Source organism: Gossypium arboreum, chromosome 3, assembly GCF_025698485.1.
Source record: "Gossypium arboreum isolate Shixiya-1 chromosome 3, ASM2569848v2, whole genome shotgun sequence".
NCBI lineage: Eukaryota > Viridiplantae > Streptophyta > Magnoliopsida > Malvales > Malvaceae > Gossypium > Gossypium arboreum.
The window spans coordinates 17,087,590-17,231,768 of record NC_069072.1 but is presented as its reverse complement, the minus strand read 5'-3'; the positions used below and the strand labels follow the sequence as shown (position 1 = coordinate 17,231,768).

General features: G+C 34.1%; 5 protein-coding genes, 1 long non-coding RNA gene, 2 other non-coding genes and 2 pseudogenes across 8 annotated transcripts; 5 read left to right on the top strand and 5 right to left on the bottom strand.

Annotated features, from left to right (window-relative positions):
* The first annotated feature begins 1,329 nt into the window (after nucleotides 1–1,329).
* Nucleotides 1,330–1,426, top strand: LOC128290864 (small nucleolar RNA R71; annotated as a pseudogene).
* Nucleotides 1,427–64,313: 62,887 nt separating this feature from the next.
* Nucleotides 64,314–67,368, top strand: LOC108467223 (inorganic phosphate transporter 2-1, chloroplastic). The gene is made up of 3 exons (XM_017767811.2): nucleotides 64,314–65,332; nucleotides 65,965–66,156; nucleotides 66,335–67,368. The coding sequence occupies exons 1-3, from the start codon at nucleotides 64,592–64,594 to the stop codon at nucleotides 67,157–67,159; spliced, it is 1,758 nt and encodes a 585-aa protein (XP_017623300.1). The 5' UTR covers nucleotides 64,314–64,591; the 3' UTR covers nucleotides 67,160–67,368.
* Nucleotides 67,369–68,111: 743 nt separating this feature from the next.
* Nucleotides 68,112–70,270, bottom strand: LOC108475890 (uncharacterized). The gene is made up of 5 exons (XM_017777866.1): nucleotides 70,148–70,270; nucleotides 69,357–69,485; nucleotides 69,112–69,305; nucleotides 68,859–68,996; nucleotides 68,112–68,769 (listed from the first exon to the last, which is right to left on the bottom strand). Exons 1-5 carry the CDS (start codon nucleotides 70,268–70,270, stop codon nucleotides 68,112–68,114), a joined length of 1,242 nt encoding a protein of 413 aa, XP_017633355.1.
* A 2,295-nt stretch (nucleotides 70,271–72,565) lies between these two features.
* On the bottom strand, nucleotides 72,566–73,486 carry LOC108469212 (uncharacterized). The gene is made up of 2 exons (XM_053025547.1): nucleotides 72,895–73,486; nucleotides 72,566–72,714 (listed from the first exon to the last, which is right to left on the bottom strand). The coding sequence occupies exons 1-2, from the start codon at nucleotides 73,484–73,486 to the stop codon at nucleotides 72,668–72,670; spliced, it is 639 nt and encodes a 212-aa protein (XP_052881507.1). The 3' UTR covers nucleotides 72,566–72,667.
* Nucleotides 72,566–76,975, bottom strand: LOC108469202 (beta-arabinofuranosyltransferase RAY1). Its single transcript, XM_017770101.2, has 6 exons — nucleotides 76,787–76,975; nucleotides 76,374–76,702; nucleotides 75,940–76,189; nucleotides 75,090–75,863; nucleotides 74,403–74,649; nucleotides 72,566–74,176 (listed from the first exon to the last, which is right to left on the bottom strand). Exons 1-6 carry the CDS (start codon nucleotides 76,790–76,792, stop codon nucleotides 73,764–73,766), a joined length of 2,019 nt encoding a protein of 672 aa, XP_017625590.1. The 5' UTR covers nucleotides 76,793–76,975; the 3' UTR covers nucleotides 72,566–73,763.
* A 9,091-nt stretch (nucleotides 76,976–86,066) lies between these two features.
* LOC108470938 (60S ribosomal protein L27a-3-like) lies at nucleotides 86,067–94,338 on the top strand (annotated as a pseudogene).
* Nucleotides 94,339–96,046: 1,708 nt separating this feature from the next.
* LOC108480959 (60S ribosomal protein L27a-3-like) lies at nucleotides 96,047–96,686 on the top strand. The gene has a single exon (XM_017784121.2). The coding sequence runs from the start codon at nucleotides 96,128–96,130 to the stop codon at nucleotides 96,566–96,568; it is 441 nt and encodes a 146-aa protein (XP_017639610.1). The 5' UTR covers nucleotides 96,047–96,127; the 3' UTR covers nucleotides 96,569–96,686.
* Nucleotides 96,687–96,995: 309 nt separating this feature from the next.
* LOC108488146 (uncharacterized) lies at nucleotides 96,996–98,047 on the top strand. Its single transcript, XR_001871724.2, has 2 exons — nucleotides 96,996–97,638; nucleotides 97,724–98,047. It is a non-coding gene; the product is annotated as an uncharacterized LOC108488146 (long non-coding RNA).
* A 13,883-nt stretch (nucleotides 98,048–111,930) lies between these two features.
* Nucleotides 111,931–112,037, bottom strand: LOC128291385 (small nucleolar RNA R71). Its single transcript, XR_008281159.1, has one exon. It is a non-coding gene; the product is annotated as a small nucleolar RNA R71 (small nucleolar RNA).
* Nucleotides 112,038–123,267: 11,230 nt separating this feature from the next.
* Nucleotides 123,268–123,374, bottom strand: LOC128290993 (small nucleolar RNA R71). Its single transcript, XR_008280771.1, has one exon. It is a non-coding gene; the product is annotated as a small nucleolar RNA R71 (small nucleolar RNA).
* Nucleotides 123,375–144,179: the final 20,805 nt, after the last annotated feature.

The following is a 144,179-nucleotide window of genomic DNA, read 5'->3' as shown; positions in this document are numbered from 1 at the left end:
GATCACTAAAGGTGGGTTGTCTATTGAATCTTTTTATCATGGTGAAAATGTTGGTTTTGGATGTTAGAGCTTCATTGTTGGTTAATGTTGAGTAGCAAGGGCAGAGAGAGTTTCGAAGCTTGGATGGTGATAAAGGAATGTACTAAGAAGCAAACTAGGAAAGTTGATAATAAGGGAGTCAAGAATCATGGAGTTAATATAGGAAATCAAGGTTTGATAAATAAAAAAATTTATAGGAATCTAAAATGGCTAAAGACATGAATCAAGATAATGAACTAATAGTTTGGTGCAGGAATGGAGTAAAGCATATTTCAATTCATGGTTGGTTGGGTTGATGAGAATGGCTTCTTAGAAACATAAAAGGAAAAAGTTAGCTGACTCAGCAAATTTTAAATATAGTGGGCTGAGTAAAGCTCTTGATTCTATGCTTTATGACTTTATAGGGAAGGGGCTTTGAACCTGTACTTCATGGCTTAACGAGTTCCATCAAAATTAAAAAATTCGCCTCATCCCTCTTTTACTTGTCTTCTAACCTCATCAGGAATTGTACATTTGTTGTGATTGGTTTTGAGATTATAGGATTAGGCATTGGTTCATTTACCTCCGCGATTGGCTCGTGGTGCTTGACTTCCTCCTATATGGGTTCGTTGACCTATTTGGGAATCTCCTCCTCCTCATGGCTTATTTGGTTGCAGAGACTATCCAATCGGGATTTAAGTTGTCCACATGTAGCTTGAACTTGTCGAATTTTTGTCCATAGTTTGCATCTCTTCCTCTAATCGGTCAAATCTTTGACCACATGCAGCATGGTCATTCTCCATGGTTCTTTGTTGTAATGGTGGAGGTTGATAAAGAGGGTTTGTTGGGTTTGTTCTTGATTTGCACCTCCTTGATTACCTCCCCATTTGAGGTTCAAATGATCCCTTCAACTAGGATTTTGGGTATTTGAATAGGGATTTCCACCCCTATTGCCTATGTAGCTCACCACTCCGTTTGGTTTTTAGAATATGGCTCTGCTTTCTTCGATTTAACTGACGTCTTCAAACAATTAAGCTTTTCAAAAATTCATTAATACCAGTCATCTTCATTTTTCTCGTTTATAGGTTTTTCCATTGGAGGATTTTTTATCTTTAAATGGTTAAGCATTTCTAAAATTCTTTAGAGGCTTCATTGGGCCATATATACGAAATCATAGCCATATCTTTTATAATTTTGTAGGCTCATTTGTATGTGTGAAACATGAGAGATCCTACGACTGCTCTATCTAGGCTAAATTTGATATAATTGTCAACACCATTATAGAAAATTTTAATTTGGAGTCACACTTGCGTTCCATGGTGTGGGCACTTCCTTTGAAGAGTTCCTATGCCTCATACAGAGACTCACCTTCGTATTGTTTGAAATTGACAATTTCTTGCCTGAGCTGAATGGTTCTACTTATTGGGAAAAAAATATAGAGAATTTTTTTTCTAAGTCGTTCCATGTTGTAATAGAACCCGATTCTAATGAGTCTAATCAATCAACTGCATTGTTGCACAAAGACAACGGGAATAACCAAAGACATACATCATCAACAGATATCTCGTTTTACTAGAAGGTGTCACATAATTGCAAGAAACACTTTAAGTGTTGGTTCGAGTCTTCCACCATATGCCACTTAAATTGTAGCGTGTTTTGGATCATCTAGATAGTGACCACTTTTATCTCAAAATTATTGGCATGTTTATGTTAGGAAATGTGTCCATATTGTGGTAAACATGTAATTATTTTCTATTTATTTGAACGATGAATAAATAAATAGAGTTAATTTCACATTTCACTATTATATCAATTGTATTTCTATCTTTTATATTTTGCATGTATAGCGAAATTGTGACAAGCAAATATTAATTCACTGATTGTCTAAATTCAAACTAAAGATAAGTGGCATTGTAAGAACGTTTACATTGCGAGAAAGACAACTTATTTTAGTAGATAATCTAAATAAGTCTGTAATCCCGTAAAAGAATCGAAGTGAGCATTTGATTCAAATACTGAGAAGGATTATTATGTCATCTACAATTTCAATTGGTGAGATTGGTAATCTTATCTATCAGAGCAATTGACTCCATGGGTAGAGACATAGATGTATTCATTGGTAAAATGATACATCAGACTGGACTCAAGATGAATTAATTCTGAATCTGTTTGTGAATTAATTCACTTGTGACGTTCATGGTGTGATTTACCTAAATCGTGAGTTAGTCACTGACCATGTGTATGCAACTCATGTGCTTTGATATAAGTGGAAGCTTATGCTCTAGAGATGATAGAGCCCATAGCCGGTATGTTGGGTACATGACTTGTGTATGACATGAATTTACTAGCAAGAGTGGAATTTATAGCTCAATTAAAGAGTTAGTAATATCCTCTAATTGGCATTATGTGGATTGATAAATATGGAACATGGCCACGAGTTCCTTGTTCTTGAACTAGCAATTTATCACAGTCATTTGTTGACAGTGATCATATTAATAATTAAGAAGACACAATGGTGACAATGAGATAAAATAGGATTGTATTGAGTGAACAAATTTAACTTAAAGGAATCAAGGATATCATATGAGGGTAACACACACATGATGAGGTTATTGGACAAAGCAGTTGGATGAATTGCTTTCGTAAAAAAATACAATAAGGAGTTTTCATTCATGGTAGTTCTTGTAGACTGACTCCATGATTAAGTAATTGCGAATTATTGGAACGATGTTTCTGGACTTAATTGCAATTACTATAGCCTAATTGTATATGTCAAATTGGTCCTTTTGCTAGCTCAACTAAAGCTTGATAGGACCGCATTTGTATTCGAAGAAAACTCTACGACTTTGGAAATAATTTAATTGAGTTGATTAATTTGATGTGAAATTAAATTAGGCTGTCATGATAATTATTCAATTAGAAAATTTGATTAAAGAATTTTCTTGAAAAATTAATTTGGAAAATCTAAATGATTTTTTGGAAAAAGTAATTTTGATAAAGTAAAATTAAATTAGTCAAATTAATTAAAATTAATATGATATTTTTGGAAATTAATTTTCAAGTTAGAAAGTTGACTCAATGGGTAATTGAACTTGAAAATTGTGCATTAAACCCCAAAATCGAGACCAAGACCCAAAAATTGGTTGAACCAGACCGGTATGTTAAATCAGGCTGATGGTATTACGCGGTTGGGCCATAATATGAAAAGATAACTTGTATAAGTCGATAAACTTAAAAATGTCCTCAGTCTAATTGGAAATAAGCAAATCGATAGAAAGACTAATATATCGTCTATCAAGTCCAATCAATGAGATATTTTGTCTTAAGAATCAAAGCAAATCAAATGGCTTCTAGAAGATAGAGACATAGATGAGAGTGACTCGACTAATAGTACATCAGACAAAACCCTAGTAGCATAGATCCTAGATACATTTATGGATCTATTCACTTGTGACATTCATAGTTTGGCATACCTTAATCCCAAGTGGATGATGAATTATATTTGTGTGACTCATATGCTTTGGTGTAAGTAAAATCTTGAGTTCGAATAGATAATAAATTGAAAGTTGGTGCTTTGGGTATATAACTTCTACGGTATGAAGAATTATTTACAATAGTGGAATTCATAGCCTAACTAATGGGTAAATGGTATCCTCTCATCAACATTACGTGATAGATGAAAAGTAAATGTCGTCACTAGTTGTTTGTCTTTATGATAAATGACTTTATTACTATTTGATAGTAATTAACTTTTCATGAATAAAGATGTAATGATTATCATAAGATAAAATAGGATTATATTGGAAGAACAAATTTATCCCAAAGAGATTAAGGATATCCTATGAGAGTAACACAGTTATGAAAAAGTCATCGAACGATCACTTATTAAGAAGCTCTGTAAAGATATATAATTAAGGAGAGCCTAGTCACGATACTATAGTGGACTGATTTCTTTACTAAATAAGTTTATGATTAATAGGCGAAAAGCTGGTACTTAATTAGATATTATTTAGCCCTAATTGTATATGTCCAATTGGTCAATTGAAACCATAAATTAATTACATATAGAACCAAATGAACAAAAATTAATGGAGATGATTAAGTTAGAGAAATGGGTCACATTCACAAATGAATGTGTTTTCTAACTAAAGGCTAGTTTAGCATTCCTTCTAAGGAGCACTTTTGGGACAAAAAGCACTTTTGGGATAAAAGTATTGTTAAATAAGGTGCTTTTTGAGAGAATTTGTGCTTTACAAAAACATTTTTTGGCCAAACACAAAAGCTAAAATTTTAGCTTTTCTGCAGCCAAAAGCACTTTTGAATATTGAATTACTTTTTCACCTTTAATTAACACGCAAATGGTAAAATATTATTACAACAGTTCTTAGTTTTTCTTCTTTCATTTTCTTTGAATAGAAGTCTAATACATCTTTTGGTCTTTGTTCCTTCAAGGTATACTTTTTTCTTTTTTTTTTTTGCAATCAATTTCTACTTTCTCCGTGATAATTAAATGGCTTTGGTCTCTATCTAAAAATCAATTTTGCAGTTACTATTTGTACTTGATTAAAAATCTTTTCTATCATTTCCTCTTATCAAAGTTGCTTATGGCACAATATAATGACCAATATCTTAGTCATGGTTAGCCTACCAACATGAAAAGTATTGAAGCATTTTATAAGTATTGAAACCATTTACTGGGTTCACAATTTTCACCTTAGATTAATTACTCTATATCCTTTCATAAAAGGGTCACTAAAAACCAACCAAAACCACTTTTTCTCTAGGTTTTCAACTTTTAAAGCAATTCTTACTTTCCTTTCTTTCATCTTCTTTGAATAGAAATCTGATATGTGAAATAGTAGTGGAAGAGGACTTGTTCTTTTTCTTCAAAGATACATATTTTGATTTTTGTTCCTTAAAGATTGACATAATAATTTCGTGATCTTTATATTAAAGAGATTTTGAAAGGAAATAGACTTGGTACTCATTTCACAAAATGGGGATGGTTGGAAATGATGGCCAACTTCAAGAAGAAATCAGGCAAGACTTATTCAAAAAGACAATTTAAAAATAGGTGGGATGCCTTGAAAAAAAGAATGGAACGCTAGGAAAAAGCTTGTAGGCGAAGATACTAGTCTAGGGTGGAATCCTATAAAAGGAATTATTGATGCATTGGATGATTGGTGGGAGAGTAAGCTAAAGCTACTTTGAGAATTCTTATCATTTTTTTTCTTTTTTATGAGTTTGTTAATAATTTCTTATTAAACTATCAATTTATATGTAGGTTATGTTGAAGCCTAAACTTTTAGAACTTCAAACATTGATCCTAAATTCAAAAGGAAGTTAGACTAGATATTCATGGGGATAGTTGCCACCATGATAAAGAATGGACACCTTCTTCGGGTACACTTCCTAGTGAATTTTTTGAGGATGTTGACAATAACATACTTGAAGAGAATAAGGAATAAAATGAAATAAATGATGTTCACATTAATAGAAACAATAAAAAAAGAAAACACATGAGGAAGGAACTTCACATTTTAAAACTCGAAGGAAGAAATACTCAAAGCAAATCGGAAGGGCTACAAGATTGTCCAATCAAATTGAAAAATTATGCAATGCAACTGACAATATGAGTTGAGCCACATATAGTTTGACTCCTGTTATGGATCCATATATTATTACACAAGAAATCAAAGTGTTTGATAGTTTGTCGAAGGAAGTTCCAGAAGATAGTTCGTTATACTTTTCTCACTAAAATTACTACTCAATAAGGATAAGTGAACTATGTTTTTATTAATTAATCCCAAGATTAGAGCTTGGTGTCTTAAAACAGAAATGAAGGAGAGTTCAAATTTTCTTGTCTTCTAGGGTATTGAAAGATCTATTATGTGATTAAACAACAATGCTAAACTAGCTCTTATAAATGTCATCCATGTGTAATATTTGTTTGACTATTTATTTATGTGCAATCTATTATTATCAATAGTTGTTTATGTTTAGTTTTTGGATATAGAATTTGTTCACATGTGATGAGTATGGTTGACAATTCTAGTGGTGATGAAAGTGATGATGAAAGAGAAAAGAAAGAGATTTTACAATGCATGAAAAGTTTTAACCGGTTATTTCATGTTACATCTTCTTCTATGCAATCATGTTAAGAGAAGTATATTGAAGCAACCATGCATGGATTAGAAAAGTTAGGTGAGGCATGGATTAAAAAAGTTAGGTGAGGCATGGATCTGAGAGATCTTTGACGGTCATAAATCACGTTACATGATTAATTTTAGGTTGTCAAAAATTCTATACACAAGTTTTTTGAGAGTTTTGGTGACAAGATACAATTTGCAAACTTCAAGACACAAATATTTCATGAAATTTTCGGATTTTTTTTGTACATCTTGGGCACCGGTGCAAAAGTTTCCCAATGTCGAGAAAGATTTCAAGGGTCTGGAGCAATAATAAGTCGATACGTTGTAATTGTGCTTGAGAAAGATTCAAGGATGACAATTGATATAATTGTACTCAATGATCATTCTTTAACCTCATTACCTGAACAAAAACGTAATGATTTTAGATATATGTCGCATTTTAAAATTAAAATTTAAAATTATATTTTAATATTTTAATATTTTTTAACTAAAAATATGCATGAGACTAATATGATAATTTGTTCAGGATTTCATAGGAGCAATTGATGGTACACATATTGTTGTTATTCTTCCACCAAATGAACAAATTCCCTATATTTGAAGAAAATATGTTTTGACTCAGTATGTTATTATAGTATGTGATTTTAATATGTGTTTTACCTTTGTTATGGATGGATGGGAAGGACCAGTGCATGACACTAGAATATTTCTTGATGCAATTCGAGATTCAAAATGTAACGACCCAAATTTTAAGGTCATCGAAAAGTGAATTTTCAGGTCTTCGATTCTGAAAATTAGATTCATCAATATTTATTAGAAATATTTACGAAGTTAAGTGAGAGGTTAATTAGATTTTAATTAAGTAAATTTAGCTTAATTAATGCTAATTTAGTGAAAGGACTAGATTGAATAAAGTGTAAAAGTTTAATTATAAACTATAGAAAAGTCAAGGGACTAAGTTAGTAATTAAACCATGAGTGCCAAATGTATGGTAATAGTGAAATACATGTGGAATATGTATAAGACATATTTTGATAATTATTAGTATTTACTTAAATAATAAGTAAATAATATTATATTATATTTATATTAATAATATAATATATTAAGTAAATAAAAGAATAAAGAAGCAAAATAGAAAAAGAAAGAATATAGGATGAAAAAGAAATAGAAAGGAAAGAAAAATGGAAAGAAAAAGAAAGGAAAAATAGGGTTTTGAGGTTTGAAGCTTAATTGGTAAGTCAATTTAGTCCATTTTCTTGTAATTTTGATATTTTTGGAATCTTGGAATAAAGCCCTACTTGAATTATGTTGAAATTTAGAAAGTTAATAAATTTTTAGATGTTGATTAAGTTGAATTATTGAGTAAATTATGAGATAAAATGATAGAAATTCAAGTTAGAAGTGGGAGAATGATTGAATTGTAAAGATAGATATAAGCTTTGTTATAGTAGGGACTAAATTGTTTAAATTGTAGAATTGATGTTTTATATTGAATACTAAGAGTTGAAACTTGTTTAAAATAGGTATTAAATGAAAATATGAGATTTATTTGAAGAGAAAGAATGGTTATGGTGGAAGGACTAAATTGGAATTTATGTAAAAGTTACATGGAAATAAAAGAGTATGTTATTAAATAACATACATTGATAATTTTAAATGTTAAATTTTATGTATCCAACGTAGCACCGGAAACGTCATCGAAAAAGGGGAAGGAGAAAGTGAACGAGGATATCGAGTAAACTCGAGAATTACAGTTTGTATTTCTATAAACTATACTTAATAATTTAATAAATGTAATTGTTATTTTTAATTGGTTGGTATGTATGATAAATGATGTGATGGAAATTGTTACTGTTTCTGTATCAAAATGAAATGATTTGAATACCCTATTAACAGTGTCGGGCTAGTCGGATATAGTTGGCATTCCATAGGATTGAAAGTGTTCAGGGATATTCCGATTGTGTGTCGATGAGACACTATATGTGTCGACTACTGTTACTATTCCAGATTCGTTCCGAAGAGGTACTCTATACCGATATTCTTTATCTTTATATCATTCGTTATTGTTACCCTTACGGTGTATACCGGCTTCAGCCGATGAAACACTGTATGATATCCCAGTGTGTGGGATGGATCCGTGTATCCGTCCAGGTCCGAGTTATGTTAATAGAGGTAAATGAAAGTACTGAAGACCGACTGCTAATGATTATGTGACTGTGACTGTTATACGATTTTTGAAAGGTATTGAATGATATGAAATATATATAAAGAATTGTTTAGTTACATTTAAGAGCTATAAGATAAAGGCAAGAGATTAAGCTATTAAGACTATGAAAGTAAAAGTTTTGAGTTACAATACATATATATGGCTTATTATTGTTCTAAGCATTAGTTTATAGAAATACCACTGAGTGTATACTCAGCATACGGTTTTTTTCCGTACACAGGTTAGGTACAAAGTAACTAACGTCTCAACATCCGAGCGAACTCCCGAACTCAAGTACTTGGTGAAGTTTCTTATCTTAAAGAATGGCATGTACCTAGGTTATTTTGATGTTAGTGAAGAATGTTAATAGATAGTTAATAAATGTAATGTGAGTGCTATAATATAGTCCACTATGAATTGCTTGAATGGTACTTAAGTGCAAATTTGAAGTAGTTTGTTTAAGGGTTATTGAATATAAGTGTTAGATTATGGTATGATGGTTTAATGAGTATTAAGTGTGTTTATCATATTTTGGATTGGCTGAAAGTTTGAATATTAAGTTGCTTGTTGTTTAAAGTTTGCAGGGTTGGCAATTTTGAATTATAAAGTTTATTTGGAGTCCACATAGTGTGTCACACGGGTGTGTGACTAGACCGTGTGAGACACACGACTTGCACACGAGCATGTTGTTAGGCTGTGTGTCCCTTGCACCTAAAATGCTACAAACTGGTTGTCACATGGGCTGAGCACACAGACGTGTGCCCTGGCCGTGTGAAATTAATTGATTTATAGGTATAAGTCAGAGAGCTCCACGGGTTGATGACACGGGCGTGTCACATCATCCACACGGGCGTGTTACACTAGCCACACGGACGTGTGGTACTATCCAAAGGCAGAAATTTTAAAAATTTTATGAAAAATTTTATAAGCTTCCGATTGAGTCCCGGTTTGGTTTTAACATACATTTTAAGCTTCAAGGGCCCATTAAAGGAACATTAAGATGTATTTTATGAACTGAATTGTATTTCTTTCTTTATTAATTGTAATCAAACTGTAGTGACCGGTAATACTCCGTAATCCTGTTTCGACTTCGAGATAGGGTTAAGGGGTGTTACACAAAATACAAATTTTTACACCTACCAAATGGTAAGATATTGCATTTATTTCTTCTATTAAATAATAAAGTATAAGTTCTTTATTTGACAATTTAAAAAAAAATAAATAACTTTTGAATTAATTTTTTATCATATTATGACATGTAGGGAAATATTATTATAACACCCCTAACCCGAATCTATGGCTAGAACAGGGTTATGGAGCATTATCGAATTTACAAATCAAACAAACAGAAATTTCAAACATTTCAAAACATATCAATATTCATATCCAAAACCAATCAAAATAATACATCTTATCCCTTATACGAGCCTTCGAGGCCCTAAATACGCTATAGAAACAAGTTAGGACTAAATAGGAAACTCGAAAAATTTTTAGAAAATAGCGAAAATTTTCATCATTTTAAAAATTTTTTATTTTTCAAACTTTTATAATTTTGATAACAAAATTTCCCCTTTTTTCAAAATTTTTAAAATAAAAAGTTTCCTTAAAAAAATCCCATTTTTTAAAATTTAAAATTTAAAAATTAAAAAATTTTAAAAAAATTTTTTTTATTAATAATAACAAAAAAAAAAAAAAATTTTTCCCCAAAAAAAATTTAAATTTAAAAAATTTTTTTTTTTTTTTTTTTAAATTTTTTTATTTTTAAAATTTTTAATTTCCTTTAAAAAATTTAAATTTAAAAAAAAATTTTTTAAAATTAAAAAATTTTTTATTTAAAAAAAAAACAAAATAAATTTATTCTTTTTTTTTTTTTTTTCCCCATTTTTTTCAAATTTTTGGAAATCCCTTTAAAAAATTTTATATTTTAAAAAAAAAAAATTTAAAAAGGTTTTTAAAAAAATTTTAAAAAAATTTTTTCAATTTAAAAAAACCAAATTTTTAATAAATAATTTTTAATCCATTTTTTTTTTTAAAAAATTTAAAATTTTTTTAAAAAATTTTAAAAAAAAATTTATTTTTAAAAAAAACAATAAATTAAAATAAAATTTAAAAAAAAAAAAATTTTTAAAAAATTTTTAAAAAAAAAATTTTTACCCAAAAAAAAAAAAAAAATTTAAAATAAATTTTAATTTAAAATTTTTAAATTTAATTTTTTAATTTTATACCTTTTAATTTTTTATTATTTTTTAAATTTAAAAAAAAAATTTATTTTTTTAAAAAATTTTTATTTTAAAAAAAAAAAATTTTTAATTAAACTTTTCTTTTAAATTTTAAATTTAGAAAAAAAATTAAAAAAATTTTTTAAAATTTTTGTTTTTTTAAATAATTTTTTATTTATTTTTTAAATTTTTATTTTAAATTTCCTTTAAAATTAAAAAAATTTAAAAAAAATGGAATTATTACAAAAAAAAAAAAAAAGAAAGAATAAATTTAAAAAAATTTTAAAAAAAATAATTAAAAAATTTTAATTTTAAAATGGGTTTTATTTTCCAAATTAAAATTTAAAAAAATTTTTAAATAAAAATTAAATTAAAATTTTAATTTTAATTAATTTTTTTTTTTTAAATGTTTTAAAAAATTTTTTTTAAATTTAAAAAATTTTATTTCAAAATAAAATTTTTTTAATTTAAAAATTTCAAAATTTAAATTTTAAATTTTAAACCTTTTGAAAAATTTAATTTTTAAAATTTTAAAAATTTAAAAAATTTTAAAATTATTTTAAAATAAATTTTCCTTTAAAATTTTAAAATTTTAAATTTAAAAAAAAAATTAAAATTTTAAAAATTTTAAAAATTTTAATGGGAAAGGGGAAGAAATTTTAAAAACTTTAAAAAAAAAACAAATTTTAAAAAAAATTTAAAAAAAAAAATTTAAATTAAATTTTATTTGTTATTTTTTAAAAAAATTTTTAAAATTTTTTATTTATTGGGAAACCAAAAATTTTTAAATTTTTAAGATAAATTTAAAAAAAAATTTAATTTAAAATTTTAATTTTAAATTTTAAAAAATAATTAATTTAAAAATTTTTAAATAAAAGAAAAAAATTTTTTTTAAAAATTATTTTTATTTTCAAAAAAATTTTTTTTGTTAAATTTACAAAAATTTAATTTTTTTAAAATTAAAAAAAATTTTTTAAAATTTATTAAAAATAAAATTTTTTAAAAATTCAATTAAACCCAATAAAAATTTTTAAATTTTTTAACCCTTTAAACAAGTTTTAAAAATTTAATAAAAAAAAAATAATAAAAAATTTATATTTTAAATTTGGAATAAAAAATTTTTGGGAAAAATCCAAAAATAAAATTTAAAATTTTAAAATTAAATTTTTAAATTTAAAATTTATTAAAAAGGAATTTTAAAAAATTTAACATTTTTTAAAACAAAAATTAAACCAAAACTCAAAATTTTTATTAACTAAAAAAATTTTAAAAAAAAATTTTTAAAAAAAAAAAATTTTTAAATTCAAAATAATAGTAAAAAAAAAAAAAAAAAATTTAAATAAAAAATTTATTTTTAATTAAATTTTTAAACCAAAAATTTTTTTTGAAATATTAAAAAATCAAAAATTTAAAAATTAAAAAAAAAACCCAACCAATCAAATTTTTAAAAGAAAATTTCTTTGGCTTAAAAAATTTAAATTAGCCCAAAATTTAAATTTTATTCTTTAAAAATTTAAAAAAACCCAAATTATTTCCCCCCTTTTGAAAGTTTTTTAAAAAATTAAGAATTTAAAATTTTTGGTTTTCAAAATTTTAAAAATTTTTGAAAAAAATTTTGAATTAAATTTTAATTTTAAAAAAAATTTTAAAAAAAAAAAAAATTAAAAAAAAAAATTTAAACCCAAATTTTAAAAAAATTTAAAATTTAGGGAAAATAAATATTGTTAAATAAAATTTATGTTTAAGGGTTTTTAAAAATCTTTGTTTTCTTTTGGGAAAATTTTTTTAAATTTTTTTTTAAAGGGTTTAAACCCTTGTTCCCAAAAATTGGGTCCCCAAATTTAAATTTTGGGTTGGGAAACCAAAGGTTTGGTTTTTAATTTTATCAGGGAAATTTACTCGGGAAAACAAGGGAGATAATTTATTGGTTTTAAATTAAAAATTAAATTAAATAAATTTTAAAAAAGGAAAATAAATTTAAATTTAAAAATTTAAAAAAAAGGTAATTAAAATAACTAATTTTTAAAAAAAAAAAAGTTTTTAAAAAGAAAATAAAAAAAAAAATTCTTTTTAAAATATGGTAATTTTTTTAGCTTTTTTTTGGGGGTTTACAACTTAGGGGAAACTTAAAATTTATTTTTTTAACTAAAATTTTTTTGGTAGGGAAAAAAAATTTTTCCCCCTTGCCTTGTTTCAAATTTTGGGTTAAATATTTAAATTTTTAGGTTATTTTCAATTTTTTTATTGGTTTTTCTTTCCCAAATTTTATGTTTTATTTTTAACCAAACCCAAAAATTTCAAACCCCTTTTTAATTATTTAAAGGGGTTTTTTCAAATAATTATTCCATATTAATATTTAAAAATTTTTTTGAAAATCTAAAAATTTTTTTTTAGAAAAGGGATTTTGGTTTTAAAATTAAGTTTAAACCCAATTTTTTTTATTTTTAAAAAATTTTTTTAAAAATAAAAACCCAAAATCAAATTTAAGAAAAATTTTAAAGCTTTTTAAAAAAATTTTTTATTTTGGGGAACAATTTAAAGAGTTTATTATAAATTTGAAAAAACCCCAATTTTTTAACCCTTTGGGGGGTTCCTTTAATTTGGGAAAAAAATTTGTTTTATTTTTTTGGGAAAGGAATTTCAAAAAATAAAATTTTTTCCAAATGGGAAAAAAAAATTTTTAAATTTTCCCTTTAAATATTTTAAAGAATCCGGGAAAAGGAAACTTTCTAAAACCCCAAAATTTGGTTTAACATTTAAACCAACCACTTAAAAAAAGGGTTATTAAATTTTTTTTTTCAAAAGGAAGTTTAAAAGGGTTTCCCTTTTAAAAATTTTTTTAAATTTAATTTGACTTTAAAAAATTAAACCCTTTAAATACAATTTAAAAAAATTTTTTAAAAATTTAAAAAATTTAAATTAAGCTAAATTCCCAAAATTTTTTTTTTAATAAAACAAATTTTTTAAAATTTAAATGTTTTTAAAGGTTCTTTTTTTAAATTTTGAAAATTTTTTTAAAATTTAAATTTAAAACAAAGGGGTTTAAAAAAAATTTTAGTAAAAGGGTAAAAAATTAAAATTTTGGAATTTTCCAAAGATGAATAAATTAAACAAGTTTGAAAGGCTTTTAATGGGGTTTTGGGGAAAAAAATTTTTGAAAATTTTAAAAAATTTAGTTTATTAAAATTTTTAAATAAAAGGGTTCCTTTTTTTTTATTAAACAAAAAATTTTTCCCAAAAACCCCATGGTTACATAAAAAAATTTTTTTTCAATAAAAAGTTTTTAAATTTTTAATTAAAGGATTTTTTATTTTATAAATGTGGGGATTTTAAAGGGTTTTGGGAAATTTTAAAATTTTTGGGTTTTTTTTTTTTCCATTTTAAATTTAATTAATTGGGAAAATTTTTTCCCTTAATTAAATTTAAATTGAATTAAATTTCTTTTTGGGTTTTTTTGGGTTTGGAAAAAAAATTTTTTAAAAGTTTTAAAGGATTTTTTTAATGGGCCCAAAATTTATTTTGGAAAATTTTTTTTTGAAATTTAATTTAAAAAAAAAAATTTTTTAAAAATATTTATGAAAAATTTTTTAAAAAATTATTAAATTTTAAATTTTTAAAAATTTGAAATTTTAAAGAAAATTCTTAAACCCAAAAAGGGCCAAATTTGGGGGTTTAGATTATTTTCTTGGGAAAATTTTTAATTAAAAATTTTATAAAAATTTTTTAAAATTTTAAAGGGTTTCTTTAAGATTTTTAAAATTGGAATTTTTGTAAAAAATTTCCCGGGGAAAGGTTTTTTTCCTTGTGCCCGGAAAGGAAACTATGGCCAAAATAATTCAAGTTTCAAACCAACAAATAAAAACTTTAAAAAATCCAAAAGGTTTGGGCTTTGGGAAAAATTTTTTGGGGTTTTTAAATTAATTAAAGAAAGGTTTTTATAAAGGAATTTTAAAAAATTTGGATGGTTTTTTTAAAATTTTTTATTTTAAAAAAATTTTTAAATTTTAAATGATTTAAAATAAAATAGGTTTTAAATTTAAAAAATTTATTTAAAATTTGAATTTAAAATTTAGGGTTTTTGATTTTAAAAAAGTTTTTAAGGGAAAAAATTTTGGTAAATTTGGTTTTGTTTAAAGAAAAGGGTTTATTTTTTGGGTTAATTTTAAATTTTTTGGGAAAATTTAATTATTGAAAAAGAAAATTAAAAAGAATTAGGAAAAGGGTTTAAAAAAAGTTTTAATAAATTAAAGGGTTTTTTAAAAAAATTTTAAAAACCTTTTTGGGTAAAGTTAAATAAGGGCTTTGGGTTTGGTAAATTTTTGGCAAAAAAAATTTTGTTTTTGGGATTTAAATTTTTTTTTAAAAAAAAAGGAAAAATTTTAAACCAAGCCTTTTTTAAATTTTTATAAATTTTTCTTTGTTATTAAATTTTGGCCTTTAAAATAATTTATTTAAGATTATAAAAATTTACTTTTTAAAACGGCCTAAATAAAATTTATGGGTTTTGGAAAATTTTGAGATTTTAAATTAAAGGATTTTTTATTTTTTCCCTTTTTTTCTTTTTAAAATTTTTTTTCCATTTTAAAAATTTTTTTTCTTTTCTTTTTTGTTTAGAATATAAAACGGAAAATTTTTTAAAGTTGAAAAATTTTATTAATTTAAAATTTTGGGAAAATAAATTTTCATTTTTTTTAAAATTTGGAAAAAATTTTTAAAAAAAAAAAAAGGGATTTAAAAAGGGTTTTTTGAAAAGTAAAATTTTTTAAATTAAAATTTTTTTTTTGGGGTTTTTAAATTTTTTGAAAATTTTATTCCCCAAAAAAGGAAAATTTGAACCCTTTTTAAAATTTAATTGGGTTTTAATTTGGGAAATTTACCCTAAAATGAACTTTAAACCCTTTTTTTTAGAAATTTGGGTTTTAAATTTAAAAAGGGTAAAAAATAAATTTTTTTAAAAAACAAAAAAAAAAAAAACCCATTTTCGAAAATATCAGAAAATTTTAAAAAAATTTTAACATTTTTAAAAAACCATTTTCCAATATATTTGAAATTTTTTGGGCCATTTTTTAAAAAATTTTTGTAGTTTAAAATTGAAAGTGTTTGGGATTCTCCTACCCAAAAAATTTAAAAAGAAAACCAATAAAAATTTTTGGGTTTTACCCTTTAGGGTAAATTTTTTTAATTTTTCTTTATTGAAAAACTTTTTTTTTTAAAAATTGAAATTTTTTTTTAAAGGAATTTTTTTTTTTATTTAAAAAAAAAAATTTAAGGTCTTTTGGTATAAAATTAAAAGAGAAAAAATTTTGGGAAATTTTACAAAAAAGAATCCCAAAGATTTAAAAATTAAAGTTGTTTTAAAAAGGGTTAAAAAATTAAAACATTTGGGTGAACCCAAAAAAATTAAATTTTAGGTTGGGAAAACATCAAAATGGGTTTTTACAAACTTTATTCCTTTTAGGGATTTTAAAAGAAATTTTTAAAATATTGTTTAAAAATTTTAAAATTTTTCTTTTAAAAACATTTTTAAAAAAAATTTAATTTTTTATTTTTAAAAACCCGAATTTTTTACTTTTTTTTTTTTTAAAATTTAAAAATTTAAACAAAAATTTAAATTTTTTCCATTTCTTTAAATTAAAATTTTTTTTTCCCTTTAAAAATTTTTTTTTTTTCCAATTTTTTTTATTTTTTTAAAAAGGGGCCAATCCCTAAAAGCAATTAATTTTTTAAAATTTTAAAATTTTATATTTTTTTCAATTTAAAAATTAATCAAATTTATAGTTTTAACCCAAATTTGGGAAAATAATTAAATTTTTAATAAAACTTTTTTCAAATTTATTAAAACTTTTTAATAAATTTTTTTTTTAAAATTTAAAAATTTTTTTTCCAAATTTTGAATGAAATCTGTTGTTTGAATATGGAAAATTTTTTTCCTTAAATAATAAAAATTTTTAAAAAATTTTTAAATTTTTAAAATGAATTTGAAAAGGGAAAAAGGGAATAATTAAAAAGAAAAAAGTAAAAAAAAAATGGAAGGGATTATTTAAAATTTAAAATTTTTTTTTAATGGAATTTAAAAAGCTTTTGGGAATGTTTTTAATTTAAAAAAGAAAAATTTTATTGATAAATTTGGGGAAAAGATAAAAATTTAATTAAAAAATAAATTTTTTTAAATTTAAAATTTTTAAAATTTAAAAAATTTAGGTTATTTTAAAAATTTAAAATTGTTTTAAAAAATTAAAAAAAGGGGTTTTTTAAGGAAAAAAGGGAACCCTTTTGGAATTTAGTTTTTAATTTTTAAAAGTATCTGGCTAACCAGTTGGTATTGAAATAACGACTATACACATTCCGTATAGACAATAGTGAGAACTTTTGAGGTCACATCAGTCAATTTATAACTCTTTTAAATTATTTGAAGAACGTTGAGGTTCATTTTGATGATGAAGATCAGGCTATGTTATTATTATACTCTTTACCCCCTTCATATAAGTCTTTCAGGGAGACCATGATTTATGACAAAGATAAACTCTCATTTGAGGATGATAAAGGTCACTTGTTGAGTAAAGACAAACTCAATAATAAGTTTGGTTCGAATAGCAAGTCAGATAGGCAAGCCTCGATTTTGTTAGCATCAAGTAATAGGGACAACAAATATCGCTACTGCAAGAAGTTACGTCACGTTAAGGCTTATTGTTACAAACTACGGAATAAGAGGGCTATTGAAAGCAACGAGGAAAAATTAGCTGATGTTAATTTGACCGATGATAAGGGTGATGATAGGTTTTTGATGTCTACGACCAAAAGGTCTAAGTTTACATGCAAATGGATCATGGATTCGGGGTGTTCTTTCCACATATGTCCCAAAAAGGACTGGTTCTCCACATACAATTAAGTTGAAGGTGAAGTTATGTGTATGGGTAACGGTTCATTTAGTGAGACAACCGGTGCAGGTACTATTTAGATCAGGATGTACGACAGGAAAATTAGGACACTGTCAGATATCAGGCATGTACTTGATTTAAGAAAGAATCTCATCTTCTTGATTATATTAGACTGGAAAGGTTGGAGAATTAACATCGAGTCAAGCGGCATTAAAGTGTCTCATGGGGCTCTCGGTCTAATGAAAGGTCGAAAGATTGATAGACTTCATGTTTTGCAAGGTTTAACGATGACAAGTAAAACAAGAAATCCCTCATCTATTAAGGAGCAAGAGTTGACTCATTTGAAGTAAAGCCAATTTAGTCATAGGAGGGAAAAAGGTATGACCGTTTTAAATAAGAGAAGTTTTCTTTTGGTGTAGATTTTGGAAAGATATAACACTGCGTTCGTGGAAAGTTGACCCAAGTAAATTTTGATTTGGCAGTGTACAAGTCGAATACTAGAAGTCTTCTCGTTTCAAAGATCAATGTAACACCCCGAATTTTATTAAATCATGTTTGTGGGATTTGACGAATGTGTATCTGCTTCAGTGGTTAAGTGTCTTAGGAGGTGATTGAGACGTCCCAAGTTCAAGCCCTAGCTTGGGGAAAATTTTGGTATTTTGATGAATAAAGCCTTACTCTTGTTCAAGGGCTTAAGTTTAAAAGGTGGTAAGATTATATCAGAATGGGCCTGCTGGTCTAGTGGTTAAGTGGCAATGGAGTATGCCTGAGAACCCAAGTTCGAGTCGTGGGTGTGGCACAAATTTTACTGTTAAGTCATGCGGACGTTTTAGTTAGACTAAAACACTCAAAGAGAAGTGTAGGGTTTATCAGATGTTTTCTTTTCTTTATTTTTCTTTTTGTTCACTATTGTTTCCTCCTTCTCCCTAAAACCTCCTTACTACCGAAATTCTTTTCTTTTTCCCCTTCCCTTTGTTTTCTTTTTTTTCGATAAGCTTGGGTGCATTGCTAGCGGTTCTGTCATTTCGGTAAATATCGTTTTAATTAAGTTTCGTGACTTCTTTTAGAGATTGTTTAAGAGGGATTTTGGTTGCTGTTTAAGGAATATCCAAGGCTGTGTAGATCAGTAATCGAGTTCTAAACAACAAGGAAACATCGTTCTTCATTGAAGGTAAGTAGATCTCTCTTTCGAGATTCGGCAGTTCTTAAGGATATCGATTTAAGTGATTGATTTTGGGCTCGGTTTTATAGATGTTAGGCTTTGGAGTGCTCGTGGTTAGATTAGCGGTGAAAATAAACCAGGTGTGTACTCCGATTAAGCAGAAAATAAGTTTTAACGAAAGTCAAAAAGTGGCCTGTTGATGCCACGCGGGCGTGTGGTCTGCCCATGTGGTAGCCTGCGTTATGAGACACGGGTGTGTCACTAACGAGCCAGGCCGTGTGCGCGCCACACAGACGCGACAGCCAGGGGTATGTGATGGCTTTTAGGACGTGTGCGAGGCAAGGGCTCAAGCACGGGTGAATCATACGGGCATGTGATGGCTTTTAGGACATGTGTGAGGCACGAGCTCAGGCACGAGTGAATCACACGGGCGTGTGAGAATCTAGGCTAGGCCGTGTGATCCACACGGGCAAGGTCAAGTTAGGCCGTGTGACCTACACGGGCGTGTGGGCCTACACGGGTAGGGCATATAGGCGTGTGAGCCCAATTTTGCTGATTTGTTCTGTAAGGTTGCATGGGTCGCCTAAGTCGACTGTGACCTGACTGTAAGGGCGGTAAGCATTACCTAGTCTCCATTATCTAATTGGTTACTGAAAAGTATGTTATTATAAACATGTGTATCTATCTGATTCTGTAAATCTGCTTTGACATGATGTTGATATGATTTATTATCTGCATAATAGCATGCCATGATATTTATGATGCATTGCATAGAGTTGAGATTGCTGTGAAGAGAAGGAAGTCTGAGAGGCGATTAGCCTGTTATCTTGCGGCTAAGCTGCATACTTATGATATGTACTGCGATGCGGTATTTTATGGTGTGTAGGGTTAAATGGGTCGATTATATCCCCATATATGGTGTACAGGGATAGGTGGGTCGATTTTATCCCCACATAGTGTGTTGGGTTGGACGGAGATGGTGTGCAGGGTTGGTGGGCATGTTTTATGATATCTAATCTGTTATGCATGTGATATCTGTATGGCTAAGGCCGAATAACTTTAATTTGTTATCTGTTTGTATGCATGTTGTTTGTGGAGATGTACACATTGAGTTTGTGAAAACTCACCCCTTTGTTTATTTTATGTGTCAGGTAATCCTCAGTAGTAGATAGATCGGTGCGACGGAGGGCTCGATGGTGACCACTGGTAGACATTTAATGATTTATTAGTAACCTTTATTTTTTTTCCTACCTTACCTTAAAAGTTGTTTTTGGGGTTGATTATGTATTCGGACTCGAACTATTTTTGGGATTATTTTGGGATTTTAAATTGATAAATATTTGATTTAAGAATTAATGACGTTTTAGCTTCCGCATTTATGAAATGTTTCCACTTGATATTTGGAATAGGGATTTCACGATTTAAGTTAAGATAACAAACTGGAAAAATTTTCAACTCACTAAGGTTTTTCTAAAAAGCACTCACATATGACGCCGTCAGATCCGGCAATAGCGTTTAGATCGATTTTGGAGATATTGTACTTAGTGGTATCAGAGTCAGGTTCAAAACTCGGTAGTAAATTTTAGGTTTCAAAATTGGGTTTAAAGAAAATAATTTGTGAAATGATTTGAAATATTTGATAATAAATATGTGATACACCGAGTCTCTAGTGCCAATCTTGTGAGTTCTTTTAAACTCTGATATATACTATCTGAAGCATGTTTAAAATGAAATATTGTCTGTATTTGTCTGAAACACTATGTATATATTGTGAGACTACTATAGGTAGTATTTTACTGAAACACTTAGTAGTGTAAATTGAAACTGTAGTGAGCTTATTACTCGCGATAACTGACTCTGAAACTCTGGTACTGTTTTGTATAAAATATCTACTAATAATTATCGAAACTGTATACTAATGTGCATAAAACTTCTAAATACAGATTAATTTGATAATTACGATGAGCATACGTGGTACTCATAGACGGGGTATTAGAGGCCAAGATAGAGGCTGTAGAGGGATTCAAGCTGAGTCCTTCGCATCTAATATGATCCATAATTTGGACACTAGCGAGATACCGATGTCACCTGTTACTGAGACTGGTGCTAAGTCTCAGGACCGTGCAGCTGGGGACGACGTATTGCCCTAGGCCATGCTGCGAATCCTAGAGAGGGTTGTTGCGGCTAATGTTGGATCTGGAGGCCATGCGTCGGTTACGGAATGACTCTGGTCCAATGGGGCTGAAGTATTTAGGGGTATCGCTGGAGTTGCTTCTAATGTGGCTGAGTACTGGATGGAGGCCACGGAGCGTATTACAGATGATCTGGATTTTACTGTTAAGCAGAAGCTCAAGAGGGCTGTTTCGTTGCTTCGCGATAAAGCATATCAGTGGTGGCTGACGGCTAGGGATGGCACTCAGCCTGACAGTCTATGTGGGATTTGTTTAAGACGGCCTTCTAGAGCAAGTATGTGAGGGCCAATTATATCGACGCTAGAAGGCGTGAGTTCCTGAATCTTACTCAGGGAGATCGTTCGGTGGCCAAGTATGAGACCGACTTTCTAAGGCTGAGTCGTTGTGCATGAAGCATGGTGGCGACTGAATATGAGCGCTGTGTTTATTTTGAGGATGGCCTTAGAGATAACTTGAGGGTCCTGATAGATCCACAGAGGGAGCGTGAATTTACTATCTTGGTCGAGAAGGCCAAGATTACGGAGGAGGTCGAGTGCACTGAACGTCAAAACTGTGAGAAAGGAAAGGTTAAGAGGGATTCTGAGTCTTCTGGTACTGGGATGAGGCTTAGGAAAAAGGCTAGATCTGATAGGCCCGTGAGAGTTGGGACTACTGTTGCACCTGCTGTGGTGGCGATTTGTCAGCTTTGCAACAGACGCCATCTGGCCGAGTGTCAGAGGTCTACTGGAGCTTGTTTGAGGTGTAGGTCGACTGACCATCGAGTTAAAGATTGCCCACTGAGAGGTAACCAGATGTAAGCTCTGACTACTGAGACTGCACAGCCGCCGAGGGTAGTTTAGCAGCCACCTAGGGGCCGAGGCTAGGCTAAGGGTGGTAACGGTATGAGCCGAGGACAGAGAGCATCGGGCTGAGGTGCTGGCCCAACTGAGGCGAGGCAGCCTATACTTGTCTATGCTGCACGTCATCGTGAGGATGGAGATGCTCCGGATGTCATCATGGGTACGTTCTTAATTCTTAACGTACCTTATGTTGCACTGATAGACATAGGCTCTACACATTCCTACGTTGCATGTTCGGTGTCTGAGATTTTGGGAATACGGTACAAAAGCACTTCTAGTAAGATTTCTATGGTGAGTCTGTTGGGGCAGCCCGTTAGGGTTAGTAAACTTTTCAGAGACGTTCTGTTGGAAGTCCAAGGAACGGTATTTTTGGCTAATCTGATAAAACTTCCGTTTGGGGAGTTCGATTTAATTCTGGGTATGGACTGGCTGGTGAAGCATCGTGTAAGTCTAGATTGTACTGAAAAGAGGGTGGTTCTAAGAACCGAGGAGGATAATAAGATAGTCATGATTGGAGAACAACAAAATTATCTAAGTAATGTGATATCTGCGATGGTAGTAGAGAAGCTGGTGAGGAAAGGATGTGAGGCATTTTTGGCCTACATCAGTGTCTCAGATTCTAAGGACTCTTCGGTTATGGACATTTGAACAGTGAGGGACTTTCCAGATATTTTTCCAGAGGAACTGCCAGGATTGCCTCCGAGCCGTAAGGTAGAATTTGGGATTGAGTTGATTCTTGGTACAGCTCTGGTGTCTATCGCCCCTTACTGAATGTCACCGGAGGAGCTAACTGAACTTAAGGCTCAAATTCAAGAGCTGTTGGATCGTGGGTTTATTCGTCCCAGTGTGTCTTCATGAGGAGCATCTATTCTGTTCGTAAATAAGAATGACGGTATCATGAGGATGTGTATCGACTACCGTCAATTGAACAAGTTGACGATTAAGAATAAGTACCAACTTCTTAAGATAGACGGCTTATTCGATCAGTTCAGAGGGGATTCAGTGTTTTTAAAATTGATCTGCGGTCAGATTATCATCAGTTGAGGGTAAAGGAAGCTGATTTGCATAAGACGACATTTAGGACTAGTTATGGGCATTTCGAGTTCCTAGTTATGCCCTTTGGGTTAACTAATGCACCAGTGGCATTTATGGACTTGATGAACCGTGTGTTTCAGCTCTGCTTGGATCAGTTTGTGGTGGTGTTCATCGATGACATTTTGGTGCATTCTAAGTCTGAGGACGAGCATGATGAACATTTAAGAGTGGTTCTGTAGATCCTTCGTGAGAAACAGTTGTATGCGAAGTTCACGAAGTGTGAGTGGTAACACTTTTAAGACATGTGGTTTCTGCTGAGGGGACTCGAGTAGATCCTCATAAGATTGAGGCTGTGATGGATTGGATGCAGCTGAAGAATGTGTCAGAGATCCGCAGTTTTTTGGGACTGGTTGGATATTACCTACGTTTCGTAGAAGGGTTCTCATTGATCGCAGCTCTGTTGACTAAGTTGTTGCGCAAAAGAGTTCCTTTTGTTTGGACTGACGCACAGCAGGAAAGCTTCGAGAAGCTCAAAATAGTTTTAACTCAGGCTCCAGTTCTGATACAGCCTAAGCCTGGTGAGGACTTCGTGGTTTACAGTGATGCGTCACATGTAGGTTTGGGTTACGTCTTGATGCAAGACGGTAAGGTAGTTGCATATGCATCATGACAGCTTAAGACTCACGAGGTTAATTATCCGATGCATGATTTGGAGTTGGCGGTAGTTGTCTTTGCATTGAAGATTCTGAGGCACTATCTGTACGATGAGAAGTGAACCATCTACACTGATCACAAGAGCCTCAAGTATTTCCTCACTCAAAAGGAGTTAAATCTTAGGCAGCATCGGTGGGTTGAGCTGCTCAATGGTAGACATTTAATGATTTTATGAGTAACCTTTATTTTTTTTTCCTGTCTTACCGTAAAAGTTGTTTTTGGGATTGATTATGTATTCGGACTCGAACTATTTTTGGGTTTATTTTGGGATTTTAAATTGATAAATTATTGATTTAAGAATTAATGACGCTTTAGCTTCTGCGTTTATGAAATGTTTCCACTTGATATTTGGAATAGGGATTTCACGATTGAAGTAAAGATAACAAACTGGACAAATTTTCAACTCGCTAAGGTTTTTCTAAAAAGCACTCACATGTGACGCTGCCATACTCGGCCATAGCGTCTAGGCCGGGTTTGGGGGTGTTACATTCAAGCACGACTTGGACATAGTTAATATCCTGCAAAGTTCAAGATAGGCCAGTGATGGGCTTGGCAAAGAAGGCATTGTGGAAATACAAGTTAAGATTTGTGGAGTATATCTAACATTTCGGTCAAATTAAGACAAAAACAAAGAATGACATCGGGACAAAGAGCCATGCGACGTTATGACAAAACAGGGGAGAAGCAGAAATGACGTCACGGCGACACGTAGGGGACGTGGCGATGTTGCGACATGTCATGAAATTTTCTCGATTTTTTTTTCCAATCAAATTTTGATTATTTGTCCTAATCGAACTCTAATTAGTGTAGGTTATTTTAAGATTATTTGAACTACGAATTTAGCCTATAAATATACCCTTTTCTACCTTAGAAAGATTAAAATATAACAACTTTAAGTATTAACTTTTACAAGCTTTCAGAGAATTTTGTGTTTAAGTTTTGAGAGTTCTTATTTTTGGGTTTCGGGAGTTAGTTTTTATCTCTATCTTTATACTCTTCGTTTTTACCAATTTAGTGAAATTATCTTCGCATGTGATTTTTTATCCTCATCGGAGGGGGTTTTTCACGTAAAATTTGTGTATTCGATCATTTCAATTGTTTCGTTATTTTTTTTATTCGTTGCTTACACGAGTTTATCCCTAACAAGGATAAATTCTACTTTTGGGGAATTATGATATTTGCTGATTCTATTGAGAGAATTATTTTCCTATTGAATATAATAATATTGTTTCTAGTTTAAAGTTTGGTTCGTGTTGCTCAAGCCTACAATCATACAATTTATGGTACGAGGATAGTGGAGAAATTGTTCGGTTGAAAATTAGGATCAACTTGAATCTGTCTCGCACAAAGCACAAATACTATAAATATCACAAACCGACTCAGTTTTGAATATTTTTAATATTTTGTTATAACTATAAAAACTGTTTTCTAAAACGAATTATTCCAATAAATCCATGATGAACCCCAAGACCGCACCTGGCGTTAAAATTTTCTATCATATTGAATCCTTCTTATTTCAAATTTCTGTTGTTTAACCTTTAGTTTTCTGTGGTTTACATTTATTTTATTATTCTCGAAATAATTAAAATTCTGGTTTAATATATATTCCTTGCAGATTATTTAGTTGTTAGTCGCAATAAATTTTAATTTTTCCTATCCATCTACCGTGGGATTGGACCATACTTCCTAATTTACAAGTTTAATCTGTTTTTGAACCTAAAATCTAAATTCGGTCAAGTTGACGGGAATAGATTGTATAACTTGTATTTTAGGACAAGATACTCAAATCTAAAAAAGTTGAAGCAATAGGTAACATACTAATTCAGTTACGAGTAACTATATCAAAATTTATATATTAAAAAAAATATCAAAATCCAAACAAAATTGAAAACAGAAGATGTGACAAATTGAGGGATAAACTTGTGGGCTAGATTTTAGATTTAAGATGAAAAAAAGGAATTGCTCTCTATTACGTGTCCTTTTCAATGGGCATTCATTCATATAAAGCCAGCATTTATCCAAAGACAGGTCCTTGGAAAGATCGATGTAGCCATGACAGATCCTACAATAATATAATATATACATATATATGTTATATGCCCCTATAGCTAAAGATAGAAGCTGCTGCATGTCTCGTCACTCGAACATACTACTTCCATCTTAGTACATATAGATTAGGTTTTTGCGTAATTTTAAAAAGATGGCGAAGCATATCTGCCTTTATCTCCTTATCCTTTTGATGAGAGAATCATGCATGCACTATCCCACATGCATTTGCTCCTTCAATATTGCAATTTGAGTCCTTTAGTATAATTAGTAGGTCCCCATTTTTCCTTTCTTTTTTTTAAAGCAATTCACATGTTCTATTCCCAAAAAATGGGGTTCCTCTTCGGACCTACATTCAGATCATTGCATGTAATATAGTATTTGGTAAATTCATGGTTGTTTCAAAATTTGAAATTAATACTGAGTTTGTGCTTGTAAAACATTCATAATTCAACAAAAGCAGACAAAATACTAAAATAAATTGTGACTGTATTTAGCATCATCTTGTTTCTCTTTCCTTGAAAGTAAACACGTTAATATTTTGGCTTCCCCTTTGCGTTTGGTAGCATATAGTTATTTGGGGATAGGATATGCTGTTCGAACCCAGACCTTACATTCTATATACACGTGGAATGGGTCCCTTTTGCTACTTGTAAATCACTAAATTGGGATGTCTGACTCAGAGACCCGAGCTTTTAACACGCAACCAGACCAAGTTGGCAATGGCATACACCAGTCCATTGTAGAATGTAGTGAGCCAAGAAAAGTCGGCTGTCTTTTTCTGGGTTTTTATTTTAATATTTTCCTTTTTCAAAACTGTGTTGACGTCACACGTGTCAATCAGAAGAAGGGCCCAATGTTAAATTTATCTTTAATCTTTCCAAAGTTTTCTTGACACATAATTTTGGAATCTGAGATACCTAATTGGAACCCAGGACGGTGACCTTATTACACAACATATCTTGTGGTTGTAAAAAAAAAGACCTGTTCGTCATAACTAATAATCATCTGGTGTGGCCAGGTTCGATGCGCGTCGATGTTTGCCGACATTCACCCACGCCACCACATGTTTCTTCAAAGTGTTGTCTGCCTTGTTCCGCAGCTGCCCTCCGATTACAAGTTTTTATTGTCTTTTGGTAACTTGTAACCGGTACAACATTTTTATGCATGTATATTTAGTTTGAAACTTGAAAATAACATTTCCTTATAATGATCCAAGGGGGAGTGAATCATTATGGTAACATTTCATGCTCTTCATCGATGTTTTGTTGCATATAACCGTTTCACAGTTGGTACAAAACATAGCAAATCCGAGGGTCTGGCGAATGGGATGAGGGGAAGGCGTGGGCATTGACTGGGGTGGTTGGGCAGTAGTGGTCCCATCAAACAGGACAACGTTTAGAGGATGGGCTCGATGGGGCAGTAGCAAATAGGTTTAAAAAAAGAAGTTAAAGTTCGGGGGCAAGTGGGCAACCTTCTTGACTTTTGAAAGCACGAACCAAAGAACATTCTCCTGTAGAATCTACATAACAAAAAAAAAAAAAAAACTTAAAAGACCAAAAAGGTTCCATGTTGCATTCAAATGGACTTTTTGGGGTTGAACGTTGAAAACGTAAACAATGACACGAACACTTGTTTTGCATACCCGAAATCTTCAAAGCCTTTACTTTTTTTCTTTTGGAATCATTTTTTGTGTTCCGACTTTCTTTTGAACAGTGTCGCCTTACTACAAATTAGAGGAATCGAGACAGGGCGCCATTTGTTCCTAGTTAATTGGGCACAAATTCGTATTTGAATCAAAACAGGTGTACCCAATCAAGGTAAGCAATGGCTGGCTGCCACTGCCACTTGGATCAACTCTAACATACTATTGCTGATTAATACAATGTATCGGGGACCTTATTCTAATTATAAGCCTACTCTAAATTCAACTGCTATGTCCAAACCTCATTTCTCCAATTCTTTTCATCCCATTTGAATAGATATTTTTATTTATTGAAAAGAAATAGATTTGTATGATTTGTATGATTTTGTATGATTTGTATGATATTGATTCGGTTGATTTTTTTAATCATCTATCATAATTTGATTTGGTTCTCGATTTTTCTTCTTCTTTTTTTGTGTTTTTTAGTCTTATTTTTTATAAAATGAGCTTTGTTTTATGACTTTTAAATCTTATTTGACAAAATTTCTAGGTCTTTTTATAAATATTTCTAAAAACAACAATGTTTCAAGAACTTTTAGATTATTTTCACCATCTTAAATATAAAACATTTATTTTTATATCATAAAATTTAAAATTAATTATATATTAAATAAAAATATAATTTAATTTGGTTTCGAATAACTACAATTTTCGAACTTACAACTTCCATTCCATAAACCGTCCAAACATCCTAGTTCGGGTTGGTTTTCGATTTTTCATGTGCCTTAACTTGAAGATTAAAAGGGCATAAAAATTCAATCACTTGAAACCCCGAAATTATTATTTTTTTTTCAAACTGAACGTGTATTAGTGAATCGCGTTGAATAAACTTTTGTAAAGTTTTGGAATGTTGACTTTTCATCTTTGAAACATTAAAGCTTGAATATAAAGAATAGGGAAACCAATAAACATCAGATTGAAGACTAGCATTATGAGGTCTCTAAAAGCTGGACTTAGGGTGATTTCCCACATTTGGGTTACTGCCTGGGCATGTATGATTTGGGTCATAACCCATAAAATATGGACTTGATGTTTGTTAATGTCTTTCTCAGAACAAAAGTTATGGGAAATGATTTTTTAAAAAGGAATAAGATACGAAATTAGATAAAAGGAGTAGACTTGAAATTTCTTCATAATATCAAAAGGATGATGAACCTGAGAGGTTTTTTTTTAACTATCCTAAAATGAATTTTTTTCTTTTAAATAGTAATACAACATGAAAATTTGTAGGGTAACACGTCTCACTAAACAACAATAATTTAATACGAAAATAATATCAGATTAAAGAAAATGAAAATAATAAAAATAATATTCAAAATCATTTATTTTAATTATTTTAATAATTGTATGCCATGATGAATACTATTGGGTATTTGTAAAAACTAATTAAAAGATTTCTAATTAAAATCATTTTAGGATAATATAATATTAATTGATATTGCGTTATGGACGTTATTGGGTGTTAATATCGTTACAGAGCTAAGAAAAAAGTACCTTTGTCCCTAATCGTAGGGCCTGACCATTCGAGGTTTTTCTTTTTTCAGTTGATTCAGATTTTTTTTAGATTCAACCGGCTGAATCCTAATTCAATGTTAAACGACTGATCAATTTAGGTTTGACCATCTCAATCAAGCTGATCAATTTAGGTTTGATTATCTCAATCAAGCTGACTTTATTTTTTATATATTTATTAGAGAAGGATTCAATTACATTCTTTCGTATATTTTATACAATTAATAATTTAATAATTCAATTGTTATATTTTATATTTTATTTATAATTCAATTATAAAATTTTTAAACATTTTTATGCAAAAACTTTTGAATTGATTTAAAAAATTATATGCATGACAAGTACAATCATTTCAATAAATTAACTGTTGATCGTTAAAATAGTTTTACATTAGTGTATGTGGACCCTTCTCTTGTTTCTAATATAAAATAAATAAAATAGTTAAATTAAGTTGATTAAGTTGTTTAGTTCGATTATGAAATTTACTAAACCGACAACTAATCGATTTAATTGAATCCATAAACTTGTAAAACTGTTACAGCCTAATTTCCAGTGGTGTCGGAACAGTGATTCGAGATCACTAAATCCGACAAATGAGTAGGAAATATTATTAATTTAGTGAGTATAAGTTAAATGTGAAGTTAGGAAAAATTTTGAAATAGTGAATAGTGTACTAAAAATAAATACTAAAATAATTAGAATAAAAAACGAGGTATCGAGACCTCGGGATTTTTAAATCGAGCCATAAATATTTTTATAAATATTTATGGAGTGTTAATAAGTTAGTATTAAAGTTTCTTCAAGAAATTTTAAAGTTCTGATAGTTAATTGAACAAAAAGGACTAAATTGTATCAAATGCAAAATTGTGGGAAATGATTAAATAGCTTAAATGATAAAAGAAAGAGGGTTTAAAAGGAAAATAGACCCATAAAGCTAGGACTAAAGTGGAATTATCTAGATTTCTCTTTATTTTTCTGCATTCTCATCAGCAAAAACGCCATGGAAGAGTTCCCTTAAGCTGGTTTTTCATATTTTTATTTCAATTAAGTTCAATTCTTGATTATTTCTTGAAATTTTTTTTATGACTTTTACAACTAGGTCCACTTGTTGAATTCATTAGTTTTTAATTCTATGAAAGAAATTGAAAGTTGCTATGAATATGTGCTGGAATTATATGATTATTTGGCATGGAATTAGAGCTTAAAATTGTTTATATGCTGATTTTTTTGAAAGAATTGAATAGAAAGTGAATGTTTGGGACCTAATTGTAAAAGAGTTTGAAGTTAGAGTTTTATGTGGAAATTATGAATTTCAATAGTTATGAAATAACTTATAATGTCTAGGAAAAGTATTAATTGAGAAAATTATCTTAATTGAGGGGTTAATTGAGTAAGGACTGAATTGTATGAATTGTGAAATTTGGGGCAAAATGGAAATCAACATTTTGCACTAAAACTGTTTTGGACAGCAGCAGTAGTCTAACTTTGAAAAATCACAAAAAAATTTAGAAATAGAATTAGAGGATGAATAAAATATGAAATTAAAACTTATTGAGTCTAGTTTCTTATAGAAGAAATTATGTAAGCAATAGAATTGTAAATCATGAGATATGATGAATTTTGTGAGACAAGGTCAGAATGATTTTGGGTTCCCCTGTTTTGACTTTGTAAAATCATCAAAAATTGGATAAAAATAATTATGGGCTTAAATTTATATGTTTAGAATCCTAAATGAGTCTATTTTCAAGAGAAATAAACAGAAACATCATTCGAATCTTGTACAAGGAGATAATTAATTTTTAGTGAAGAAGGGTCGGAACTGTCAGATAGCAGAACAGGGGGGACTTCAATGAATAAACTGTATTAATTGGCTCAACCAAAAATTATGAAATTTTTATGGTAAGAAGATATGTGAGTCTAGTTTTATAGAAAATTAGCGGACCTCAATTTGGAGTTCCGTAACTTCAGATATAAATAATTTAGTGACTATGACACAGGTGAATAGCTTGAATATTCACATAAGTAATTAGTGAAAATTATGGATAAGGTTACTCACAAGTGTGTTATTTATACTAAGGATGTGGATGGAGAGGAGGAGGAGGAAAAATATACATATATATATGAATGACTCGTGTATAAATTGATCACATGCCCGATTATAATCGATAAGTGTTGAATTAGAAATAATATAATGACTTATTTGGAATATTTATTATGAAATTATGATTATCGTTATAATACAAAAATCGAACTTCTGAGTTTATATGGCTAAATTTTAGTGATCATTTGTTAATTTTATGAATTTCATGATGTGTTATTTCATGATGTGTTATTTCATATGTATTGATGATAAAATCGTGAATAATGTAAAAGCATGAAAATTGAATAAATAATCAAATTGAGCATTTTAGTTCAGTGACAAGAAGAATTGAAGGAAAAGACCACGGTTGGACCATGGCAACAAGTGATAAGTGATAGCTTCGGCTACACTTATCTGATCAAGGACAAGTGAAAGTGATAAGTAATAGCTTCTGCTACACTTATCTGATCAAGGACAAGTGAAAGTGATAAGTGATAGCTTCGGCTACACTTATCTGATCAATGACAAATAACAAGTGAAAAGTGGTAGCCGGCCACCGATCGATGAAAAGTGGTAGCTTCGCACGATCGATGAAAAGTGGTAGCTCGGCTACCTAATCGATGAAAAGTGGTAGCTCGGCTACGATCGATGAAAATGGTAGCTCTGGCTACCTGATCAGTGAATAGTGGTAACTTCGGCTATATGTGACAAGTGATTTCCGTATAAGACCATATCTGGGATATGGCATCGGTATGATATATGCTACTGTATAAGACCATATCTAGGATATAGCATCAGTGAGATATGTGATTCGTGTAAGACCATAGCTGGGCTATGGCATCAATATATGAATATGTGTAAGACCATAGCTGGGCTATGGCATCATTATCTGAAGATGTGTAAGACCATAGTTGAACTATGGCATCGAGAAAACGAAGTACTCAATTCCGTAAGATGTTCACTAATTTGAAGAAGTTTGGTAAGTATTACATGGAATTATGTGACATAAGGAAATACGAGTTGATGATACATGAGCATAAAACTTGGTTGATGAATGAGTTCATTTGTGATTATATATTTCTACGCCTTGAGTGTATTATCCGTATGAATTGGTATTCCAAATGAGTTAATGAGAAAACTTCTAGTATGAAATAATCTGAGTTCGAAATGAAATATCATGAAAACGTACTTGAAATACATTGGTATGTATTGTATATGCTATTTGAATTCATAAATGTGGAAAGTAAATGTATGTGGAAATATGAGAATGAAATTTATTGATGAATACGTACATCCAAATTTATATGATAGATTTTAGTGAACATTGAAATTGGGCTCAATAAGTGATTTGGCAATTTAAATTGTGATTGGTAGGAAGAGTTAATGAATTTCATATTTATGAACTGTTACACGTATTTGTCTGAAATACGAGGAAGTGATGGTAATTGATACATAGAAATATGAAACTATGATATATATATAAAAACATGGAATATGTTTGATAAATGTGTTCATTCATAATTATGAATTATGTTCCTCATGTGTGCTATTTGCATAAAGATGATATTTCAAATACTTTGGTGAATAAAGCTTAAATACTTTGGTGAATAAAGCTTAAATATGAAATAGTATGAAATCAAAACAAATTGTTATGAAAATGTATTTAAATTATCTATAAGTGTTTCGTGCTTCTTGATAATGCCTCGTACTCTATTCCGGCGACGGATACGGGTAGGGGGTGTTACAAAAACTAACTTAACCATCATTAAATTAACCAAATAGGTTGGTTCAGTCAGTTATAATCGATTTTTGCTCACCCCTAACTAATTGGTTTGGACCCAACCTGGTTGGTCACCCCAACATAAATAAATATTTTTTTAGTATTGGATATATGTATATAATATTTAATAATTTATAATTTATTGTTGGGACCATAGTTATCCTGTTTTTAAAGTTTCATCTCATGTTCAAACATTCCCTTGTTAGACGTCATGTTTTTGTCGTGTCAGGATAGCTCTTTGAACAATTGTTTAAACATTTCTTCAAAACAACTAAGTGCAATATAAAGTTGATATTTTTTACTTTGATTTTCATGGTGTGTTACACTATTAGCAAATGATCCTTAAGGCATGTTTTATTATATATTGAATGATGTTAATTGAAATTGAGAAGAGTAGAAGGAGGAAGGATCGACAATCCCATCTCAAGCCTTATCTTTATCCTTTTCAGAGCATTTGTAGTTGTTAAAGAGGTTATTTATGAAGGACTTTTTGAGGTAAATATTCAAGATAATTCAAGTGATATATTCAACTTTGAAATGAGAGTTTAAAGTCTGTCAAAACTCAACTAAAGAGACTCATGTACTAGTATATAGATAGACTGTTGATTTAGACACTCATTGTTTAAGGATTTTTACGGAGAGATATTATATGTAATGTGAAATATTTAGGGAGAGTTATTTGTAACAGTTTGGGTTTGACTTTAGGACCACAATAATACATTGGGAAAGGGTATATTAAGATTGGTAAATCTGAACTTCATTGAATAAAATCATTCTTTGAGTGAAGCTTCGCAGATGTAGTGAATCCGAACTTCGTTAACAAATATTGTGTGTTGATTCTCTCTTTATTTATCTCTTTGACTTACGTTTTGGATTTGTGTTTATTTCTCTTATTGATTTGCTTTTTGCGTTGATGTGCTTAAATTGTTTTATCCAAACCTCTGTTAAAACATTTGTCTAAACATTGAATTAAACAGAAAAAGAAAATAAAGTTCTAAAAACTGGTATTAAAACAAGTTCAAGAGTTATTTGAATGTGAACCCGTGTTTAATATGCAGTAATCAAGTTAATTGACGCTTGGGTGAAAATGTGATGAACAAGCATGTTGATAGGGTGAATATATGTTTGAGCTTGGTTCTACTTCTTAGGAGGAGTCTTTAGCATGATGCACATTGTTAGGATGAGTTTTAATTTACTTCCCTTTATTTACACTTTATTCATATGTGTTGTAAATGTTATCATTTGCTATAATATTGTAGAAAAAAAAAAAGCCAAAGAGGGATTTGTTGGGACCTTAGTTGTCCTGGTTTTGAAGTTTCATCTCATGTTCAAATATTTCTTTCAACTACTTATTGGACACCATGTTTTTTTCGTGTCTAAACCACAGCCCTTTAAACATGTCTCCAAAACAACTAAGTGTAGTATAAAGTTGGCATTTTTTTACTTTGATCTTCATGATGTGTTACACTATTAACAAATGATCCTTGAGTCATGTTTTATTATATCTTGAATGGTGTTAATCGAAATTGGGAAGAGTAGAAAGAGGAAGGATCGACAACCTCATCTCAAACATTATCCTTATCCTTAATCTTATCCTTTTCAGAGAATTTGTAACTGTTGGGGAGCTTATTTATAAAAGGACTTTTTGAGATAAATATTTAAGATAAGTAAAGTGATATATTTAGATTTTAAATGAGAGTTTAAAGTCTATCAAAACTCTGCTAAAGAGACTCTTGTACTAGCCTATAAATTGTCTACTGATTGACTTCATCATGAGCCATTTGAGGGTGTATTTAAACACTACTTGTTTAGGGATTTTTATGGAGATATATTGTGTAACACCCCTATCCGTATTTGTCGCTGGAACAAGGTTTCGGGGCATTACCAGACTTACATCACAAACAATCATACAATTCCAAGTTATAAATTTGCGTCCAAATTAAAACCATTTGTAATTAATCATAAAGTCCCTAATACGAGCCTACGAGGCTCAAAACATGCTTTGGAAGTAGTCCGGGACTAAACCGAGAACTTTAGAAATTTTTACAAAACTTAGAAAATTTTCTACTATACAGGGGTCACACGATCATGTGAATATGGGACACACCTGTGTGGGCAGGCTGTGTGGTCACACACGCCCGTGTCTCAACCCCGTGTAACTCTCAGGCTTGTAACTCATAAACAAATTGAGATCACACGGCCAAGTCACACGCCCGTGTGCTAGGCCGTGTGGTTAATTAATTTAATTCGAATTAGGTACAGATTTCGCACGACCAAGACACACGCCCCTGTTCTAGGCCGTGTGGCACACACAGTTGAGACACACGCCCATGTCTCTGCCCGTGTGCCCAATTCTGAGCATTCTGTTTGTCAAAATCAAGGTGCAGGGGACACACGGCCTAACCACATGCCCGTGTTTATCAGACCGAGTGTCACACACAGTCTAGTCACATGCTCGTGTGTCTGCCCGTGTGGACAAAATGAAGTCATTTCCTAGCTTCATTTCTCACCCAAAATCACCCAAAAACCTGCACATAAAACACTCAACCAATTCCAGCCATTTCAAGCATTCCAATTGAGCAAATTCATCATTCATCAAGGCATACCATTTCATGCATACATGGTTTCAAACTCACCTTAACTTAACTTAGGCATTCACAACACTGGATCACATAAACTTAGCATAACACATGTGGATATATATACCATAATAGCTTACTAAATCATATCTAAATTGAACCACCAGTAGCCATTCCAATGGCTAGGTTGCAAAATGACATTTCAAGCCACTACTAGCCAAGTTTCCCTATAAATGTCATTACACTAAAATGATTTCACTAAATATACCCAAAATGCTAGTTGATAGTGTAACGATGCTCCAATGATATTCCAATCTTCACGAGCTTCCGAGCACTATAAAATAAGGGAAAAATAAAAGGAGTAAGCATTACATACTTAGTAAGTTCGTAAAACAGAAACTAAACTTACCAATCTTGTTTATTAAAATCTAGGCATACAATGTTATGTTTCCATCCATTTGGCTGAATAGCCTAATCACATATGTTTCATCAAACATATTAGTCACCAAATTATTGATATAAATCAAGTAACATAGATGAGCTCATCAAATAATATTCTTTCAAGTCATTATCAATTCATCACAAAGTTCTTGTGCCATGTCAAAGGTGTTATGTCCATTGAATCGTTGAAATTCTGATGAAGGTTCAAGTAGTACACTCGAGGTTTACCATTCATTAATCAGTCAATTCTTATCAAGGGTACCCCTTAGGGTACTTAACCAATGAACACACTCACAAGTCACATGTCGTATAACAGGATTACCAGTCTAGGCTAAACCCTAATCATAATGTGTGCTCAAGAGGTATTATATCGGGATTACCAGTTTGGGCTAAATCCTTTATATAAAAAGGTCATTGGGATTACTCGGTCAAGCTAAATCCCGTTCGCAACAAATGCAGGACCTTATTAGTTTCGGGAAAGTGTACACAATAATCAAAATTCAACAGTCACTTGGGACTAACCCTTTATCACCATTTCAAGCTTATTTTTATTTTTTCATCATAGCATACGAGTGAAGCACATCAACATAAATCACATTATATACAACACAAAAATAAATTAACATAATTACATGTTCGATTAAGTTACACGAACTTACCTCGACATTTTTTCGTATAAAAGTCTACTAATCCGAAATCTTTTCTTTTCCTCGATCTAACCTTGAATTAGTGTTGTCCGGATCTATATAAATGAATTTAATCATTAATTTCATACATTTCATACTTAGACGAACTCAATTTATGTCCTAGGAAAATTACCATTTTGCCCCTAACTTTTTCAAAAATTCTAATTTTGTCCCTAGGCCCGGAAAATGAAATTTGTACAAATTACTCCCTATTCCAAGCCTAACTAAAGCCCCATTACAAATTTTTCAGCACATGTTTACATAAAATTTTAGAATTTTTCCTTCAATTTCATAAGTTTACATTTTAGTCCCTAAATCAAGTTTTCATCAAAAATCACCTTGCAAAAGTTGTTTATCTATTAATAATCTTTCATTTTCTACCATAAATTTCAAATTTCCAGCATAATACATCCATGAACCATTTTCATACCTTGAAAACTTTTCAAATTCATCCCTTAAATAGAGAGATTAAGCTATCTCGGTTTCAAAAATACCAAAATTACTAAAAACAGGACAAGGAAACTTACCCAAATAGGCTTTGAAAGCTTTTTTGTCTCTCCTAGGGTTTCCATGTGTTTTTAGGTTAAAGATGATGAAAATAAGATGATATAATTTCTTTTCATCTTTTAATTAATTAAGTATTTTGGTATTTCCAATTTAGTCCTTGTCTTTTTCTATAATTCCATGGATGAGTCACTATAAAAATCTACATACTTTTATTAATGGTCTAATTACCATATAAAAACCTTAAGTTTTAAATTCCATAGCTATTTAATCCTCATTGCTACTAGAATTCAACTTTAGTTCTTCTCGTAATTAGACACTAAATTGATAAAATTTCCATATCAAAATTTTCACACGTCATTTCTATCATATTACAGACCATATGGTAAAATAAAAATAAAATATATTTTGGATCAGATTTGTCGTCCCGAAACCATTTTTCGATTTTACTGAAAAATGGGCTGTTACATATTGTATGTACTGTGAGGCATTTGGGAAGAGTGATTGACAATAATTTGGCAACTTTGGGGCTGCAATTATCCATTGAGAGATGGTAGATTGGCCTCTAGCCAATAGTTGCATTGGATGAATTGCTGAACAAAATCATTCTCTAAACGAGACTTCGCAGATGTAGCGTCACACCCTGAAAATCGATGGATCCAAACAGATGAGTAAGGTAGGTATATAGATTGTTGGGAAAATTGTAGTAACATAATTTGCCACTCTATTAGCTTGATGGCAAATTAGAGTATTGGCACATACTAGCATTAAAGCATCTGCCCGTTGGCAGTATGTAAGGAATTGATAGCATGATGTTTCCAAGAGAAGAAAAATTACATCTAAGAAAGTGCGCGCCTATAAAAGGGTATGCCCTAGAGTTTTGTTTGAGCACTAAGAGCCTACCAAGTGTATGAGGAATTTGTATGAGACTTAATTGTCTTTAAGATCACACTGAACGTGAGTCACTGCTAAGATATGATACGCCCAATTTGTAATACCTCTAACCTATATCCGTTACTGGAACAGGGTTACAGTATATTATCAGAGTTTATAGAATAATTACACATAATTATTTTCATTTATTATTTATAATCAAGACTAATCATGTTGTCCCTTAAATGGACCATTGAGGCCCAATTTAAGTATTATAAGCAAGTCGGGACTAAATCGAGAACTTAAAAAAAATTTCGTAAAATTTTAAAATTTTTCCTAGGTACAGGGGTCACACGCCCGTGTGGCCAAGGGACATGCCTGTGTGATCCCATGACATGCCCATTCTTCAGGCTGTGTCTTACCCCGTGTAACTCCCTATCTTGGGTCACATGGCCAATCCACTCGCCTATGTGCTAGGCCGTGTGGCCAATTTATTTTCCCAAAATTAGTGCAGTTTTCACACAGAAAAGCCACACACCCGTGTGCTAGACCGTGTGCATCACATGGCTGAGACACACGCCTGTGTATCTGATCGTGTGCTCAATTCTGAGCATTCTATTTCTAAATTTTAAGATGCAAGGGACACACGACCAGACTACACGCCCGTGTGCATGGTCGTGTGTCACAAACGGCTAAGACACACACCCATGTCTCTACCCGTGTGGACGAAAATAGACCATTTAAAGGCCATTTTTCTCACCCTTTTCACAAGCAACCTGCATACAACACTCTCATATACCAATATAACCCAAACAAGCCACCAATATAAACCAATAATCAAGTTTTAGACCTAATATATCATCACACAACTCATTTGCATAAACTTATCACATTAACTCCATTCATTGATTACTATAGGCTATTACTAAGTACATGCATGAAAACATACATATATGTATTTGTACCACTCTCAACCATATTACAAGTTTACTTCTTTTAAATTTGACCCTATACATGCCATATAAACCTTAAGTTGTATAACAAAATCTACCGGAGTTATCTGGATAGTGTGAATCGATGTATTGATCAGATCCTCTGAACTTCTTAAAAATCTACAAAGAACATTGAACAACTAAAGTAAGCTTAAGAAAGCTTAGCATAAATCTTACCGAACATACTAAAACAATGTATTTAAATAAATTATTCATTATTTCCTGCCAACCACAATTTCATTTGATGAATTCACTTATTTCATCTCAAAATCAACAATATCACTGAATCTTCAACCTATAGTATCAAATATCATTTACCGAATTATCAACCTTTGTCAGATTGATACGGTTTACTTGGGTAATTTTGTCGTCAATTCCCCTTTTGCACTGAATAATTGTACTCAATCCTGTGTTTTGTTCATTTCGAACACTTGATTCAATTTCGTAAATTTAATAATAATTTTATTTTCAAAAAAATGCTAAAAATAAATACAAAATAATATTTATCAATTAACATATAACATTAAATTTTAACCATACGAACTTACCTAGACTAGTTTGTAAAATTTGTTGTAGCTTAAGAACTATTCGAATAATTTCTTTTTTCCTCGATTTTATTGGACTCTTGATCTATAATATAAAATTATTCATTCATTAGCACATATATTTCAGCCTCATTCCACTTCACAATTTATACCTTTCAATTTTGAAAATTACACATTTACCCTAAATTTTACAATTTTTACACTTTAGTCCCTAATCAATTAACCCATAAATTGAACTAATTTTTATCAATTAAAACTTTATTCCTTTATTCTAAACTACTACACAACCTTTTATATTTAGAATTTTAGTATGAAACCCTAATTCTTAACTTTTTCACAATTAGGTCCTAAAATTAATTTCTATCAAAATCACTTAATAAAATCATCATATAATAAAATTAGATCTTCAAATCCTGTAATTCATCATAAACTTCCAGCACTTAATCATGGCAACTTTCAAAATCACTCATAAAATCAAAAACTAATAAATTCAATAGTTGGACCTAGTTGTAAAAGCCTCAAAAACATAAAAATTATACGAAATAATCAAAAATTAAACTTACATGAAGTAAAACTATGAAAAACCAGCTTCTTGGAGACCTCCTATGGTGTTTGCGGCTGAGAATTAGGAAGAAATGTCTAAATTTTTCAATTTGGTCACTTGTTTTATTATTATTTTAACCAAATTACTATTTTGCCGTTAGTTCACACCAATTTTGTCCATTTCTTCTTCCCACATGACGTCCAGCCATTGCTCATATGTCTAATTACATATTTGATCCTCCCTAATTATCACTTATACTATTTAACCTTTAATTAGTAAGTTTTGCACCTTTTTCAATCTAGTCCTTTTTGTTTAATTAACTATCAAAACGTTAAAATTTCCTAACGAAACTTTAATTCTAAATCAATGACACTCCGTAAATATTTATAAAAATATTTACGGCTCGATTTATGAAATCGATGTCTCGATACCTTATTTTCGACCCAATTTACTTAATAAATTCTTTTAAATCACAAAATTCACTAATTCAAAAATACTTCTAAAATCTCACTTGACTTATAAATATTAATTTATTAAATTTTTGAACTTACTCATTGGATTTAGTAAACTCAAATCACTGTTTTCGACACCACTGAAAATTAGGCTGTTACACAATTTGTATAAGTACTGTCTAATTGGATTTTGTATCGTGTTTGGTTAGGAGTTGTTAGGATTCTGTAGCAACAAAAGTAGATATCAGAGTAAAGAGAAGAGTAGTGAGATGTGTGAAAGATTTCTTCTACACTAAAACAAGTCAACTAACAAATTATCACAAGCAGCATGGCTGACCATTTCTCAACAGGAGTCAATTAGATTGATTTGACCCTCCCCATGACTGGTCAACAGTAAGTAAACCTTCATCGAATTTTCTTTTACCTACCCTAGAATTAGTAGGGAAATCAGAGGAACCGAGAGTATATTTATGGGAAAGGGATATTTCATATTGTTTTTCTATATGCTTAATGTTCAGGTTCTTCTTTTTAACTTCAATATCCTCTTCTTCTTCTTCGCTACGATCGAACTAATAACTCATCTATTGAATAGATGGTGTTTCCATCTGGTAAGTTTTACAGCTTTGCACGTTACAATTATAGAATAGAAGAGTGTTATAGGAAGGCCCTGCTTGGGGGTTGCATGTAGTTGAAATGTTAGTAAAATGTTTGTAATGGAGATTCTAATAGAAATCTTATGATCTTTTAAGTAGTTGATACTACTAGATTAAAAAAGATAATCGAAACAGAAACTCTAGGTTGAAGTAAAGGTAGGTCTCCGTGAGCCTCTAAACTTGACTCTTGCATGTCATTTTATGTTGATCATGTTATGGTTGATGTTCCTGTGAACGAGTATGTATTCTTGTAGAAAGATGTAAAAATGCGTATGTATGTTTTCTGAAAAGTATTTGCAAGTACGTAAATAAAGTGAACAATGTTCGGCATGGTATGAAAATGTGTGATATACTTGTTTGGGGAATTATGTGTTAGAAAGTATAATTTCGTTATAAATATGAATGAGATTTACATAAATGTCTATGTTGTGATGAGGTGGCTCATGGAGTCTGGGTAGGTGTAAGTATGGTCATTATCTAATACCTTCCTATTATACACTCCCAGTATTGACAAATCTGTGTCATATGAAAATATGGAAAGAAGCTTTATTTTTTATGCCTTTGGTAGGTCAATTTTATTGCAAACTGGACTGATAAATCATGGCCCGACCTTGGGGGAAAATACAATAAGTGTAAGACCATGTGGGTGAGGCCCTATTGCATCATTTGATAATATGCCAAGATGGTGAGACAGTGTAAAACCATGTGAGTGAGGCTCCATGGCATCCATTGTGTTGGTCTCTCGAGACAGTAAACACAAAGGCTAGCATAGCAAAGATGTAGTCTGCTGGGACTGTAAACTCGAGACTTCTTTGGAAAGCCTTTGTGGCGAACTCTCTGGAAAGCCTTTATAGTGAATTCTCTAGAAAGCCTTTGTGGCGTATCATTTGGAAAACCTTTGTGGCAAATTCTTTGGAAAGCCCTTGTGGCGTATTATTTGGAAAGCCTTTATGGCTAATTATCTGGAAATTCATTATGGTGAGTTATTATTCCATCCTTGTGGTAAGACCTGGGCATGTCTATGAGGAATTATCTGAAAGAGTTTTCGATAGTTAACCCATTTAATGATTTCATCATGGTGACCACCATGACAGAGAACTTAGGGTATTTGGAATGGTTATGGTACAAGTGTCTGTCAAACTTGGAATTTCTTATGTTTAGTATTAAAGTCATCTAGGATTCTATCGCTTGAATTAAATGTTACATGCTTCAAAGCAAGTCTGGTTTTCTGGATTGATTTGAAAAAATGATGTAATTGGTGTTCTAATAATTGTTAGATTCTGTGAAGGAATACGTTAAGAGTAGCATCTGCTGAGTATCATTCTAGAAAGTGTAACCAACTACTATTTGTAAAGAAATTTTATAATGGGATTCGAAATATAGTGTGAGGTCTGCGATCCACTAGTCAGGTGAAATGATTATAAGACGATTAAGTGCAGAGATTGACGTATCGTTACCCACCAACCAAGAATTAGAAAAGCACCCGCTAAGATTTAAGAAAGAATCCAAACCCTTGAGTCGAAGAATTCTACAATACTATTTAAAGGTAATAATGAGTGAGGCTCACTTAGTTCCTTTGGACTTATATGTGTCTTTTGGTCTGTAGGTTTGAGATCGAACAAGTGCACCAGGAGTGACTAAGCCAGGGATACACCAGAGTGGTATGCCGAAGGCAATATTATGCATACAGATGGACATTTTTAGAAATATGTTTTTCAAATGGCAATTAATAATACACGCTAAGTATATGTCTGTTAAATCAAACATTTATGTTGTAAGGTTTTATACTAACTTTGAAATTCTATGCCAAACGATAAATGTTTTATTCAAACTTATTATCTTAGAAAGTATTTTAAAAAAATAAGAGTTATATTCAGTATGGCTTTCGTAGATTGTAAAATTTTGTTAAGTATGTAAGTATTGTGACATCTTATATTCGATTCTGATCAATCGGGTTGGGCTATTTGTGTTTAGGCATAATATAAAAAATAGCCCTTAACGTTTGGCTATTTGGTCACTTTAACCCTTCACCTTCTTCTTTTTTTGGATCACTTTCACACCTAACATTTTTTTTTGTCAAATAGGTCTGTTTTTAACGGACATGCTGACGTGGCCATTAGTTAACTAACAGTCAATATTAACCATTGACATGGAGATCCAAATGTAATTAAATGCTGACATGGCACTACTTTGTCTTATATATCACGTCAGCAAATGATTTTAAAATTATTATATTAGTTTTTTGAAATATAAAATTATTAAAATTATTAAATAATTTTAATTTCCAATTTCAACAATTTCTTCGTCTCCATTGTTTCTTTCCATTGTTCATCATCGTCATCGTCGTCTTTGATCTTCTTCCCTATTGTTTCTTCAATGAAATTTGGAATTTTTTTAAAATCAAACTTAAAACCCTGGGCTTTTGAAACCTGTTCTTTGCCCCAAATGAAATAAAAAACCCTAATTCTATGAAAAATAGCATAAAATGGCTTTTGAGTGTTCCTTGAATAAACCCAAATCGGGTTTAACAACAAAATCTCTCTAAATGTTGCAGCTTTTGCCAAAGAACCCAAAAAAATTCTCATCCTCATTATCCAAATCCAAACTCAACAACCCAAAACAATTCTCACTATAACCAATGATCCTAAAACTAGATTTTTCAACAGCAATCATACAACCAAAAGGTTGAATCAAACCATCCATTTGGATTCTCGACAGATAAGCAATTATTTGTTCTTCAGGCACACTATGTGGAGCACAAAGAATCGATTTTGAATAGTTAAAGGAGAAGTAGCTGAAACTTTATCGTCATTATGTCTTTGCTTTTGCCACACTCACTATGTTTTTTTATGGATGATTGATTAATAACCCTTTCACACTCTGTTTTTCCACAGTTTTTTTTAATCTCTCACCTTTAAAAATGATTAACTGATTTCATGGAAAAAAAATAGGCAGTCAATTTTGGGTTTTTGATTTCATTTGGGGGGTAAAGAATAGGTTTCAAAAACCCAAGTTTTTAAGTTTGATTTTTAAAAATTTTCAAATTTCATGGAAGAAAATAGGCAACCAATTTTTTGGAGGATTAAGGGATTTTAAGGAATAAAGGATTTTAGGGAAGAAATAATGGGGAAGAAGATCGAAAGTGACAACAATGATGGTGAAAATTGGAAAGAAACAGTAGGGAAGAAGAAACTGTTGAAATTGGAAATTAAAATTATTTAATAATTCTAATAATTTTTTATTTCAAAAAAATAATTTTAATAATTTTAAAATCATTTGCTAACGTGGTATATAAGACAAAATAGTGTCATGTCAGCATTTAATTACATTTGGACCATCATGTTAGCGATTAATATTAATCGTTAGTCAACCAACGACCATGTTAGCATGTCTGTTAAAAACAGGCCAATTTGACCAAAAAAGCACGTTAGGTGTGAAAGTGGTAAAAAAAAACGTTAAGGGTCAAAGTGACTAAGCAACCAAACGTTAGGGGCTATTTTTGGCATTATGCCTTATGTTTATTTCTCTCTATATTTTGGTTCTTACATTGATGTGCTTAAATGGTTCTATCGAAACCTCTGTCGAACATCTATTTGAACATCGAATTGAATAGAGAGCAAACCAAGTTCTAACATTTATTATTAATTAAAAATGATTAACTTATTAATATTATATATTCCAGTTAATTAGAATATAACCAAGTGAAAATAGAGTATTAGTTTAGTTGATTTTAGTATTAGGAATTTTAGCAATTCCTTTTTCTTTGACCAAACTCCTTATTTTCCACCATTTGAGTTATCTGGTTCTTTAATTCTTGTTAAGACTTAGCCAATTACTCTTGCAACTCTTCTATGCCTTTTCTAACCGTTCAATCTAGATTCTTTGTTTGTTTTCCATAATTCTAATATTTTATCTTGTGTTATAATAATGATGGATCTTTTGATTAACATTTGAATCTAGTGTAACAACTAATGGTGAATCTTACCATGTCCATTAACTATGGATCAGATGATGAAAAGATGATTAACTTTAGGCTTGAATTTTAAAAGTATTTTCAATGGAGTCACAAAATTGTTGAAACTAATTTTAACAAAAAAAATTAGCTTGATGAATTTAATAAAAAGATGAAAATTTTTAATCATTAAAATTAGGAATTTTATAAAAAATCATTCTTGATGTTTTCTATTAGGTGTAATTAACCACTTATGAAATTATCTTCATTTTAGAAATGATATTTTAAAAAGATATGTATCTAAAAACCAGAGTAAAATAAGTTTTGTGCAATAGTAAATTGCATAAGAAAACAATTATAACACCCTTATAATGCCCGAAATTGAGATATTGTTAAATGTGTTATTAGATTTTAAAAATTACATGTCCGAATTTAGTATTTAATCATGATCATATAAATTTTAAAAAGGGCATGCTTTTTTATATATAATTAAGTGAATCAATTTTATAACTCAAAAAAATTAAAAACATGTAATTTGTTACATCCCAAAAATCGAGTTAGTACAAATTAGGTTAATGATCTGAGAGAATGGTCGCCCGAATTTTATTTCTTATTTATTTATTTATTTTAGATGATCTTTTGATATTAATAAATATCAAGTATAGTGGTTGAGTAGTGGTGGAGTTGTCTATGTTGACATGTATTCGAATCCCTTCCCTCACACTATTTCTGTGTGGTGCAATTTTGCCTCAAACCTTAGCAAAGGCCATACTATGTTTTTAAAATAAATGTGGTAGGAATTAAAACAAGAAAGTGAAGTGGTCAAGTGGTTAAGTGTTCCTAAGCTATCCTAGAAGTCTTAAGTTTAAGTCCTTTTGTTCTTATCTTTTTATTTATTTATTTTAACACAATTTCCATGTGCATAATATGCTTGTCGTCCACCCCATTGTTACCATGTTTAGGAAGATTCATTTCCCTCTTCAAGAGTCAAACTTACCATATGTTGAGGTAACATGATCCCCTTTTCACTCCACATCTCCCTCCCTTTCCAAAACTTCATTTCTTTTGTTTTGATTCAATGAACCTGGTTACAGTTAACCAAGCTTACCACTCCCATTGTTGTCTCTACCTCCTTCATTGTCCCATATTCCTTTTTTTTTCATTTCTTTCACCTCCATTTTCTCTCAACTTCTTGTCTTTTTTTTGTGATTCAATGAACCTGGTCATAGTTAACCAAGCTTACCACTCCTATTGTCATCTCTACCTCCTTCATTGTCCCATATTCCCTTTTTTTTTCATTTCTTTCACCTCCATTTTCTCTCAACTTCGAAAAAAGAAACCACCATTTTTCTTTAGTCTTTGTTCTTCCTCCACCATAATAGACCATTGTACCATCATCAAGACACCTTTTAGCCACTATAAGCACCGTACCTCCTCGCTCCTCCTTCCTCCTATCACCGACTGCCGTTGAGATACAACAGTGAATCCTTCTCCTCCACCTTATTTTCTTTTCTTACTCCTCTCTCCCCCTCTTTTTCACTGAAACCCCATAGCCCTCCACCGCCGGACCGCTAATTCACCATCGTTGGACTACCATTGACTTACTACTATCGTCGTCGTTGAACCACCGTCGCCGCCTAAAACACCCCTAACCCGAAATCGTCGCCGGAACAGGATTACAGAGCATTACCAGAACTTACAGATTAAATAAACAAATATTCTACACCATACAGTATTCATGTCTGAAATCAATCATAAAGTCCCTTATATGAACCCCCAAGGTTCAAAACATGCATTAGAAATGAGTTAGGACTAAACTGGGTACTCAGAAAATTTTTTCTAGATGCAGGGGTTACACGCCTATGCGGTCAGGCCGTGTGGCTCACACAGCCCGGGACACTCCCGTGTCTCAGATCGTGTAACTTTCTGACTTGGGTCGCATGGTCAATCCACACGCCTATGTGCTAGGTCGTATGTCACACATGGCAGAGACACACAGCTGAGACACATGCCTATGTCTCTGCCCGTGTGGACAAAAATAGGCTATTTTCCAAGCCACATTTCTCACCCAATTGGTCTTCCTCTTACACCAATACTTGAACATATTTACAAGCTATTTTAAAACAATTAATTCAAGTCAAAACCAAGTATCATGCGTGACATATCATCACATACAACTAATGTGCTCTTAAACACATCAAATGACACTTTACCATCATGTAATTAAATATACAAACTTACTGAACTTATCGAATTCACCTATATGCATATTTTATCAAATTAGAATTAATTTTCAATATGCCAACATGATTTCTATTAATCAATCATTTAAGCACACACCAAACATGTTATAGCCTCATTTATATATATCAAAATATGTTCACCACAAACCATTCCAATGGCTAGTTATAACCCAAACATTTAAATGCCAACATTGGCTAATTAACCTATACATGCCTTTATAACCATAATTAATTTACCATATATACCAAGATAGGCCGATGGATAGTGTGAGTGATCTCCACTGATGCTTTCAATCCAACGAACTTCTGAATTACTATAGAACAAGGGAAAATAAAACAGAGTAAGCATGAAATACTTAGTAAGTTCGTATAACATGGTAAATAACTTACCATATATTTATGTTAAAAAAAAACATGCAAGGCGCTATCAACCAATTTTATCACAAGCCCTAAACATATATCCTCATCATGTTAGCCAAGTAATCATATATAATAGTCCTTAATCATGGATGAACAAAGTCATCAAGCATGGTCCACATTCATGTAACAACCAATTCATGCATCATTATATCAGATAATGTCATTTCCATGTACTTCATGTATATACGGGTAATAGTTCGTTTCTAAGTCATACTATCTCATATAAATATCAAGAAACATGTATAAGCTCAATAATAACCAAATTCCCATATACATATACTTTCCACATCATGAATTCAAATAATATATATAATTCATACCCATGTATTTCAAGTACATTTTCATAATATTTTGGCTTAAGTTCAGATTAATTCATGTCAGGATTTTGCTCATTAAATCAATTAAAATATTAATAGAAACTTGGGAAAATACACTCGAAGTGTACAAATATATAATCTTAAATGAACATATTCATCAAACAAGTTCCATGTTCATATATCACCATCTCATACTTTCATATATCATGTATCATCATTTTCATGTATTTCAGGCAAATACATATAATAATTCATTTCGTGTTCATATTTTCTCATGTTAGGATTTTTCCTGTTGAATTTATTTGAAATATCGATGGATACACATGTAGTACACTCAAAGTGTACAAATCAGAAACCGTCAATTCATATTTAGGGGTACCCATAAGGGCACATAATCAAGAAGCACACTCTCGAGCCATATATCAGGATGCTCATGTAAGCCATGTACCAGGAAGCTTATCCGGGCTATACCAAGAAACTCATAAGAGTCTATAATAGGAAGTTCACAAAGAACTTTTAATCAGGAAACTCACAAAGACCCTATCAGGAAGCTCACAAAGAGCCATGTAACAGGAGCTCCGGATAGCATAACAAGAAGTTCGAGCGAGCCATGTCAGGAAGCTTATAAGAGCCTATGTTAGGACACTCACGAAGAGCTGTATTTGTGTTCGCAATAAATGCTAGATCACAACGGATCGAATCATGTAACAGGATGCTCACAAAGAGCTATGGTAATGCGCAACACATGCAGAATCACTACCGATTAGGATGCTCGCAGGAACTATATAATAGGATGCTCGAGTGGGCTTATAACAGGATTGCTCGTCCAAGCTATACTCTGTTCGCAACATATGCAGGACCACATTCAATTCTGGAAATCATGTATCCATCGAATTTCATTATTCAAACGGAACTTATCATTTTCTAAACATTAATGGGCATGTGATTATTTCATAAATTTATAACATTTATATAATTCATATAAACACATACCACACTCAATTCCAGCATAAAAATAAACACAATTTAGTTACACGAACTTACATCAATAAATGTTCGTGTATGTAAAATCTACTAATTCGACACTTTCTCTTTTCCTCTCTCTAACTCTGAATTTGGTCTGTTCAGATCTATACGAGTAAATTTAACATTAATTTAATAAAATTCATACTCAATTCAATCCAATTCACATCTTAGGTAAAATTATCATTTTGCCTCTAAACTTTTAATTAATGATGATTTCGCCCCTAGGCTCAGAAAATGAAATTCATGCAATTTAATCTTTATTCCAAGCCTAGCCAAATTTTACATATAAAATTTACAGCCCATGTATTTCATAAAATTCAGAATTTTTCCTTGAATTTTACAACTTTACAATTTAGTCCTAAAATCATAATTTAATCAAAATTCACTTTATAAAAGCTATTTATCTATAAACAACCTTTCATTTTCTACCATAAATTTCAAATTTTCAGCATTTACATCCATGAAAAAATTTCTATACTTTGATAACTTTACAAATTAATCCCCAAAATAGATAGATTAAGCTATTTCGATCTCGAAAATATAAAAATTACTAAAAACGGGACAAGATTACTTACCCAATTAAGCCAAGAAACCTTGTTTTCTCTTTCCTAGGGTTTTCATGTATTTTTGGGGAAGAAGGTGATAAAATTGATGATATTTTCATTTTTTTATCATTTATCATCTTTTATTATTTCACTTTCCAATTTCATCCTTTTCTTTATTTTATTTTCCATGGATGAATCATCATCCTTAACAACTAAGCATTTTTAATGGTATATTTTCCATTTAAGGACCTCAAATTTTGAATTTCATAGCTATTTAGTCCCTTTAGCTATTAGAACTCAACTTTTACACTTTGTGCAATTTGGTCTTTTATCAAACTAAACATATAATCAGTAAAATTTCTTTATGAAATTTCCATACGACATTATTATCATACTGTAGATCATAAAATAATATTAAAATAAATTTCTTTTTCGAAATCTGATTTGTGGTCCCGAAACCACTGTTCTGATTTTACCAAAAAAGGGCTGTTACATCACCATTGCCAATGATCGAGATTCTTCTCTTTTCTTCCCCTTTCACTTGCCGACTCTTTAATTGATTAAACTTACATTTTCTCTTCACTCCATTAATCATTTAAATCACTCAAATCATCGATCTCATTCCTTTCTTGATTCATCGACCATTCCGTATTGAATCAAGTGCAAGTGTGGTTATTTGGATCGTAAAATCCTTCAATTAAAGGTTTCATATCTTAGTTGAATGGTATAGTGCTATAGTGTCAACATAATATATTATTATATAATTATTATTATACTAATACAATTTCATATCAACTCTAAAGGGCCAAACAATATTAGTAGGGGAGACCTCTAACTTTGCAATTGGAAATCCTCCTTTCGAGAGTCTTAAATCGTGGGGTAAACATTGATGAGACTTCTAATAATCAATCTTTTAAGTGAAAAAAATAATATCAAAGGATCCTAATTAATAAACGTTACTTATATGTTAGATTGTCTTGCGAGATAGACCAAGTGAAATCATTAAAAAGGATTGTGGCAATCGAATCTACAATATAAGGTGTGGGATTTAAATCTTTAATTTGTGTGTAATATTTTCACTTTCATTTTAATAATATGATATTAAATAATAAATTTAGAGTACATTAAGTGCTCAAAGAGGAGTTGAAAAACTCATCAAGAAGAAACCCAAGTAAGTGATCCTAACCCATTAATTTCATGAAATGTATGTTTTGTGATATGTTAATGTATGTGATGATGACATGTGTGCAAATATCATCTATATGTTATATGATACATGGCTTATCTGGTATCTTGATGATTTAAATGTGTGATTTATGTGTATGTGATGAGATTTATGATTTAATATGAAAAGTATATTAAAGTATGCTTAAGTTAATAAAAGTGAATATTATGTGATATATGAAAATATGGGCATGATTACATGCAAAAGTGTAAAATTGATAAATATGTGTTATGTGAGATTATTAGCATTATTAAGTGAAAAATGTGAAAAGTGAATTATATGTATTAAATTTGACAAATGGCCATATAACATGCATGGGGTGTATTTTATGAAATGTGGAAGTTATGTGGCAGTTTATCTGCAATTATATGGTCGTTTATAGACAATTATGTGGTAGCTTGTCCACAAATGGTATGTTATTGGATGGACGAGTTCTAGAGAACTCGATATTGTTGTGTAGCAGAGATGGGTAGGACATTCTTCAAAATGTGCATTATTACATAAGCATGCCTCGATATATTCATGTATGCGTATATATGATGATCTGAGATTTCTAAAAATATGATATATATATTGAAATGGATGTTTTTAATTGATGTGTTTTTATGTATGTTACAATAATTTGATGATCTCACACTAGGCTTATAAGCTCACCCATCTTATGTGTATGTTTCAGGTGATCCTCGTAATTAGAACTCGGATGCAGATTTTCGGTAATGCTCTCAGATGTGAACTTTATAATAAATTATGGACTTTATTCCATTTTATGGAGTTTTATGGACTTTGATTTGGGTTTGTTTTAATAACTTTTGGGGACTTTATTTAAATTGTGGACTATGGCATGGGGATTTTCCTTTATGATATTTTTGGAATTATTGCATGGATTTCTTATGTTGGATTTCAGTTTTAAATGATCATTAAACATTTTTAAGAATTAGTATCCACTGCAAATGTGTTTTCAAAACTAAGTTATAACTCAAGTATTTTAATAAAATGAACAAATAAATTTTATTGAAAAGAACTTGATATTTTCAAAATGACATGTTTCAAGGACAAATGGACTTTTCTTATGAAAACGTTTTGGCCATCTTCATGGCCCATGTAATTGCTCAGATTGGGTTATAACATCTAGGCTTGGTTTGAGGGGTTACATAATTATTATTTTTATTTTAGAAACATAATTTTTACTCACTTGTTTTTGCAAAGGACTTTTTAACATTAAGATCATATCTCGAAAAAAAATCTCACTCAACTCTGTTATTGGCTTTACTCATGTCTAGCTTGAGTGTCGTATATCCTATCTTTCCCATTCTCCATTGTTTGAAGGCGTTGAGAATTTCATAAGCCACCAAAACATTATCTGTAATTAATCTTCCTAGAATAAAAGCGCTTTGAGATTCGTCAATACAAACATCTAACACTTTTTGGAAGCTATTTCCCACAATCTTTGAAATTAATTTGTAAATTACAGTACATAAGCTAATGGGCTTAAAGTGTAATAGATTATTAAGGTGTTCAATTTTTGGAATACGCACAATCTGTGCAGAATTACTAGATTCAATAGAAGTACCTCTATTAAGAATATCAAGACAAAATTGGCCAACATAAGGACCCACAATATGCCAATACCTCTGGAAAAATAAAGCAGGTAGGCTATCAACTCCTGGTGCTTTTGTTGGGGCCATATCCTTCAAAGCCATATAAATTTCCTCTAAATTATATTCTGCCATGAGGAATTGATTTATGTTGTTCGTAATGCTTCATTTAACTCCTAACAAAATACATTCAAGATTACCTATACCTTTTGTGGTAAATAATCCTTGAAAGTACTCTGTTGCAATATTATCCAACTCTTCCTTGGTAGTAGCAAGTTGATCATCAGATCCTCTCAAACCTTGAATATGATTTGTTCTACGCTGCTGAGAAGCAAATATATGGAAAAAAATTGTATTTCAATCACCAAGCTTTAACCAATTAGCATGGGCCCTTTGCTCCCAATAAATTTCCTCTTTATCAATCTCTATGTTCAAAAATAGTTTTGTGTTAATTATCTCCTCAATTGTCTCATCATCTCTCTCTTCCCCATTCAATTATTCCAAATGCTCGCAAAGCCTCCTTGAAACTTTCTTTTTTTCATTCCTTAACCCTTTTACCCATTTTTGCAAACCCTCTCCAATTGTATTGAGACGATTTGCTATATGTCCATGGTTGTTTCCCACAATCGCCTAATTTCTCCATCACATGATTCCTCCTTAGTCCACCACACTTCAAACTTGAAACCATATTTTATCGATCTCTTTTCCTCTTGATTAGTGTGTATAAGCAGCAGACAGTGATTAGACAGTGATTGAGAAATCTGGGAAAGCTAAAAACCATACGGAGTTCATGACTCTCGTATCCAATCTTTCCCGAATATTATTCTCCAACCGATTACCCCTCTCCCAAATAAACCAAAGCCTCATATATCCCAAATCCTCTAATTGGCATTCAGTTAAAGTTTCACAGAAGACTCTCATATGTCCTTCTTCTTGTGGCAATCCTCCATTTTTCTCAAAAGAATATAAGATCTCATTGAAGTCTCCACAAACCATCCATGATAGAACCTGATCTCTTCAACAAATTTCTTTCAAAAGATTCTAAGAATCTTCTCTAAAACTCACATCTGGTGAGCCATAAAACCCTGTAAATTGCTAATTCACATTATTGTCGTCTGTTTGTACTTCAACATCAATATGATTTATTGAGTAGCTTCTAAAAATTATGGTATTATATGTATTCCATACCAAAAAAAGACCACCCCATGTACCATTAGTAGCTACATCAATCCCATTTAAAAAACCACATTTCCTTCAAATTTTCTCCATTTGTCTTGTATTGACTTTTATCTCCATGAAGAAGATAATTTGGGGACGATAAACCTTCAGTATATGCTGAAGTCTTCTGATTGCCCGTAAACTCCCCAACGCACAGATATTCTAACACAGGAGCTTCATTGTATCTAGTTGGCCTGTCTGTTGATGGCCGTCAATATCCTTTGTTGAGTAGTTGATGTGTGTCCATCACTATGCACCATTAAATCAGAAATGTCAGAAACATTTGAGGTATGAATCAAGACATGTGGTCTCTTTTTTCTTCTGTATCTTCTAACAGCTTTTCCTCCATATCATGTTCCATCATAATTGAGTCGGCCCCACTGGGATATTCTCCTTTTTTTTTCATCAATTACAATTGATTTTCCTTCCAATTTTAAGCCACGAATTAGATCAAGTTTGTGAGCTCAGTCCACCTGCTGCCTAGATAGATTCTCTAGCAAATAATTACTCCCCTAATTGCCCATTCTAGATTTTTTTTCCAAAAACAACATTGTTACCATATTCTCTCAGCCAAACTTTAGTTCCAATGATTGCCCTCCTTGTCGGCGCATGCAAGACAGCTCCCAGCCTAATTCCATGTCCTTTCTGCCTATTGTTAATAGAACGTAACAAAAGTTATCATTGTGCCCAAGACACCACAAAAAAAATAGAACAAGGATAACCTTTCATATTGAAATATGGAATAGGTAAATTTTGTAGAAGTGAGCATGATTTTCTAAAACATTTTAAAGGCTTTCGAACATCAATCTTAACTCAGATTTGTAAATAAATTTTATAGCCCCAGTTCGGCTATTTTGCATCATAATCCACAAATTCTCCAATGAAATTCCCAAATTGCTTGGCGATATTCTCATAAACAAAACCCAGTGGAAAGTCATGAATTTGAACTTAGAAGTATGAGAAAGCCAATGCCACTTGTAGGATCCTTGTCTTCTTTCAATAGATCGAATATCAGAAGATGATTGTTGAAGGTCCATGGTGTGCCATTTATAACCCAATTTAAGTCCAATTGGTTATAAAGCTTGAATAAATATCTTTTCTCCCCCATATCCAAAATGGTAAAGCCTCCTAAAGGGTGTCATAGGTTCGCCATGGTGTTTCTCATCACCTGAAAATGGACAACACTCGTCTTTAAAAAATAACCCACAATACAGTACTCAAATATTGGTTTGACCAATCCTGCTTCCTCCTTGAATAACCAGGCCTCATCTTCTCCTTCCTCAAGATTCAAGTTTGCCATTTTATTTTCCATGCGATTAGACTTGAACAATCAGATAGAAGGGTCAACAAAATATTTTGCGGAAAAGAAAAGAAAGAGAAGAAGAACAAAAACGTATCACAAAGAGCAGACTAAAACAGAGAAAACAGTGCCATTTGACAAACTAAAATTTTAGTTTATTAATTTCAACCAAAAATTTTTATTCTGAATTAAATCCATATAAGACGTGAATATTTAAAACTGCATGCTAGCAATAATTATTAAATTGCTAATATCTTAATCACAAAATACATCATGGGTGAAAGGAAAGGAAAATGTTAATACAAAAATAGAAATAAACAACACATCTAATATGTATTACATTTACTTATCAAAAAGCTGGTTTCAAAAGAGAAAAGTATCAAAAGCCTAATACCAAACCCAAATGAAATTTCCAAATAATACACAAGCAATGTACGGCCCATTTAAAATTTCTGTACTAATTGAGCAAGCCTGTGGCCCTATAGTGGATGCCCCGAAATCCTTTATTAAATTTTAGAAAGCACTGATATATAAACATACATTACAATAGAAACTCTATCACATGAAAATTACACATTTGTATTTAAAACAACATATAAGAAATAATGAAATATATAATTAAAAACACCTATTGTAGATTTGATTGGACCCTCCATTGAATCCTCGACATTTTTCACTCTCAAAACCCTTATACACAACTACTTCTGTGTGAACTCATCTACTTACCAGCCTCCTTCCACACTGTCTCCCTCCTTATTCTCCACGTCGATACCGTGACCAAAAGAATTAGAGGTCCTTGGCCAACAATTTTTCCCTCTCCTTTTCTTTCTTTCCTTCTTTCCCCGTTCAGCTGCAGCTTCCCCTGTCCTGGAGCCGTCCCTGCCTCACTGCTGCCAGCCCCGCCTGGCCGTTCGCCGCCCATACCGGACACAGACCCGACCCCCAGTCTGTACAGTCGACTTGCCCAGCTTTGCACAGCGGCCGCCGTCGCTCCTTCCTTGCCATGCCTCAGCCGTCCCTGCTCCAAACCACATGAGATTGAGATGAAGCTTCTTCACGCTGCTTCCTTTATTATTAAAAAGGAAAAAGAAATACACGCCATATAAAACCATGTCATTGCTTAACTACCTCCATTGCATCATAGAATAAATTCTGACATCTCCATTATCTCTTAATTGCATTATAGAAATAAATTTTGGCTTGAAAATTCTTTTGCTTGCCATATCCAATGCACGAATAGCGATTCTCTGGTCTGGTGATTATCAAATTCTTATGTTTGCAGTTCCATTACACGCGCAACGATCAGCCATTGGGATCATTTTGTTTTTCATTATTATATCATCTACTAATAAAATCTCTTTATATTTAGATAGATTTTGTGTTGGAAATCAATATCTTTGTATGAACTATTATCTTGTATGACACCACTTGTAGTTGGTCTTCATGTGTGTTTTGATAATTTTGATATTTCTTTTAAATTAGAAATTGCTTTTACATAGAAATGTTAAATTATTGGTTGTATAATTTATTTTAATTGCGAAAAATATTTTGTAATTTCTTTAATTAAGTTTGTCTCATGACCTTAATTTAACTAAAAATTTAAATAATAGTATAGATATAATGCTTGATATATTCCTAAAAGGTATGCATTTTATTAGTTCAATTTTTATAAAAATAACCTAATAAATTTAATTTTTATGCTAACCGAACTGAATTTGATCCGTTCAGTTTGTTGGTTTTGTAATTTTTTTATCAGGTTTAATACAAACAGATCAAAACAAATGAAAAAAATACCAAGACAACAAATAAATAAAAAAAAAAAAGTGAAAGATGCCAAAAAAACTGGTCTCAACAGCAAGAGAGACATGAAATCAAATTACCATGAGTAAACAAAAATCTCAACAACTCGCACCTCATTTCTCTTTATTCAAAGTTGAAGCAGAAGTAATCAAACATGAGCCAGATTAATTAATTATAACAGTACAAATTCAAGTTTTAAAAGTGAAACAGTCAAACTTAAAGCCAAAAATAGCTTGAGCTCCACTACCAAAACCCAATTTGAAATTAGACGATAATATAATTAGGCATGTGATGTGAAGATGCTGCTCTCTCACAGACCCAAGTAGGATTTTTTACAAACACTTTCTCCCCCACCACTTTCTTTTTCTTTTTCTTTTATCAACAATTTTGTTTAAGCCATTGCCACCAGGTATAATTATTAAATGGGTAAATTACACTAATAGTTACTCAACTTTGGGTTAGCTGACAAAACAGTCACATAGGTTTTATTTTAGTCACTCAATTTTTGAAAAATGACAAAATAGTCACTAATATTATAAAAAAGTGATAAAATAGTCACTGATTAACAGTTTCCGTTAGTGTGGGACTGCTGATGTGGCAAGTTAACTTGCCACGTTGGTGAAACAGCTGATGTATCTTGGTTTGGGGCAAGTTTAGGGGAAAAAATTGAAGGGTTATTTTGGTTTAGGGAAAAAAATTAGAAACTGGTTGTGATAAGGGGGGAGGAAAAGAAAATCGATTTGGGAAAAAAATTGATTGTGATTTGAGTTGGTTTGCGTTTGAAACTTATTCAGAAATCGATTAACAAGGTTGGTTTAGGGTTAGAATATTGGTTCGATAATCGATTAACAAGGGATATGATTAGAAATCGATTGGTCTTTTCCGTTTGGGGAAAAAAAGAAGACAAAACCAGAAACCTATCAGTGTTTTTGGTTCTCAGCGACAATGGTCAATAGAAGAGAAGCTGTCAATGTTGTTAGATCCACTATAACGAGTAAGTTTCTACATTTAGTTTTTTTTATTTTTTGGATTTAGGCTCATTTCGGTTTATGTTATTTTAGGTTATTTCGATTTTGATTTTGATTTTGGATTTAGGGTTATTTCAATTTTAGTTTCATTTATTATTAATGTGCACGATAGATTAAGGTTTGGTTATTAACGTGAATGGCAAATAATGTGTATGGTATACCATGTGCATGATGTTTATTGTTTGTATCAAATTGATGTTCGTTGTTTGTATCTGCCATTGTTTGTATCCTAGCTGCTATATTGTATGAATGGCAGTATCAATTTTATTATTTACCTCCTATATTGTATTAGTTATTGTTTGCCATTACCTAGGTGTAAGGTTAAAATGTTTGGTTATTGTCTGCTATGTGCATGACAGAAATAGTTGTGTTTGTATTAAATTATTTTTGTATCGGTTATTATCTGACAGAAATGGTTAAAATGTTTGCCTATGTTGTATTAAATGGTTTGGTTGTTATCTGCTTTTATTAATGAGTAATTTGTTTGGTAGGTTTAATTAATGACAATTTTAATGAGAGTGAAGAAGAAATGTTTGAAACTGATGTGTCTGGTAGTGATGTATCTAAAAGTGATGTGTCTAATAGGATAAGAGTTAATTTAGATGGAATAAACATGGATGATATAGAAGTAGGTGAACTGTGTGTAGTGGTGATTCTGGAAGTTAGATAGTGCACATGAATCTGACTCAGATGGCCAAAATTGGCCTGAGTTCAACCTAAAGAATGACATGAGTAATCCTAAACTTAAGGTTGGAATGTTATTTAAGTCCAAAGACAGTCTCAAAAAAGCTGTCAAATAGTATGGTAGGTTGAATAGTTATTTTATTAAATTTCCTAAAAATGATCTAAAAAGGTTAAAGGTAGTCTGCAGTGAAAAATGTTCTTGGTTCATATAGGCCTCTAAACTAAACCCTAATGACCCTACTAACCAGCCTTGGCAAATTAGGAGTTCAAACCCTAACTATACTTGTTTTAAAGTCTATAAAAATAAGAATGTAACCTTAGCTTGGATAGGTCAACATTATAAAGAAAAATTCATTGATGATCTTGTTTATTCTCTGAAATCATTACAACAATATGTCAAAAGAGATTTATGTTGCATAGTCTTACTAACCAAATGTAGAAGGGCTAAACTTAAGGCATTGGAATTAATTGAATGAGCTCATAAGGCTCAATATGATAAGATTTATTAGTATTTGTTTGAGGTTAGGACCCAAAATGAGGGAACAAAAATAATCTATAATCTGGATAACATGTTGTTTCAAAGGATGTATGTCTGTCTACAGGCATGCAAAGATGGCTATAGGGTTAGTTGTAGGAGGATAGTAGGTTTAGATGGATGTTTCTTGAAGGGTTACTATAGTGGCTACTTACTTGCAGCTATTGGGATAGATGCAAATAATGATATACATCCTATTGCATATGCTGCTATCGAAAGTGAAAACCAAGTATCATGGTTCTGGTTCTTGGAGTTGCTCGCACTAGACTTGGAAATTGTGAGTTCATACCAGATATCTTTCATGTCTGACAAACAAAAGGTAAAATTCTATTTGTTTATTTTTTTTGTTGTTTCTATTTAGGGTTTAGAATTTGTTAAATAATTAAAATTATTTGTTCTATTTGTAGGGACTTTTAGAAGCAATATATATCTTGTTTCCTAATGCAGAAACAAGACACTATGTTAGACACCTACATGTTAATTTCAAGAAAACTGGTTTCTGAACAAAGGAATTGAAAGATTTTCTTTGGAAAGTTGCAAAAGCAAGCACTCTAAGGGATTTTGAAGATGTCATGGATGAACTAAAGAAAACCAATCAGCATGCTTATGATTGATTGAAGGAAAAGAACCTTACTCACTAGTCAATGTCTCACTTCTCAATTAGGAGCCATTCTGACATGTTGGTGAATAATCTTTCTGAATCCTTTAACAAGGAAAACCCCTATTTTTTATGTTTCTTACTAATCATTAGCAGTTCACTAATCCTTTATGTTGCTTACTGGTAGATGATACTGAAAGCAAGAGAGAAACCTATTCTGACTATGATGGAAATAGTAAGGACCAAGATTATGTTGTTGATTGTCAAGAAAGAAAAAACTAAAAAATGGAAAGGAATGTTGTGTCCAAAGATCAAGAAAAAGATGGATGTCAATATTAAAGATTCATTGAGGTAAAGTTACCCTTTTTAATCTTTCTGATGCATTTATTCTGCCTTTATATTGCTGGTCACATGCTATTTTAGTGAGAATTTTTTTATATGCATGTAGCATTTTTTATTTTATCTGTGTATGATTGTTGGTAAGGCTGGTAGCATGCTATTGACTATTTTTTAATATGCATGTAGTGTTTTTTAATTTGTTTGTATATGATTGTTGATAGGGATGGTCATATGTTGTTGACTATTTTTTAATATGCATGCGGTAACTTTTTTTAGGTGTATGTCTATGTATGATTACTGGTGGGATTGGTCACAATGTTGTTTTAGTGACTAATTTTTTTTTGTAACTTTTTTAGGTGTGTTCCATCACCTACTAGTGGGGATAGGTATCAAGTTGAATGTGGTCTAGGCAATTAGCATGTTGTGGACCTAGTTGAGAATTCTTGCTCCTACAGGAATTGGAATCTCACTGGCATCCCTTGCATGCATGCACTGGCTTTCATTCATCTAAACGATGAGTTCCTATAGACTTATGTACAAACTGGTACACCAAGCAAACCCAACTTGACATTTACTCCAGCTTCATAAAGCTAGTAAAGGGTCTTAAACAATGGTTATCTTTGTCAAACATGCTGTCAATACTGCCTCCTACACTAAGAAGGCCACCTGGTAGACCTACTAAGGTAAGAAGGAAAGAAACTGATGAACCACAAACAACAGAAAGGTTGAGCAAGAGAGGGGTGGACATGAGGTACAGTAAATGAAAAAAAAAAAGGCCACAATAAGAGGAGTTGCAAAAGGAAAGTTGGCCAAAACATTCCAGTAAGTCATCTACATTTTCTTATTATATTACTTAAGTTATGAATTTGTTTGACAAATTTCACTTGTTCCTGCAAGTCAAAAGACACAAAGTTGGTGTTCACAACTAAGTGGTTGCCTCAACTCAGCAACAGGCTACCCTAAATCAACAAGAGAGTACCCTAGCTCAGCAGGAGGCTGCCCTAACTCAGCTACAAACTGCCCGACTCATCAACAATATGCCCTAACTCACCAAAAAAGATGTTGCCTCAAGAGAAAAGCTTTCATGCAAGAGGAAACCAACCACTGTTAGATGGATGCCTTCTACTCAAGAGTCATCTATGACAAACTAATGATGACATTGTGAACTGACCTTATTTTGTTAACTTTTTGAAATTGTGTAAATTTGCCTATACTTGCTATTGATTTATTAACTAAGGTAGATTACTTTTTGTAAATCTACCTATGATTGCTACTGTTATCTAAACTTAGGCATATAGTCACTGAATTTTTTTGTAAATTTACCTACAATTCACATCTGTTCAATTATGTTGAATTGTAGGAAAAATTGGCAATAATTTGTCTTTCCTTCCTTTTGTAAATAGTTTGACGTTTGGCTTTAATATACGAGCATTGATCCATGCAATTTGGCAATGAAATCAAATGTATGAGAATTGAGAAATACAAAAGTTTTTCTCTTTTTTTTTTCTTCTATGTTATCTCTTCTAACATATGAGCATTGAGAAAGACAAATGAAATGAAATGATGATTAAATATTCTTTCAAGTCTTTCAACTTTGAAATGAAATCAAATATTACAAAACAACTTTCTAACCACATAATCTCCCATTACCATTTGTAAGCAACAACAATATTACAAAACGATTTGTAAGCAACAACCACATATTCTCCCATTTCAAATCTTTCAACTTTGAAGTTTGTAAGCAACAACATAAGCTGGTTAGCCATGTATACTAGCAGCCATGTATAACAACATAAGCAACAATATGCCAACAACAATATTATAAAACATAAGCTGGTTTTCCATGTATAACAACATAAGCAACAATATACCAGCAACAATATTACAAAACATAAGCTGGTTAACCATGTATACCAGTAGCCATGTATAATAACATAAGCTGGTTTAGGGTTTAAAAGATAGCAACATAGTTACAATTATAAGCACCAAAAACTATGTTTTTCTCTCCCTCCTCCTTGCATCCTCCAATGTCCTCACTTTTTTCAAAAGACCCAACAACACAATTCGTGAATGGGGTGTCAATGGTCGATCAAACTAGGTGAAAAAATGACATGGTTTTCAAAACCCACTCCTAAATTTCTTACACCCCAAAAAACCTCATACTTGGGTTTTCATTGGACTAAGATGTGTTTAATTTGGCTGGGTTTCCACAATAGCACACCAAAATCACTCCAAGCATTTCTATTTTTTCTTTTCTCCTTCTTCTTCTTCTTGTTCTTCTTCTCTTTTGAATCTACTGCTCAAACACTAAATGGCTGTTTAAATTGGTGCTAACCGGCCAGCTGGACGATTAATGACACCAAGCAAGCCGTCATCTGCCATGTCACTTTGTCGTTACTTCTGTAACGGAAAATGGCACAAAGGACTGTTTTGTCATTTTTCAAAAGTTGAGTGATTGGAATGAAACCTAAGTGACTGTTTTGTCAACTACCCAAAATTGAGTGACTGTTGGTGTAATTAACCCTTATTAAATTGGGTTGGGTTTAGTTTTCAATTTATATTTATTTTTTTGAGTTGAGTATTTGGTTGGGCTAGATTTATATTGGGTTGAGTTGAGTATAATTATAAGACTATATTTTAATAATTAGAAAAGTTAATTTATTCGATTTTAATCGAATTAAGTTAATAATTTAAACCGACATAACTAATTAAATTAATTGAAAATAATTTTAACTGATCATCTTTGATTTAATTTAATCAATTTAACTGATATTTTGTCAAAAAAAAAAGTGCAGCAACATCGCTACAATAAAACATTAGATTTCGAAAAAAAAAAAACAATAAATTACTCATATGACCGATATCATCATAAAAACTTTAAATTCTTAATAGTTTGCGAATAACCTAAGAACTAAAATATGAAGCCTTAAATTCTCTCTGTCCTCTAAATACAAATAAAATAAAGAAAAAAAACGAATAAATATATAATAAGGGGGATAATTTACCAACACCCAAAGACAAGGTAAGTTGGCTTCTATAGATTCTTGATTCTTTTGTTGGGCTGCTCCTTATTAGTCTCCATTGTTGAGTTGAATCCACGCAAAGGTGATTCGATATAGAGAAAATGGGGTAAGGCAGTGAATTATGATGATGGACAATAGTTTGAAAGTCTCGGGGACTTGGTGGTGTTGAAGGTTTAATTTTAAGATTGTCGGTACCGGTAATGCTGTGAGATTAGGGGGAGTAAGATCATGGAAGGCGAGGATGGTGATGGCCGAATATATTCTTTAGTGAAGATGCTTATGAACACTGGAGCTAGCTTGCAAGATTGGTATATGAAGCAATAATAAAATAGAATCTCTATATATGTACTTATATTTAGTTCTTAATTAAATCATTGCCACGAATTAATCTAACATCAATTTAATTTAAAAATTATTTATTTTTTATAAAGTAACAAATGTTAATATAAGCCTTTAGAGTTTGGTATACTAATCGCTTTTATTGGAATTTATAGAATTTTGAGGTCTCATAAATCATTTCTTCAATTTCACAAACAATATTCATTGAGGATCTCAAGTCACCAACACTATTTCTTCAGTGTTGAGGTATTATGGAATTCTGATAGTCTCGTTTTGTCGTAATCAAATTACATTTATGATGTTGATAATGAAGAAGGAATGAAGGAAAGCAAAAGAGTTCAAACACCCATGAGTGAGTCACAAGAACTTCAAACAACTGATGTAGCTCTGCCAATAGATGGCACTCACTACCGAAAGATAATTGGCAAATTGCAACGTTTGTCTTTTATGAGACTCAGTATCTCCCTCTCTTTTTTTTCCCTGTAATGAATCCATCTGAATATTGTTAAAACGGTTTTGTTTTTTTTATCACAAGAACACAACTAATATGGTTTGTGTATTATTAAGAACGGGGAGACCAATCTTTATAAACATGCAGACAATGGTTGGGCTGATGATTTAACTAATCATGTCTCCAGTACTAGCTACATTGGTTTGAATTTAGTAAGATGTTCCTCAAGAAGCAAACACAATTGCTGAGTATCAGGCAGTTGCAAAAACTACATGGGCAACAAACCTTCTTGAACTACATATTCTCATACCAAGGCCTCTGTGACAACCCAATGTTTTATAGCCGCATGAAGCATACTGTAGTATTATGTTGGCAATCAGGACGTTAACACTCACACTCATAGCATTGTTCAACTTGACAATGCTCGTAAGTCTTACCAGGGTGAGGACCCAATTTGATGGGGCGTATCTTGCTCTTTAACAAATAGTTGCTTATTTTAAATATTGATTTCTACTTATCTTTTAAATTACTTTCTATTTATTTAAGAGTGTCTCAGACCTTTTACCCCTATAATATTTGTTTAATTCTAGTCTTGTTTCTTTGTTCAAAAATAAAATAAAATTCTAGTCTTGTTTCAGTCAGAAAATATAAAGAAAATTCAGGGAAAAATGAAGACATATTAATCAAAGATATATATATATATAAAAAAGGAATTTATCACTAAAATATGAAATAGGAGGTCATCAATCAAATTTAATTTCAACAAAGATAGCTTAGCCATCTGGATGATGTAGTTATCTGATCCCCATGTTGGATATATTAGAAAATAGTGTACAATATTTGGGCTTAAATTTTATGTGAATATTGTAGGAGATGTATGGATGGAGTAGAAAGGTACTCTACGAAGCCATTCCCACCACTCATTCAAATCGAAAAGACCAAAGCAATCACCCCCCCTCCCAATTATCCATTCCAAAAGAAAACCTCTAAATCTAATTGTTGCACACTCCACCAGTCTTCTTCCTCCACCACCTACTTCCTTTTCTCTACCATATTCCATGGTTACCAACAATTCCCCTGTTTAATTCTCTCTCTTTCTCTCTTTACAACCTCTCAACCTACTTAGTTTTATTCTTTTCAGACATGACTCCCTTCTCTTGTTTACCTTGTGCCAGAAGTACCACTTCCCCTGATGCATTCCTTCTTCGGTATCCTCATCTACGTCTTCTGAAATGCCGTCACTACGAACCTCGACTTCCCAAGATAGAGAATCTTATGTTGAGGCCTTTCCAAGTTCCAACTAGGCCTTATCTCCCTATCTTGAGCTTGAGAAACTCTAGGCGCACGCACCCTTGTGCTAATATATCTTCTTTCGCTGAGGCGGAAGGTGGGAAAGAGCAAAACGATGAAGCAATCCATCTTGGAACTCGGCAAGAAGATGCTAAACCCAATGAAGAGTACCTGCCTGGAATGGCTCAAGCCTTTAATATATCTTCCAGAACTGCTTGTGCTATTGCTATATTCATAGCCTTTGCAGCTCTCACTCTTCCGTTTTTTATGAAGTCTTTAGGCCAAGGTGTTGGCGTGAAGACCAAGTTCTTATCATATGCCACACTTTTATTTGGGTTTTACATGGCTTGGAATATTGGAGCGAATGATGTGGCTAATGCCATGGGAACTTCAGTGGGATCAGGTGCATTGACCCTGCGTCAGGCTGTTGTAACGGCGGCCATTTTGGAGTTCTCTGGAGCATTGTTGATGGGAACTCATGTGACCGGTACAATGCAGAATGGGATCCTTGTTGCTAACATGTTCCAGGGGAAGGATACTCTACTTTTTGCTGGATTGCTCTCTTCTCTCGCTTCTGCTGGTACTTGGTTGCAGGTGCTTTTCTTTTGGCCAACTTTGTTCTCAATTTCATACTTTTGTTTATGTTTTTTGTTGTTTATCTTTGAAGACATTGAATCAATATGGCAACAGCATAAACTATTTGCTAGCAAAGCGAACTATGACCTTAATTGTTAGCCTTATTGGAATGAAATTGGAGGGCATTGATCAATCTGTAAAAGTACTTGCTTGTGTTGCCTCTTGCCCCCATAGCTTTGAACATCAAATTTATTTATTTATTTATTTATTTATTTATTTATTTTTTTTTGGGGGAGGAGGAGGAAGCACTTTTCATTTTCAAGAGCTCTGCAACAATTGACATCGTATATGTCAATTGTATTTTCTTTCCGGTTCGGCTCCTATTAATGTCAATTCATTTGTACTTTTAACAATTATATGGAATCTCTAATTGCTCATACGAATTTGATAGGATAGAGGGCGAGGAAGAGCAATTATATAGAAAATATACTTGAAGATGTTCATAGAAGCAACTTTTTAACTATATGGTTTCTGTTTTGTTTAATGGCCAGGCTTTGAAACAAGTTGTTCATCTATCACTTACAAGTTAATTGCATCATCCAGTTTTTGCTTCTAGTAATTTCATAACGTATTACTAATGTATTGCCCAGGTTGCATCTTATTACGGTTGGCCAGTTTCCACCACGCACTGTATAGTAGGATCAATGGTTGGATTTGGGCTCGCATATGGTGGAGCTGGCGCTGTTTTCTGGACGTCTTTGGCAAGGGTAGCATCATCGTGGGTTATCTCACCTGTAATGGGAGCATTGGTGTCATTTCTAGTCTACAAATGCATCCGCAGAGTATGTTCTTTCTCTTTGGAATATAAACCAGCCTAGCTAGCTTCCTAAATTTGCCTGTTTCTTGAAGAAATATTTGTCCAACATCTTATGGTGCTTCATGAGGAGGCTTCAATTTCTTAAAGTTTCTTGGATCTCCCTTGTTCAGTTGTCCTTACAACGTGTTTTCTGGTTTTCTTAGTTTGTTTACAGTGCACGCAATCCGGGACAAGCAGCGGCTGCAGCGGCGCCGATTGCAGTTTTTCTGGGTGTAACCGGGATTTCTTTTGCAGCCTTTCCATTAAATAAGAGCTTTCCAATAGCTCTTGCTCAGGCTTTGGGTTGTGGAGCAGTTGGGGCAGTCCTAGTTTACAATCTTATCAGAAAACAGCTCGGTCATCTCCTTGAGAAGTCAGCTTCATCACACTCAGAGCCACAAGAGAGTACTACTCAGACTAAAAATCTTGGCCTTCTCTCGGATGTCGCAGGGCCTAAAGGCACCCAACTGGAAATAGTTTATGGGGTCTTTGGATACATGCAGGTATTGTCAGCTTGCTTCATGTCATTCGCCCATGGAGGAAATGATGTCTCAAATGCAATAGGGCCTCTAGCTGGTGCATTATCGATTCTTCAAGGTGGTGCCAGCAGCGCTGAGATCGTTATCCCAAATGATGTTCTTGCATGGGGAGGATTCGGGATTGTTGCAGGGCTTTTGATTTGGGGGTATAGAGTGATAGCAACTATTGGGAAGAAGATCACCGAGCTCACACCAACTAGAGGGTTTGCAGCTGAGTTTGCAGCTGCTTCGGTCGTTCTCTTTGCATCAAAGCTGGCATTGCCGATCTCAGCAACCCATACTTTGGTCGGAGCTGTCATGGGAGTCGGCTTTGCGAGGGGATTAAATAGTGTTCGAGCTGAGACCGTGCGAGAGATCGTGACATCCTGGGCTGTGACAATCCCGGTTGGTGCTTCTCTTGCGGTTCTCTACACATGGATCTTAACCAAACTTTTGTCATTTATTTTATGACAAATTATTCCACAAAATTTAAACAGCTTGCTGTATGGGATTAATTCAAACCATTCACCTTTTTTTTCTCTTTCAAACTATTTAATGAATTGTTTTGCCTTGTTGAGTTGGTGTGATTTCTTTAAAGTGGAAATCACTAAATATTTTGGATGCTGATATTGGAGGAAAATTTGTTGGAAACATTTTAAAGGAGCTTCTTCAATTTCAAATAGTTTTCTGTTAGTAATAAAGTCATCAATGCCTTAACGGCAAAAATTTTGAGTACAACCATATTGTTGGGTTTTTATCACAAAACAAAAAACAAAAGAACGAAAATTTGTGTTGAAAGATGAAAAACAAAAGCAAAACTCAGATGTTGAAGGAGAAACAAAAGTTGACTTCTATCTTACATCTTTGTTAAAAAAAATACATATATAAAGCTATTATATTGGAAAGGCAATAAATTTTTGCTTAAAAGAAACTTGCACAAAGAGGGCTCAATAGTAACCTAGGGACTGTCTAAAGCTACTTAGGTTGACTAAACTTTATCCAGTCAAAAAGTTGTTAGATCAAATACAGGTCGCCTGTTACACAAAAATACTTCATCCAGATAACATCAGGTACATTTGTATGTTGTATTTCATCCGAGTAACATACAGCAACTTGACCTTTTACAAGTTGCATGCACTTTATCTGCATGACTTGCGTTGCATGGTCTGCTCCTTGGCTGCTTCATGTGCTGCATGCAGGCCAACTTCAACACTCCTCATTGGTTTGCATGCTGCATAGTTCTGACTGAACCCTTTACAACCAGCCTTGCTTTGAGTTTCTTCGAGCTACCATTAGCATTTTGCTTGGCTCGAAACACCCTCTTCACTCCAATAACCTTCATGTTTGCTGGTCTCTCAACTAGCTGTCAAGTCTGATTCTTCTTAATCATACTGATTTCATCAACCATAGTCTGTTTCTAACCTTATTGAGCTTCAGCCTCTTCAAAGCAGTTTGGTTCAACTGTAGTCACTTGAGCTTTTTTATAAATCTCAGCCAATGGTCTAGTGCCCCTGACTGGTTCATCATCAATATCCATTTTAGGACCATTTTGATTAGCTTCAGCTTGATCTGTTACAAGATCTTCGGTAGCAGCCTTTGGCTCATTCTTGTCCCAATTCCAGTTTACAACAAAGCTTTTGTCACCCATGATCACTGACACGAGCTTGGATTCACTTGGATCACTGATCAAGCATTGTTTGCCTTTGAATACTATTGAATATCCTTTTTCAAGCAGCTGAGCAATGGTAAGCAAGTTTCTATCAATATCAAGCACAAACAAGACATTTGTAACAAGTTTGGTACCTGTAGGAGTGTCTATCAACACATCTCCTTTATCTTCAGCTTTGGTGAAGTGTTCATTTCCAACCTTCACTATTATTTTGAAGCTTCTGTCAATTGATTTAAAAATGCCAGCATTAGAGGTCATATGGTTTGTGCAACCACTGTTTATCAACCATCCCTTTATGGCTTTTCCTTTAGCTACTGAGCAAGAAACTGCAAAAACTTGCTCTTCTTGGTCACTATCTTCCTCTACTACTTGAGCTTCAGCTCTTGGCTGTTGAGTTTGATTTTGTCTCTTTCTGCAGACTTTTTTAGTATGGCTTATCTTTTTGCAAAATTTGTACTACACATCAGGCTTGAACCAACATACTTCACCCGGATGACTTACCCTTCTGCAGTGTGGGCAGGGTGGATATCTTTTTTCACCATTTGATCTAGGCTTGCTTGACCAGGATTCCTTTCATTTGTATGCAGAGGAGCTCGAGGCTGGTCTGCTTTTGGCTTGGAAGGCACCTTCTTGATGCTCCTTCAGTATGCTGGCTCTCCTTTGCTCTTGAGCATAAAGAGCATTGATCAGCTCTGTCAAAGGTATAGCTGATAGGTCCTTCGAATCTTCCAAAGAAGAAATTTTTTATTCATACTTCTCTAGAAGAGTTGTAATGACCTTTTCAACTATCCTCTTGTCACTAAAATCATATCCAAGCAATCTTATGTTGTTGACTATGACCATGATTCTGTCAGCATACTGCTTGATGGTTTCAGACTCTTTGATCCTTAGATTCTCGAAGTCCCTTCTCAAGTTTATCAATTGTTGCTGCCTAGTCTTGTCTGACCCCTAAAACTCCTCTTTGAGTTTGTCCCAGGCCTACTTTGGAGAGTCACAAACCATTATCATTGTGAAAATGACATCTGGAACTCCATTCTGAAGGCACGACATAGCCTTGTACTTCTTGGCAATGTCCTCACTATGCTGCCTGATTTGAGCTATGGTCGAATTAGCTCTCAAGGGTGGTGACTATGTGTCATTTAGAACAACATTCCATAGGTCATGTGCCTGCAGATATGTCTTCATTTTCACAGCCCAAATGTTGTAGTTTTCACCAGCAAAAACAGGTGATCTTTACAGCAACCAAACAAACCAACAAAAAATAGCTCCTGCTTCTTTTCTTTCAAACACGATTCACTCACAAACAAAGCACAACCAAGGTCCTCAAAGACAACAGGCTCTTGATACCATTTGATGGGTTTTTTATCATAAAACAAAAAACAAAAGAACTAAAATTTGTGTTGAAAGATGAAAAATAGAAGCAAAATTTAGATGTTGAAGGAGAAACAAAATTTGACTTCTCTTTTACATCTATGTTAAGAAAAAATACATATATAAAGCTATTACATTGGAAAGGCAATAAATTTTTGCTTAAAAGAAACTTGCACAAAAAACACCTCAATAGTAACTAGGGACTGTCTAAAGCTGCTTAGGTTGACTAAACTTTATCCAGTCAAAAAGTTGTCAAATCAAATACAGGTCGCCTGTTACACAAAAATACTTTATCTGAATAACATCAGGTACATTTGTATGCTGCTGTATTTCATCCGGACAACATATAGCAGCTTGACCTTTTACGAGTTGCATGCACTTCATCAGCATGACTTGCGCTACATGGTCTGCTCCTTAACTGTTTCATGTGCTGCATGCAGGTTAACTTCAACACATATGTTGGGAACAGCACCAGAAAACCAACAGCTAAAACGAAGAATATCTTCTGTTTTGTGAAGATTGCTTTTATCTACTGATGGCATCATAATATCTACCACATAGGAATGGTAGTAATATGCTTTTATCTACTGATGGCATCATAATATCTACCACATAGGAATGGTAGTAATATCACTTGGTCTTCATATTCTAATATAAAAAATCTATGTTACTCAAATTCAGTTGTGAGTGTTAAATATGTGTATGTATCTGATTTGGGTTTTTATGTTTTTTTGTGTATTTGAAAGTTATATTTATACTCATATTTGGGTATGCATTTTGATATGGACTCTTTTATTGCAATAGAAATTTTGGTTTTATTTATTTACTATATCATTACTTATTTTCTCTATTATATTAGGTTTTATTTCCTTCATAAACTCTAAGTTAGGAATTCTATTAGAACTCTTTTCTTTGTTATTAACCATATATAAAAGGCTGTCAATATGAAATAAGGAGATAAACAGTTATTCTATAAAAAAAAGAAATGTTATTTTGAGAGGGAGTTCAGTCGAGGATGAATCTACCTTTTGAGTAAACATAGGTCAAAGTAAGAATTCTCTCTCGTCTAGACCTGTGACTAGATCCTACACCAAGACGCATAATAACTTGATATCAAAGCCAACCGTTATGGGTGACGAAAAGACTTTGACAACCAAACTGGAGGCTTTTATGGAACAAATGGCTATAAGGCAACAAGCATTAGAGAAGCAGGTGCGATATTATCCCTTTCGGTCCAAAAGATAACGAAAGGGGATTCAGAGAAAAATAATGAAAAACAGGGCAACAACGAATGCAGGAAAAGGAATTCATACTCGCAACACGGCAGGTGCATGGTGCCACCCCTAAGATGGAATTCCCCACTTATGATGGTGTTGAAGATCCTTTATAGTGGTTGAAAAGATGCAATTTTTTTTTGGCAATTAACGAACTAACGAAGAAGACAAAGTAAGCTTAGCTTCATTCCATCTCTTAGGAGAGGCATAATTGTGGTTTGATCAAATGGAAAAAGATAAGACAAATCTTGATTGGGGGCGCTTCAAAAACTATTGTCATGTAAGGTTTGGGCCACCTATGAATAATAACCCCTTAAGGGAACTTGCCAACTTGAGACAAACTGGGACTATAAACGAATATCAATGCCAATTTCAATCACTATTGGCTAGGGCTATTGATCTTAAACCTCGACAACAAGTAAACTCTTTACTGTCGGGTTGGTAGAGGAACTTAGAATTGATATTGAGATGCAACAATCGAAAAACCTTGAAGTTACAATGAATATGGCTCGAACATTAGAACGTAAACAAAATGTCTCTTCCAAACTGTCATCTCGAGCCATCATGAACTGGCCAACTTCCCAAAACACTAGCAAATAATTCAATCATTCCAACAACAAAGAGCATTGCAAAGGGAGGGGGACAAACAACAGAACCAACAAGGAACAACGGGAAAATAGGTTCTTCTGCACCATTTATTAAGAGATTGACACAGACAAAAATGGCGAAAAGAAGAGCTAAGGGGCTTCGTTATAATTGTGACGAGTCTTATTCCATGGGACACGGATGTAAAAGGTTATTTTGGATAGAAGTATCAGATGTTGAAGGCAAACAACATGACGATGAGATAGATGATTTTGGATAAGTTCTAAAGTTTATTCTGAATTTGAGCTTGAGGACAAGTTCAAACTCCGAGAAGGGGAGTAATGATATGGTCACTTTTATTACAATAGGAATTTTAGTTTTTTATTTACTTATTATATCAGGTTTTATTAAGAGTTTTAGTTTTCCTCATTTTTTCTATTATAATAGGTTTTTATTTCCTTCATAAACTCTAAGTTACAAATTCTATTAAAACTCTTTTCTTTATTATTAACAGTCTATAAAAGGCTGCCAATATGAAATAAGGAGAATCTGCCCTTTGAATAACTATAGGTTGATGTAAGAATTATTTCTCGTCTAGACCTATGACTAGATCCTAAGTCAAGGCGCATAACAGTATCAAACAAGAGTAATTAAAAAAAAAAAAGTCAAAGCTAAGGGAAGAAGAACAAAGTAGTTGCTGCAGCAAGATATTAGCTCAGCAGTAGTGCGCTCATCTGCCAAGCAAAGCTAGTTGTACGAGAACTAGAAAGAGCCAAAGCATTATTAACACAGGTAAGATGAGTCCAAATTGGATATTTCGCGTAAGGGTTCATATAGTATTTGCTAAAATATTCACCATTTGAACTCTTTTGGAAAGTTATGCAAGAAAGCTGGTAGAGGTAACTCTGGATGCTTACCATTTCATTGTAAACACAAGATCCATGACAGAGCACAATAATTACTTGGGCACGAATTCAATTGAGCATTTTAAAGAGCATTCAGTCCGCCAGAACCAAACTGGTGCAAAGAATGTTTTCCAATAATCTTATCAAGTAGTAATCATGGCATGAAAAGCATATCTCAAAGGATAAATAATATTGAATCAGCATGCTTCTCAAAAAGGCCCTCTAACACAACATGACAAATGAAAATGGTTCAGTTTATTCAAGTTAATATTGAGCAATTCACTCTTTTGCATATGATTGCATAACCAAACAAGAACAGAGGAAAAAGAAGAAAAAACTTGGGAGGTAGAAAAAAGAGTCATGGAGAAAGTTCTTGTATAGAAGTTAAACTGGGTTCCCAACCTGATTCCCGCAACAATCCTGTCCTTGGGAGTGGAGGTACAAAAGGCTTCTTTACCCTTCTACTCCTTCGCAGTGAATGTTTCGACACCCTCTCCTTTGGAACTTTAGGTACCTTGGAAGGCTTGGTAACATAGAATTCTTGTGCAGAATTAACAGATTCCTCCAAGTTTTCTCCAGATATATCCCAAGTGATCCTTGCATCTGACATATCTTCTCTACCTTCAGCAGCTTGTTTGAATTTAAGCTTCTTCCTGTGTCTATATTTCAGTTTTTCCACTGTAGAGGATGGGATAATGTAATACTTTTGGCCAGGCAACAAGCTATCTTCAGGCCATAAAAGGGACTCATCAGGATTCGTAAAAACTTCCGGACGTGCAATACACATCCCTGGATATTTATTCATCAGATGGGATACAGGAACGGCATTTTGATATAGTTCCTCTTGCCCACCTGCATGAACTATCCTCACAGATATATCCCTTGATTGCGAGAAGTCAACTGACATCGGAGATCCTCGCGCATCTTTCTTGCTTCCAGAATCCTGGTTGCCATGCCTAACCAACCCACAGAATGCAGCACAGTTCTTCGGCATAGCTGTGGATCAATAGCCGCCTGATCCAGATGTTTCATTATATTCTGTTGCATGGACCATTCTTTGTTTTAAGGTTGTGTATTCTTCTGCCTTACCTGCTCTGGATGTCAGTTTGTATTTTTATGGCCGGCTTATCTAGTTTAATATTCTCCCACAGAAATATTGATGAAACCAAGGCATTACACAAGCAAAAATGGCATTTTCTTTTGTTATATTCCACAGGAATTCCAAAGTTACCCAACTAGGTTACGAAACTTCAAGCCAACTAATTCTTAGATCACACCAAGCACATCCTTGTAGTAATATCATAGTCCCATAAGCCGGATATTACCTGACGCTCCAGCTTCTTTACTCTTCCACTAATCCAATTGTTATGAAGAACAAGGCAACCCTGCTTCTTGCAGGCTGATTTCACATTTTTTCTCTCCCATAGCCCCAAGTATGCACCATTCGGGAAAAGGTTTCTGTCCAAGAAATGAACGGTTAAATTTGTCCCAGGTTCCACACATCTATTATCACCCTTGCGAGTCGAACCCCCTTCACCACATAACGTGTCATAGAAACTTGGCTGCTCGGTTAGGCCAGAAGTTGCAGCATGCCTCACTACCTTTCCCATCGCAGAAATGGTGGGGGCATCAGAATGTGCATAGTAAAAGCCAGAGTTCAAGCGTCTAGGTAAGTTTATGGGTCCTGCAAGGGAACAATACTAAGATAAAACCTAGGATGCATTTTCCATTCAGACCAACTGTCGATGTGGATGCTAAATGCAATCTAGTATTGAATTCAAAGAAATAGATAATAACCATTTTCTTCCTAAACCGGACACTAGAAATAGAAAGTAGTTCATATTACCGAACTGTGGAAAGAATTGGTTATTCACTTTAGTAATAGTGCTAAGTGCTATGGTAATACTCACTTGTTTGGTTGTATTCATCAGACTGAGCGGCAAGAGTGGCAGGACCAAAAGTGGAAAGCAATGGCAAAGGATTTTTAAACCAGTATATATCCACATCACTCAAAAGTACATTGTATCCTAGCTTCAGTATCTTTAAAACCAATCTGGATTTCACCTTGGTTACTCGCTGAAAGCATTCCGTTCCAAAGTGGCAGTCATTAAAGCTAATATTACTTGGAGCTGATGGATCATTGAAAACAGGCAGGCCCTAGAACAAAACAGAATCCTTCATTCAGATGCATGCCGGAAAAAGGTCCAGAATGTTTTGGCGGAGAATGTTGAGAAAGAATTCCCAGAAGATTACAAGGACAGTAAATCATCACCATTACAGAACTTGGATTTAATGCTATTAGATCTTATATTTTGGGGACCAAAAAGAAAAAAAAAAGACACTGTGACCGTAGAAGAGAGAAAACAAGAAAACTACCACAAACAAGGTCTTTAAATCATCCTATAAGGCCAATCCCTAGCCAGAAGAAAATCTAAAATAGATTTTATGAAGAGGCAAAGGCAATATTTTCTAGCAACAACTATACTTATTCTACATAAATCATGTCATAACTTCTGATTTAGTTCCAAAATCTGTTTTCACAGAATACAAATAGTTATTAAAACTAAGATTAGCTATAGAAGAATAAGAGGAAATACCTGCATTACGGAGAACTGATAGGTCTCATAATCAAGTGAAGAAACCAAAAAGTTTGTGATTCTGAGGCGCCTCAATCTGCAGACCCAACTCATTAGCATGTCCTTATAACTATATCCAGCAACCGTGAGCACAACTGTCTTATTCTCGTCTGCAGTGATAGCAAGAAGTGACTCTAAGGAATAGGAAAGCTTTAATGTTTTTGTGTGAACCGATCCATCTTTCAGAGAGCAACCTGACGTTTCGTTCTGCGTCTTTATAGTTCTAACAACACAAGCCAAAGTTGTCTTTGATCTCCGGCATTTTGGGATGTGTCTTTTCCATAAGCTCTTCCTTTTGTAGGCATATGTATGAAGGAAATCTTCTGTGGCATTAATAAGAAGGTATCGGCCATCACATTTAACAAGTTTCATCACAGCAGAATAATTAAATCCGTGAAGAGATGATAATCCATACACTGCTGCAAGATGAGAATTGCAATCATACTCCCAACTTCCCTTTTCAATATCCGAAACATTGGAACTCTTAACGAAACAGTTAGACTGATAACTTGAATCCCCCAGGGCAATGTTTGAGATAGTCCAACTGGCATCAAACACGAACCTTAATCCACTAGACAAAGCCTCGTTGATTAGCCAATGGTTGTAAACTCCCTTTCCATATAGGAAAGGAGGAAGCACCCCATGATGTAAGGGCATCTCCCCATTGTTCCATGCTATGACCATTCTACTGTCACAACAACTCCACTGCCAACTTGAGCCAAGAGTATCCTGCAACTGATGAAATGGACAGTGATGTCAAATGAAGTTTTTCCCACTAGATCTCCAATTTCGATGTGGATTCTATACGTACCTCCTGAATTCTTATCCTTTGGCCATCTTTTAGCCAATGTTTCCTATCCTCATCCAGATAGAATGGGAAATTTGGAACATCTCGTGGAGAAGCAAAAAGGAGCCAATCATCATCAAGTTTATGAGCATAATTCAATGCCAACACAAAGTCAGGGAGGAGAATAGTTTCAGTATCCAAAAAAACATATATGTCAGATTTAAATGCCCGTGATTTTGCCACCATGGAATGAAAGAAAGGAACCCCAAGAAACCTATATCATCCAAAGACAGCAAAAAAACCTATTGAAATTGTTGTGAACCGAATGTTAATCAATGCCCACAAAGTCACCGCTAAAATAACTCTAGAAGTTGAGTGATATTTTCCAATCAGTCTCTATACCAGTCAATGAATAAGGATATAAAGATTCCTACAAAGAAGATAAATTAATTCCTTACGTGAAATCAATATCGGATTCAACCAAAGCCCGGGAACCTAAAGATTTGGCAAAAGAAGCAGCAGAATGGTGTTGACTAAAGAGAATGACTGAGATTTGTGGAGACAAAGCAAGCCATGACCGAATAGCTAGACTCTGTTTAGTCCCTGAGGAACCTGTAAACGGCGCCGGAGCAGTGAAAATAGTAATTTTGGGGGTGTCAAGGTCGCTAAAACTTGTATGGCTGAAAATAGGATTCGTGGAGAGTGGCAACCTCTGCGTAGCATAAAGAGATAGAGCAATAAGGAGAACCCCAGACACCCAAACTGACCATAATCCAATTAGCAACGCCTGTATAAGTAAAAAACATCAAATTAAAAAAAAATACATTAAGAGCTGGATTGCATGATATTGATGTGGAAAAAAAGAATGGACCTTCATTGTAGAGAAGTTGTCAGAAGAAGAAATGCAAGTTGTTGGCGGGTTTTGGACGTGGTAAAGGAATGACCGGATGGGTAATGAAGAAAGACAAAAAGAATGGAACTTTAACTGAAAGAAAGAAAGAACGTGCACGAGGGAAGCATTTAGGCACTAAGGTTGTCAGCACCAAGACGGGGGATACCCACAGGACATGTGATGTATTACATCATTAAAAGTCAAATTCCATTTCCGCAAACTGCTCGCTTTCAACCAAATAAATCCGACTTTTCTATTAAATTTGCCTCGTATTCCCCACTTCCGGGATGAAATTGATAAATACAATTAATTCTTTAAGGAGTCTAGAATTTTTTTTAAAAAATTTTGTCGAAATTAAATGGATATTTTGTTGATAGCCCCATTTTAGTTTCTCTCATTGTATCTTTCATTGTATTATATCAATGTATACATACTATTCACATAATATATAATAATATAATTACTATAAACATGCTTTCTCATTTTTAATTAATATAAAATGCTTCTCAATAAAAAATTGCAATTTATTAAACATCATTTTTTTATTGACTTTTATTCCAAAAGTTCAACTTTAATCAGGTTTAATTTATAATGACATAATATATTATGAACACATGTTGTAAGAAAAATGGAAGGATGGATGATGGAGTTAAAATTAAGTTACTTTATGTATACATATAGGTACACTATAAAAATAGTTACTTTTATTTACCTCAAGTTATATTTTAGTCACTTGTGTTTGAAATGTTATGTTTTAGTCAGCTATGTTATCATGTTGTAACATTTTAGTCACTGAGTCGTTAATTGTCGTTAACGGTGTAACAGTAAGCTGATGTGGCACGTTAAATCATCATTTTAAATAAAAATTTTAGGTTAAATTATATAATTGGTTCTCATATTTTTTGTTTTGAATAATTAAATTTTTTTTTATGTTCTTTTAACTTTCCTTTTCTTTTCTTTATTTTCTATTCTATTCTGGTTCTCCTTTTGTTTTCCTCCCTTCTCATTTTTTTTAACTTAGTTTTTCTATTGTTTCCATTTATTAAAACTTTTTTTATGTTTATGGAAAAAGAAAAGGTAAAAGCTTAAATCAAAATAAAACTTGCTTCGCATATTCTCACCCCAATTTAGTTTAGAAATTAGGTTATATTCAAATCTATATTTGATTAAAAATGATTGAGAATCGGGTTTGAGTGAAATTCAATTTAGGAATAATGTGAAAGAAACAAGGACTTGGTTTATTTGGTGGGCAAAGATTATATTTCTGCAATGAAGAATAAAAGAAGAGAGAAAAATAAAAGGGAAGAAAAAAAAAGAAAAAAAAAGAACAAAAATTTAAATTGTTCAAAAAGAAATAAAAGTATAGGGACTAGTTTTAACAAATGAAAAATATAGAAAAACTATTTTAAAAAGAAATTGATGCGTCGTTGAGAGCACCAAAAATATCCTATTCCCTGTAGGATAATGAAAAAGAACAGTAAAGGGGAAGTAGGGTTGAATCCTCAGGGATCGGATTATACGAATGCTTGTTTCTCAAAATCCTGGGTAGAATCGTGCCCAAAAAAACCTGCGTAGCAGAAAAAAATAAAAATAACAGAATTAAAGATTTGATTTGGAAAAGAATGAAAAACAGAATCTAAAGTTGACTGAAATTGTGATTACGAAAATAATAAAAATAATAAAGAGAGTTAAAGGAAAAGAAATTCGTATTGGTAAATTCCAGCCTCCAGATGTCTCATTCCGCCTTGGGTTCGATCCTTGGCTTTTAAATGACTCTTCTCAACTCAAGTAAGCCAGTTATAGTGGAAGAGGACGCCTACGACCACCAGCTCCAAAGATTAGACTTACGATTTTTAGGGAACTTGACTCTAGCCAGTAATCAATGCTAGATCAAAGCTTCTCAATGGCGAATCCCACACCATTTTGTCTCTTTGGCTCGCCAACCTCTGACGCAGTAAGTTAACGAACTGACTATGCAATCCTTCCAAAACATACAAAGCGACTGCCTTTGCATATGCTGAAAAGCTTACTTCTTAAGAGCTATGGACGGAAGCGTCAGCCTATAGTGTGGAGAAATGATGAATACTTGGTGAGAAGGCTAAGTACGGATTCTAGGCCTCAAGAACCCTTTTTGGGGAATATTAACAACTTTCGGCTAGAGAGGTTTTAGTGGCTCATGATAATGGTGGAAAAAGAAATAAATATAAAAATGGAAAAGAGAATTTTATTGAAAGAAAATATGAATAAACAAAAGCCTAGACTTTCAGAGGGAGAGTGTTTACAGAAAATGATGAACACCCAATAAAGTCACTTCACCCCCTATTTATAGTGCTAGGGAGATAGTCTAATTTAACTTAAATTCTAAAAAGATAAATACAATTAATTAAAGATAAATAAAGATAATTAAAATAAAATCCTAAAATTAAATAATCCTAATAATTATCTTAATATTAATTATCCTACTAAAATGGAGTCTTATAAAATAAAATCTCTTCTTTTTGCGTTTTTAGTCCTTGTGTCTTCCATGCTTGCACTTTTGGCACAATCTTTTTCCTGCGTCGCATATCAGCCCATTGTGTCTCCAAATTCGCACTTTTGTCCCTTAATTTTACTTTTGCCTCCAAATCAGTCCCTAATCGATAAAAAGACATAAATAGCTCAAATTAGTAGGATCAAGCCCAGAATAAACACATGATTAATACATAAAAATACGTTATTCTAGAGCATTATCATAAATGTAGAAGGGAGGAAAGCAGAGAAAGAAGCATAAGAAAATGGAAAATAAAGGAAAAAAAAAAGAAATTTAAAAGAACATAAAAGAAAAATTAAAATGCTTAAAACGAAAAAATATAGGGATCAATTGTATAATTTAACCTAAAATTTTTGTTTGAAATGATAATTTAACATGCCATGTCAACTTATCGTTACACCGTTAACGAAAATTAATGACTCAATGACTAAAATTTTACAACACGATAATGTAAGTGGTTAAAACTTAACATTTCAAACATAAATAACTAAAATGTAACTTGAAGCAAACAAAAGTGACTATTTTAAAAATTTACCCATATATATATAATCACTATTTCTTTCAACTATATATAATCATATGATAGTTATTTATATTATTTTTAAATAGAGGAAAATTATATTATTTAAATATTTTATAAACTAAATAAATTATATTAATTACTCTTAATCTAATTACTTAAAAAAGTTCTTAATTAAAACTATTCATTATTTTTGACAAACTAAACAACCCATTATTATTTATTAACTTCTAATTATTAGAAAAAAAATCTATTCAACTTTTTAAAATATAATTTTTCAAAATATAAAATTTATATATGAAATATTATTTTTAAATTAAAATTTATATAATATATTATATTTTTATGTGTGACAAATTTTAGTCACTAATTATACAGTTCTCATAAACTTCTTTTTGGAGATAAACATGTTGAAAGTCTAATGTGTACTTGATAATATGAGAAAGGATTGTACAAAATAAGGATATTATCTCTTTCCTATAGTTTAATGTTATTTAAGGGTGTCTAAATTTCGATTAAAATTGAATTAACCAACCAAACCGATCTAATTTAGTTAATCGGTCGATTAATTGATCTAATTAGACCGGAGGTCGGTTAATAATTTTTTGAAAGTTCGGTTATTGGTTAATTTGGTTCAAAATCGGGTAATTAACCGAATTAACCAAACTTAATAATTAATAATACAAATTATATGTATTTTTAATTCAGTTAATTTGGATAATTCGGTCAAATGAACATTACCAATTTATTTTGTTTTAATATGTTTTATACTCGTTTTAACAAAATAAAAAACATATAAATTTTGGTTAATTCAGTTAACCAACTGAATTAACCGAAATATTTTAGTTCGATTAATTTTTTTTGAAAAAATTTTGGTTCAGTTAATGTTAAAGTATTAAAAAGTTTGGTTAATTCGGTTAATATTAGTTTGATTCGGTTAATCGAATGGTTAACCATTTGAACACCCCTAGTCATATCAACAATTTCATCCTGAATTTCAGGATTTTCGTTTGGATTTGATTTTTTTAAAGATGAAAATGCGGATGTTGCATTAAACTAATGAAAAAGGAATATAGATGATATGATGTCATTGTTTCATACAATTCTTTTTTGTGATAATATTATTTTACTTATAGTTTTGGTATATGAAATTTGTTTGGAAAATTGAATCATGAATTAAAAGGCTTTTTCACGTAAATAATATAAAAAAAATTAAAATTTTCTAAAATGGTATCCCACCTTGATTTATTACTGGAATGGGGCATTCGGGGTGGTGGAGGGTTGTGCATAGGCAACACTACCCCTATTTTCTAACAATCATCAGTAATTAGTTAAAAAAAATGATTTTTTAATAGGTGCAACCTTGGTGATAAGTAGCACCAAAAAACCTAGCTACAAAACCCGAATACAAATACAAAATGGAAAAAAAAAAAGGGGGAAAACTGATAAAATATGGTGAAGGCTAGAACTGATCATGGGCCGGGCGGCCCGGCCCGGTCCGAAGGTCCACCCTAAAAATGGAAGGGTTTGGGTAAAAATATAGGCCCGAAAAATGGGCTTGGGCAAAAAAACAAGGCCCGTTTAGAAAACGGGCCAGGCCTTGTGTAAGATTTTTTTGGCCCGGGCTCGGCCCGGCCCGGCCTGAATTATATATTAATATATATATTTATTTTATTTTTAATCATTTTAAAATTTTAATATAACCATTTTTTATTATATTGTCAATTTGTGTATTGTTTTAATAATTATTTTAGTATCATTTTAATTTGTTTTAATATTTGTTTTTATGTTTTTAAATATATTTGATTTATTATATTTTTAAATTTTTTATTTAATGAAATAAGAAAAAAATTAATATGGGTCCGGCCAAGCCGGGCTTGGGCTTAGCAATTTTATTTCGGGCAGGGCTTGGACAAATTTTTAGGCCCATATTTTGGGTTGAGCAGGGCCCGGGCCTAGTAGACGGGCCTAAAATTTTGTCTGGGCCAGGCCCAAACCCAGCTCGGCCCGGCCCGACCCGACCCATGATCACCTCTAGTGAAGGCTGCGTGTCAAGCGGCACTGGTAAAGCTCTCCTGACAGGCAACATCGGTGTCAGCCTTAACTCCCCTGCGGTTGATGTGTGGTGATGGGACGAGACCCTTAAGAGTCTCGTGAATTCGAGGTTAGGGAACCTTATAACCATGGTCCCCCAAAATGAAAAAAAAAACAGATTCACAAGAGAAGAAGGAAAAAAAGAAAGAAAAAGAGAAGATTAACAGAATAGAAAAGAAAAGAAGGAGAAGATAGAAGAGAAAGAAAGGAGAATAAATGAGAACCGAAAAGAAAAGGATTTTGTTAGGGATTTGGGGTTTGAAGAAAATGGTTTTATTAGAATTTAGAGTTTGAATAAAAAAAAGGATAAAAAAGTTTTGATTAAGTTCTAAAAAAAAAGGAATTAGGGAGTTTTGTTTAAAATTAAAAAATAAAGGTTTAGAAGGCTTTGTTTAGTGTCTAAAAAATGGTTTAAAAAATTTAAAGAGGATTTTGTTTAAGGTTTTAACAAAAAAAATCGAAAAAGGTAATTTTTAGTATTTATAATTTATTTATTTAGTTTAGTGTTTATTGTGATTTATAGGTTATAAATGTTTTTTTGGCTTTTGAATTATTTGACAAATGTTTTTGATTTATTGAGATTTTGATTTTTTTAAATTATTTTTATAAGGTACTATTTTGTAAGAAATGAAGTTGTTTGAAAGAAAGTGTGCAAATATATTTCATTATATTTTTGAAGGGCATTTTTTTGTTTATTATTGGATGTAGATAATAACATATAATCTAATTAGGTTTATTTTGTTTTGATAATTTTGTTATTTTAACATTTTTTTATGTAGATAAAAGATGTAACCATTGAGTTGGAATTTATGATATATTTTTATTTTGTTAATTCTTGAACTAGTATAAATAAGTTTATTATATACTGCAATAGTATAGCAAAAAATGTGATGTGGACAAAGTTTTTAGTCTTTTGTAATGATATTATTGTACAATATTTATTGTATTATATTTAGGTGTTTTTCTAATTATTTAAAATGGGTCAACTTACCCATTAATTATCGAAATGTGTTATTCACAACTTTGTGTTAGAGTGTCACATTTTGTATTTTAATAATATTTTCCCTATTAGTGGGATAAAATGTCCAAATACAAATTAATTACTGAAATATGTTTTTACAATAAACTAATAGAACTCATATTTTTTAAATTGCGATATCTAAATGGGCTCTTTGATTAAAGATTATGATCACATATCAAAAACGGTTAATGAGATGGTAATAAAATTGTTATTTGTTACTCATGGGTCCTCTTATAACAAGTTCCACGTTTTATGAAATTAAATTAGGTTATATTAACAATTTCTGTAGTATAATAGTGTCAGGGTCCGTACCACACATTGAGAGGTCGTGTGAATGGTTTAGGATATCAGCCAGATGAACGACTAATGTCATACTTGGAGTCAGTTGGATTCGGATTAGCGGCATTGATTTGAAAGTTTGATTTGCAGTACGAATTAATATCTGCTTTGGTTGAGCGGTGGCACCCGGAGACCTACACTTTTCATTTGCCGTGTTGGGAGTGCACCATCACTCTGGAGGATGTTGCATTGCAAGTCGTGCTCCCAATTGACGGGAGTACGGTAATGGGTGTAAATATGACCTCTGAGTCGACCGCTCTTTGCTATAACCTACTAAGGGTCTCACCCGGTGATACTGAGTCAAAATTTATGGCTTTGAGGTTCTCATGGCTGAAGACTAATTTCGAGCATTTACTCATTACTGCCATTGAGTGGGAGGTGATGTGCGCCATTCGAGCATACATTATGCACATTATGGGGGGTTGGATCTTTAGTTGGCTATTAGCGTACGATATCAAAACCACTATAAACGAATCTTGGTCCTTCAGCTGACTCCACATAAGCTAACTCGACAAATAACTGAATTGGTGCATTTCCCTCGCTTCAATTCCTACAATAAAGAATGATCATTGTCTCCACGTCTTCATTATCTACAAGTTCCATCTCAGTGAATTTGATGGGATCTGTCAAAACTAGAAACTTGTAGAAAAGTTTCGAGATCCTTCTCTCACAACATCTAACAATTTTTGCACTAATCATTTCCTTAATATCATCAACCGATGCATTTCTATTAAATCTCATTGCTATTTGTTGGTGACATTCAAATATACATCCAACTGTTGTTGTCAAAATTACTCCATCGAGATAAACGCATATGTAAAATTGATTATCCATCTTCAATACTAATCTGTTAAAAAAAATTTCTCAATACAATTTCAAACAAAAAAATTAATGTAACGTAAAAAAAATGAATTTCATATTTACTAACCTTGTGACATCTTCTCTACCTGTTTACTCTTCTTCTATAAAAAATCCTTTTTTTCTATTCTTGAGTTTTCTTTTTTTTTTTCACAAACACTACTTAAATACTAGAATGTTTGATCGGTGTCGCCTATGAGATTGGCACTACTGGTGCTGCCTATCAGATTGGCACCACTAGTCCAGACTTGTATTAAACCTGTATACCTACACTAGATTTGTATTTAATAGTGTCGTCCATCAACAAGGCTGCACCTATTAAAAATATATATTTTTTAACTGATAACTGACGGTTATCAGAAAATAAGAGTAGCGCCGCCTATACACTACCCTCCACCACTCCAAACACCCCATTTCCGTAATTCATGAGGGTGGAATACCATTTTGAAAAGAAAATATTTATTTTTATATTATTTACATAAAAAAGCCTGAATTAAAAGAGGGGGGCACTAATTTTAAAAACTTTAGAATTTCATGGGTGGACTTGGGCTTTTGACCCATTTGGACAATTTTTAAGGAAAATTTAAGAAGAAGCCAGCCCTTATCAGCTGTGTAATAGTTGGCCATCGTTTCTCATGGAGGCTTTTCTTCTTCTCTCATTTTCCTTTGCATTTTCTTGAATTTTCTTAAAAAGTAAATACTCAAAATTTTGCTAAATCACTTGAAAAACAAACCTTCTAAACTCATTTACACCATCAATGTTTCAAATGTTAATCTATCATTTCATGAGTTTTAGTGAGTTTTTGTGTTTTAAAACAAAGCTAGAAAGAAAATGTTTCAACAAAGTAAGAATTGTGTTTTTTTAATTTCTTTAACATGATATTTTAGTTTAATAGTTATAAGAAAGCTTGAAAAGATTTGTAATTAATATTGTAATATATTTTGTTGTATATAAAATTTTGAATGATGAGAATGGAGTTCAGTTCCTAAAACTTAAATGAGGGTTGAATGAAGTTTATGAAAGCAAGAAAATGTGTTGTAGAGCACCCAAAACAATAACAGTTAACTTTTTTATTAATCTTGTAATATGTCTAAAATTTTAAATTTAGTTAATATTTTTAATTTAATTATTTTTAGTCGCTATATTTTAGTAAAATTTTTATTTAATTCTTGTACTTAAAAATTAAAAATTAAGCACTCATACTTTTCAATTTTAAAATCTTAATCTAATCATTAACACAAGTAAATAATTTTCACCAATTTTATCAATTTAATATGTTTATTTCCGTCAATCATATGTACAACCATATTAAAGTAGCCTAATCAACTAGCAAAATTGATAAATTTTGATTGAAATTGAATTTCAAATTATGCCCAAGTACATGGATTAACAACAAGTTTTGACCTTTACTTAGTACATAACCTTTTTTTCGCCTAATATTACATGAAAATGATTTTTTAAATAACTTATTACTTAAGCTTTTGTGGTCTAATTTGATACTTAAATTTATCAATGAGAGACTGTATATTTAAAAAATGTTATAGTCTTCATATAGTCTTTAATTTCATAAGAATATTAAAATCCGTGATAAAAAATTGTGATGAAAGAAAAAATAGAATTTTAAAACCCAAAGTAAAATAAAATAAAAAGTAAAAAAATCATATTCACCAACCATTCATTGATGATCTTTGTGACATCGTAAAAACTGTATATTGAAGTAATTTGTATAGGAGAAAAAGAAAGGAAAGAAAAAGCCACGAAAAAGATGTGAAATTCACGTAAGCCAAATGAAAATATTTAATATATAGATTAGAATCCCCACAAATCCTTTGTCATCTCTCATCCGCTCTTCCCTCATTCTCCCTCCAAAACACCGCACCAATTTGATTACCAACAATGACAACCCGTTTCAAGAAGAACTGTAAGAAGCGTGGCCACGCAAGCGCTGGGCATGGTCGTATCGGTAAGTAGCGCAAGCATCTGGGAGGTCGAGGAAATGCCGGAGGTATGCACCACCATCGAATCCTCTTCGACAAGTACCACCCTGGGTATTTTGGGAAAGTGGGTATGAGGTACTTCCATAAGCTCCGCAATAAGTTCTATTGCCCAATCGTCAACATTGAAAAGCTCTGGTCTCTCGTCCTACAAGACGTAAAGGCAAAGGTCAACAAGGATTCGGCGCCGTTGATCGACATGGCCCATGTAATGACCCAAAATTTACGGGTACCAGAAAAGTGAGTTATAGGGCCTTCGTCTTAGTGAAATAAGTTCAAAAATAATTATTAGAAATATTTATGAGTTTAGTACTGTGTCTAATTAGGTTTTAATTAGGTGAATTTAGCTTAATTTAGAGTAATTAGTAAAAAAGACTAAATTGAATAAGGGGTAAAAATTGAATTATAGATTAAAAGAAAGTATAAAGGGCCAAAATGGAAATTAAACCATTTACACAAATTGAGGTTGCAAATGGAAGAAAAATCAAGATTTTTCTTGAATATATGCATTATATATATTTAATTGTTATCATGGTTTTATATAAAATTATTATTAATGGATATTATGTTTTAAATAAATTAAATAGTTGATAAATGTATGGTAATAAAATATACATGTGTAAAAATTTTATTGGTACATTTGTAATTTAAATACTTAATTACTTATTATTTAAGTATAAAGATATTTGTTAATTAAATAATTAAATTGTGAGATTTTTGTTTGGGAAACAAATTAAATAATGACAAATATAATAAAATTATTGGTACAAATGTAGAAATAAATATGTGTACAATTGTAAAATATGTAAATGATGTTAAAATAAATATTAATTAATTATTATTATTAAGTTAAAAGTATTTATTAAATAAATAATTAGATTATGAGATTTTATATGATAAACAAATTAAATGATGATAATTTAGTATTTAATAGATATTTAAAATAAAAATATTATAATATGTGTTAAATAAATAAGTAAAGTAAATAAAATATGAAAAAAAAAAAGAAACAAAAGAAAGGAAAGAAGAACAGAGAGCATTCGAAACAGGGGAAAGAAAAGAAGAAAAAGAAAGAAAAAGGGAAAATATAGTTTTTGAAGCTCGGAGTTAATTTTGTAAGTCAATTAAGTCCTTTTTAGTTGATTTTGATATTTTAGAAGCTTTAAAATAAGATTTTGATGAAATTAAGTTGATAGTTCAAGAGTTCATATGTTTCCAAATAGGGTTCATGTTGGACAAATTATGGAATTAGGGATTTAATTGAATGAATTCTAAGTTAGAATTGATTAAGGGATTAAATTGAAAACTAGGCTATAAGTTTTATGTTGTAGGGACTAAATTAAAGAAATTTCAAAATTAGGAAAATATGCTGGAAATTTTATAGTTAAATATGAGTTTAGACAAAATTTGAATAGAAAAAGAGAGTGAATTGGATTAAGAAAGTAAGTAAGTTTAGTTAGGATTAAATTGGGAATAAGGTAGGAATTGTTTAGAAATTTAATTATTTATTATAATTAATGATGTAAATAATAATGTAAGTTACTGTTATTTTCCTAGCCAACAAAGAACCTAAAGCATTGGCACGGAAAGAAAAGGAGAAAGTTATCGAGGAGTAATCATAAAATTCGGGTTTATATTACTATAATTCAAATTATTTATTTATTCATTAAATGTTAAATTAAATTATGTATTTGGTAAGTAAATTATGAGGTAAGTGTTGTTATGGAATTGAATGATAATTGAAATGGTTGTTAAATAAATTTTAGTATTGGATTATGATTGAAATGTTGAATTGAAAGAGAATTTGGGATTTAAAGTGAAGTTGAATTGAATGAGAAATATGTATTAGTATTGAATTGTATTTTGATTGGTGAATGGAAAGTGTATTTGATTTTGAAAGTGGATTTTTGAAATGATAGTGAAATTGTGATTTAAGTGGAATTGATGTGAATGTTGATTGAAATAGAGAAAGTGAATTAAATACCCTATTAATTAGTCGAGCTAAGTCAGATATAGTTGGCATGCCATAAGATTGGGAGTGTTCAGAGATACTTCGACCTCAAGTCGATGAGACGCTGGGTGTCACTATTATACTTCAGATAGATTCAATGAGGTACTGGGTACCACTTTACTTCGGCTAGGCCGATGAGACATTAGGTGTCAACTATTGCTTCGAACTATCCGATGAGGCACTAGGTGCCATATTGGTGTAGTTGGTAGGATCCGTGTATCCGCCAAAGTCCGAGTTATGTTAATAGGGTGAAAAATTAAATTATAAATTGAAATTGGAATTGTGATAGAAAGAGAAAAGTATGAACTAAATGTTCATAAGTGATTTAAATTTAAGTTTGTGAAAAATACATTGATTTATAAATGATAAAATTGAATTGTTATTATGAAATGATAAAATTAAAAAAATAATAATAAAGTATGAATTAGTATATAAGAAATTAATTGTTATGTATTTAATATTTATGTTTTTTTTATTGTTGATATAATTTGAATTATGGTAATACCACTGAGTATATCCATATTCAGCGTACAATTGTTTCCGAACGCAGGTTAGTAAAAGTCAAGTGTCCCGGCTCAGCATCCAGAACATTCCCGACTCCAACATAAACTTGGTGATGTATTTTTCTTTTGGGTAAATGTGACATGTACATAGGTGTTGTGTGATCACTTGAATATGTATATTATTTTGGTTATGAAGGATGAATTATAAGGTTTAGATTGTTACATGAAATGGTAGAAAGGTATATGATATTTTGACACATGAACATTAAGTTGTTAAATGAATGAAGTTTTCAATCAATTTTGAATGACGCTATGATAGTTATTTAAGTTAAAATTATGTTAATGATATAAATATTAGTTAGGTGAATTTGAAACATTGGTATTGGTTGTTTTTGGTTTGAAATTGCAGGGGGTTTTAGGTAAGAATAAGCAAAAATACTGTCGAAATTTTTATAAAAAAAAATTTACGAAAATTTTCCGGAATACTCGGACATGTCCCGTTCTACTTTTAATACGTGTTTTGGGCTTCAAGAGTCCAATATAGGGACTTATTTATTAAATTATACTATGAAAGTTATATTAATTGTAAATTATTCGTAAATTGTCCGATATGTTCGATAATTCCTCGTAATCCCGTTACAGTGACGGTTTGAAGTTAGGGGGTGTTACAGCCCAATTCGGGTATTTTAAGGTCTTGGGGAAAGGTGTCACAATGTAAGACCCTACTGACCATGTCGACATTAAATCTCCTAAGCAGGAGGCGAAGCAGCAGAAGAGTGCTCAGTTGGAGAATAAGGCATATACAAACCCACACAGAGGAGTGAGAGAAATGAGGGGGTGCCAACAAACTTAACGGATTTTGTCTACTACTAAATCAGTTATGAGACTTACTATTTAATATTTCGGCTGTAAGCAAAAACAACATGAAAAACCAAAAACTGATTTTATTTTCCTGAATCTATTTTCTTCTTTCTTCCAATTTTCATTGTTTGTGCTATTGAGTTCTTAACATTTGGTGCTTTCATTAAGAGAATACCATGGTTAATAACACAGAAGAAATCAGAACGTTGCAAGAATCGACTGCGTCCCTACAGAGGCATGCCGAAAACCAAAATTGATGGAATGTGGTCATTGAGAAAACTTTACAGAATATAACCAAACAGTTGGCAGGTATTGCTACGTCATTCGGAAGTGCGCCATCATCGTCACAAGAAGGGGAGGCCAACGTCTGTCATGGCAAAGCAAAGTTGAGATCAGATCTAGAAGACGCTTTTCCTTTTGCTCCCCAACCTGCACAGGTCAAACTTTCGATTTTCACGGGAGTGGATCCTGAGGAGTGGCTAATGTCTGTTCAAGATTTTTTTGAGTTCTACCAAATCGAAAACCACCACCGCATCACCATGGCATCGTTTCAGATGGAAGGAACGACAAAACGCTGGTATCGCTGGATGCAGCGTAGCGCCAGTTATCGGGATGGTTTCATCTTGTAGAAGCCATTCGCTGTCAATTTTCTATCATAGAAATTGAGTCATCAAAGGGACAATTGACGAAGCTTACACAGCTATCCACAGTGGAAGAGTACCAGACTCGGTTTGAAGAAATGGCCATGCGAACGACGGCGTCATTGTTGGAGGAGTTTCTAACTCAGTGTTTCATCTTTAGGCTACGATCAGGTATTAAACATGAAGTACTGGGTCAGAGGCCCACATCAATAACAGAAGTGTTAGCCTTGGCCCACTTCTATGAGGCAAAATCAGGGGAACTAAAGAAATTGGTGCTGAAAGGTGTTGGGCCCAAGTATTCCCCTATGTCGATCATTGCCCCTCAGTTAACATCGGGACCTAAATCCTTTCCAGGCCGACATCTACCATTAGAATTTCCTCTTCCAAGAATAAACCTTAATTCTAATCAACCACGTCAATTAATGGCGATAGAGGCACAGGCATGCCGTGAGAAAGGGTTGTGCTATTATTGCGACGAGAAGTACATCAAGGGTCATCGATGCAAGGAACCACAATTTATCCTCCTAGACGAGGAAACCCCAGAGGAAAATCAAGAGGCTGGGGACCTGCGCGAGGCAAAAACTGACGGACATAGGATTGCGGATGACACACAGTTGCTCGTGTCGTTTAATACGCTGTCGGGCTGTGTGACCCCAAACACGATCCGAGTCAAGAGTATGGTTAAGGCCGAGAAGTGCGCATTTTACTCGACAGGAGAAGTACCCACAATTTTGTGCAGACTTGTACAACTAAATATCTTGGTTTACCCATCACCGTTGCTTCTAATTTCTGAGTTCTAGTAGGCAATAGGGATACATTACTGAATGAATGGTGTGTGAAGAATTTGAAAGTGGGGATTAAGGGAACAGAGATAACCATGGATTTTTATGTGCTACCACTGAGGGTACTAAAATGTGTTAGGGGTGGCTTGGATGGCCACATTAGGACCGGTTACCATGGTCTTTTCAAAGCTACAATTCAAGTTTGATCAAGGAAACGGGGAACACGTATAGCAAGGGAAGACGAGAGTAGAACCCCAACTAGTTTGTTTTCAATCCTTGAGACGTATAACTAAAACCAAGAGGGTAGCTAAGTGTTATAGTCTGCGAGTGTTGGGTGCTGAGTAACACATCATAGCAATTGGTCAGAAGGAGATGCGCCAGCTGATCGAAGAGTTCCAGGACATCTTCTAAGCCCCCAAGGAACTGCCACCCGAGATAGCATTTGATCATGTAATTCACTTAGAATTGTTGAGCAAACCGATGAATGTGAGACCTTATCGTTACCCTTATTTCCAGAAAGTAGAGGTCGAATGTCAGGTACAGCAGCTACTGGAACAAAAGTTCATCAAAAAGAGCCAGAGTCCATTTTCTTCTCCGATGTTCCTGTTTAAGAAAAAGGACGGGACGTGGAGGTTTTGCATTGATTACAGGGCCTTAAATGCAATCAAAATCAAGGATAAATTTTCCATTAGCACTGCTGAAGAGTTGTTCGATGAGTTAGGAGGTGTGAAATTTTTCTCAAAATTGGATATGTTCTTCGGTTACTATCAGATACGAGTGCGAGCTCCAGATGTACCCAAGACAACATTCAAGACACATGAAGGCCATTATGAATTTCTCGTAATACAATTCGGCCTAACCAACGCGCCTTCAACATTTCAAGCGACAATGAACGAGGTATTCAAGTCATTCTTGCGTAAATTTGTCTTAATCTTTCTGGATGATATTGTGACCTACAATGGATCTTGGCAAGAACATTTAAACAATGTTGAACTAGTTGTGACCAGACTAAGAGAGTGGGGGTTGGTGGCTAAAGCATCCAAATGTGTGTTTGGACAAGAAAAGGTAGAATATTTGAGGCATTTGGTAACTCGAGAAGGCTTAGAAGTTGACCCTCAAAAAATAGAGGTAATCAAAGTGTGGCCACAGTCTACTGGGGTAAAAGGGGTGAGAAGCTTCTTGGGAATTGCAGGGTATTATCGTAAATTCATCAAGGGCTTTGCCGCAATTGTTGCTCATTTGTCTGCCGCTTGGACATACCACCGTGAAATGTTTACAATTACACAGAGTGTAAGGAAATGGAGACAATATTTTCTCGGAAGGAAATTTGTGATCATTATCGACCAAAGATTACTGAGGGAGTTAAATCAACAAACAATTCAGACTCTTGAACAACAAAAATGGCTATTAAAGTTGATCGGGTATGATTTTGAAATTAGATATCACCAGGAAAAATGAATGAGGTGGCAGATATTTTGTCGAGAAAAATGGAAGGAAGCTGCATGGCTCTATCTCGACCGGTGCATGGGGTACTCGAAAATATACGAGCTACAAGTGTTTTGGATCCCGAATTGTGCCAATTGAGATTTGCACTTAAAGAAAATCAACAGGAACATGGAGACTACAAGGAGCAAGAAGGGCTGATAGTATTCAAAGGGCGCATTGTAGTTCAAAACTAAATTGCACTTAGGACTTTGTTGATGAGAGAGTTTCATGATTCCAAAATTGAAGGGTATGCAAGAATAAACCGTACGTACCAGAGAATTGCAACTAATTTCTTCTGGTAAAATTTGAAGCGTGATGTAAAAAATTTTGTGAAGAATTGTCAGACTTGTCAGCGTATGAAGAGTGAGAGTCTGAAACCTGCTGGGCTTTTACAACCAGTGCCTATACCCGAACAAGTCTTTGAGGATTTATCATTAGATTTTGTTGTCGGGTTGCCTAAATCAAATGGGAAGGAAACCATTTTAGTGGTCGTAGATCATCTTTCCAAATATGCTCATTTTTTTTTCACTGCCAAAGAAGTTTGATAGCAAAACAGTAGCGAGGGTATTGGTCTAATGAGTGATGAAATTGCATGGAATCCCTAAATCCTTGGTTAGTGATCGGGATAGAATGTTCACCAGTGAAATTAGGTAAGGAGCTATGCATGAGTTCGACATACCACCTCCAAACTGATGGACAAACTGAAGCCTTAAACAGATGCTTAGATATGTACTTAAGGTGTATGACAGATGAAGATCCAAGAAATGGGAGCAATACCTATCTTGGGCAAAATACTGGTACAACACATCATATCAAAGTTTAGTAGGCATGACGCCATTGAAGGCTTTGTATGGCCGAGACCCATCCCTCATGATAGATTATTTAAAAGGTGCTCCAAGAAATGAACGGGTTAACCGTGCTCTCCAGGAGTGAGATGAGTTACTTCACGTGCTAAAGAAAGATATGATGCAAGCTCAGAACAGAATGAAGAATTAGGCAGATCAACAACGAAGGGAATTAAAGTTGGAAGTGGGAAGTTGGGCTTTTGTAAACCTACAACCATATCGGCAATTATCTCTTTGGTTGAGAAGGCAACAAAAATCAGTCTATGTTTTTTTGGACCATATCAAGTGGAAAAAAAGGTGAGAGCAGTAGCGTATAAATTGAAACTTCCAGAATCCGCTCGACTCCATCCTGTCTTTCACATTTCACAACTTAAACCTCACCGGGGTCAACCAGTATAACAGGTCACACCATTACCCTTGCTACTCAACCATGCTGGCCATCAAGAAGTCCATTCGAACCTTGAGAACAAGGTTCCAATTGAAGAGGGGGGTGATGTCATGATGCAAGACCCTACTGACCATGTCGACACTGAATCTCTTAAGCAGGAGGCGAAGCAGCAGGAGAATGCTCAGCTGGAGAATAAGGCACATACACACCCGCGCAGAGGAGTGAGAGAAAGGAGGGCGCCAAAAAACTTAACGGATTTTGTCGGCTACTGAATTGGTTATGAGACTTACTATTTAATATTTCGGTTGTAAGCAAAAACGGCATGAAAAATCAAAAACTGATTTTATTTTCCTGAATCTATTTTCTCCTTTCTTCCAATTTTCATTGTTTATGCTACTGAGTTCTTAACAAAAGGTGTGTTTCCCGAGAACCAACCGGTCGTGGTTAAGGCTAAGTTGGTGTCCAAGACTGCTGAGTAGAAGATTAAGGAGGCTAGTGGTGCGGTTGTGCTCACCGCTTAGGTTAGATCTTTTGATTTTAGATCTGAATGGCATCTCTGTTATATTATTATCTTAGACTTATTTTGAAATTAAATTTTGCATTAACATTCGTAATTTTGTCTCAACTATAGATATTATATGTGATAAGTTTTGAGATATGTAGTTCATCTAGTTGTGTTTTGTTGCATACCATAGATTTAGGTAGACATGGACTTACGTTGAATACTTATAGCCCCGAGTGCAATGGCTTGTTGTATGTGATGTATGCCATTAAGGTTTTCCTGCATAGTTTGAAGCGATTCAAAACTTTGGCATGGAAATTTATGATGATGAATCTTATGGGGGGACTAGCGATAGCTTTCTTTTGTGTTGGTGAATTTTGGAATAAATTTTACTCGATGCAGTCTGCTGGTACTCACAAGTTACTTGAGTTCAACTCGAAAAAACTTCAAACTTGCTTCGGTAATTATCGAGTTGAGCTCTCCTTGAGCCGACTTTGAGCGTAGTAATACTTGACTCAAACTCGCAAGCCTTATTGAGCTTTTTATAATTTTATATTATTAAATTACGTTATTATCCTTAATATGTATTATTAACCCTAAACTTAATTATTGAGTTGAGCTTGAGCTCGAGTTCAGAAATTAGTAAACGAGCTTAATCAAGCTCGATTATATCTTGAGCCGAGCTTAAGCTTGGCAGTATTTAGGCTTGGCTCGGTTCGATTATGCCCGTAGTTGAGCCATTAATCCCCAATTTCCATGCTGAAACCCATCTTATTAATAGGTGTTGCAGACCAAAATGCAAGTACGAAAAGCATATGTCTTAGCTGCCCTGCTTCATTGACATTAGCAACTTACTAATCTGGGAATGGTGTGTTATGTGTGGTGCCATTGCTTAATGTGGTCGTACGTGTTCAAGAAGTTATGGTAAAGTTCATGGATGTAGAAGGGAAAGAAATAGACATTTATTATGGAACCATAAATTGGTAATTCACTTGGTGACCATCTTATTTTGTAATTGGTATTTTGAGATCTAAACTATCTAGGTTAAAATTATTTTGAAGACGATACTTTGATCGAGTTTTCTTTATTTTCTAGTACTATTACCGTCTACCCGTAAGCATGAGAAATGCATTAAGTGAGTGAGGCATAAGGTTAATTTCTTGCTTGGTACCACAGTGATTTAAGTGTTGATTTGAGGCGAAGCTGAAACAATACATACAGCAGTGAGTGAAGAATAAGATGACTATAAAACAATAACCAAAATTTCCCACTGCAACCACAGTTGTAACTTTGAAATAAAACTGTTGCCAAGAAGGGAAGCAAGGCTGTAGCTTTGAGGTTCAGCAAAGAGAGGGCTTTCATTTTCCTGCTCTTAAATGTACCCCGGAAGTGAGCGTGTTGAAATCCACATGGCTAACGCAACGACGTGTTCGGTTGATTGTCATGGTTCAACTAGCTAAGCTTTTCCGGTATCGCGAGGCAATTTGTAGGCTGCAACGCTACCTTAAAAACTGTGGTTGTTTGTTACAACCCTTTCAACAAAAGCAAATGAAACATGATTTACTGGACTTATCACTAATATTATATTAGTTTACTTAAATTAGTAGTGAACACATTAGCCGAGCAAATGTGAAACTAACCTTAAGGCCCAACCCCAATCAAAATATATCCTATGCTAAATTTATCTATATATTTTCCCAAATATGAAAATAACCTCCTATCAGCAAATTTATAAAAAAAAAAAAAATCACAATTCTAGGATCCAAATGAACCTTTAAGCCCAACGTGATAAGGGCCAACCCCTGTTTAGATCCATCAAATCACAAAGCCCTAAAAGGCAAAACCCCATTGTCCACCACACAATAAAAACTGACAAAACCCTATTTTCATTTTTCTCGTCTATAAGCCGCGCTTCAGAAGTCCCGTTCAATCCAAGTATCTAACAATGACAACCCGTTTCAAGAAGAATCGTAAGAAGCGCGGCCACGTGAGCGCCGGTCATGGCCGTATCGGCAAGCACCGCAAGCACCCTGGGGGTCGAGGAAACGCCGGAGGTATGCACCACCACCGGATCCTCTTCGACAAGTATCACCCTGGGTATTTCGGGAAAGTGGGTATGAGGTACTTCCACAAACTCTGCAACAAGTTTTACTGCCCCATCGTCAACGTCGACAAGCTTTGGTCTCTCGTTCCACAAGACGTGAAGGCAAAGGCCAACAAGGATTCGGCGCCGATGATCGACGTGACCCAGTTCGGGTACTTTAAGGTCTTGGGAAAAGGTGTGCTGCCCCAGAATCAACCGATGGTGGTTAAGGCTAAGTTAGTATCTAAGACTGCTGAGAAGAAGATTAAGGAGGCTGGTGGGGCGGTTGTTCTCACTGCCTAGGTTAGGGTTTTTGCTTTTGGATCTCTTATATTATCATCTAGGACTTAATTTTTTAAATGAGATTTTACCATAACATTCTTAATTTTGCTTCAACAATATATGGTATGGTGTTTATTTACTTGTGTTTTGCTTTGTTGCATTTGCTTGATTTAAGTTAAGATGCGGAAATTCTTGATACTTTACTGAGATTATTATTAGCTTTTCGTGCTATCTCTATCGTCAGACCATTGCACATTCTGTATCAATCCATTCATTCCCAAATTGGCTTAACCTTCCAATGCACTGCCATTCTTTTGTTGTCAACAATGTTTTTCATAATTTCGTCTCTAGATTTTGTGATACATGAGGTAAGTCCTCCTTCGATAGAGTAGTGTTGGAAAATCTCCATCAAGAGTGGTCCCTTTGCTAATCAATGCTGGAAAAAAGATATTGAAATTAAGATTATTATCAAGTGCTTATGTCTGGACTGGAGTAAGCCTTTGGCTCAGTGATTTAAATTCGCAATTATTGTAATTCACGTTCATCATTTTGGTCATTGTCCTTTACAGATGACAATTCGCGATTGCATACCAATTTAAACTTTAAAGGACTAATTATTAATCAAAATTGAACATTTTATTATTTTTTGGGCTTGCGTTCCGACCCAACAACGTCCTAAGTTGTCCCCTCCAGGTCGACTCAGCCGCTGCTTCCCCACTCTGCTCAACCGTTTGCATCATAAAGAAACGAAGTAGAATGATGGTTGCTCAACAAATAAGTATAAACATCTATTCTTCTTTTGTCTCTGAAAATTTTGAAAGGCAGACTATCGATGCAACAGCAAATTTTTGAACCCTCCACTAAAATAAAACAAAAGTGTTGATTAAGCAGAGAAAAAGCACATATACACATGAGAACTTTTGTACCAAATGTGGCTTCGTTTGAATCTGATCGTTAAATTCACAGGTGGTTTATGCCTGTAAACATCGGCCTCACCTTTCTGGTTGGAATAATTCTTGGGTGGATCGTGGTTAAGATACTGAAACCAAAACCCTATCTGGAGGGTCTTATCATTGCTACATGTTCATCTGGTAAGGTTGACGCACACACCTTTAGTTTTGTTAAAGCCCCCTTCAAGTAACTATGTATTTAAAAAATAAATTCTTGTTGAATTAGGGAACTTTTGAAATCTTCTCCTGCAATCTGTAATGGGGATGGAAGCTCGTTTGGGGATAGTAATGTTTGCAGCACAGTTGCATCTTTTTCAATGGCGGTAATGTGATATCATATTTCAAGCTTTTTTTTTTATGTACAGTAAGCGTTGGGTTGCAGGAATTAGTTGTTTACTCATTACAAAGTAATAAAATGTTTAATTTTGGTTATATTTTAGTACTTTAAAGTTTAAAGTGGTAAGCAACGGTAAATTGTGTCATGTGGTATCTACATATAAAAAAAATCATTTCATATTTTTATTAGAATTTTTAATGGAAATGATCAAAATGGATGCCTAAATGATAAATTTTTATTTAAATATATTTAATAATTGAGTGACTATATATATAACCAATCTCATAATAAAACATAAAAAATAATTTCAATTGTAAAAAGCTATTTTAATGATTTTAAAGGTTTACAACAGTCAATGAAATAAAATGTGAAAACTTAATTTTTTAATCATTATAGTAAAATATTTTTATTATTAAAATACGTTTATTTACATAAGAATATAATTTTATCATAGTCAAAAACATTTTTGAATAAAATAGTTTGATAATTTTGAGAAAAATATGAAAATTTTAATTTTTAAAATGATGGAATTCTATTAAGGAAACAAGAGTCATTATCAATTTTTTATTAGGTGTGATTAGACACCTATAAAATCACATATTTAAAGGAAAATTTTGCAAATTCTTTTAAAAAGATAATGATTTGATCTGAACTTTAAAAATTAGAGTAAACTCGAGTTCAAGAGGAAAATATTAACACCCTCGTTACGCTTAGAAATATTAACACCTTGTTTAATACGTATTTTAAATTTGAATATTAAAAGTTTGAATACAATATTTTAATATAATCCCATAAATTTTAAGTATACATGAATTTTATTAATTGAGTGAATTTAATTTTGAAACTAAAAATTTAATTTATTTTTATTTTTAAATTCACTCGAATTTAAGGATATTTTAACATTAAGAACAATAAAGGAATAACTTGCATTAGGATGATTCTAAAACTAAGATTTTAGTCACCAATAAAATTTTGTCACATCATCAAATTTTAAAGAAATTAAATTATTATTATACACTCATCTATAGAGAAATTATTTTATGGATCATTCCCACCACATTATTCATGGTCCATTTCAACAATTTTTTCATCTCATTGACATTTAATTTTGATAATATTTTACTCGAACCCTAAATTTAAAATCCTGAACCCTAAATCCTAAACCCGAACTTATAATCTCAAGTCTTTAAATCTTGACCCCAAACCTTAAATCTTGAGGTTCAGAGTTTAGGGTTCAAGGTAAAATAATTACCAAAATTATATGCCAATGACATGAGAAAAACTACACAAAGATTACTAATTTTTAAAAATTGGTTACACAAAAATAAAAAATATTAACTTATGAAAAAATGATTAAAATTTGTAAAAAAAAGAAAAGATATTTGTTCATAATTTTAAAAAAGTAATTATTTTAAGTAATTTAATTAAATTTAAATTAAGTTGGAGAATATATTAGATATATATGAGTGTATAATAATATTTTATTATCTTTAAAATTTAATGACGTAGTACTATTTTATTAGTGTTTAAAAGTTATACTTTTTAGAATAATCCTAACATAATTTATTCCAACAATAAACGATATCATATAAAAACATTGGTCAAGGATGTGATCAATTTCTTATACGAACACAAGATTAGCTCGTCAAAGTATTAACAATTACTAAATGCGCACGTAAATATATTTTTGAAAGTTTTAGAAGTATGTATGTATACATATATAAATATATAAAATAATTTTTTTGTTTTTTGAAATAAGACTTCCTTTATTCAATAAATAGTTACCCAAAATACAATCAGGTAAGAACATCATTAAGAGAAAAGGAGAATTTTGCTAACTGATGAGCCTCCATGTTGTCGGTCCGTAATAAATTTTTGCACTCTGAGATGACCGTTCCAAACTCGGTCTAGTCAAGCTCTTTTGATTTCGTGCCAGCCACAATCTCTTAAGCATTCGTAAAAATTAATCCATTGTATAGCCTTGCGTATCACAAAAGCTTCAACAACCCTCGAAGAAAAGAACCCCGGTGAGGATTGAGCAGTCGCTTTCTACAAATTCCCTTCTGATTGAATAACAAAACTCGAGCCTCTTTTCCTTTCACGTTCAACTATTGTTGCGTCTGTCTAGCATGTCCACTCACTGCTTTCCACCTTTATCGATTGCTGCTGCTCAGTAGTAACTGTTATATACAGCAGCAAGCTCGATTTGAGCTTCCTTCCAGTCAGCCATATAGCACAGCGATGTGTTAATGATCCGATTCGCTGATACAGTTGTATTGTTCCATACAAACTCTCGTTTCTAGACTACCAGATTCGCCAGCTGATAACACAAAATTCCTCCAAAATTGCAGCTGGAAATAGCCCAGAGAGACGATTAAAACTGTGAGCAAAAGAAGTATCAACGAAATGGTTAGCATGGCACCATAATCTCCAGCATGCTCTCGCTTCATTACAGGAAATCAATGTAAGGGACGTGTTCTCCTCCTTACCACAGCATTGACATTCCCCATTCACATCCATTCCCCTTGCACGCAAGCGAGCCTTCGAAGGCAATACATCCCACAATGCCGGCCACATAAATTCCTTGACTTTATACGGTACATGTAATTAACTTCCATAAATTTTCCAGTTCATTAACAGATCGTTTATCTCTTGCTCCCAATATACGCCATATTCGACATTGTCCCTTCTTGTCAAAATGCCATATTCATATATCCGTCATGCGCTTTGAAGTGATCAGAATTCTGCAAATGGCCTCAATATCCCTTTCAACAAACAACTCCCTTACCCTTTGCATGCCCTATGCATCATTATCATTCATCAACTAACAAACGCGGAGCCCGAAAGGAATCATATTATCCACTCGAAAATCAAGGTCCCTAGGCAGCCTAGGATCATCATGAACGAGTACATTTTCCACGGATCCAAATCTCCACCTTAATCTAGCAGCTAATACATCTTTAGCCTTAAAAATACTCCTCCAAGTAAAACTAGGATTGGCAGCCAACCTAGCTGTCAAGAAATCCCCCTGGGAAAATATTTGGCTTTGACAAGTTTATAGAGAAGAGTATTTGGATTTGAGAAAAGTTTCCAACCTTGTTTAGCAACCATGGCCAAGTTGAAAAATCTAAGATTTCGGAAATCCATTCCGCATTCCTCTTTTCACCCACACATACGATCCCATCAATACCAATATATAGTGCTTCCACCATTGTCTTTCATACCCCACCAAATGGAATTCATAATACGTTGAAGCTCATCATACAGGGATATCGGCAATAAGAAAGTGCTTATACAATAAGACAGGATTGCCTGTGCAATTGACTTAAGTAAAATCTCCTTATTAGCCCGAGAAAGTAGTTTATTATTCCAATTTTGAATGCAACTCCACATCCTCTCTCTTAGGAAAGAAAAGATAGATCGTTTAGTATGACCCACCAAAGATGGCAATCCCAAATAACGACCATGATCCAAAGGTGTATGGACACCAAGAATATCAAACAACTCCCACCGCACCCCTTCAACCTTATTCGGGCTAAAAAATATTCTTGATTTTTTGAAGTTCCCTGCTTGCCCTGAGGCCTGTTCATACACATCAAGAATAATTTTCACCGAACTACATTCACTTCTAGTAGCTTTAAAGAACAAGAATGAGTCATATGCAAAGAATAGGTGTGTTATAGTGGGGCTGCTTTTACACACTTCAGCGCCAGGGATAAAATTATAAGCTTCGACTTCCTTCAAAAGATAGGAGAGGCCTTTGGCACAAATAATGAAAGGATAAGGGGACAAAGGGTCCATTGAAGAAGTTAACTTTTTCTTCTTTTTGATAAAAAGAGCAAAAGGTCAAAACTCAATTAATTGCATCGTTCGTTACAAGGTCATGAATATCCAAAGGGTAATCCATGTTAAAATTCCAGTAACACTTATTATTAACGCGGCTTCCCAAAATAGTTATATCTTTCCCCCGATTATTGATTCTACTTACCAAACTTGCACAGTCTGATTCGAACACTGCTTTCGATATGTTGAAACTGTTTGCCACCTTCAAGCTTTCTTCAAAAGCTTCCAGCTCCGCCCATTCAGCAGGCACAATCTTCTCCTTAAAGCCACCGCTTCTCCCAATTACAAAACCATCAGAGTCCCTAGCTATTACTCCAAAACCCACATTTCCATTAAAGACAGAAGTATGGAAATTGATTGTAACGTAACCATCAGGAGGTTTAACCCATTTTTTACAAGCAGGGGTGGTGGGAATCACTGGCTTATTTGCTAAGTTATGGATTCTAAAATCATGACTGAGTGTTTTAGCCCTCTCCCACAACTCTTGCATCGTCCTCTTTTCCCTAGAAAACAAAATTATTCCTATTGTTCCAACTGTTTCAGAGGGTCGTGAAAAAGTCTGCAGCAGCCTTCAAATCCAAAACTCGCAGCACATCTTCCAGCCAATCAATGCAACATGAGTAGTCCCCAACGAGCAGTAGATTGTCGAAGCCCCCAAGTGTCAGAATGGCGCGAGCCGAGGGGCAGTCCTTAAGGGCATGGATGAGAGTTTCCTCTTTAGCACCACATCTGGGACATTTCTTTTCAAAGTTCTGCCGGATGAAAGAAATATTGACATAAGTTGGGAGAATATCGTGACCCACCCTTCAGCTGAAGACCCGAATTGTAGGGAGCGTTTTCAACTTCCAAATGGTTCTCCAATAAAATCTATGCGAACCGAAGCCAATCTGCTTAAGAAAAAGCCAAGAGTAAGCAGATTTTGATGTATAAAAACCATGCGGATTATGAAGCCAGACCCTTCGGTCATTAATACCATCATTCAAAATGGGAAAATTACAAATCTGGTCCCCCACCAAACTCCCATAAAGCTCATTAACCCTTTCCCTGTTCCAATTCGTATGGTTATAGTTCCATAAGTCTTTAACCTTTCTTTCATTGTCGGTCAGCAAAGAATGGCAAAGAGAGTCGCCATTTAAGCCTTTAAAACCCCAATTATCATTGCGTATGTCAATAATTTTGCTGTCCCCCACAAGCCAAACAAAACAGTTCTCAAGAGCTTTGGTAACGTTAGCAATACTTTACCAAGTATACGATGGTTTGTCAACCACTTTGGGGCGAAAGATATCCCTATTTGGAAAATACTTAGAGCTCAAAACCTTGTAGCATAATGTGTCTTTGAACTGGGTGAGCCTCCATACTTGTCTGCTGAGAAGAGCCAAATTGAAGAGGCGCAAGACACCGAAGCCAAGCCCTCCCATACCTTTCGGGTAGCACATTCTATCCCATGCCAACATGGACCAACCTCTACTTCTTTCATTACTTGTCCACCACATTCGACTCATCTTTGTTGCATGTCCTCGAGAATGCCCCTCTGTAATAGCCCGACTTTGGGCCTAGTTGGAACAATAGTTTTGGAACAACTAATCCGAGGTCGGAGAAATTATTTTTAATATTATTTTATGTGTGATGACATGTTTATAAAGATGCATGAAAATTTTGGTGAATTAATTTTAGCGTTTGCAAGCTTAATCGCGAAAAATGACTAAATCACATAAAGTTCAAAAGTTTTAATTTGATAGCTAAGGGAGTTAAATTGTTATGTATCATAAATTGAGGGTCTTTAAAGGGAAAATAGACTCTTAAAATAGAGGTGGCCTGCCATAGGGGGGCAAAATGAGGCATGTTGGCAAGGTTAGGTGGGTTTTGGTGACAAAATTGGTTAAAAATAAAATTTAATAAAGAGAAAATGATATATTATTTTCTCTCATCTTCTTCCCACCATTCATACAAACATAAGAGGGGTTTTAAGCTTCTAAAATTTGAGCAACTTAGAGCCTTCACAAGTAAGTGATTTTGATGATTTTCTTTGATGATTTTTGCACTTTTAGAACCCTAGGAACATAAGCTTTCACATGAGGGGACTATTTTGCAAAATGGTTGAAAGCCTAGGGTTTACCATGAGTGTGTTCATGTTGTTTTCTAAAATTTTATGGAAGAAAATGAGTTATGGTAGTGTAATAAACAACTTTTGTGAAGTAGTTTCCATGAAAACCCTAACTAAGGACCATTTTGCATAAGTTGTAAAATAGGTGATAAATGTGTGAAATAATGAGGATTGTGGGCTGATTTTAGTATAAAAAGTGATTGGATAGGCTTGGTTAGTGAGAAAATATGATAAAAATCGATTCTCGGACCTAGGGGTAAAATGATCATTTTGTAAAAGTTTAGGGGTAAAATGGTCATTTTGCCCAATTTTAAATTGTTGAGTACTTAGAGTAATAAAATGATTAATTCGTGAATTTTTATTATTATAGATCAAGAATTACAAAATTTGGGCCTAGACCGAGGAAAAGCCAAACTAGCGGAATAAGTCGAGATAGTCGCCAAATTTTGAATACTGGGGTAAGTTGTATGTAAATAATATAACTACATTGTTATTATATGTGTTTGAATTGATATCGCATAAATTGCTTAATTGTGGTAATGAAAATACATGATGACAATTGAGATAATAGAACTCCTAGGTGAACCTTAAGAACAAATCGGATTCATGCCATGACATTTGGGTCATTTGTACTCTAGTGTAAGACATGTCTGGGACATGCATCGGCCTCGAGATGTAAGCCAGTGTAAGACATGTCTGGGACTTGCATCGACTATGAGATGTGCCAGTGTAAGATCATGTCTGGGACATGGCATTAGCACAGATATATGAGAGCTAGTGTAAGACCATGTCTGGGACATGGCCACATGGCATCGACTTAATGGATGAGCCAGTGTAAGACCATGTCTGAGACGTGGCATCGACATTACACTTTATGTTTGAGGCTTAATAAATATCCGATAGCATTCCAAATGGTTCAACGGTTAGAGTTACAGTTTAAGTTAAACGAGAAAAGTATAACCATGTTGTGAGGGGTACAAGTACCTATTTGAAATGTATGAGATGTGAGCTCAATATATGCTACGTGAAGTGTATTGGCTAGTGATGAGTAAGTTGTGCTTATGCCTACTTAAGTACTATGAGCATGATGATGAATGGTAAAGCTGTTGTTATATTAATTGTATGCAACTTACTAAGCTTTATGCTTACCCTATTTCTTTTCATTTTCTTATAGTGCCGCCTAATTAGCTCGTGGATCAACGAACGTCAGAAGCATCGATCACACTATCAATTGAAACACTTGGTATAGTTAGATCTATTTATTTTGATTACGGCATGTATAGACCCTGACTTTATGATTTTGTGTCATTGTTAATTGGCCAAATGTGTTGGCCTACTTTAGAATTTTGATTCATTTTGTATAAGGCCATGGAAATGGCTAAAGTTAAAAGTTGTTATATGAATACAAGAAGTTATTTCATGAATGGGTAATTTGTTGGTTGTTTTAGTAAATATGAAATGTGTAAAGGCCTTAGATGTGGTTGTTGTATTTGAGGAATCTTATTAGATGATCTTTAACATGATGGATGTTTTTATTTTGTGCTTCAGGGTGGCAAAGGACTCGGTAAATTGCCCTATATTGTCTATACGGGTAGACACACGGGCATGTCTTTAGGCCGTGTGTGACATACGACCAACCCCATGGGTGTGTTGTCTGGCCATGTATCCCCTGCACGTAAAAATTTCAAGTCAGTATGTATGGTAGTAAACACACGGGCAGAGGCATAGTCGTGTGTCTTAGCCATGTGAAGGACACGGCCTCTGGCTATTGGCGTGTGCTTTGGCCGTATGCCCCTTATTGGATGCTGACGTCAGAAACAAAATGTCAAGGTTTTTAGACACGGGCTAGGACACGGGCGTGTGTCAAGCCCCTGTAGGTTCAAATTTGGAATTAAATTCACACGGTTATGGGACACGGGCGTATCCCTAGATGCTTAGGCCATGTGTGTCACACAGGCCATCAACACGGCCATGTCATAAAGACCACACGGGCGTGTTACCCTTCCACACGGACGTGTGTCCTATTTTCAAGGGTCAATTTCTAAAGTTGGTTAATGACCCAAACTGGTCCTGAATGGTTTTGAATGGATGTTTAAGGCCTCGGAGGCCCATGTTAAGGAATTTAAACAAAGTTTGAAAAAGTTTTAAGTTTGATCAAGTCTTAATTATTCAAAAACGTTGGAATGTATGTGTTTAAGTGAGGTAACACCTAGTATCCCGTCCCAATGTAGAACTCGAGTGTAAGGTGCTACATTTAGTAGCATCAGAGCTATGGTTTAGTTGGTTCTAGGACTAACCTAGCATGATTATGAGTCTAGCTATACATGCCATAACTGTATATTGATAGTGTGACGACTCCTGACGAGATAAATTGTGTTTTATTCATATAATAAATGGATCCTGACGTAGCTACGGCGGATGATGTGGAAAGCAATGCGCCGGCTCCCGTTAAAGGGACCGCTCCAGTAGATAGTGAGCCCGTGACGATGAGTCAAGGTGGAGGAGCTAGAGAAGCTTACCTCCATATGATGACGCTTGGTATACGGAGTTTATTCATGCCAATCCGAACACTTCACCTTCCCCACCTCCTCGATTCCTCAGTATGCCCCTGCAGCTTCGCAAGTAATAGATATGGTCAGCAAAGGGCCGAGGAATTTTGGGCTAATGTTAATGATAACCCAGAAAGAGTAGAGTTCTGGTTGGAAAATATCATTAAGGTATTTGATGAGTTATCTTGCACGCCTGAGGTGTGCGTGAAGTGCTCAGTACCACTCCTACGAGACTCGGCCTACCAATGGTGGAATACTCTCGTGTTTGTTGTACCGAGAGAGAGGATAACATGAGAGTTCTTCCAGGAAGAGTTTCGAAAGAAGTATATCAGTCAAAGGTTTATATATCAGAAGATGAAGGAATTTCTAGAATTGAAGTAGGGCTGAAAGACCTAATAGAGTATGAGCGTGAGTTCGTAAAGCTCAACAAATACGCTAGGGAATGCGTATCTACCGAAGCTATCATGTGTAAGAGATTTGAGGACAGATTGAACGACGACATTTGTCTATTAGTTGGCATCTTGGAGATAAGGGAATTTGTGGTACTCGTGGAGAGAGCATTTAAGGCCGAGGAATTGGCCAAAGAAAAGAGAAGAGCTGACATCGAATCCCGAGACTCAAGGAAATGACAGATGAGGAAATCACAGCAGACCTTATCTAAGAGATCGAGAGAGTTTCCTACTCGATGAAACGCGTCAGTGGGGTTCTCAAATAGGAACAAGAACAACCAGAACACGACTCCTAAAGCTCAGACCACTTCTATCGCGAGTGTTGGTAGTGCTCAGCCAAATAGGCCGGAGTGATCGCAGTGTGGTAGGCGTCATTTCGGCGAGTGCCAAAGGAATGAGAGGGGGTGCTTCAAATGTGGGTCGCTAGACCACTTCATCTGAGACTGCCCTGAATCAGATAAGACAGAGAAAAACCAAGAAGTGAGGGCGAATAGTGCTCTTTCGAGGGGTAGACCACAGAAAAACCCGGGCAGTGGGGCTAGTATTAGAGGAGCTCCTAGAGATTCAGCTGTGAGGTCCGAGGGCCTAGCACTTGCAAGGACTTATGCCATTCGCACTCGCGAAGAGGCGTATTCACCAGATGTTATTACGGGTACCTTTTCTCTTCATGATATTTTTGTTATTGCTTTGATTGATCCGGGGTCTACTCATTCCTCTGTGTGCATGAAATTAGTACCCAGTATGAATATGTCTGTTGAATCTACCGAATTTGTGATAAAAGTGTCAAACCCGTTAGGCAAGCATGTGATAGTTGGTAAAGTGTGTAGAGACTGTCCTTTAATGATTAGAGGTCATTATTTTCCGGCTAAACTCATGCTACTACCATTTGATGAATTTGATCTAATTCTTGGCATGGATTGGTTGACTGCTCATAATGTGATAGTGAATTGTGGTGGCAAGTTCATTGAAATGAAATGTGAGAATAGGGATATTATTCGGGTTGAATCAGGTGAACTGGATAACTCACCAGTACTAATCTCGTCTTTGACTGCGAGAAATATTTGAGAAAAGGGTATGAGTCCTACCTAGCATTTGTGTTGAACACCGAAGAGTCTGAAGTGAAAATTGAAACAGTGCCTGTGGTATGAGAGTACACGGATGTATTTCTGGAAGAGTTGCCTGGGTTGCCTCCAACAAGAGAAGTTGAGTTTAGTATCGAGTTGGTCCTTGGTACGGCACCTATCTCGATCGCTCCATATAGGATTGCTCTGACGAAATTAAAAGAGTTGAAGGTACAGTTACAAGATTTAACTAATAAGGGCTTTGCATAAACTACTGACAACTCAACAAGAATTAATAAAATGATTAAATTAGTGAATTTTTATCATTATAGATCAAGAATTACAAAATTTGGGCCTAGACCGAGGAAAAGCCAAACTAGCGGAATAAGCCGAGATAGCCGCCAAATTTTGAATACCGAGGTAAGTTGTATGTAAATAATACAACTACATTGTTATTATATGTGTTTGAATTGATATAACATAAACTGCTTAATTGTGGTAATGAAAATACGTGATGACAATTGAGATAATAGAACTCCCGGGTGAACCTTAAGAACAAATCGGATTCATGCCATGACATTTGGGTCATTTGTATAGTGTAAGACATGTCTGGGACATGCATCGGCCTCAAGATGTAAGCTAGTGTAAGACATGACAGGGACATGCATTGGCCTCGTGATGTAAGCCAGTGTAAGACATGTCTGGGACATGCATCAGCTATGAGATGTGTCAGTGTAAGACCATGTGTAGGACATGGAATCAGCACAGATATGTGAGAGCTAGTGTAAGACCATGTCTGGGACATGGCATCGGCACGGATATGTGAGAGCTAGTGTAAGACCATGTCTGGGACATGGTATCGACTTAATGGATAAGCCAGTGTAAGACCATGTCTGTAACACCTGATTTTGGGCCTAGTCGAAACAGTGGTTTCAGGACCACTATTCCGAGATCGGAGAAAATTATTTTGATGTTATTTTATATGATATAGCATGTTTATAAAGGAGCATAAAAATTTTGGTATATTAATTTTAGCGATTTCTAGTCCAATTTCGAAAGAGGACTAAATCGCGTAAAAGGTAAAAGTTGTGTTTTAATGCCTAAATGTGTTAAATGGCTAGAGCACTAAAATTGGGGGCCTTTAAAAGGCAATTAGACCCATTTTAAGTGGAGTGGCTGTCCATGGGACAAGAAATTTCAAATGGTCAACTTGTTAGGTGGGTGATGTCACTTTATGTAATTAAATAATGCCTAGCCTAGCTATTTCTTTTCTTTCTTTTCATTCTTCCTCTTACCACTGATTTTTCCAGCCAAGAAAAGGGTTTTGAAGCTTTGAATTTTTAGCAAAGAAATTCCCTTGCTAGTAAGTGAATTTTAATGTCTTTCTTGATAATTTTTGCATTTTTGGAACCCCAAAAGCATGAGCTTTCAAATGAGGGGACTATTTTGCAAAATGATTAAGAGTCTAGGATTTTTCCATGAAAGCATATGTGTTTTTTTTCTGAGTTTTTGTGGAAGAATATGAGTCTTATATGTGTTATAAACAACTTTCATGAAGCAAGTTTGCTTGAAAACACCTAAATGGGCTATTTTGTAAAGTTTGTAAAATAAGTGTAAATGTGTGAAATAATTGAATTGTGAGTTTCTATAGTTATGAAAATGGTTTGTATAGGTTTAATGAGTAAGAAAATGTGATAAAAATCATTTTACGAGCCTAGGGGCAATTTGGTAATTTTGGCAAAGTATAGGGGCAAAATCGAAAAATGTGCCAAAATGTGTCATAGGACTAATTTGATTAGTATATTGTGTTAATAAGTTAAATGTGATGTTATAGATGATGAAAAATGAGATTTGGGCTTAGAACGAGGAAAAACGAGAAATTGATGTTTATGCCACTTTTACCAATTTAGTGTTGAGGTAAGTGATAAACCATAAATTATACATATTTTTATCCCATACTTAGCACAATTATGGATGATTTCTCCTTAGATTTGGTGAATTCGATGCTCCTAATCCTTTAATTTCATGTTTTATACTTAGGTGAGCATAGGAGAGTAAAAAGAGCGAGAAACTGGCTGAAAATGGAGAAAATGGACCCACATGGGAAATCAACACGGCCTGGAATTTCTCACACAGGCATGTCGCACGGCCGTGTCCCTTTGGCAGGACTGAACATGACTTATACGGGTATACTACACGCCTGTGCCTGTTCAACAGCCTTGACCATGGGCTGGAGTAATTGCACATGGGCGTGTCCCTGCCGAGCCCAAGTATAACCCTATTCGGAAAAAGCCAATTTTGGGGGCTCTTAGGCATCCAAAAGCCTATTTAAACACATGAGGAGGCACTTAAGAGGGGGAACCAGAGTAGGAAGTAAGGAATTACTCAAGGAAAACCGATTGATCCATCTCAGAAGCCAGATTCATCATCAAGACTGAAGATCTCCCTTCAAGTTCCTTCAGGAGTTTTGGGTTTTCTTATGTTTTGTTATCTTTATGCTTTTGAGATGTTTTCTTTCATAAGTATGAACTAGACCCCCTAAATACCTAAGGGGAATGAAACCTAAGATGGATCTTGTTATTATTATCTGAATTGTATGATAAATATTTGACTTGTTCTTAATTATGTGTTTTTAATTCTTGTTTTGATATTCTAGGATATTGATTCAAGTTAAGCTCTTATTCAAAGGAGGAATAGACCCTATCTAAGAGTAAATTTGTCATAATTAAGCGGAGTTGATTGCACGCCTAGAGATAGGGTGACAGGATTTTGCCGGATTAGGGTGAAACCTAATAAGGGAATCCATAGATCAAGTTAATGCAATTCTAGGGTGTTAATTAGAAAGAGATTTCAATTATTCAACCAAGGGTTAGACGTTATTAGTCTCGAGAGAGATAATATTATAACTTAGGGATTTCTACGGATCAAGTCAAATGAATAAATCGTCTGATTCAGAGTCAAATAACAAGTGAAGTCTAGGTGGATTTTTCCTTAGGTATTGTCTCAATCAATCAAATTTTCCCAAAAGTATTTTCTCAAGTTTTCTTTCTATGCATTCTTAGTTAGTAATTAGTTTAGATAACCAAACCTCTTAATTTTTAGGCTAGATAATAAAAAGGAAGTAAATACTAGTACTCGTAGTTCCTTTGGGTTCGACAATCCGGTCTTGCTGAACTATACTACTGTTCGATAGGTACACTTGTCTTAATTGTGATAATAAGTTAGACTTAAGAACGATTCATTTATAAATTTTTAAAACCTGTTACGAATATCACGCATCAAGTTTTTGGCGCCGTTGCCGGGGAAATAGGATATTAGGAACACTCGATTTTTGTTACTTTAGCCATTTTACTTTTATTGTAATTTAAATTTTGATTTTCTTTTCTAATTCTTCATTTATTTTCTTCTTATAGGATTGGCTAATTGTTCTCGAATAGCACCTGCTCCGGTAGAAATTTCGCGACTTCGAAATGTATCGAAACCTTGGGTAGTAAAAAAAAGTGGGATTTTTCTAGTTTATGACCAGAAGAAACCCGTCAGGACCATTACTATTTGATAGTAAGATCAATCGCACAGTTCGCAGAAACCGAAGAGAAATAAGGTGAAGCTTATGATACACAGGGGAAGAGCAAGAGGACGATACTTCAACCACAACCGAGGAGATGGCTGAAAACCAAGAAAATTCGCTACCTCCTGCGATTGCTGTTAATCAGAATCCTGCTCTGCGTACTATGTATGATTATGCTAAACCTTCTTTAACAGGAACTAAATTGAGCATTGTTAGACCTGCTATAGCTGCAAATACTTTTGAACTGAAACCTAACACAATTCAAATGATACAGCAATTTGTTCAGTTTGATGGTTTGCAGGACGAGGATCCCAACGCTCACTTAGAAAATTTTTTAGAGTTTTGCGATACTTTTAAAATCAATGGCATTTCTGATGACGCCATTCGCCTTTGGTATTCCCTTTTTTGTTGAGGAATAAGGCTAAACAATGGTTGAACTCGTTACCACGAAGGTCAACCACTACTTGGGAACAAATGACCGAAAAGTTTTTATTAAAATATTTTTCGCCGGCTAAAACAGCCAAATTACGTAATGATATCTCCTCTTTTGTGTAAATGGATTTAGAAACACTCTACGATGCATGGGAGAGATACAAGGACCTTTTGCAAAGATGCCCTCACCATGGGTTACCACTCTAGCTATAGGTCCAAACGTTTCACAATGGCCTGAACCCTTCGACTCGGCAGATGATTGATGTAGCCTCTGGTGGAACTATCAATAATAAGACACCTGAGGTGGCTTATGAATTTATTGAGGAGTTGTCACTGAATAACTACCAGTGGCAAGGTATGAGGACAAAGCCGACGAAAGCAGCCGTTGTTTTCAACCTCGACGAGGTTACTATGCTATCTAACCAAGTAGAACTCTTAAATAAAAAGATTGACGGTTTGTGTGGTTTTACTCAGGTACATACAGTGATGAGGTGCGATTCGAATGGAGGAGGAGCATGCACAGAATATCAACCCTTCAATCCTAGCATCGAGGAGGAACAAGTCCAATATATGGGTAACAATAACTCTAAACCCCAAAATAACCCGTATAGTAACACTTATAATGCAGGTTGAAGGAACCATCCCAATTTCTCGTGGGGCAGTCAAGGAAATCAAAGGCCACAACATCCTCCAGGTTTTCAACAGCCACTTTACGAGCAAGAGAAGAAGCCGAACCTTGAGGAGATGTTAACAAAATTCATCTCGGTGTCAGAAACTTATTTCCAGAATACCGAGACAGCCCTTAAGAATCAACAAGCGTTAATCTAAGGGCTCGAAACTCAGATAGGCCAACTCGCCAAACTGATTTTTGAATGACCACAAGGTAGTTTGCAGAGTAACACTAAATCTAACCCAAGGGAGCAAATCAATGCAATTACCATTCAAGATGCGGAAGGGTTAGTTGCACCTGAACCAGAATCGAGGCATGAAACTGGGGTAAGTAAAGGTAAGGGTGAGGTGGACCACAATGACCAAAAACCGGTAAGTACAGAATACAAACCTCCTGTGCCATACCCAAACGTGATAAGGAAAGACCGCACAGAAGAACAATTCGGTAAATTCCTTAAATTATTAAAAAATTACATATTAACTTACCGTTTATTGAAGCTCTTTCGCAGATGCCAAACGCAGTCAAATTCTTAAAGGAACTTTTAAATAATAAATGAAAGTTGGATGAAGTGTCACATGTGGAGTTGAATGCAGTTTGCTCAGCCATATTACAGAATAAGCTACCCAACAAATTGAAAGATCCAAGGAGTTTTACAAGTCCTTATTTAATTGGTAGTTTAGATGTTCATAATGCGTTGGCTGACTTAGGGGCAAGCATTAATGTTATGCCTTATAAAATGTTTAAATAGCTAGGTCTTGGGAAACCCAAACAGACTAGGATGAGCATTTAATTGGCTGATAAAACCATTAGATTTCCAAGGGGTATCATTGAAGATGTTCTTGTTAAGATCGATAAATTTATATACCCAGTAGACTTTGTTGTTCTAGACATGGAAGAGGATAGTAACACACCTTTAATTTTAGGATGATCCTTTTTAGCGACTGCTAGAACCATTATTGATGTTAGTACAGGTGAACTCACACTTCGTGTGGGAGACGAAACAATCACCCTTCAAGCTCGTAATTCGAATAACACATCGAAAATTAAAGGCGGTTGTATAAATCATTCTACTAGTATTGATCATATGGTGAAACCTTCTGTGCAGGAAACAGTTATGAAGAACGCATATGAGCCGTGTTCAAACAACAATAAATGACCTATCTATGAAGAACGAAGGCTACAAATCGAGGAGCTAGATGAATGGCAGACACAGAAACCGAGAATACCCAATAAATCAAAATTGAGCCGGGACAAGCTCAATACCTCACCAAATCAACTTAAGGTTGGAGACAAAGTACTACTAGATGCAGCAGATCCTCGCATTGCCACTTCTGAACCTAATGAAGAACTTCCTCTTACGGTATTTAGTATTTTCCCATATGGTACAATTGAGGTAATTCATCCCAACTTCGGCACATTTAAGGTAAAAAATACTCGTTTTAAACCTTATGTTGATAAAGTTGATAGCAGGGATGAGGAGTGTAAACTCCTCGCACCACCTTGACTATGCAGAAGAGAGGTAAGTCGAGCTTAGAATATAAATAAGCGCTTCTCGGGAGGCAACCTGAGCACTAACAGTGTTAATTTCTTTAAATTTTAGTTTTTCACATCTAACATACTAATCGAATCATGGAACACAAGCTTTCTAAAGACCACACGGCAAGGCACACGGGTGTACATTAGGCCGTATGAAAACAGGGCAATATTTTTTCCCCAACAGGGGATACGATAAGTTGCCACGACCGTGCGACATAGCCGTGGGCGAAACTGCCAAAACAACATGGGCGTGAGACATGCTCGTGCCTTGAAATCGTGGTTAAAACTGAGAATGTAACATGGGCGTGCGACACGCCCGTGCCATCCACCCGTGGTCGACACTGTCAAAACGAACACAGGCGTAGACCTATGTACACGGGCGTGAGAGAAGCGAACGAAGCAAGACAGAATAGTGCGACACAGTTGTGTGCACCCACATGCCCAAGCAACAAGGGCGTGGGCTGAATGTCAGATGCGCCCAAATTTAAAAATCGCGAAACATACGGGCAAAAATTAGGGCACACAGGCGTGTCCCACGGCCGTGGGTGCCTTAAAATCTATATAAACCCCTCACTATTCATCATCTCCCTCCCCAAAATTTCCAAACTCTAGCCGCTGTAACTCCACACGCCGTACCCCCACGCCCGTGTACCGCCGACAACACCGATTCCGACGCCCCAAGCTCCGTCCTTTTGTGTTTGTTTACTCTTTTCTCTCTATTCTCTTTAAATATGTTACTTATTTCATTATTTCTCTGCTCTATTGACCTATTTTTAATGAATATTCATAGCTAGAATATTAATATACTCATGCTTGTTTTATAAAAATTTTGTCATTTTAGTTACTACATTATGCTATACTCTCTCATTTTTCCTTGTTTCCATGAAATTTATGCTTACCCACATGTATTCATTCATTATTCCCATAATCCTATAACTTGATATATTTAGTTGTTTTAGTTTGTATCATCTAATACGTAAATCTCATGAAATATTCATATTTAGTCTTGATTTTCCATACTATTCTTGGGGCATATTGGTTGAACTTCGATTTTTCAATGTAGGTACAATGTCGTCCTCACGTGGTAAGAAGACCGCTATTCCTGTCTCGAAGAAGAGGAAAAGAGCAGCGTCATCCTTGGGTCTTACCACGGAGATTAGGCACCCGTTCCTCTAGGTTCCTTTGGGACCCCAGGAGGAATTATATCAGATATTACGGGCCCGACCCCTAGGTGTGGGCCGCTGCATTGACTGGGCCGCACTTGAACAGATTCAATTGGCTGATGCGGCCCGAGCCCTTCTGACGACTGACCCGTGGTGGCTCTTCTTTGAGATCGTCGAGTCAACATATCTCGAGTTCACATTGAAACTTTGCTCGATGTTCCATCTTCAGACCGTCATGGCCAACTTCGACAATCCTGGAACGGTCCAGTTCCGTATTGGTAGTCTAGTATGCCAGTTGAGCGTACCCGAATTCTGGATTGCACTAGGATTGTACACGGAGGAATTCATGGACGACAATGAACTCGACACCTTCCATTGCCACATTCACTACTCCCTCTCAAAATGCCAGAGGGACCTCGTCCCTGCCTCGACCACCTACGATCCTAGCCGCTCCAAGGCATCGACTTTCCCTCCATCCTTGAGGTATCTACACGCCATCTTGGCTCACACTCTGATAGGGAGATGAGAGAGCACCGGCTTCGTCACCACCCACGACTTCTATTTCTTATGGAGTATGGCGAATGGGCATGTCATCGACCTCGCCTACTTTATTGCCCTCGCCATTCGCCACTAGATGGAGCGGCACAAGAGAGGGGTCATCTCTATCGGGCCCTATGTGACTCGATTGGCTCGGCACTTTGGGCTCCTCAACACAGCATCCCAATCATCCTCCCTCACTCTCATTGGCCAGATGTCCCCACAGGGCGTCTCGAGCATGCTAAGTATGAAGATGATCGAGAAACGACATGGCACATACCCTCTTCAGCACCGGCTCGCCCAGTCCACAGAGGAGGAGGACCCAAAAGACATTACTGATACTATACCTGCACGTCACGAGGATCCATCGACTCAGCCACCACCTCCTCATCGTCCAGTTCATACGGAAGCTTCATATTCTGACATCTCTGAGCACCTTACATGATTTGAGCAGCAGTGTTTTTAGTGTTTTGATCACATTAATGCTACACTTCACCAGATTTGTCAGCACCTTCACATCTCATCGCCACCTCCACCTCGCGAACCATCTAGTGATGAAGATGTTTAAAAACTTTTATTTATTATTTTATGCTTTTACTTTTATTCTATTTTACGACTACTTTTTATTTTTCTTTAAGCTTATTTTTAAGTTTTATAATTATTATTTTACAATTTTTAATTTTGACTATTTCATTACAAGTAATTATTCTTCTTTGTATTTTTCCTAAAAAGTTCCTGATTCTATCACAGTTATAAAGAGCTCCAAAGCTCACTATTACTTAGGAACTTGAAACTCCACTGAGAAAGGTTCTCCACGACTGCCATGCCCTGCTAGACCACGACCATAGCCATAATGAGACATAATATTCTTTTGGCACAGCATTTGTGGAACCCAACCTCTACCACCACCGGAGTATCCGCCTCCACCCTCATCATTGCTTTGGCCGATTATTCTCCATAACTCCAATTCAAGGGGTTCATTCATCATTCAGGAAGTTTCACTTCTCTCCCTATCTTATGATTATAAATCTATCTTTGTCAATATATCTATCTTTGTACATTGAGGGAAATGTACATCTTAAGTGTGGGGGGTCTTTTTATAACATCATTCGAAAGCCTTGAATTTTGTCTTATTCTCACGTGAATCACTCATATCACTATTAGAATGAATTTTGATTAATTTATGATTTTTATTGATATGTCTTGAATTAAAACATAGGTATTTATGCATTGATTGTTTAAACTTTAAGATATTAGGGAATCAAGCATGATAAGTTGATTTTTGAAGAATTAAAAACTTTTAAGTTCTTTCCCTAAGTTTAGGTATTATCTTGAATTGAAATTCACAAGTTTGAACATCAAAAAGCCATAATTTTTGTGAGATCCTAAGCCTTTAGAGCATATTTTATTCCCTTCTTACTCACTTTCATTATGAGTGCGTCAGTTTTGATTTGTTATTCTAGAACTTGCTTGATTATGCATGTCAAGACCACACCATTTGATTTGATATGTCAAGATGATAAAGGCACTTAGGTTTAACCCACTCACTCCACAAAAGCCTACCTCCATGATTAACCCTTAGTGAACCTCTTTTGAGCCTAACAAGCCATTAATTAATTTACCCTCAATATTAACCCATAACCCATAACCCATTATTGTTGAAATCCCCTAATTTGATTCCTATTTTTGTCGAGATTTGATTTGAAAAAATTGCTTAGTTATGTTTTATTCTTCTAAATATTTGACTTCTTCTTAAAAAGAAAAAGTGTACTTCAATACATATTAGTTGTAATTCGTCATTTGTGAGCTTAGGTGTCAGTTCCATATTCTGACAATAAGCATACTTGTATTCAACTGATGACTAATCATTTTTCTAGCTAGGTAAATTTTCAATTCAATCTCGATTCTAACCTTTTCTTTCAGCTTGTGACCACACCCCCTAACCAAAGCCACGTTACAACCCTCTAAAAAGACCTTTTTGATTGATGTATCAGCTCAATGTATAGTGGTGGAGATTTGATTTTCAGGCAAGCCTATGGTAATAACTTTTCATATTGACTAATGAGTGCCTTTATTGATGTCCTTAAACACCTTGAGTGATTTGAGTGAATCTTTTGTGAGGATGTTAAACTCTACAATATTTTGATCAAAGGTAATCACTTAGATAAGGGGAGACACCTATGTTTTCGTGATAAAATGCTCAAATTGGAATGTTTGAAACTATGATGTACTTTTAGTTGAATTTTCAATGTATCAATACTTATGGATTATTTTGAGATATTATTGATAGGGATTATGAATTGAGAAAAAATTATTTTGATTGTGAGTTGAAGATTTTGCTTGAGGACAAGTAAATGCTTAAGTGTGGGGGTATTTGATAAGCCGTAAATTATACATATTTTTATCCCATGCTTAGCACATTTATGGATGATTTCTCCTTAGATTTGGTGAATTAGATGCTCCTAATCCTTTAATTTCATGTTTTATACTTAGGTGAGCATAGGAGAGTAAAAAGAGCGAGAAATGGGCCGAAAACAGAGAAAATAGACCCACGTAGAAAGTCAACACGGCTTGGACTTTCTCACACGGGCGTGTCACACGGCCGTGTCCCTTTGGCAGGATTGAAACACGAGCTACACGGTTATACTACACGCCTTTGCCTGTTCAACAACTTTGACCATGGGCTGGAGTAATCGCACACGGGCATGTCACACGGGCGTGTCCTTGCCGAGCCCAAGTATAACCCTATTCAGAAAAGGCCAATTTTGGGGGCTCTTAGGAATCCAAAAGCCTATTTAAACACCTGAGGAGGCACTTAAGAGGGGGACGCAGAGTAGGAAGCAAGGAATTACTTAAGGAAAGCCGATTGATCCATCTCAGAAGCCGGATTCATCATCAAGACTGAAGATCTCCCTTCAATTTCCTTCAGGAGTTTTGGGTTTTCTTATGTTTTGTTATCTTTATGCTTTTGAGATGTTTTCTTTCATAAGTATGAACTAAACCCACTAAATACCTAAGGGGAATGAAACCTAAGACGAATCTTGTTATTATTATCTGAATTGTATGATAAATATTTGACTTGTTCTTAATTATGTGTTCTTAATTCTTGTTTTGATATTCCAGGATATTGATTCAAGTTAAGCTCTTATTTAGAGGAGGAATAGACCCTGTCTAAGAGTAAATTTGTCATAATTAAGCGGAGTTGATTGCGCGCCTAGAGTTAGGGTGACAAGATTTTGCCGAATTAGGGTGAAACCTAATAAGGGAATCCATAGATCAAGTTAATGCAATTCTAGGGTGTTAATTAGAAAGAGATTTCAATTATCCAAACAAGGGTTAGATGTTATTAGTCTCGAGAGAGATAATAATATAACTTAGGGATTTCTATGGATCAAATCAAATGAATAAATCGTCTGATTCAGAGTCAAATAACAAGTGAAGTCTAGGTGGATTTTTCCTTAGGTATTGTCTCAATTAATCAAATTTTCCCAAAAGTACTTTCTCAAGTTTTCTTTTTGTGCATTCTTAGTTAGTAATTAGTTAATATAACCAAACCTCTTAATTTTTAGGCTAGAAAATAAAAAGGAAGTAAATACTAGTACTTGTAGTTCCTTTGGGTTCGACAATCCGGTCTTGCTGAACTATGCTGCTATTCGATAGGCACACTTACCTTAATCGTGATAATAAGTTAGACTCAAGAACGATTCATTTATAAATTTTTAAAACTTGTTACGAATATCACGCATCAGTAAGTTCGTATGACTAAATAAGTATATTATCCTTCTTATTGTTAATATACTTGAATCTATCTTGCTTCGATTGTATTGAGTTATATGTTGATGATATTGAGTATGATGAAAGTGATGCCAAAAGTTAATAACATTCACGTGATGGTAAAATACATTAGAAATTCAATGGAATATGATATCCCATAGAAACGACTAAGTCGTATGTAAATAATATAACTACATTGTTATTATACGTATTTGGATTGATATAGCATAAATTGCTTGATTGTGGAAATGATTATGTATGATGAGAATTGATGTAGAGGAACCTCCCGGTTGAACCTTAGGAATAAACGGATATTCATGCCATGACATTAGACGATGTGTGTGTGCTAGTGTAAGACATGTTTGGGACATGCATCGGCCATATTATGAGAGCCAATGTAAGACCATGTCTGGGACATGGCATCGGCATTGAGACGAGAGCTAGTGTAAGACATGTCTGGGACATGCATCAGCCTCGAGATGTAAGCCAGTGTAAGACATGTCTGGGACATGCATCGACTACGAGATTTGTTAGTGTAAGACCATGTCTGAGACATGGCATCGGCACGGATATGTGAGAGCTAGTGTAAGACCATGTCTGGGGCATGGCATCGGCCTCGATTTTGATTGTCAGTGTAAAACCATGTCTGGAACATGGCATCGACTTGATGGATGAGCCAGCGTAAGACCATATCTGGGACATGGAATCGACATTATACACTATGTTTGAGGCTTAGTGAATATCCGATAGCTTTTCGAATGGTTCAACGGTGAGAGTTACGGTTTAAGCTAAATGAGAAAGGTTATGACCATATTGTGAGTGGTACAAGTACTTACATGAAATTGATGAGATGTAAATTCAATTCATGTTATATGATTAGTAAGGAATGAAAATGAGCATGTTGAGTAACACATGTATGTATGCCAAGCTCATGAGAAATAATTTCAGTTTATGATGCACATTTGGTGAAGATGTAAATAAGTAATTCATGCCTATGAGAATGATTTTGTGATGACTTGTTATTATAGGTCTATACTTATGATGTATGAATATGTAGCCTTACCAATATGGTGGAAATGAATTAATATGGTGTGATAAACTTAGTATCGTTAATTTACACTAAAATAGTTGTCTGACTTTGAAAATCCACTAAAAATAGTGTAAAATGAGTTAGAGGCTGAATAAAATAAGGAATTAAAGCTTATTGAGTTTAGTTTCTTATAAAAGAAACCTTGTAAGCAAAAGAATTTCTTATAATGAGATATTTGAAGTTGTGTGAGATAGAGTCAGAATGACTTCGAAATTTCTGATATGAGAAAATTGTTATAAATTGTAAAAAAATAGTTATGAGTAATAATTTATATTTTTGGAATCCATAATGAGTCTATTTTCAAGAGAAATAGACAGGAACATTATTCGAGTCCTGTGCTATGAGATAATTGAACTTTAGTACAGAAAGGTCTGAATTGTTAGACAGTGAATCAGGGGTAACTTTGAGGATTAAACTGTACCATTTGGCTAAACCAAAAATTCTGGAAATTTTATGGTAGAAAGGTACATGAGTCTAGTTTCAAGGAAAATTAACGGAACTTAATTTGGAGTTTTGTAGCTCCAGATATAATTATTTTATTGACTATTTTACAAGAAGACAACTTATCATGAACTTGAGAAATGATGGGAACATTGATAAAACATGTTGATAAGTTGATAAGTCGTAATTTATACATATTTTTATCCCATGCTTAGCACATTTTTGGATGAATTATCATTAGATTTGTGGAATTCGATGCTCATAATCCCTTAATTTCATGTTTTATACTTAGGTGAGCATAGAATAGTAAAAAGAGCGAGAAATGGGCCAAAAATGGAGAAAATGGGTCAACGTGGGAAATCAACACGGCCTGGACTTCCCCACACGGGTAGACCACACGCCCGTCTCTATTTAGCAGACTCAAACATGGCCTAAGCCACCCCACACGGGCGTTTCACATGGGCGTGTCCTTGTCGAGCCCAAGTCAAGTTCTATTCGGAAAAGGCCATTTTTGAGGGTTTGGAAGCATTCTAAAGCCTATATAAACACCCTAGAAGGGCACCTAGACAGGACACACGGAGTAGAAGGCAAGGAATTACTTGAATAAAGCTGATTGATCCATTTCAGAAGCCAAATTTTCCTTCAAGACTAAAGATCTCCCTTCAATTTCCTTCAGGGGTTTTTGGGTTTTTTTTATGTTTTGTTATCATTATTCTTCTGAGATGTTTTCTTTTACACATATGAACTAAATCCCTTAAATACCTGAGGGGGATGAAACCTAAGACAGATCTTGTTATTATTTTCTGAATTATATGATAAATACTTGATTTGTTCTTAATTATGTGTTCTTAATTCTTGCTTTAATATTCTAGGATATTGATTCAAGTATTGATGTGCTTATTCAGAGGAGCAAAAGTTCCTATCTAAGAGTAGATCTAGCATAATTAAGTGAAGTTGATTGCACCTCTAGACATAAGGCGACATAAATCTGCCGGATTAGGGTCAAACCTAATAAGGGAATCCATAGATTGAGTTACTGCAACACTAGGGATTTTAATTAGAAAGAGATTTCAATTAATTAACCTATGGTTAGACGTTGTCAGTCTCGAGAGAGATAATAATATAAATTAGGGATTTCTATGGATCGAGTCAAGTGAATAAATCGTCTAATTCAGAGTCAAATAACAAGTGAAGTCTAGGTGGATTCTTCCTTGGGTATTGTCTAAATCAATTAGTTTTCCCAAAAGTATTTCTCCAATTTACTTCCTGTGCATTCTTAGTTTAGTTAATTAGTTTAGATAAAGCAAATCCCCTTATTTTTAGGCTAGATAATAAAAAGAAGGTTAATAATAGTACTTTTAGTTCTTGTGGGTTCGACATTCCGGTCTTGCTATAAGCTATACTACTGTTCGATAGGTGCGCTTGCCTTTATCGTGATAATAGTTAGTTTTCAAGTACGATCAATCATAAATATAAAACTTATCATGCACATCAAGTTTTTGGTGCTGTTGCCGGGGAACCAAGATATTAGGAACACTTAATTTTTATTACTTTAGCCTTTTATTTTATTGCAATTTAATTTTTTTTCACTAAATTTTATTTTATTTACTTCTGGCAGGTTTTTATAGTTTATGACTAGAAGAAACCCGTCAGGACCTCTACTTTTTGATAGTGAGATCGAGAGCACAGCACGCAGAAATTGAAGAGAGATAAGGTGAAGCTTACGATACATAGAGGAAGGGCAAGAGGACGATATTCAAACTACAACCGAGGAGATGACTGATAATCATAATAATAATCCGCTACCTCTTGTGGCTGTTGCGAACCTAGTAAATCAGGATCCTGCTCCTCGTACTATGTATGATTATGCTAAACCTAGTTTAACAGGAGCTGAATCGAGTATAGTTAGGCCTGCTATTGCTGCAAATAATTTTGAACTAAAACCTAACACGATTCAAATGATACAACAGTTTGTTCAGTTTGATGGTTTGCAGGATAATGATCCAAACACTCATTTAGTGAATTTTCTGGAACTCTGCGACACTTTTAAAATTAATGGTGTTTTTGATGATGCCATTCGCCTTCGGTTGTTTCCCTTTTCATTGAGGAATAAGGCTAAACAGTGGGTGAACTTGTTACCACGAGGGTCAATCACTACTTGGGAGCAAATGACTGAAAAATTTCTACTTAAATATTTTTCGCCAGCTAAAATGGCTAAGTTGAGGAATGATATCTCTTCTTTTGTGCAGATGGATCTAGAAACTCTTTATGATGCATGGGAGAGATAAAATGACCTATTGAGAAGGTGCCCTCACCATGGGTTACCTCTATGGTTGCAGGTTCAGACTTTTTACAACGGTGTGAACCCCTTAACAAGGCAACTTATCAACCCAGCTGCCGGTGGAACTTTGAACAACAAAACACCTGAAGAGGCTTACGAATTTATTGAAGAGATGTCATTGAATAACTATCAGTGGCAAGTCATGAGAATAAAACCAACAAAAGCAGTCGGTGTTTTCAACCTCGATGTGGTTACTATGCTATCTAACTAGGTAGAACTATTAAATAAAAAGATTGACGGTTTGTATGGTTCTACTCAGGCAAATCCAGTGATGAGGTATGATTCAAATGGAGGAGGAGTACACACAGAATATCAATCCTTCAACCCTAGCACCGAGGAGGAACAAGTTTAATATATGGGTAATAATAATTCTAGATCTCAAAATAACCCATACAGTAACACTTATAATGCAGGTTGGAGGAACCATCCCAACTTCTCATGGGGTGGCTAGGGAAATCAAAGGCCACAACATCTGTAACAGCCCGATTTACGGCCAAAATAGAATAGTGGTTTCGAAACCACGAATTCAAGGTTGAAAGAAATTATTTTGATTAAGTTTTAGTGTTTATATTATGATTTCATAATTGTGTGAAAATTTCATTTCGAAATTTTATCGATTGGGTGTTTAATTTGATATTTAGGACTAAATTGAAATAGGTAAAAAAATGTGTGTTCTAGTTCATAAAGTACTTGATTGAAATGGGGGTTTTAAGTAGAGGTCCTTAAATGGATATTAGACCATTATACTTTATATGGACAAAAATTAGGACATGGATGGAATTTTAAGAAAGTTTAGTAGTAAGGGCATTTTGGTCATTTGTATATTAAATGAAATAAAATGGGAAAAATAACACAAAAATGTGTTCATCTTCATTCAAGCTTGGCCGAAACTTACATGTTCTCCATTGCTAGGGTTTTTCCCAAGCTTTCAATGTGACAACCTTAAAACGACCCTAGTCGGAATGTGGTTTCGAGACCACAAAACCGAGGCATAAAAATAATTTAATATTTATTTTATTGCCTATAATATGTGTTAACTCATGTGTGACATTTTTGATGTTTTAATTTAGAGTTATAAATGTGAATTTCACTAGAAAGGACCTAGTAGAAAACTTTGAAAGTATGATGGGGAAATGTGTGATGACTAATTAAAGCATGCATGCAAAACAATGGCCTTGCATGTCAAATATCCCTCTTTTTATAGGAGGTGGCCGGCCATGACAAGGGAGTATGGGCAAAACATGTCATAGACATGTTTTGTTGGTGAATCATGGGTGAAAAAAAAATAAATTAATGAGCATGGGTAATAAAGAAATGGAAAAAGAAAAAAATGGTCTCATGCATGCCCCATTGCCTTGTATTGAGGAAGAGAAAAGAAAAAAACTTGTTCATCCATTTTTCATTCTCTCTTGACCGAAAATACTAGAGGGGAAGGGAGGAATTTTGCTTCATGCTTGGTTTGGAAGAGGATTAGGAAGAGGTTTGGCTATACTTGCATCAAGATTAAGGTATGTTTGAGGTTGTGCCATGAGATTGATGCATGTTTTTAGTTGATAGCTTGATGCTCTTGTTAGCCCATGGTTCAAACCTTTGTTATATCATGGGGATGGTATTTGGCCAAGGTGGATTTTGTGTTAATGCCATTGCATGTTAAATATGAAGCTTGCTAATGATATATGTGATGGTGGATTGATGGCTCTTGGACTTTCTTTTTAGTATTTTTGAGTAAGACATTAAGTTCTTTGTTTAATCATGACCAAAATTATGGTGTTGTGATGTATTCGGCCATGGTACATCCAAAAGTGTGATTTATGCTCATTGCATGGAAAGTAAGATTTGTGTTTTGAAATTATGTTCATGTTTAGTTACAATCAACTTGAGATTCGGCTCTAGCATATATATATGTATATATGTTTGTACATGATGTATTGGTATGACATATATACTATTTCAAGGTGTATATTTGCTTGTGATGATGTTTGGTTATGAAGTGAATGAGAGATGTGTATTGAGCTACAATATGTAATCGTTAGTTAGTAAAATGTATGCTGTTTTTTGTGTGGTATTAAGTGTATAATTGGCCTCAACATGGACATGCATATTTGGCCACATGAGGGGAGTTGGTGTGCATGCATTCGGTTAGAGGCAAGCATATTGATGCCTATTCTTGGCTTGGAAAATTTGGCTAAGGAGAGTACTAACTAATGAGTTGAATTCGATTCGTGATTTCGTGCACATGTGACTCTAATGTCTAATGTATATGTGGGCTAAGTACCTTGAATTCCCCTTTCGATGCTCAAATGATTAAACCAATTTATTTGTTAAATTAAGCTCAAGAGCAAAGAGGAGCTAAATCCGATAAAGGGAAGGAAAAAGTAGTCGAATAGCCGTCGAAATCGTTCGACCACGGCCGAGGTAAGTTCTCGAGTAATGGAACTTAGATTATGATTTGATTAGATCATGCTCTTTGTGTGTGGCTATTGAGCCGAAATTGCAAATGTGATAAGTGACTTGTGTTTGAATTTTGCTAATGAGAATGAAATACGAATGTGTCATGATTTATTGATAATTGTGCTTGGCTATTTGATGATGTCCGGGCTAAGTCCCGAAGGCTTTGTGTTAAGTGACCATATCCGGACTAAGATCCGAAGGCGTTAAATGCGAGTTAATAAATCCGGTTAAGCCGAAGGCATTTGTCGAGTTACTAAACCCGGTTAAGTCCCGAAGACATTCGTGCGAGTTACTATAACCGGGTTTGTCCGAAGGCATTTGAGCGAGTCGTTATATCCGGTTAAATTCAAGGTACATGATTCGAGAACGAGAGTTCTTGCTGTAAAATTTCAGTTAATGCGCTTGAAAAATTCCAGCAATGAGGTATGTTCGTATGTGCTTGAAATTAGTTGATTCCTTGAATGATATTCGCTCGATCGAGTAATGAGCTTCGGTATTTGGCTAAGATGATCCCTTATGTATGAATATAGGGGTTGGAATGTGAAATAAGTATGACATTGAGGATTTGTGCATACGAAATTATCCGTTAGCTATATGATTGCTATGCTTTTGTTGTCTTGGAATCCCTTGCTCAAACTTACTAAGCATAAATTGCTTACTTCGTTTCTCTCTTTCTCTGTTTTATAGATTTTGCTCGTTAGCTATCGGATTCGGGATCATCGAAGTCAAGTCATCCACACTATCAAAGCCCTTTTGGTATTCTTTTAGTTGAACTCCGGATATGGCATGTATAGGACTACCCTTTGCTGTTTTTCAAATACGTTTTGTGATGTATGTGTGTACAGCCATGCGAAAATGGCTCGTAAAAGTGGGGTATGGCATTAGACTATTTGTGTTTATCTATATATGTATGGTTTCATGATGTGAGCATGGACTAGAATGGAAGTGTTGGGCAAATGATCAGCCATTGGAATGGCTAAATATGAGTATATGTGGACCTATGTATGACAAAACTCTAGTTGGTCCATGGAAACCACGAAATAGGTAAAGTTTACCTTGAAAACAGATACGGACAGCAGCAGTGGTGAGCATTTTAAAAATCACTAAAATTTGTATAAATGGAATTAAATAGTGAATAAATTATGTAAATGAACCTTGATGAATCTACTTTCATATGGAAGAAACGAAACGGTCATATGAGTTATATGTTAAGAGATATTAAAGTTCTCGTGAAACAGGGCCAGAACGGTTTCTGGATCCCCTGTTCCGATTTTGGAAATTCATTGTAAATTAACCAGAGATGATTAGGAGTCATGCCATATATGTATAGATTCCTCTTTGAGTCTAGTTTCTAAAGAAACAAACAGCATCAATATTGAAGACCTGTACCAGAAGATATCCAATTTGTAATGCATAAAGGTCAGTGTAGTCGAACCTTGGAATAGGGGAGACTTTAACTAATAAACTGTACTAATTGGATCGACCAAAAATTATAGAACAAATTCTGTAGATGGACATATGAGTCTAGTTTCGGGGAAAAATTACAAAACTGATTTTCGAGTTTTGAAACTCAAGATATGATTTTTAAGGCGACAGTGATGCAGTAACCAGCTTGTCTGGAAATTTTTAAATGGACAGTGAAAATGATTAAGTTAAGTTTGTGTGCACCTTGTGTTCGACTCCGGTAACGGACTCGGGTACGGGATGTTACTTTCAAGCTCAATAGTAAGTGCATTCAAGCCCCGTTTTTAATGTTCTTTACATTTTTGAAATCCTCGTAGCTCGGTCTACCTATTTCTACCATTATTTCGAGCTAGGGTTTATGTTTAAAATTTTAACCATGAATGATATGCATGTATTTTGATGTTTTATGGTAGAATATGAATGTTTGAAGTTAGGAGAACGATCTTTCCTAATCGATTTTTAGCGAAAACGAGCAAAGCGGCATAATCGGTAAAAATACCTATTGTTCATAACTATGTGTTAGAGTGAGAATTTGATGTTGTCTTAGAAGGGAAAAATCATCAGCATGTCATAAAACATAATAATAAGGGCTGAAATTAAATTTCCGAGCCTAGGGACAAAATCGTAAATTTGCAAAAGTTAGGGGGCAAAAATGTAATTTTTCCATAATGTGATTTTTGGATTGAAATAAATAGTATGAGTGTTAAATGAGCTAAATGTGTTGTTATAGATCAAGAAAGGCGTGGAATCGATCTCGAACGTAGGAAGGAAAATGTTTTGGACTAAATTGCAAAATTTCTATATTTTGCACCGAGGTAAGTTTGTATGTAAATAATACATTAACTTCATTTACATTTTTATATTTCAGCCTATTATATGTATTTTAGCTAATTTTGAAACATAAACCGACTATTGGAGGAATGGAAATAAGTAATAGAAAGAGAAATCCCGGTTGAACATTCGGAAAGATTGAATAATATAGATGGAGCGTAGCTAGGTCACATGTATGGTGCTGAGTGCACATCATGTGTACAAGAAAGCTATGAGATACTATGTAGTAGCTAGGTCACATGTGTGATACGGGATGTATCCCATGTAGACAAGAGAGCTACGGGAGAGATAAATGTAGCTAGGTCGCATGTGTGATTCCAAGTGAAGGACACCATGTAGACAAGAGAGCTACGAGATAAATGGCTAGGTCACATGGGTGGTACTAAGTGTTCACCATGTGTACAAGAGAGCCGAATTATATGAAATATGATAGTGGGGCAGTGTGCTGAAACCATCAAGTATGGAGGATTGATCCGAATTGTTCAACAGGATAATTTTACGGTGGCATTGTAATCATGGACTTATACTTGTGATGTATGAAATGTGGTGAAAATGAATTGTGATATGTATGCTAAGTGAGGTTAATACAAAGAAAGTGTGAAAGAGTGAATTTGCAATAATACTGTTTTGGACTGTAGCAGTGACGTGACTTTGAAAAATCACCAAATATAGTATAAATTTAATTAGAGGCTGAATAAGATATGAAATTAAATCTAAATGAGTCTATTTTCATATAAAAGAAACAGAGCAAGAAAAGGAACTCTATATTTTGAGATACTTATCTTTGTGTGTGACTTATTCAGATTGACTATGTGATCCCCTGTTTTGACTTTGATAAATCATTAAAAAATTTAAAAAAATAATTAAGAAATATAGTTTATATTTCTAGATTCCTTATTGAGTCTAATTTTAAACAAAACATGTTTCATGGCTATTTGAATTATGTACAGGGAGAAATTCAACTCATAGTGAACAGAGGTCAGATCAGTCGAGCTGTATAACAGGGAAAACTTTAACTAATAAACTGTACTAATTGGATGGACCAAAAATTCTAGAAAAAATATTAGTAAGAATTTATATGAGTCTAGTTTCAGGAAAATTTTACGGATTTGAATTTCGAGTTTTGTAACTCGAGTTATGATTTATTTAGTGAACATGACGCAGGAGAGACAGCTCAATCAAAGTGGAGTAAATATTGAAATTAAAAGTAGATACACTTGAGTTAATGTGTAAACATATTAGATTCTTTAATTATTATTTATATACTCACTTACTAAGGTATATAAGCTTACTTTCTTTTCTATCTTTTGTCTTATAGTGTCGTCCGGCATTGCTCGGGAGTTAAGGATCGTTGAAGATCTGCCACACTGTCAATACTTTTGAGTATTTGAACTAAACATTTCTTTTGAATTATGGCATGTATAGTAGGCTTCGTTATTTTGTTACGTGTCATAATTGCCTAGGTTTAAAATATTGGTTACATTATTTAACCAAATTATTTTGTATAAGCGATTGAAGTTGGCTAATATTGTTCAAGACATATGTTATAATGATACATTACTATTTGGATGACATATTTCTGTTTCGGTTTCGTTTAATGATATATATATTATGAGCTGGTAATACCTCGTACCCTATTTCGATGTGGAACACGGGTAAGGGGCGTTACATTTAGTGGTATCAGAGCTATGGTTTAGTCGGTTCTCAGACTAATATAGTGTGTCTAAAAGTCTAGCTATACATGCCATAAATATACTGTGATAGTGTGGTGACTCCTGATTATTCTAAAGCGTGTTTTGTTTTAATATAGTAATGGATCTGATGGAGCTGCGGCAGATGATCTTTGCTAGTAATGCTACGGCCACTGCATACAAGGGACCGCTACCAGAGAAAGTAGACCTGAGACATTGAGATAGGGAGATGAGGCTCGGGATGCCTTTCTCCAAATGATGAACAATTGGTATACTGAGTTTATTTGAGCAAACCCAAATGCTCAACCTCCTCCACGGCCTTCCATACCTCAGACGGTTCCTGTAGCTGCTCATGGCATAGATTTGGTAGGAATGAACAAGCCTCCGGTTGACAAGATTTGAAAACAAGTGGCTGAAGAGTTTAGAGCAAAGATCGATGATGATCCCGAGAAAGCGGTGTTCTGGCTTGAAAATTCTACCCGTGTATTTGATGAGCTCTCATGTACACCCGAGGAGTGCTTAAAGTGTGCTGTATCACTTTTGAGAGATTCAGCCTACCACTGTTGGAAGACTTTGGTAGCAGTGGTGCCAAAAGAAAGGGTTACTTGGGATTTCTTTCAGGAAGAATTCAGAAAGAAATACATAAGTCAGTAATTTATTGATCAAAAACAGAAGGAGTTCCTTGAATTTAAGTAGGGCAAGATGTCTGTGGCAGAGTATGAACGTGAATTTGTAAGGTTCAGCAAGTATGCCCAGGAATGTGTGTCCACCGAGGCCATTATGTGTAAAAGGTTTGAGGATGGGATAAATGAGGACATTAAAGTGCTTGTGGGAATTTTGGAGCTGAAAGAATTTGTAGTATTGGTTGGTCGAGCTCTTAAAGCCGAAGAATTGAACAAAGAAAGAAGAAAACCTGCTATTGAGGCTCGAGATGTCAGAAAGAGGCCGATAAGCAAGTCATTTCAATCTCAATCAAAGAGGTCCAAAGAGACAAACCCTCGAATGACAGTTTCAGCTGGGGATTCACATAGAGATCGTGGTAGGGCATATTCGGGGTCTAAAACTCAATCTACTTCAGTGGCAAGTGTAGGTAATGTGCAATCTAGAAAGCCCGAATGTCAGCAATGTGGCAGGCAACATTTTGGTGAGTGTTGGGGAAACGAGCGAGCTTGTTTCAAGTGTGGTTCTCGCGAGCATTTTATCAGAGACTGTCCAGAGAAAGTTAAAGAAGAAAAATTTCAGAGTGTTAGACAGAGTACTATTGCTAGCAGAGGTAGACCACTGAGAAATACTAGAGGTGGAGCTAGCAGTAAAACTGTAATGAAAGATTCAGCAGTGAGATCAGAAGCTAGAGCGCCTGCTAGACCTTATGCCATACGTGCCCGAGAGGATGCATCATCTCCCGATGTGATTACTGGTACATTTTCTCTCTATGAAGCTATTGTTATTGCATTGATTGATCCCGGGTCTACTCATTCCTATGTTTGTATGAATTTAATATCTAATAAAAAGTTACCTATTGAGTTTACTGAATTTACGATTAAAGTGTCGAACCCCTTAGGCCAATATGTGCTAGTTGATAAGGTTTGCAAGAATTGCCCATTAATGATTTAAGGTCACTGTTTTCCGGCTAATCTGATGTTGTTACCATTTGATGAGTTTGACGTTATTTTGGGAATGGACTGGTTGACATTGTATGATGCCAAGGTAGATTGTAAACAGAAAACACCAGGGTTGAAACGTGAAAATGGTGAAACTCTGTGGGTTGAAACAGATGAATCAAATAAATTGCCTATGACAATTTCGCACATGTCTGCACAGAAATACATGAGGAAAGGATATGAAGCTTATCTGCCCTATGTAATGAATATTGAGCTGTCTGAATTGAAGCTTGAATCGATCTTGATAGTCTGTGAATTTCGGATGTATTTCGGAGGAATTGCCCGGATTGCTCCGAAAAGGAGATAGAGTTTGCCATTGATTTGTTGCTTGCATCTTGCACCGATCTCGATTGATCCATATAGGATGGCTCTGACTGAATTAAAAGAATTGAAGGCTCAGTTGCAAGAGTTAACAGACAAGGGATTTGTGAGACCGAGTTTCTCTCCCTAGGGTGCTCCTGTATTGTTCGTAAAGAAGAAAGATGGCTCAATGAGGCTTTGCATTGATTACCGTCAGCTCAACAAGGTGACTATAAAGATCAAGTACCCGTTGCCAAGGATTGATGATTTATTCGATCAGTTAAAGGGGGCCACAGTGTTTTCAAAGATCGATTTGAGGTCCGGTTACTACCAGTTGAGAGTTAAAGAGTCAGATGTGCCGAAAACCGCCTTTAGGACAAGGTATGGACATTATGAGTTCCTTGTGATGCCCTTCGGCCTAACAAATGCTCCAGCTATATTTATGGACTTGATGAACCGAATCTTTCGGCCATATTTAGATAAGTTTGTAGTAGTGTTTATAGATGACATTCTAATTTATTCTCGGGATGAGTCTGAGCACGCCGAACACTTGAGAACTATATTGCAAATCTTGAGAGAAAAGAAATTGTTTGCTAAGTTTAGTAAAAGTGAGTTCTGGCTTCGTGAAGTCAGATTTTTGGGACATATAGTCTCAGGTGATGGTATTCGGGTGGATCCGAGCAAGATTTCCGCGATCGTTGATTGGAAACCCCCAAAGAATGTATCTGAGGTTAGAAGCTTTTTAGGCTTGGCCGGGTATTATAGACGTTTTGTCGAGGGATTTTCGATGATTGCCTCTCCTATGACTAAGTTTCTGCAAAAGAATGTTAAGTTTGAATTGGTGATAAATGTCGTGAGTTTTGAAAAGTTGAAAGCACGATTGGTGAAGCACCAATTTTAGTACTGACTGAGCCAGGGAAGGAGTTCGTAATTTATAGTGATGCATCATTGACAGGCCTTGCATGTGTACTAATGCAAGAGGGTAAAGTGGTAGCTTATGCCTCGAGATAGTTAAACCGCATGAGAAGAACTATCCTACACATGATTTGGAATTGGCCGCTATTGTCTTTGCCTTGAAGATTTGGCGACATTATTTGTATGGTGAAAATGCTGAATTTTACTTGATCACAAAAGTTTGAAGTATTTGATGAATAAAAAGATTTGAATCTGCTGTGGTGAGATGGCTTGAATTATTGAAGGATTATGAGTTAATGATTGATTATCATCCGGAAAAGCGAATGTAGTTCTTGACGCTTTGAGCAGGAAATCTCTTTTTACTTTGAGAGCCATGAATATGGGGTTAGCATTGTCTGATGATGGGTCAATCTTAGTAGAGATGAGGGCTAAACTGTTATTTCTCCAGTTAATTTGTGATGCTCAAAAGAACGATAGTGGGTTGCGAACCAAGAGAACTCAGTGTGAATCGAGTTACGACTCAGATTTTCGAGTTGGACCGGATGACTGTTTGATGTTTCGAGACAGGATATGTGTACCGAAAAATTATCAATTGATTCAGAAAATATTACATGAGGCGCACAGTGGTTGTTTTTCGGTTCACCCTGGTAGCACAAAAATGTATAATGATTTAAAGAAGTTATATTGGTGGCCAGGCATGAAAAGGGACATTTCTAAATTTGTAACCAAGTGTTTGATCATCAACAAGTAAAAGTTGAGCATCAAGTGCCTTGAGATTACTCCAACCGATAATGGTGCCTGAGTGGAAATGGGATAGGATTACCATGGATTTTGTAACCGGTTTGCCTCTGACTCCTAGAAAGAAGGATGTTGTCTGGGTAGTGGTTGATAGGTTAATAAAGTCGGCTCACTTTATCTTAGATGCGTCTTGATTACTCACTTGATAAATTAGTGAATTATATATTCTTTGAAATTGTAAGGTTGCACGGGGTACCTATGTCAATAATATCAGATAGAGATCCGAGGTTTACCTCGAGATTCTAGAAAAAGTTACAAGAAGCTTTGGGTACAAAATTGAACTTTGGTACCGCGTTTCATCCACAAACAGATGGTCAGTCGGAAAGAGTAATCCAAGTACTCAAAGATATGCTTAGATGCTGTGTTTTAGAATTTGAAGGCAGTTGGGAGAAATATCTATCTTTGGTTGAATTTGCCTACAATAACAATTTTCAGTCAAGTATACAGATGGCACCGTACGAAGCCTTGTATGGTCGCAAGTGTTGGACTCCTTTATATTGGACCGAACTTAGTGAGAAACAGATTCACGGAGTTGATCTAGTTAAAGAAACCGAAGAGAAAGTAAAAGTAATTCGTGATTGCTTGAAAGCTGCTTCAGATCGACAAAAGTTATATGCAGATTTAAAAAGAAAAGAGATTGAATTCCAGGTAGGTGATAAAGTGTTCTTGAAGGTGTCACCATGGAATAAGATTCTGAGATTTAGCCGAAAAGGCAAGTTGAGTCCTCGTTTTATTGGGCCGTACGAGATTACTGAGAGAATTGGACCAGTGGCATATTGGTTGGCCTTACCGGCAGAGTTAGAAAGAATTCATAACGTGTTTCATGTATCAATGTTGTGACGTTATCGTTCTGATCCTTCACATGTGATTTCTCCAACAGAAATTGAGATTCGATCGGACTTGACCTATAATGAGGAACCGATTAAGATTTTGGCTCGAGAAGTAAAACAGTTGAGAAAGAAAAGTATAGCTTTAGTGAAAGTGTTATGACAAAGACATGGAGTAGAAGAAGCTACGTGGGAACCGGAGGAAGCCATGAGAAAACAGTACCCAAATCTCTTTACCGGTAAGATTTTCAGAGACGAAAATCCCTAAAGGGGGGAGAGTTGTAACAGCTCGATTTAGGGCCAAAACAGAATAGTGGTTTCGAAACCATGAATCTGAGGTTGAAAGAAATTATTTTGATTAAATTTTAGTGTTTATATTATGATTTCATAATTGTGTGAAAATTTCGTTGCGAAATTTTATCGATTGGGTGTTTAATTTGATATTTAGGACTAAATTGAAATAGGTAAAAAAATGTGTGTTCTAGTTCATAAAGTACTTGATTGAAATGGGAGTTTTAAGTAGAGGTCCTTAAATGACAATTAGACCATTATACTTCATATGGACAAAAACTAGGACATGGATGGAATTTTAAGAAAGTTTAGTAGTAAGGGCATTTTGGTCATTTGCATATTAAATGAAATAAAATGGGAAAAATAACACAAAAATGTGTTCATCTTCATTCAAGCTTGGCCGAAACTTACATGTTCTCCATAGCTAGGGTTTTTCCCAAGCTTTCAAGCTCAATAGTAAGTGCATTCAAGCCCCGTTTTTAATGTTCTTTACATTTTTGAAATCCTCATAGCTCGATCTACCTATTTCTACCATTATTTCGAGCTAGGGTTTATGTTTAAAATTTTTCCCGTGAATGATATGCATGTATTTTGATGTTTTATGGTAGAATATGAATGTTTTAAGTTAGAGAACGATCTTTTCTAAGCGATTTTTAGTGAAAATGAGCAAAACGGCATAATCGGTAAAAATACCTATTGTTCATAACTATGTGTTAGAGTGAGAATTTGATGTTGTCTTAGAAGGGAAAAATGATCAGGATGTCTTAAAACATAATAATAAGGCTGAAATTAAATTCCCGAGCCTAGGGGCAAAATCATAATTTTGTAAAAGTTAGGGGGCAAAAATATAATTTTTCCATAATGTGATTTTTGGATTGAAATAAATAGTATGAGTGTTAAATGAGCTAAATGTGTTGTTATAGATCAAGAAAGGCGTGGAATCGATCTCGAACGGGGGAAGGAAAATGTTTTGGACTAAATTGCAAAATTTCTATATTTTGCACCGAGGTAAGTTTGTATGTAAATAATACATTAACTTCATTTACATTTTATATTTCAGCCTATTATATGTATTTTAGCTAATTTTGAAACATAAACCGACTATTGGAGGAATGGAAATAAGTAATAGAGAGAGAAATCCCGGTTGAACATTCGGAAAGATTGAATAATATAGATGGAGCGTAGCTAGGTCACATGTATGGTGCTGAGTGCACATCATGTGTACAAGAAAGCTACGAGATACTATGTAGTAGCTAGGTCACATGTGTGATACGGGATGTATCCCATGTAGACAAGAGAGCTACGGGAGAGATAAATGTAGCTAGGTCGCATGTGTGATTCCAAGTGAAGGACACCATGTAGACAAGAGAGCTACGAGATAAATGGCTAGGTCACATGGGTGGTACTAAGTGTTCACCATGTGTACAAGAGAGCCGAATTATATGAAATATGATAGTGGGGCAGTGTGCTGAAACCATCAAGTATGGAGGATTGATCCGAATTGTTCAACAGGATAATTTTACGGTGGCATTGTAATCATGGACTTATACTTGTGATGTATGAAATGTGGTGAAAATGAATTGTGATATGTATGCTAAGTGAGGTTAATACAAAGAAAGTGTGAAAGAGTGAATTTGCAATAATACTGTTTTGGACAGTAGCAGTGACGTGACTTTGAAAAATCACCAAATATAGTATAAATTTAATTAGAGGCTGAATAAGATATGAAATTAAGTCTCAATGAGTCTATTTTCATATAAAAGAAACAGAGCAAGAAAAGGAACTCTATATTTTGAGATATTTATATTTGTGTGTGACTTATTCAGATTGACTATGTGATCCCCTGTTCTGACTTTGATAAATCATTAAAAAATTTAAAAAAATAATTAAGAAATATAGTTTATATTTATAGATTCCTTATTGAGTCTAGTTTTAAATGAAACATTTTTCATGGCTATTTGAATTGTGTACAGGGAGAAATTCAACTCGTAGTGAACAGAGGTCAGATCAGTCGAGCTGTATAACAGGGGAAACTTTAACTAATAAACTGTACTAATTGGATGGACCAAAAATTCTAGAAAAAATATTAGTATGAATTTATATGAGTCTAGTTTCAGGAAAATTTTACGGATTTGAATTTTGAGTTTTGTAACTCGAGTTATGATTTATTTAGTGAACATGACGCAGGAGAGACAGCTCAATCAAAGTGGAGTAAATATTGAAATTAAAAGTAGATACACTTGAGTTAATGTGTAAACATATTAGATTCTTTAATTATTATTTATATACTCACTTACTAAGGTATATAAGCTTACTTTCTTTTCTCTCTTTTGTCTTATAGTGTCGTCCGGCATTGCTCGGGAGTTAAGGATCGTTGAAGATCTGCCACACTGTCAATACTTTTGGGTATTTGAACTAAACATTTCTTTTGAATTATGGCATGTATAGTAGGCTTCGTTATTTTGTTACGTGTCATAATTGCCTAGGTTTAAAATATTGGTTACATTATTTAACCAAATTATTTTGTATAAGCCATTGAAGTTGGCTAATATTGTTCAAGACATATGTTATAATGATACATTATCTATTTGGATGACATATTTCTATTTCAGTTTTGTTTAATGATTTATATTATGAGCTGGTAATACCTCGTACCCTGTTTCGATGTGGAACATAGGTAAGGGGCGTTACAACATCCCTTAGGTTTTCAACAACCACCTTACCAGCAGGAAAAGAAGTCAAACCTTGAGGAGATGCTAACAAAATTCATCTCGGTGTCAGAAACTTGTTTTCAGAATACCGAAACCGTACTTAAGAATCAACAAGCGCCGATCTAAGGGCTCGAAACTCAGATAGGCCAGCTTGTTAAATTGATTTCTGAACAACCACAAGGTAGTTTGCCGAGTAATACTGAATCTAATCCAAGGGAACAGCTCAATGCGATTACCGTTCGAGATGAGGAAGGGTTAGTTGAACCTAAACCAGAACCGAGGCAAGAAATTGTGGTAAGTAAAGGTAAAGGTGAGGTGGACCACAGTGAGCAAAAATCGGTAAGTAAAGAGTACAAACCTCGTGTGCCATACCCCATTGCGACAAGGAAAGACCACACGGACGAACAATTTGGTAAATTCCTTAAATTAATAAAGAAATTACATATTAACTTACCGTTTATTGAAGCTCTTTTGCAGATGCCAAACACAGTTAAATTTTTAAAGGAGCTTTTAGCAAATAAACAGACATTGGATGAGGCGTTGCATGTGGTGTTAAGCACAGTTTGCTCAGCCATTCTACAGAATAAGCTACCCAACAAATTGAAAGATCCAAGGAGTTTTACAATTCCTTGTTTAATTGGTAGCTTAGATGTTAATAATGCATTGGCTGATTTAGGGGCGAGCATTAATGTTATGCCTCTCTGTTGAATGGTGGACACAGAAACTAGATGAATGGTGGATACAGAAACCGATAACACATGATAAACCAAAACCACGCCATGACAGACTCAATGTTTCACCAAATCAACTTAAGGTTGGAGACAAAGTACTATTAGATGCAGCAGACCCTCGTATCACCACTTTTGAACCTAATGGAGCAATCCCTTGTACGGTAGTTAACATTTTCCCATACGGTACAGTCGAGGTAACTCACTCCAAGTTCGACAAGTTTAAGGTAAGTAGTACTCGTCTAAAACCTTATTTTGATAAAATTGATAACAAGAATGAGGAGTGTAAACTCCTCGCACCACCATGACCACGCAACAGAGAGGTAAGTTGAGCTTAGACTCTAAATAAGTGCTTTTCGGGAGGCAACCCGAGCACTATCGGTATTGATTTCTTTAAATTTAAGTTTTTAACATCTAAATTACTAACTGAGTCCTTGGACATAGGTTTTCTAAAATCCACATGGCTAGGCACACGGGCGTGCGATACAACCGTATGAAAACAGCGTAAAATTTTCCTCAAACACAGGATTCGATACGTTGCCACAGCCGTGCGACATAGCCTGGGCAATCCCGCCAAATCAACACGAGTGTGCGACACGCCCGTGTCTATAAGCCATGGTAGAAACTAAAAAATTAACATGGGTGTGCGACACGCCTGTGCCCACCACCCGTGGTCAAAGTTGTCAAAATAGCACGGGTGTGTGCATTTATACACGGGTGTGGGAGAAGCGAACGAAGTAGGACACGGTCATGTGAACCAACATGCCCAAAGAACACGGGCGTTGGCCAAATTCCAAACGCGCTCAAATTTGAAAACCACGAAACACACGGGCTAAAATAAGGGCGCACGAGCGTGCCCCACGGTCGTGTACCCCAAAATCTATATATACCCACACTATTCATCATCCCCTTCCCCAATACCTTAACCCTAGCTGCCTCTCCCACCACCGCCGTCGCCACCTAAGCTCCGATCATCACCCCAAAATCCACTCTTTCTCCTCCCTTTTCCTCCATACACATCAAAACCTTCTCTTGTACTCCCTTCCCTATACATTATTCTCCTTTCCTTTCCCCCATTCCCTCTCACTTCCTCTGACCGCCATGCACCATCGAACCTTCTCCGACCACCACTCTCAGTTTTTTTTCTTGCATTTTTCGCTCTATTTTACTGTTTTAATTTTACATATGAATGATGACTTTCTCTGTTCATTTAGAAATTCCTTATTTCATGTTCTATATGATTATATTTTTAGTATTACTACTATTCTTGCTTTAACATTTTTAAGGTTCACTATGTGTCATTGCTTCAAATAGAACTTAGGAATATACTATATAGAAATTAGGACCGTTTGTTTTGAATAGAATTCATAATAGCTTTTATTGAGTGATTCATTAGTTAGCTTCTTTATTGTTCCATAGGCAGTATCACCACTTGGTTTTAACATGCTTGCATAATTTGTTCATATTATCTTACGAGCAAGTGATTATTTTAGACTATTATGATGATTGATTGATTTGGGGATTATCTTGATGATTAAACTCGTATTTACAGATATCATGACAAACCCAAAAAGCAAGAAAACTACGGTTCCTACCTTGAGAAGCAAAAAAGAACAGCATCCTTCTCGATTCCTACCACCAAGATACGGCACCCATTCCTCCAATTTCCACCGGGACCCCAGGAGGAACTATTTCAAATACTATGGGTTCGACCCCTAGGCGTGGGCCGTTGTATTGATTGGACCGCCCTAGAGTAGATCCAACTTGCTGATGCAGTCCAGGCTCTCCTGACTACTGACCCATGGGGGCTTTTCTTCAAGATCGTCGAGCCAACATATCTTGAGCTCACATTAGAACTCTGTTCGACCTTCCACCTTAAAGCCATTATGACAGAGTTTGATGATCCTGGAATGATCCAGTTTCATCTCAGTGGTTTAGTTTACCAGTTGAGCGTGCCTGAGTTCGGTGTCGCATTAGGACTATATACGGAGGAGTTCATGGATGACGACGAATTCAACAGTCTCCATCGCCACATCCACTACTCTCCTTCGAATTGCTAGAAGGCCCTAGTCCCTACTTCGGCCACTTATGACCCTAGTCGATCCAAGGCATCGACTCTCGCCCCATCACTGAGATACTTGCACGCCATCCTAGCCCACACCCTGACAAGACGGTGAGAGAGTACTGGTGTTATTAGCACTAACGAAGCTTATTTTTTATGGAGTATGGTGCCCTCGCTTATTTTATCGCCTTCGCCATTCGCCATTAGACAGAGCAGCATAGGAAGGGAGTCGTTTCTATTGGCCCTTATGTGACTCGCCTGGCGTGATAATTTGGTTTCCTCAACACGGCGGCGCAAGCATCTTCCCTCACCTTTATCGGTCAGATGTCTCTACAGGGCATCTTGACTATGCTCCATATGAGGATGATCGAGCGATGACGTGGATTTGATCCTCATCAGTACTGCCTCATCCAGTCAGCCGAGTAGGAAGATCTAGAAGACATTACTGATGATGTCCCTCCACCTCACGAAGATCCACCATCTCAGCCACCACCTATTCATCGTCCAGTTCATGCGGCTGCTTCACTTTTTGACATTTCTGAGCGTCTCACTCGATTCGAGCAGTAATGTTTTCAGTGCTTTTATCACATTGATGCAACCTTACATCAGATTTGTCAGCACATTTGCATCTCATCGCCACCCCCACCTCGCGAACCATCTGGCGATGAGGATTTTTTAAGACTTTTATTTATTATTTATTATTTTTTCTTTTATCTTTATTTATCTTTTTAAATTACTTTTCATTTTATTTCTCTTTAATAACTATTTCTATTTCATCTTTAGGTTTTACAATTTATATTATGTAATTTATGTTTTTGGCCATTTCTTTACGAGTAATCATGCTAATTTATATTTCCTAAAGAGTTATTGATTCTATCACAGTTATGAAGAGCTCCAAAGCTCACTATTACATAGGAACGTACAACTCCACAGGAAAAGGTCCTCCACGACTGCCATGCCTTGCTCGACTGTAATATCCTGATTTTGGGCCTAGTCGGAATAGTGGTTTCGTGACCACAAAATCCGAGATATAAATAATTATTTTATGATTATTTTAAGGTCTATGATATGATTGCATGATTGTGTGAAAATTTCGTGAAGAAATTTTATGCATAAAGTGCCTAATTTGAAATTTGGGACTAAATTGAATAAATTGCAAAACTTGTGTTCTAGAAGTATTTTGCATAAAATTGAATTAGATTATTAATTAGAGGTCCTTAAAGAGTAATTTTACCAATTTCTAAGTCTATGGACAAAAATTAGGACATGGAAGGAATTTTGGAAAGTTTAGTAGTAAGGGCATTTTGGTCATTTAGGGTAAAATGAATTAAAATACAAAATTAAAAGCCAATTTTGCTCATCTTCAACCCCATGGCCGAATATAGCAAGGAGAAACCATGGATAGGGTTTTCAAGCTTCCAAGCTCGATTGTAAGTCCGTTCTAGCCTCGTTTTAATGATTTTTACGTTTTGGAGTCCCTAGCTCGATTTAGCTTATGCTAGCAATAATTTAACCTAGAGTTTATATTTGGAAAAATACCCATAGGTGAAATTTGTGTATTTTGGTGTTTTATGATAGAATATGAGGTTTTAAATTATGTTAGACAACTTGTGCTACTCGGTTTTAAGTGAAAACGAGCAAAAGGGCTTAATCGGTAAAAATACCTAATAGTCATAAGTACATGTTAGAGTGAGAATTTGATGTTGCCATAGAAGGGAAAAATGATCAGCATGTCATAAAACATAAGAAAATAGGCTGAATTTTAATTTACGAGCTTTGGGGCAAAAGTGTAAATATGCAAAAGTTTAGGGGCAAAATTGTAAATTTTCCAAAATATGATTTTGGGTCAATTTGAATAATGTGAGTCCTAATTAGACTATATTTTAAATGATAGAGCAAGGAAAACTGAAATTCGGGCTAAAATGGGGAAAATACCAAGTGGTGGACGAAATGGTAAAATAGCCATTTTAGCATACGAGGTAAGTTCATATGTAAATGTTGGTAACATAGTTATTATTTTAAATGTTTTAATGTTTTTAAATGATATGATAATTATTATGAAATATTATACTTGTGATAATTGTTTGATAATATGTCAAATTATGTGATATACTTGGAAAATGTGAAATACTACCGAGTATCGGTATCGGCATTCCGTAGAAGATGGTTGAGACACATGATTGGGAAAAAGGTCCCGTTGAACCTTAGGAATGGATTAGGATACAAGTGACATGTCACTGGGATATTTGGGCATCCGAACTCGTTGAGTTGAGTCCGAGTTCACTTATGGATACGAGTGTCCGAACTCGTTGAGTTGAGTCCGAGTTCGTGAGATGTAACTAGGCATCCGAACTCGTTGAGTTGAGTCCGAGTTCACTTATGGATGCGAACGCCCGAGCTCGTTGAGTTGAGTCCGAGTTCACTTATGGGCGGGTTACATGGTAGCATGGCAACATATGTGGCACTTATGTGCAAACTTTCCATGTATCCGAATTATATTCCGATGTGTTCAACGGGTAAAGTTCTACTCAAATGGAGGAATACTCAAGATGAAAGGGACGTATTGGTAAGTGTTGTGAAATGGATAATTTGAACAGGTATGTACTTAACCCTCGGGTTGAAAACTCGATATAACAACAATATGGTAAGATGATAAATGAAAAGGTGATATGAATGTCTTGGTGATGATTATGCAAATGATGTTTTATGTTTGCTTATATGGTTATGTTACTTGCTATTTGCATGTGAGCTTACTAAGCATTTATGCTTACTCCTCCTTTTCATTCCTTGTAGTGTTGACAAGCCAGCTCGGAAATCGGAAGCGGTCGGAGGCACGCTCACACTATCCGTATACCATCTTGACATAATGGCTTGTATATTTTGAGTATGGCATGTATAGCATTATAATCATTTTGTATATATGGTCTTATGATATGGTTATTGAGTGGTATGGAAATAGAAATGCTTGGTAATGATTAGCCATTGGAATGGCTAATCATGATCATATTTGGTATTATGTATGTCAAATTGCTAGCTAATCCATGGAAACCATGAAATAGGTAAAATTTACCATAAAATAGATTCAGACAGCAGTAGTGACGTGAGTTTAAAAAATCACTAAAAATAGTAGAAATGGAATTAAATAATGAATAAGTTATGGAATCGAAGCTTGATGAGTCTATTTTCATATGGAATAAGCGAAACAGGTATATGAGCTATATTTTATGAGATGTTTAAATTTTTGTGAAACAGGGCCAGAGCAATTTCTGGATCCCCTGTTCTGATTTTGGAAATTCACCATAAATTTTACAAAGATAATTAGAAATCAAACTTTATATTTACAGATTCCTTATTGAGTCTAGTTTTATTAGAGACAAACGGTATAGTCATTGAAGCTCTGTACAGGAGATATCTGATTCGTAATACACAGAGGTCAGAGTAGTTGAACCCTGAAACAGGGAGACTTTAACTAATAAACTGTACTAATTGGCCCAACCAAAAATTCTAGAAAAAATTAGTAGATATATATATGAGTCTAGTTTCAGGAAAAATTTACGGAATTGGATTTCGAGTTTCGTAACTCGAGATATGATTTTTAAAGCGACTGTGATGCAGTTAGCCAGCTTGTCTGGAAATTTTAAAATGAATTGTATGAGCTGTTTAATTAATGAATTAAGTCCGTTAACACCTTGTGTTCGACTCGACAACGGTCTCGGTACTGGGTGTTACATTTAGTGGTATCGAGCAGGTTTAGTCGGTTCTCGGACTAACCTAGCATGTGTAAAAGTTTAGCTATACATGCCAGCGATGCGTGATAGTGTGATGTCTTCAACGCGTATGAGTACCGTCTTATTTAGACAGGGTACTCTCCAACCGAGCTATGCCGACCATGTTCAATGTTATGTGAAGATATTTGAGTAAAATTATGATTATGATAAGTCTCGGTTCAGAAAAGTATGAATAAAAGTTTATGATACATATGTGATAATATGTGAGATGAAAGTTCATGTTGTGATAAATATCCATATTTGCTTAATGCTCATACGATGTAGTGTAT

What these genes read in the sequence shown, in the direction of transcription:
- LOC108469202 (XM_017770101.2), bottom strand. An exon ending in AAAGGATAAGAATTCAGGAG is followed by an intron (nt 75,864 to 75,939) that starts GTACGTATAGAA and finishes CCATTTCATCAG; the next exon opens with TTGCAGGATACTCTTGGCTC. An exon ending in TGATGAATACAACCAAACAA is followed by an intron (nt 74,177 to 74,402) that starts GTGAGTATTACC and finishes GTTCCCTTGCAG; the next exon opens with GACCCATAAACTTACCTAGA.
- LOC108475890 (XM_017777866.1), bottom strand. Translation starts at nt 70,270, where the DNA reads ATGCCATCAGTAGATAAAAGCAATCTTCACAAAACAGAAGATATTCTT. An exon ending in TGCATGCAGCACATGAAACA is followed by an intron (nt 69,486 to 70,147) that starts GTTAAGGAGCAG and finishes AATGACACATAG; the next exon opens with TCACCACCCTTGAGAGCTAA. An exon ending in TCATTTTCACAATGATAATG is followed by an intron (nt 69,306 to 69,356) that starts GTTTGTGACTCT and finishes GAGGAGTTTTAG; the next exon opens with GGGTCAGACAAGACTAGGCA.
- LOC108480959 (XM_017784121.2), top strand. Translation starts at nt 96,128, where the DNA reads ATGACAACCCGTTTCAAGAAGAATCGTAAGAAGCGCGGCCACGTGAGC.
- LOC108469212 (XM_053025547.1), bottom strand. Translation starts at nt 73,486, where the DNA reads ATGCCGAAGAACTGTGCTGCATTCTGTGGGTTGGTTAGGCATGGCAAC. An exon ending in AGGATTGTTGCGGGAATCAG is followed by an intron (nt 72,715 to 72,894) that starts GTTGGGAACCCA and finishes ATGTTGTGTTAG; the next exon opens with AGGGCCTTTTTGAGAAGCAT.
- LOC108467223 (XM_017767811.2), top strand. Translation starts at nt 64,592, where the DNA reads ATGACTCCCTTCTCTTGTTTACCTTGTGCCAGAAGTACCACTTCCCCT. An exon ending in CTGCTGGTACTTGGTTGCAG is followed by an intron (nt 65,333 to 65,964) that starts GTGCTTTTCTTT and finishes TGTATTGCCCAG; the next exon opens with GTTGCATCTTATTACGGTTG. An exon ending in TCTACAAATGCATCCGCAGA is followed by an intron (nt 66,157 to 66,334) that starts GTATGTTCTTTC and finishes TGGTTTTCTTAG; the next exon opens with TTTGTTTACAGTGCACGCAA.